This window comes from Esox lucius, chromosome 13 (genome assembly GCF_011004845.1).
Source record: "Esox lucius isolate fEsoLuc1 chromosome 13, fEsoLuc1.pri, whole genome shotgun sequence".
NCBI classification, from domain to species: Eukaryota; Metazoa; Chordata; class Actinopteri; order Esociformes; family Esocidae; genus Esox; species Esox lucius.
The window spans coordinates 27217233-27339128 of NC_047581.1; the positions used below are offsets into that span (position 1 = coordinate 27217233).

Sequence of the window (121896 nt, forward strand, 5' to 3'; positions counted from 1 at the left end):
GAGAGAGAGAGTCAGAGAGAGAGAGACAAAGAGATAGAGACCGACATGGCCCTTTGATGTTGATTCATGTTCACTGGTTATCACTGCCCTGTGCCAGGAACAAAATGAGTCAGCTGATCAATGACCCGGTCAGTGAAGCTGTTTTGACATTGTACTAACCTTGTACATTAAACTAACTAAGTAACTAATTGCAGGATTGCTAAATGCTTTATGAAAAAACATATCCAGGACAATCAATAACGCAATCTAGCACGTGCACACACACACACACACACACACACTGTGTAAAGTGCACACAGAAAGACTGACCGAAAGGCATGCATGCATGCGCATGCACATGACCTCACACGAAAATGCACACACAAACTAGGAGGAGCTAGTAGAGTGCGGTTGTTGTGGTTCATGCACAGGGGAGTTGTGGTTGAGAAATAACTGTGATTTTGGTTGGGTTCATTCTCTATGGAATTGTTGATTTGGTTCACAGCTTGAGTTGACCGCCATCCATTTAAAGCACTCAGTGGAAGTGAAAGGTGGTTTAACATTAAACGTGTTATATGTAGTGTGTGTTTGTAGTTGCATCAGTGTATGAGTGCTTCATAATTGTGTACTGATGGAACATGATCTCACAGCTTCAGTCAGTATTCAACATTTGTCCAGGGGGAGATACAGTGGACATAAAAAGTCTACACACCCCTGTGAAAATGCCAGGTTTTTGTGATGTAAAAGAATGAGACAAAGATTAATAATCTCAGAACATTTTTCACTTTTAATGTGACCTATAATGTGAATAATTCAAATGAAAAACAAACTGAAATTTTCGAGGGGGAAAAATGTCATATTTAAAACTTAATAATAACAGGGTTGCATAAGTGTGCACACCCTCTTATAACTGGGGATGTGCCTGTGTTCAGAATTAACCAATCACATTCAAACTCACGTTAAATAGAAGTTATTACAAACCTGCCATCATTTAAAGTGACTCTGATTAATCACAAATAAAGTTCAGCTGTTCTAGTAGGATTTTCCTGACATTTCCTTAGTTCCATACCATCACAGTAAAGACAGTCATCATCAAGTGGAGAAAATATGGCACAACAGAGACATTACCAAAAACTGGAATTCCCTCCAAAATTGATGAAAAGACGAGAAGAAAACTGGTCAGGGAGGCTTCCAAGAGGCATACAGCAACATTAAAGGAACTGCAGTAATTTCTGGCAAGTACTGGCTGTGCATTACATGTGACAACAATCTCCTGTATTCTTCATATGAATGGGCTATGGGGTAGGGTGGCAAGACGGACGCCGTTTCTTACAAAGAAAAACATCCAAGCTGGGCTGAAGTTTGCAAAAACCAACATCAAGTCCCCCAAAAGCACATGGGAAAATGTGTTATGGTCTGATGAAACCAAGGTTGAACTTTTTGGCCATAATTCCAAAAGGTATGTTAGGCGCAAAAACAACACTGTACATCACCCAAAGAACACCATATCCACAGTGAAGCATGATGGCGGCAGCATCATGGTTTGGGGCTGTTTTTCTTCAGCTGGAACCAGGACCTTAGTCAGGGTGGAGGGAATTATAAACAATTCCAAATACCAGCCAATTTTGGCACAAAACCTTCAGGCGTCCATTAGAAAGCTGAAGATGAAGAGGAGGTTCACCTTTCAGCACGAGAACAACCCAAAGCACACATCCAAATCCACAAAAGCATGCTTTAACCCGAAGCAGATTAATGGCCCAGCCAGAGCCCAGACCTGAATCCAATTGAAAAACTATGGGGTGATCTGAAGAGGGCTGTGCACAGAAGATGTCCTCACAATCTGACAGATTTGGAGCACTTTTGCAAAAAAGAGAGGGCAAATATTGCCACGCCAAGATGTGCCATGCTAATAGACTCCTACCCAAAAAGACTGAGTGCTGTAATAAAATCAAAAGGTGCTTCAACAAAGTATTAGTTTAACGGTGAGCACACTTATGCAACCAGGTTATTGAGAGTTTTTAACTTTTAATTTTACCCCTTCAAAGATTTCAGTTTTTCAATTGAATTGATCACATTATACAGTGGGGAGAACAGTTATTTGATACACTGCTGATTTTGCAAGTTTTCCCACTTACAAAGCATGTAGAAGTCTGTCATTTTTATTATAGGTACTCTTCAACTGGGAGTGACATAATCTAAAACACAAATCCAGAAAATCACATTATATTATTTTTAAGTAATTAATTTGATACATCAGAAAAGCAATAACTTAATATTTGGTACAGAAGAATTTGTTTGCAATTACAGAGATCATGTTTCCTGTAGTTCTTGACTAGGTTTGCACACACTGCAGCAGGGACTTTGGCCCACTCCTCCATACAGACCTTCTCCAGATCCTTCAGGTTTCGGGGCTGTCACTGGGCAATACAGACTTTCAGCTCCCTCCAAAGATTTTCTATTGGGTTCAGGTCTGGAGACTGGCTAGGCCACTCCAGGACCTTGAGATGCTTCTTACGGAGCCACTCCTTAGTTGCCCTGGCTGTGTGTTTCGGGTCATTGTCATGCTGGAAGACCCAGCCACGACCCATCTTTAATGCTCTTACTGAGGGAAGGAGGTTGTTGGCCAAGATCTCGCGATACATGGCCCCATCCATCCTCCCCTCAATATGGTGCAGTCGTCCTGTCCCCTTTGTAGAAAAGCATCCCCAAAGAATGTTTCCACCTCCATGCTTCACGGTCGGGATGGTGTTCTTGGGGTTGTACTCATCCTTCTTCTTCCTCCAAACACAGCGAGTGGAGTTTTCATTTTCTAATACTTGCTCCAACAGTTGTTGCCTTCTCACCAAGCTGCTTGCCTATTGTCCTGTAGCCCATCCCAGCTTTGTGCAGGTCTACAATTTTATCCCTGATGTCCTTACACAGCTCTCTGGTCTAAGCCATTGTGGAGAGGTTGGAGTCTGTTTGATTGAGTGTGTGGACAGGTGTCTTTTATACAGGTAACAAGTTCAAACAGTTGCAGTTACTACAGGAAATGAGTGGAGAACAGGAGGGCTTCTTAAAGAAAAACTAACAGGTCTGTGAGAGCTGGAATTTTTACTGGTTGGTAGGTGATTAAATACTTATGGAATGCAAATTAATTATTTAAAAATCATACAATGTGATTTTCAGGATTTTTGTTTTAGATTCTGTCTTTCACAGTTGAAGTGTACCTATGATAAAAATGACAGACCTCTACATGCTTTGTAAGTAGGAAAACCTGCAAAATCGGCAGTGTATCAAATACTTGTTCTCCCCACTGTAGGTCACATTAAAGGTGGAAAAGGTTCTGACATAATTTATCTTAGTCTTATTCTTTTACATAACAAGAACCTGGCATTTTAACAGGGGTGTGTATACTTTTTATATCCACTGTACATGTCTATAAATATTTAAAAGTAAAGTAGATGTATATAGGTAAAGTGAAAACTTTAGGTTTTTTATTAATGTTAGGACATAATGTATTTCATTCAATGTATTTTTCCCGCAGAATGAGACTGAAATCTTAGATGTGTGTGTATATGTAAAGTATACTTAGGGGGAGAAACATTGTGAATCACCCCAGTTAATCCATTTCCCAGCAAGAAAGGAACTAAAAGATAATTTCAGTTCATTTTTAAGCAAAGTGGTGCTTCAGCTGACAGAGGACCCCTTCCCATTTTGTGCACGAAGCCTTACAGTTCAGCTATATAGGTCGGTAGTAATTGTTGATCAAAGCATAAACTAGGCTTTACATAAACTAGTCTTTACATAAACTAGGCACTGCATTTACCAGTCAATGACAGGGGTTGGGATCTATTGTTCCCTATTAATTCAATTTGAAATCACATCCTGAATGGCTAATTGCCCATTGCTTTCTACGAGGCTTGATTGAACTGAATACCGAAATGTTTTGTTTTCAACACTGGAAAAGAGTGATCTTCTTTCAACCCGTGTTACCGTGTCACGTTCTGATTCATCATACAAAGTCCCTCAGATCACAACCACCCTAACTGTCTGGAACCCTCTCGATTTCATGTTGACTTCCATGACCAGTGGGATCATGTGGTCACCTGGACTGCTCTGGAAAAGCAGACAGGAGACTGATGCTAAGTTAAACAAGGGTTTCAGTCTGGACAACCACCTAACCACTTCTTCCCTAGCTGTATTAGAGAGGCTTCATTAAAACCCACACACTTAACCCTCATCCACAGTCAGGTACCAGAGGATCTCAGAAATGCGATGACAACCACAGTTTCGGTGTTGACGTAAGTTCGGACATGAAAATCAATCAATTAGGTTCATTCAGAATGGTCCTAAACAGGCACTCCACATATTTGGCCCCGTAAGAGGCCTTCCAACAGAACCCCGCTAATGTTAATGTAACGTTACCATCCCCAAGTCCCCCTCTCTAGGATTGCTCTCCCCACAGCACCCCCCCACACGCAAGCACCACTAACCCCCCTGTGCCTTCCTTCCTCCTCCCTCCCAAAGCAATTACACAGTTAAATTATTTATCATGATAAACAATCAATAATGCTCTTTCTTAAGGGGTTATACTGCTTAATAATTGAAATATCCAGGAGCCTCTACCCTTCGTAGTATTTGTGTGTGTGTGCGTGCGTGTGTGTGTGTGTGTGGCGTTGGTTTGTGAGACAGTCAACGTTTCTAGAGATATTATGATGTGTCATTATAAATGGACCTGAACAGAGCCGGTACCCAAAGCCCAGTGTCTCTAGTAGCATCTCTCTATACCCCGAAAAACAAACTCAATCATGATTTTGTGTGAAGGACTATCCAGGTCGGGAAACGAATGATATGAAAAACATTGGGTACACTATGCATAAAGCACAAGATTTCTGATGTTGGATAACTTCCCAAAACAGCAGTGGATCAAAAAAACATGGGAATGGAGGTCTAAGACAGAAAAGGTTTTAACGCTCTCAGTTTACACACAGTGATGTCCAACGGAGTAAGAAAGAGACCACACTTGAACACCCTTAGGGAGAGCAGAGGCTTGTGGGAGATTAGTGATGTAAGATCCCTCTGGGGCTTCCTGTCACAACTCAGCATCTGGAGGCTCAAGGAGTTCAAGGCCAACACCTCCATCAGGATCCGTTCCTACAGTGGACATAAAAACAAAAAACCAAGTCATCTCATTGACGGCAACTAGCGAAACCACAAATGATTTTTCCATAATCCGTCTGTACAGGCCTTAATACCTGAGCCCTTCACATCGAACGCTAAATGACCTCCTAGCGGGACTTTTCAGACAGGAATGTTAAGCTCAAACTAGGGCTCTAATTGCTGTGACTGACGTGAAGAGCTCCTTGATTGACATCTCTGTAGACCTGTAATTCCGTACTAAGCGTGTCAGTCACCAGCCTCTTGTTGGGCACATACGCTTTTCCTCCCTCACCTGTCATTCTCCGGCAGGTTAAAGACCTGCCTAGGTCTGATAGGGTTGGTGATAGAGTAGTTGGGACTGAGTGAGAGAGTGATAGAAATAGAGATAGAGTGAGAGAGATGGATGGATGCTCTTTGCTACCCTCTGAGTCTCTATCAGTCCCACTTAAACACAGGTTTACTAGGCTCATGATTGTGTGCACCAGTATTTTTATCTTGGCGCCTACTTGTCCCCTGCTTTCACCTGAAGGCTAATGCATCTGACTCCCTAAATGTCCCAGATGACCTTGCCAGGACCTGCTGATACAGGAGTAGCTGGTCTGTCATCAGATACTGCCCATCACCCACTTTCTCAATCACAAACATAGAGTGCCTTCGGGAAGTATTGAGACTCCTTCACTTTCTCTACATTTTGTTCTATTGAAGATAATTAATAATTGATTAAATATTTGTTTTGTGCAATCTACGCATCATACCTTACTGAGAATGTGACTGAAAATGTAAAACGGTAATTTGCCATGTACATACAGTCGTGTGAAAAAGTACACCAATGGATTTCTATTTTCTACAGATTTGGTCATAAGGACATTTAATCACCAAATTACACTGAAAGATTTTACTTTGCTCAGTTCTTGGCCTGAATTTGGAGTGATAACCTGTCCTATTTAGGTCCTGCCTGTGGCCTAGAATTTTCTCTATTTGTAGAGGATCCATTGGACACTGCAATGATGTACTTAAAATTGCTTGTGAATGGCTTTGCAAACTCTCATTGGCTAATACTCCTCAATAATCTTTTTTCTGAGGGCCTCGGATACTGTAGGTCACTTGATCTTTGCATAATGTGCAACCACACACACATGGTTTAGACTAAACCAGACCAAATGTATAATCTTTATGGAAGGCACGACCCTCCCAAGTTACTTTGTAATAATTTTCTAATAATTTGCATTTGTTTTGGTGTACCTGGTTCAAATTTGAGCAATTTTATGTGATTCTAAAGGTAGGGGTGTGCTAATTTCTTCCACATACAGAAATTGTAATTCTGTTTATTTGAAGAAAACCTGATCAAGAGCGCACAGGATTTCAGACTGGGGAAGAAGACTCATCTTTCTAGAAAGGTCTGTGAGATTGTCAACCAAAGACTGGTGACCATCATTAAACATCTGTGGAGAGACCTGAAGTTCGCAGATCACCGACACTCCCCATCCACACTGACAGAGCCTAGGAGGATCTACAAGGAAGAAGGGGAAAAAAACAATCCGAATTCCGATGTGCAAAGCTGGTAGAGGCATACACAATCATACATAAAGCTGTGATCGCCTACAAAGTTGCTTCTACAAAGTACTGAATGGAGGGTATGTACTTTATCCATAAGATACTCAATTTATTCTTACACATTTCTAAATACATGTTTTCCCTTTGTCATTATAGGGTACTGTGTGCAGATTAATGGCAAAATATTTTTGATTCAATTATAAATTGGGCTAAGTCTATAACACAAAAAATGTGGAGAAAAGGGACTGACCCTCTCCCTGTCTGTTGACATACACACTGCTTCCAATCTCCACATCTTCATGCGAGTTTGAGTTCTAATATCCGAAACACTGGAGAAAAATATACCCCTTGGTAACAGGTGGTCTTACGAGTGTGTTTTCAACAGATCCTAGAGTATGTCAGTGTGTGTCATTGTTTTTAACCCGCCAATCTAGAAAGACAGACAGAGAGAAAAGAGATCCTTGAAGGTCCTGGGTAGTTCAGTTGCTAAAGCATGGCACTTCTAATATTTAGGGCTGGGGCTTTGATTGAAAATGTAAGCACTCACAAGTGTAAGTCATTATGGATAAGAACGTCTGCTAAATTACTTAAATTCTCATAGTGAGATGGAACAAGATATACACTGACTCGAAAAGAGAAAAACCCAAGGCCGGCTCTTATGGTTTTCACATTACGAGATTTGGTTTCTACTGTAAACAAGGCAGGGAAAAGCAGAGTACATTTTAATGCCCTACAATGGTTTACTGGAAGAATTAACGTCCTAGCTGCAACGGTTAGGCCATTTAAGTTTTAAGTCATGACACTGCCCCGTTCTCACACTACCTAGATCGGCTCCTTTCACATCAAATTTTAATTGGTTCTCAACAAATTTGGTTTATTTGCATATGCATGCAAGCGGGTGTCACGTGGGAGAAGGGGCGAGAGTGTAGACGGAGAGAGAAGACAAACATTTGTAAGGCAGCTGAATGAATGACACAGTGTTGGATGGAAGTAGGTGCTGCTTCTACAAAATAAGTCTAGTTACCGTGGCAACGTGAGGTGGAAGTCAGCTCCGCTTTCCACATAACCAATTATGTCCATGTATGTCTGGAAGAGGAGGGGAGAGGAGAGAGAGAGAATGTGTGCATGTATTTTAAAAAAAGAGCTTTTGATTAACCTCTCGGTAAACTGGAAGGAGGTCTGATGGCCACCATATTTTTAGATCGGGACACATGGTTAATTGCCCATGTCGACTAAGGCCTCAGCTTAGACTAATCAGAAGCAGAATGAGACTGAAAGCTGTGCATTGCATTTAAGTCTTTTGTGTGTGTGTGTGTGTTTGTGGGCTGGTGGTGGCGTCTAATTAGGGGTTTAGGGGTCTATGATGAACATGGCGATCTTCGGTAGCAGCTGAATGCCCCCTCCTCCCCAATCCACAGACAGAAACGCCGGAACGGTAATTGGTTTGGGGGCGGAGGACGTCTTTTAGTCTTTTGTTCACAGCACTTCCGAGGGCTTGATTGACATAGAAGAGGGTAGGCAGGGACAGGAAGTGAGGCACGGGGCTGAAAAAGGAAAGAGGTTTGTTTGACGTTCAGCATGTCGATTAACATTCTCCCCCTGTACCCCCACCCCAACAAGGCCCTCTCAGTGTCCTGCAGCTTCTCTCTTCTCCGCTGTCATTCTGCCCATCAGCAGCACAGCGAGATGACAGAGAAAATGAGTGAATGTCCTCCAGGCAGGTGGCTGGCTTTACGGGAGATTTATTCACATGCACGCAGTGCACATTAAATAATATGCTGGGTCTTTAATCTTTGTCTCCTCATTCTGATGGCGCTCTGTCCACTGTCATGGTACCATGGGGAACCTGTGTCCAGGCTTCCCCTAGTGAACTTTGACCTTGTCCACAATGCTTTGTATGACCTCAAATTGGCATATAGCCTGAGGGGTAATGTTGTTGGGGGCACTCACACAGAATCAACAAATGCCCAAAACACTAGATTCTAAACATAAACAAAATGTATCTTTCAAAACAAAGAATTAGACAAATACACAACTGCTTTTAGACATTTTTACATTCACATTTATTTCCCATGATCTCATAGCAAGCTTTAACATAGTTGTGTTAGCATTTAATTAAAAGGGTTCACCAGTTTGGAGTTTTTTTTACTCACACAAACAAATTTGTCACACACACACACACACACACACATACACACACACGTGTGTCTCACAAATAAAACTAAAATAAATTAGGAAAAATAACAATAAATATCCATGCACTGTCTGTACAAACACAACCAAAATGTAGGAACCTTAAAGTCAACCAAAACAATATGTAAACAAAAATCTCTAAACCTCTCCCCAAAAAGCATTAAAACTGAGTACCATTGCACTGTGCGGAAAACCAACTAAGCTTACAGGCAGACTGGAGAAATACATGTACATCTGAATACTGACGAACAGTTCCAGAAAGGCAGCGTCAGCTTTGGGCTGAGCGTTTGACCTTTTACTGTGCAAAGAGGGTCCTAAATGTGATCTTTGTTCTCTTGTACCTCTGCGTTCATGCATACTGTACTCACATTTAAGTGTTATGTGTGCAAATGGTTCTACATTGCTTGCTACCTTTGTTTTATGCTTACTGTGCGTTACTGTTATAGTTTGGTCATTGAGTAATACTCTAGTCTTTATGCAAATATGACCACAATGTAGATTCCACCTGTTTGACCATTAAGTCATAGATCCTCTGTGCAACACTCATTTTCACAACAAATGGGGACAATACACCAAAACCCTTGTGTAATTTGTCTAATGTTCATTAAATACCACTTCTAAACATTGCATCTTAAATCAGCGTGAGATATGCAAGGCAGATAAAGCACGGCTGTGATATTCATGCCGCAGCAAGACCAGAGGTAATACAGGGGGACTGTACCCCTGGGTTTGTCAAAGTGAGGTCAGAAAATGGCAAGCAGACATCGCTAGCCTGTGGATCAGGGTTAAGAGTGTGGAAAGTGGCGGTGGTCAGGTTTTGGCTAGGGTGGGTTTTTTTGGTAGTCATTGGGCCGTGTGAGCTAGGTAAGCGCGTCTCTTTGGCTGTTGGACTCAGAGTCGGAGAGGTGGTTGTCGTGTGTGTCGGCGACGTCAGGCTCGTGCTCCAGTTCGTCGCCGCTCTCCGCACTGTAGTCCACCTCCTCCATGAAGGAGTGCTCCTCGTCCTCCAGCACATACGTACTCGGGCTGCTGCACAAAAACCAAACACACAGTCAACTCCTCATTCTGTACAGGATACATCAAAAACCAAAAACACAGTCAGGTCCTCATTCTGTACAGGATCCATCAAAAACCAAAAACACAGTCAGGTCCTCATTCTGTACAGGATCCATCAAAAACCAAAAACACAGTCAGGTCCTCATTCTGTACAGGATACATCAAAAACTAAAGTTCTTTAAAGAAAAAAAAAGAAAAAGATTTGACCTCGGGTCTCGACAGACTGAAGTAATGATAATGATGTAGATCTGATTTCAGAAAGAAATGCACAAAAACAAGATAAGACTAGTGTCAAAAATGACACAACAAAACAAAAACGCATCAAACACTAATTGTGCTGTTTTTTTTCTTTTTTGAAACATCTTTGTACTCATCTGTTTAGTGGTTTAATAGTTAACTGTCTCTGATGTTTAGTGGTTTTTAATGGTGTGAGAGCTTTGAAAGAGGATCCCACAGAGGCAGTGGATGAGGGGGTTCAGGCGTTGACCCCTGCCATCCCCCAACCCTCGCCCCGCCCCAGAGAGAGGTAAAGTGGATTAGGAGGAGGGTGTGACGGGGCGTAATGGTGTAATGGGCTGGATGGACAGAGTGCTGTCTGGAGAGGAGTGTTAAGATTCCCCGGGTGAGAGAGCTTCAGCCATTACAGTCCATTAGAGAAACACTGGGCCGTACTTACACAGGACCGGACACACACATAAACAAACGTGTATGGGCACAAACACACACATTCACTACAATACTATGTGTATTCCCACAAATCTGTCCAAACACACAACTGCAAAGAAGCAGTCGGGATACAACGGGATGCGGATGTGGCGGGCAACGTCTAATGTTTTGGAGTTAGCAGGCGTGGGCATCACTAGAACACATGGACCAGCCCATAACATGCAAACAGAGAAGATCCAGTTCCTTTCTCTTGTCATAACACATATGGACTCAGAACTTAACTGAGCATTTGATTAATTATACTTTAGTTATGTCCTAACTGAGATTACAGAAAGAAACTTTAAATTACGGCGTAACTGAGATTAAAGAGACAACCCTTTATGTCTTAACTGAGATTATAGACACAACCCTTTAGTTTTGTCCTAACTGAGATTACAGAAAGAAACTTTAAATTACGGCGTAACTGAGATTAAAGAGACAACCCTTTATGTCTTAACTGAGATTATAGACACAACCCTTTAGTTTTGTCTTAACTGAGATTACAGACATGGATGAAGCACACATGTCATTCCAGTCCCACTGTCATTATGACATCATGGGTCTGATTAAATATTAAAAGATAAAAAGATCATGAAGCTGCGATGAACCAAGCCCAGAGACCTAACCTGCCTACTGGGTGGGCTTCAATGAATAAATACATCAATTATACATGGAGAAATCAATAACTACAAACCAATTCACTCCTGACCTCTTTTAAATCACATGGAAACATAATGACTAGTGTTTTTCCCCACAAAATTGTCGTCATATGAGTATCTAAATAAGGAGATTTGCGGCAGCTCAGAGGCAGCCTGCCTCCCTCCCAGATTCAGATCCAGAGAGAAGAGCTTTCAGGACGCTACTGCCCTAGAAAACATCTCTTTCCAATTCCTACTACTAGAAACAACATTAAATTGCAAAATATTGCCACGATTGTCTTTCAACTGTCAACAGAGCCCAATATAACAGTTACCAAGTAGGAGCCTGCTGAGTTTAGTAGAGTCAGGGGGTGAGAGTGGAAGGAGCCAGCTGCGTTTAGTAGAGTCTGGGGGTGAGAGTGGGAGGAGCCTGCTGCGTTTAGTAGAGTCAGGGGGTGAGAGTGGGAGGAGCCCGCTGCATTTAGTAGAGTCAGGGGGTGAGAGTGGGAGGAGCCTCCAGTGTTTAGTAGACTCAGGGGTTTGAGAGTGGGAGGAACCTGCTGTGTTTAGTAGTCAGGGGTTGAGAGGGGGAGGAGCCTGCTGTGTTAACTAGAGTCAGGGGGTGAGAGTGGGAGGAGCCTGCTGCATTAATTAGAGACAGGGGTTGAGAGTGGGAGGAGCATGTGGTATGAGGCACACATCATTGTTATATGTCCAGGGCAGCAAGAAGGGCTGCAACATTATGACTATAACCTTGAATCAGAGGACCGTCAATTCTCACTGTCAGCAAGAATCAAATGCCTTATTTTGCTGTAAATAATGTAATAAAATCAAGCGGGGGCATCCTTCCATCAGGGAGACGAATAAGTGTCTGACCTTGTGACTTTGCAGCGTGTCTCGATAAAGTCACTCTCCACATCCAGCAGGTGTGCATGGTTCCTCAGCTCCAAGGGACAGGTCAGTCGTTTCAGCCTGAGCAGAGCTACACAGAACTGGGCTCCCATCTCCTCCAGCTCCCTGGTGCCTATCTGGAGACCCTGGACACATATACACACACACTTTAGGAAAAGTCCTTATGTGAACATATTATTCCCATTCAAAATTTGGTCCCCGAACCAACTAACCTTACCTGAACCCTAACACCAAAAATCTAACTTTAACGCTAAACCACATCACTAAGGCAGAGACCAGCAAAATATCATCACATTATTCTAGTAGACCGGTTTCGCTAACGCACATCATTAATACACACATTATTATATCCCAGCATGTGCAGTCATTCAAGTCTACAGTGGCTTGTTTTAGGTAGAAACGTGATTCTTGTGGAGCTTTTGGGAGCGCAGAGCATAAAAAAAAATTAAAAAAAGAAGAGGACACCAACCCAAACATATGTGCTTCCTGCACATCTGTCCAAACACTTTCCACATTCATACATGACCCAATCAGGGGGGTTTGAGGGATAGACCATGCCAAACTGGCAACCCTAGCCTGCCCCAGGGCTCTGCAGATGTTGACATTGGCAACCCTAGTTGAGAGAGAGAGAGGAGCTGCTGAAGGCTTCTGCACTAACTCCACAGAGAGGAAGGCAGAACATCAAGGAACATGGAGAAATGTGTTTGTTGAGAAAACCTAAGGCCGGTAATGTCACTTCTAGTCACTATCTTAATTATTTACAAGACTATGGCTCCTCCTGCTGGCTACTCACACACTCTCTCACACACACTCCCACACACACTCTCCCACACACACTCTCCCACACACACTCTCCCACACACACTCTCACACACACACTCTCACACACACACTCTCACACAAACACTCTCACACAAACACTCTCACACACACACACACACACACACTTTATTGCCTGAAGCGGAAAGTAACCTGAATTCTAACACTATGCCCAATTGTACGCTTTTTTTCCTTGACACCAGGTTTTTCTATCTTTATGGGGACATCTGGCCCCCAAAGTACAAGTGTAAACACACACACACACACACCTTGTATTTGCCCTGGTCACAGCCACAGAGTGTGCTCTCCATGGTGTAGCTACGCTGGACTCCCATTTCCCTCCACACCACGACGCGTGCCGTGGCCTCCTTGGAGCGCTCCACCACAAAGCTGCAGCTGGCCATGCTGAAGGCTGGCGCTATCTGGGACAAGATCTTGGGCAGAGTCTGGGGGAACGGGGGAAGAGTTAGAGCGCAACACCCATACAGTGATGGCAGGCCAGTGTCAGAGAGAGGATACGCCATGGATGGATAATCACAAGAGGATCTGAACTAGAAAGAGTGTGTGGACACAAGGAGAGTAAAACAAGAAACGTGAGTTAGGTACAGCTCTGTGTCATCAGACTTCCGCAGCCTCCCGTGTGAAGAACATGGTGTTAATGACAGCCCTAGCGGTACTTTATGCACACGCCCACGTAGCAGTTAACATCACAGACGGGGATTTCATGTGCAAAGTATAACAGCTATGTGTGTGTGTGTGTGTGTCTCACCCTGTAGCCCAGGTCTTCATGCAGGTCACAGGACGTGGCGCTGATGTTGGTCTGCCACACGGTTTCCTTCAGACTACAACCGTACATGAAGACGTTCTTCTTGCGGGAGTGACCGTGATAGTCACAGAAGACCTGCGCAGAGCAGGGACCCATCACACAGGGAAGTGGAGAGGAAACAGAGGGTTTTAGACAGGCAGCCCAATTCTGATCGCTTACTCAGGACGGATCGGATTGGTCAAAAGGCCAATTACATTAAGATTATCAGAAAAGGGCCACCTGTGTAAATGTATAAAGACAATCCAACTTCAGTCTGGTTTTCCTGTAAGAGTACGGGACAGGGTTAAGGTGTAGTGTTATCCGCTTTATATTTGCGGTGCTCACCAGTGGCGCCCTCTGGATTGCAGTGAGGTACTGCAGCAGGCTCTTGGTGTGGTAGATGGTGGGATGCAGCTCTGGACTGGGACTCTGCCACTGTCGGTTCAGATCCTCTCCACTCAGAGAACAACGGTGACTGGGAGGAGAGGGAGTAACGGTGTAAAGAAACGGTGGGAGGGAGGAGAGGGAGTAACGGTGTAAAGAAACAATGGGAGGGAGGAGAGGGAGTAACGGTGTAAAGAAACGGCGGGAGGGAGGAGAGGGAGTAACGGGTTAAAGAAACGGCGGGAGGGAGGAGAGGGAGTAACGGGGTAAAGAAACGGCGGGAGGGAGGAGAGGGAGTAACGTGGTAAAGAAACGGCGGGAGGGAGGAGAGGGAGTAACAGGGTAAAGAAACGGCGGGAGGGAGGAGAGGGAGTAACGGTGTAAAGAAACGGTGGGAGGGAGGAGAGGAAGTAACGGTGTAAAGAAACGGTGGGAGGGAGGAGAGGGAGTAACGGGGTAAAGAAACGGTGGGAGGGAGGAGAGGGAGTAACGGTGTAAAGAAACGGTGGGAGGGAGGAGAGGGAGGAACGGTGTAAAGAAACGGTGGGAGGGAGGAGAGGGAGTAACGGGGTAAAGAAACGGTGGGAGGGAGGAGAGGGAGTAACAGTGTAAAGAAACGGTGGGAGGGAGGAGAGGGAGTAACGGTGTAAAGAAACGGTGGGAGGGAGGAGAGGGAGTAACGGGGTAAAGAAACGGTGGGAGGGAGGAGAGGGAGTAACGGGGTAAAGAAACGGTGGGAGGGAGGAGAGGAAGTAACGGTGTAAAGAAACGGTGGGAGGGAGGAGAGGAAGTAACGGTGTAAAGAAACGGCGGGAGGGAGGAGAGGGAGTAACGGTGTAAAGAAACGGTGGGAGGGAGGAGAGGGAGTAACGGTGTAAAGAAACGGTGGGAGGGAGGAGAGGGAGTAACGGTGTAAAGAAACATTGGGAGGGAGGAGAGGGAGTAACGGTGTAAAGAAACGGTGGGAGGGAGGAGAGGAAGTAACGGTGTAAAGAAACATTGGGAGGGAGGAGAGGGAGTAACGGTGTAAAGAAACGGTGGGAGGGAGGAGAGGAAGTAACGGTGTAAAGAAACATTGGGAGGGATGGTGTAAAGCAGTGTTTCTCAACCCTGCTCCTGGACGCCCCCTTCCCTGCGTGTTTTAGATCTCTCCCTGCCCTAACATACCTGATGTAGCTGAAGGACTTGATAATCAGCTGATCGTTTGAATCAGGTGAGACAGAGCAGGGAGAGATCTAAAACATGCAAGGCAGGGAAACACCCAGGAGCAGGGTTGAGAAAGACTGGTGTAAAGAAACGGTGGGAGGGAGGAGAGGAGGGGAGATTCCGGCGGTGAGTGTGTGTGTGTGTATGTGTGTAGACTTACTTTCCGTTCACCACCCCATCAGGGTTAAGCATGGGGACTATCTTGAAGATGTAGGCCTCCCTGAGACTCTGAGCCAGGGGGCTGGTACCCATCAGAAACTCCAGGGTGCCCTTCATCACCCAGCTGGCGTTGGTCTCACCGGGGTGCACCCGCGCAGACAGGAACACCAAAGGACGGTTCCCTGGGCATACCCAGAAACACACGTTCACCAGGAACACGTTCCACACACCGACACACACAGGGCAATGAGACAGTGTTAACATCAAGTCCTCCTAGGACCGCCCCAGCAGAACTCACTGAACTGGCAGATCTGATCGTTGCTGGTGGACTCAGGCATGGCGGTGATGGTGAGGAGGGGGCACCCGTTGCCCCCCAGCGTCTCACAGAGGATGTCCTGGCGCAGGTAGACCTGAGGGGTCCGCAGGGCCTCTAGCTTCTGCAGGTGCATCTGGGGGGGATAGATGATGATGATTATGATTAGGCTTCATAGAACAATAGATACTGGTTCAGGTTGTACGCACAGTGATGGGCTGGACTCATGCTGACATATTGGAGGCATGGTCTTATGACTTAGCGCATAGGGCCAATAAAGACAACTTTCAATTAAGCGTAAGACCTGTACACAGAGTAAATGCTCCCAATTTAATTTGTCCAAAACCTGACCTGATTTATCCAGTTTAATGGAGAATTTCTATCGAGATGGATTTTTTACTCCAGGACTAGACCTAATCTGAATCTGTGAAACCGACCATTAGAGTAGAGTAGGTGTAGGGTAGTGGTATAAAGCGTCTGTACCTTTAGAGTAGAGTAGGTGTAGGGGTAGTGGTAGGCAAAGTAGCAGACATCATCCTTGTGGTTAAAGGTCATGCTGAAGGTCATGGTGTAGTAGGACTTCCCTTTCTGACCGCCTGCTGCTATCGAGCTCCTGGAGAAGTGGTTTCTGGGTAATAGGAGTTGGCGAAGTTTTAAAAACAGAAATAAAACAGAAACCTACGAAAACATTCACACTAACGACACAGGCATCAAAGCGGCCAACAACTAACCCATTTCATGGCCTTGTTCAAATGCATAACAACACTTCCACGTTTTCACATTCCATGTTATTACTCCTAATTTCTACCCATCTAGATGACTAGATGGTGAGTGATCTGTGACACTGATCAGAGGTGGAAAACAAAACCTACTTGTAGTAACAGATGTCAGCTCCAGTGCGAACCCAGCGGGGCCGGCCACCAATGGCCTCCTGGACGGAGTACATCAGCACCTGCATTCCTGCAGGCGACATACACAAACAATTACTAACGAGAGGCTGACTACAAACACAAAGACAATTACATGTTCTGTCCAACCACAGTCACTGGGTCACACATCAAAGGCTGAGTAATGCAACATGAATGATTAAGGCAGGCAGCTGGTCAGTGAGTCAGATCTCTTACCGTAGTTGAACTGGCTGTTGGACTTTTCACAGTTGATGATGTTGAAGCGATAAGGGGCTCCCACACACATGCCGCTCACCTCAAAATAGAACCACTGGTGGTAGTGGTTGCTGTTGATGTCTGAGTTCAGGACCAGATCGTACTCATACCTGGAACACAGTGATCAACAGAGTCTTCAGACAAAACGTGCGGACCGTACAACTGAGCACAACTGCTCGTTCTATTATTGTTTGGGGGGGGGGATGAAACAACTCCCACCTTCTGACTTGAATAGCTTTCCTCAGGTTGCCAGACTCAAATTGGGAGTTAAACTTCAGAGATTCTCCATCGTCAACCACTGGACTGCTAAAACACAAGAGGCAGACACCATTAAGGAACAGTCCCAGATTAGAGACAACAGGAGAGACACAGATGTTATATAATATATACAGACGGGTGACAAATAAAAGGAGACACCTGAAAAAAATTGAGGAATATAATGAGCGCACATGCTTCCAATACAGGTGTACTGCATGATAGAATTAACCTGTCAGGGAATGTCCGCCTAAAACGATGTACCCAAATCTAAATGCTTGTAGCTCATTACCTGAATGTTTGGTTCCATTTTAAAGGAGACACTCTGTAGTTTGTAGGAATTATAAATTAAAGTATAACACAATAGATTCGGCAGAAGATAAAGCAAACCAAAAACAAGCATTTAAAAAAAATTATAAAATAATCCTCATAATGTTTGAATTGCAGTGGGGAAGGCCAAACATGGATTATGAATCTGGAGGAATTTTCTACTTGATCCACTAGATGTCAGCAGGATCTGGGTAACGTTTCAGGCCATTTGATATACAAATCAGTGATCTACTTACTCATTTGTAAAGCAAGGCCAAAGTGTCCTTTACAGATTTGCCACTTTGTGCCAAATTGGACACATTATGAATTTTCAAGTTCATACCTACACAGAACATCCAGTGCCAAAGTGATTAATATAAGGGTTACACACTCCCAGGAAAGTTATACATGATGGAAAATTAGCTTCCCTTCAAAAAGGTACTAACAGGAGGCGCGACAAGCAGGTGGATCCAATGTGTGGTGTTTGCATCATATGTGGTGATCTAACATCATATGTGGTATTTGCATCATATATGGTGATCTAACATCATATGTGGCATTTGCATCATATATGGTGTTTGCATCATATGTGGTGTTTACATCATATGTGGTGATCTAACATCATATGTGGTGTTTACATCATATGTGGTGATCTAACATCATATGTGGTGTTCGCATCATATGTGGTGATCTAACATCAGCCTAACATAGCCTAATATCTTGTATGTCTTGGGTAATCTATCTTATTGTACTCACTAAGTTGCTTGGCTCACAGTCCATGAATTCTTCCAAAAATCGAGTCTAAATTGGTCTCCTATGTTGCTTTTCCACTTAGGAGTAGCCATTTAAACTTTAAATGCAGAGTAAAGTTTCGTAAGTATAGTTTTGTGAGCAGCAACAGCTATGAGTCTTGCGCAACATTCAAGTTTGGTTGAAGATTTGGTTGGGGTGGTGCGCACTCTGGGTGTGTCCTGTGTGTGCGACTGACGGTGAACATTCAACAATTGCCGTAAAGTGTGGCTCGTGTGCTCTCAACCTAGCTTGTTTCAAATTCATGGGTCGTTGTTTGAGGAAGATGCATGCTATCAAATACATGAGCTTGTGCGTAATCGGTGCCAGACTGCATGTCTTTGCTGACATGGTGTGAAGCATAGAGGCAACCTAGCAGGATAAACTATGTCTGGTTACATGCTAGAGACTCTCTTCTTTCCAGAAATACCAATTATTGCTGTGTTAGAACCTAGTAAGGGTTTTGAATAGCATGAATAGTTTTGCTCCGAGTAGGATTTCGTTCTACAACGCTGTGAAGAACATGAATTGTTTTCAATTATAAAAACTGATTTTATCAAACAAAACGATGTATTGCTATATCTCTGGGACCATCAAGATAAGAAATCAGAAGAAGATGGCTCATTGTAAGTACAGAATTTACCATCAGACCCGAAACTAGCAACCCTGGTGGATCTTCTGTGGAAAAGGTGTTGTGTGGATGTTGACTATACTCAAACACTTGCATAGGAGTTAATCGCCGTAATAGCTACTTTAAATTGTATACTACAGTTAGATTAATGAGATTCTAAGCTTTCTGCACATATATAATATGCCTATAACAAAAAAATATTTACAACACAAAGAATAGGCGTCCCGGCGGCGGTACAGCCGAAACAAACAGGCAATTAACATCCCAGGTGACCATGATTCTGGTTCAAGACGGCCTGACAAAACGATCTAAGCTAATTTGAAAGAGGGTTTATTGTTGGCTCTCTTCCAGGATTACAATGCCTCCATACACAGGTCACGAGGGGTCACTGAATGGTTTGATGAGTGTTATGGTCATCGAAGGCACCGGATCTGAACCAAAACGTAATCTATGGGAGATTTTGGACCGTCCTGTTAGAGGGCGCGCTCCACCACCATCATCAAAACACCAAATGAGGGAAGGTCTTTTGGAAGAACCTATGCCAAGGAGCAATGAAGCTGTTCTGGCGGCTCGTGGCCCAACACTACTGAGGCACTACTGTAGTTAGTTTCTGCCTTTAATTCGCCACCCGTCTGACACACAGAAAGGGGCCAAACTTGCAAACATCAGAAGCTGCCTAAATTTAAACAACTTCTGGATCTCAAAATGTGGATGATGCTGTGCAGTACATAAGCTTGCACACAAGGTAGCTCCATGTTAAGCCAAATGGTAGTGATGACATCCTTCTTAACACTTGTTCCCTACCCAACACCGTCACAACCGTTGAAAGTACCCGCTGTCTCAACATCACATCACAACCCCCAACAGAGATCGGGGCAAGCTGTCCTTAAAGGAATCTGTGCCCATCCATTTGGTCTTCTTTCCACGCCGCTCTTTCAACAATGACACTGCTCACCTCTGTATGTCCAAGTCGTACACCACTTTATCCAGGATGTCGTTGGGATGGATGAGCCTCTCAATGTCCTGGAAGATCTTGGTCCTGTAGGGGGGCAGAGGACTGAGTGACATCATCATCACACAGGAACAGAAGGAGAGAGCACTGCAACCCTTCTCTCAGAATCCAAACTAAAGTTCTTGAAAACCCTTCCCAGTCAGTGGAGAGGTGAAACCAGGACACGGAGGACCTACAGTATATAAGCCTGTGGGAAGGTCAACATGGAACCTATATAAGCCTGTGGGAAGGTCAACATGGAACCTACACTCACCTAAAGGATTATTAGGAACACCATACTAATACTGTGTTTGACCCCCTTTCGCCTTCAGAACTGCCTTAATTCTACGTGGCATTGATTCAACAAGGTGCTGAAAGCATTCTTTAGAAATGTTGGCCCATATTGATAGGATAGCATCTTGCAGTTAATGGAGATTTGTGGGATGCACATCCAGGGCACGAAGCACCCGTTCCACCACATCCCAAAGATGCTCTATTGGGTTGAGATCTGGTGACTGTGGGGGCCATTTCAGTACAGTGAACTCATTGTCATGTTCAAGAAACCAATTTGAAATGATTCGAGCTTTGTGACATGGTGCATTATCCTGCTGGAAGTAGCCATCAGAGGATGGGTACATGGTGGTCATAAAGGGATGGACATGGTCAGAAACAATGCTCAGGTAGGCCGTGGCATTTAAATGATGCCCAATTGGCACTAAGGGGCCTAGTGTGCCAAGAAAACATCCCCCACACCATAACACCACCACCACCAGCCTGCACAGTGGTAACAAGGCATGATGGATCCATGTTCTCATTCTGTTTACGCCAAATTCTGATTCTACCATCTGAATGTCTCAACAGAAATCGAGACTCATCAGACCAGGCAACATTCTTCCAGTCTTCAACTGTCCAATTTTGGTGAGCTCGTGCAAATTGTAGCCTCTTTTTCCTTTTTTGTAGTGGAGATGAGTGGTACCCGGTGGGGTCTTCTACTGTTGTAGCCCATCCGCCTCAAGGTTGTGTGTGTTGTGGCCTCACAAATGCTTTGCTGCATACCTCGGTTGTAACGAGTGGTTATTTCAGTCAAAGTTGCTCTTCTATCAGCTTGAATCAGTCGGCCCATTCTCCTCTGACCTCTAGCATCAACAAGGCATTTTCGCCCACAGGACTGCCGCATACTGGATGTTTTTCCCTTTTCACACCATTCTTTGTAAACCCTAGAAATGGTTGTGCGTGAAAATCCCAGTAACTGAGCAGATTGTGAAATACTCAGACCGGCCCGTCTGGCACCAACAACCATGCCACGCTCAAAATTGCTTAAATCACCTTTCTTTCCCATTCTGACATTCAGTTTGGAGTTCAGGAGATTGTCTTGACCAGGACCACACCCCTAAATGCATTGAAGCAACTGCCATGTGATTGGTTGATTAGATAATCGCATTAATGAGAAATTGAACAGGTGTTCCTAATAATCCTTTAGGTGAGTGTATATAAGCCAGTGGGAAGGTCAACACAGAACCTATGTAAGCCAGTGGGAAGGTCAACACAGAACCTATGTAAGCCAGTGGGAAGGTCAACACAGAACCTATGTAAGCCTCTGGAAGGACAGAACCAAGTCTAGCACCCAGGGTTCTCACCTCTGCACGCCGTAGACCCTTTCCAGGATGTGTTCTCGGAATGTGGGAGCCACATGGCCGAAGTAGTCCGGATAGGCCACCTGGGAGTACTGCGGCACGGAACGCGTGCTCTTCACCATCTCCACATAGAGGTCAGGGTCATGGAGTGGCAGGAGCAGAGCTGTGTCCGGGACCTCCAGCACCGCCCCCTCATCTCCATCCTCCTCAGCCCCCTCCTCTACTGGCGACTCCTCACCCACCCCCCCCCGTCGGGGACACACGACCCCAGTGAGCCGAGGGGGCTGTCTATGTTGCCTGCTGCCCTCTCCTCCTCGACCCCCCCCCACCCTACCCTGGGGCCTGGTTAAGGACACCTGTTCAAGCTTCTGCAACAGATCCCGCTCCAGCTCCGCCCCCGAGTGTGTTGGGCTTTGGGAGTGGTCACGGCGGCCATCTTGGCCCCTGGTGATGTTGATGGTGTCCAGGTCCAGGGGACAGGCTGGGGCCGGAGAAGAGGTTTCAGGACGGGGGCGCGCGTCTTTGGCCAGGTGGCGCTCCCCTTGGAGGGGGGCGGTTGTGGGATATTTTGGGGGCAGGCCCTGGGCGGTGGGAACCGTGATCGAGCAGTGAGACTTCGGGGCTGTCACCGGGTCTATCACCGCCGCCTTTGGGTTATCAAAGTTGAATCCCTGCAGAGATACAAAGAAGGTACAGTATCTACCAGCAGTTTTCTGATCACTACCAAAGAGTGGTCCCCTTCTGAAAAATACACTTCTGTGCGTTTTAAGGCAACGTTACAATATTCATCAGTGTTCAGAAACTGTTGAAAACACCTTTTTTTGTGTTTTAAGTTAACTGCATTACCTGGAAGTCCTCAGAGAGCTCAAGAAAAAATCTCTCGTAAATCTTCAGCTCCTCAAATGGCCTGCTCGGTGTCTCTCTGGGTCGCAGTTTACTGATGTCCGTTTCTATGTCATCATTCTGAAGCGCAGAAAACATCATCAAACCATCAGAAGGAGCTCAACACAGACAGAACGTAGCCAGAGAGCTGTACTCAACTGTGGTCAGAGAGAACATGATCGTGCTCAGTGGCGGTTGTGGTCAACCACTACAGTCTTCCCTCTGCATGCCAGTCAAACCAGGCGTGGTGTAATGCTGTCCGCACCTGAGCATGCAGGTCCTTGTCTTCCTCATTCTCCGTGTCGTTCTCGGCCTCAGCGTCCTCGTTGTCGTCGCTCTCGTCCACCACGTCGTCCACTGGCCCACACACACAGGGAGACAGGCAACGGTCAACACAAAAGAGGGGGCCTTCAGAAACAACGCCCTAACTGGTCGCATTGGGCTCTAGTTGAGAGAAGAGAAAGGTGAGTGCAGGTCCATGTGAGGACTAGCAGCCAGGGGTGAGGAGAAAGGGAGCATGTGCTAAACAGGGCGGGAGCCATGGAGGCAGAGAGCTGCCGTCTTGATTGGGAAGCGTACAGGTTCAGATTGAGTGATGTGACGTCAGTGAAGGTTACAGCCTCGGTTATTGGGTGATTTTAGACTATGAGGACTGTGAGTAGTAGTAGTGGATGGGCTAGTATTTGTGATGAGTCTCACCCCACGGGGGCTTGGTGTGGAACTGGTAAACGGGTTCTCCTGAAAGGGACACGTGTGAAGCGTGTGAACAAACCAATACGTACCGCAATCATGTGGCCGTCACTATTCCACATGAAAATGACTCGATACCTTTCACGGTTTTGACCTCTCCAACCGTGCTTATGCACAGCTTTTCAGCCCCCTCACTAAGTGTGTGTGTGTGAGCCTACGTATGGTGTGCGTGTGGTGAATCTCACCCCCAGGGGGCTGACTGTACAGCTGAGCGACGGGCCCTCCCGCTGGTATGTGGGGCAGCTGGTGGTGGAAGACACTTTTGATGGTGGGTAGGGGGAGGCGGTTTTTGGGGAAGCACTTCCTCATGATAAGGCTGGAGGTGTTGATCAGGGGGTCCAGCGTTCTCACTGGCAGGCACTCCTAAGAACAGCACATAGCAACGGTTGTGGTCCATCAACATCAGAGACAACACCGGGCCAGTGTCATGGGCCTTACCCAGGTGACCCTCTGTCTCAGTATGGGTAGGACATTTCACATGGTCTGGCCAAAAAGGGAACACCATCTCATACTGTTTGTCAGACAGCTTAATGGGCTACATTCAGTAAGTAGACAGCTTCACTGTTTCAGAACCTGTCTCTAGCAAAAGACAAGAAAAATGGCAGGTGCTATGTGTAGGTTTGTAGGGTCTGTAGGTGTAGGGTTAGGGCTGGGGCTAAGTATAAGGATGTACATAGATATGGGACAGAAGTATGTGCTTTGGTGTTTAGGACACTACACCCAACCATGGCCTAACTTCACCTTGGGGCTATCTGTAGTTGAGCCATTGATAAGATAGGCTGAGGCCCGGCGCCTTCGGCTGTGGCCAGAATCACGTCCAAGAACAGGGCATGCTGACCTAAGCCTCTGTCAATTCAGGCTTAGTCTAACTGTGGATTTTTATTACAGGGGATTTTATTACAGTGGATCTTTAGGCTGGTTTCTAATCAAGAAACAGAATAGACCTCATACAGGAGCTTAAGGGCGTTCGTAATGCCGGAAAAACCTCCGCCGACTCACAGTGGAAGTGTTGTAAAGGATTCTCATTCCGTCGGCGTCGAGGAAGGCCCGGCGTCCCAGCTTGATGTTGGTGATGTTCTTCAGGCAGCCCAGGATGCCCTTGCGGATGAGCATGTGACGGTGGCGCGTGTCGTTGCGGTGCCAGTCTTGGTAGATGTACAGCAGGACGGGCACGTGGGCCCTATCAACCGCCCGCCGAGCATTAGTCTCTGAAGGAAGGACAGAGGAACGGGGGGGGGATGGACGGCTACTGGTTGATAATTGGCACAGACAACAGCACTGTTACTGAACAACTGCGACAGGACATTGTCCAGTTGCACTGCAGAGAGAGAAAGACAGAGAGAATGTGAGGGGGACAGCAGTACTTACTGGACTTGAGCAAAGCCCCCAGCGTGTCCAGGGCTACTCTGTTGAGTCAGAAACAGCCAGAGCAAGGGGTCAAAGACTGAAGCACACTTGCCATTTTTCTCTCAGACCAACACAACTCGATTTGAGGCCAAAAACCCCCAAAAAGGACCTTCCAAGATCACTGAGACAGAGCAGTACCTCGCATGCTGATTGGCGCATGGCTTATGTAGACATTTGACATACACACACACACACACACCCGCGCACAGACTTACTTCAGCAGACTGGTGTTCTTTTTACTGAAGGGTCCAATGATTTTGAACATGAGCTCCACCAGCCCATTCTTCCCCAGGGACACCGCATTCACAGCTGAAGACAGGCACAGAAAATCTCAGTCCCCCCCCCACCAATGAAACCATATAGCGGTTTGCTGTAATTAAGACTACATCACAGCAGGTGTGGTTAGTCACTGTCAGTCAGACTGCGGGTTGCCACGGCAACATCACAGTAGGTGAGGTTGGTAACGGTCGGTCAGAGGTCCGCTATGTAAGGTTAGTACAGTGGGGAAGACTTACAGTTGGAAGAGTAGACCCGTAGAACCTGCAGGCAGGGTAGCAACAGCTTGGGGTTCTGCAGATTCTGTTTCAGCAGGTTCACCGTGACATTCAGAGCTCCGTTCAGACGGGCCTTTACACCAAATTTCCTGTCTGAGGAAAGAAAAAGGGACGTGAAAGGGTTTGCAAGCTAGGATGGTTGTCTGTGGTTGGGATAATAGTTTATGAAATGTTTGTAACAACTCAATTTGAATGAGCAAAAATAACCAGAAAGGAAGTACGACTAATGGTTACTAAACATTTAACTTTTCAAAAAAAAAATCTCAGAAATGTATGTATGTTTTACTAAAGTACTGCCCCACAAAACCAAACACATGATCACTTCAAAAATCATTGGCGTAGCAAATTAAACAAGTAATTAAGAACCAATCAAAATTTTCGCACATCTCTCCTAATAGTGATGTTACAATAGGCTCCAGTCCAGACCAGCTCACCCAGTGCTGTGAGGAATCTAGGTTGCGGCAGCCAGGAAATACATTTTCTGCATGTATGTTGTAAATGGACTAAATATCTTGCCTAAATAAACTGCCTGTTTGTGTAGAACATGCAAACACAAAACATGGAGAGCATTGATTTTTCCTGTGACCGTATTTTGATATGTAAAATAATTAGCATTCCACCGCCACAGGAGATTACTTCAGTACCAAATAAGGATTCTCTTGTGATTTCTAGATTGAAACAAATTGCATAAGTTTAACAAGCATTTCCCAATCTTTTACTGTTGCATCCTTTTCTTTTACGTGTTATCGGTTTGTCTGTTGGCCTATCTGTGTGTATGTACAGATACAACTGTAGCAAGAACAATGAATCAAGTCAACACTAACACTTGCCAATCACCATGAGGAAAAACATAATTGTTTTAGGCTTATGGGAGAGTTTTTAGGGAAAATCAGGTTTTGACCACACAGATATAGCATAAAAAACATGTGTGAGTTACCTTTTGGTCCAACCTTAGCCAGGACAGAGTGGAGCTGCAGCATGAGCTCCTCGCTGGGGGGCCACTCCTTACTGGCACTGAGGAGCATCTGCAGCAGGATGCCTGTGCCCCCCTTGGATACAAGCACACCAACCCTCCGCCCCCCACCTGGCACAGGGAGAGAGACATAGTCTCTACAAACTGACCAATCATCTTCTCAGACAGCACAAATCAACCAGTCAGCTCAGATGTCACACAGGCCATCTGAAAGAACCACTAATTTTACCTGGATTCCAGCAGTTTGGGAAAATAAAAACTTGCATCCATACTCAAAGGCTTCAAACCTGAAAGACGCTTGTGCACTTTCTGGCCAGAGTTCTATAACCTAACAAAATCTAAACAGGTAGAGGACTCACTAGTCACTCGTCAATGATCACTAGTCACTAATTAACCAATGAAAGGACTAAGAGCACACTGTCAAACAGAATATTGTTTGCCGGCATTATCAAATTAAAGAGTGGTTACCACTTACCCACAGTTAACAGCTCATTCAGAATGTACAGAATGTTCAGGGTAGTTTGCAGATCCTGTGTGTTCTACCAAAAACAGAGTGCATGTTGAGTATTATTAACAACATTCTTCCATGGCACGCACGCATGCGCACACACACACAGGCACACACACAAACAAATCATCTAACTTGGGGTGCAGTCACTACAAATCGGAACTTATCTTTCCCAACTCCTAAATTAACCTGTCATCGAGTGGTATATAAATACATGAGGGCATATTACTAGATAGAGAGATGGAAGGCCATTGCCAAAACCAAGTAAAGTACATTTCAGGGAGGGATATTATGTCAATAGTTTAAGGCAGTGTGATATTAATAGTACTTGTTATGAGTGATTTGTACCTTTTTCACACCAATGGGTCAACGTAAGGGACATAAAAATATGAACACAAAACCAATACTACTAAGAGATGGATCTGGGTCTAAAGAGCTACAATGTAGTGTTGGACAATATTTATGAGTATAAGACCTGTATAACAAATTGGTTATGCAATCGGTGGTTTAACTGAGTACAACTACATTTACTGTCCCACTAGTATGTAATATATTATGAATGGCTTATGACCCAAAGATTGATAGGACTGTCCCAGATCCCCTCTGCAAGGCCCCTCTAAGCCCTGTCCACTTGCCCATTTGTAAGTTAAGATTCGACCATCTGGGCAGAATGTCTCCCCCTCCCAATGTCAGGCTAGCTCCTACGTAGGGGTTGGCCCATGGTATTTGACAAAGTGTTAGTGTAATGAAGGTGTCGATCTCCATTTGATGTCATGGTATTATAAAACGGCAGTAGTGTTATATTGGAGTAAAATGTGAGTGGATCCCTGTCACCAACCTAACTCACCTCTAAAGTGGCCAGGATGACCTCCATGCCACCAGAGCCCTTGGACATAATCTCCTTACGTGTTTTCTCTGAAACACACAGAGGGCCATTGTAGCATTCTAGTTGTGTATATGAACAGCACCGTAACAAGGTCATCATCATGTTGCCATTTTCACCATCATGTCATTTCTTTATCAAGCTGTAGAATTGCTGACTTAAACTACTTAACCTACAGACAGTCAGTTTGAATTTGTTTTCATTCCGATCAGAAGACCCTTTTAGAAATAAGAAAATGTTTTGTACATAGCCAGATCAGAGTCAAAATCTACTGTTTGGTAGATGAACAACGCAGGCACAGGTTAGCTATCAATGACAAATTACCAACTAGACCAAGAACAGCCTTTACAGAGGACGACCAAAGAACACTCACCACAATAAAAAAAGAAAACAAAGAATGGTCCGACAGACTACGAACAACCTCCTAAAAAACAGGATGGCAAAAAAAGTGCCATCCAGAAAACAGCCTGCAGAGTTCATAACAGTGCAACGGCATTGTGGACAGAGAAGACAAATATTACCAGTACCTGCGTGATGGCAAGAGAAGAGGGCAGAGAAAAATGTGTCTGTGACAGGAACCGGCTACATTGTCTTCATTGATGTTGGAAATACTGGCAGCAGCAGAATGAATTCTGAAGTGAACAGACACATCCACGCTGAAGATCCAAACAAATGTTTCAAAATAAATTGAACAGTATGTCACCTTGCAGCAGGCCAATGGAACAAACTCCAAAAACACCGCTAATGCAACCAAAATGGATTTACAAGGCCAAAACCATGAAGTGCAATATTCTTGTCTGACCAAGTCAATCACCTGACCTAAATCCAATTGAGTTTGCTGAAGTCAAGACTGAAGGCAAACATGCACCAAAACAAACAAACTGAAGATGACTGCGGTCATAACTGCTTTACTTTTTAAAGCCCCTTGAAAACGAAACAACAGCTCAACAGTTGACCCTCAAAAATCACCTCCAAACTCCGTAACTGTGGCATCAGATCGGTTAGAGAGTTGGACAACTTACAAATAACTTTAAAAAAATGTATGTGTATATTATGCCCTTGAGCAAGACACATAACTATCATTCCTCCTTGAAGTCATTCTGGATAAAAGCATTTGCTAAAATGTTTTCTTTTCAACCAAACTTCCTATCTCAGGGCAGACCCTGAAAGTCCACAGACGTACCTCATAAGATAAACTTTCAGTCTTCAGAATAATTATTTTTCATAAATGTCTCTCCACAGGGGCTTCTTAGCGGCTACATCTTCTGGGGGAGCTACATTCCGCCCCACTTCGCCCCAGAGCTCGGATCCTTCCAAACAGCTTATTAAACTGACACTAACAGTCCCCAAGCACAAACCGGACCAGACCTGGTCACAGCTCAAAGAACCTCCCCCAGCACATGCACAGCAAGGCAGTGTGACATGCAGCCAGTCCTAGAGGCTACAACACCACCCAGCCTCCGGTTTTCACCTACGCAACATTTAAGAAGCCCTGACCAAATGACAGAGTGGTGTTGCAGCCAGGTACCCTCCCATGCAAACAGCCAACCCTGGGGCACGGAGGGACAAAGCCTCCGAGGACACCGCGGAGACAGCTGCCGTGTTGGGTCCATGCCTCTGATACAGTGCATCAGTCTTCATTCTCCTATTTTCCCTCTCTCACTGGGACATTGGCTCCAGGAAGACTAAAGGATAGATGATGACTGCGTCAGTGTGTTGCCGGAAGCAGAACATGACCTCTACAGTCTACATCAAACACCGAACAGTCTGTGCTGCCTACATTCAAAGAAACAGGTGTGAAACAAAATTTAGCAATGGGCTAAAAGAGACATTTGGCTAACTGTCTGTGAACTTTGAATGACGAACTTGATCCAGCCAAGTAACTGCTAGATCTAGCTCAGACCAGCAATTTGAAGCTTGGCAAGAATAACTGATCCATGGGTCAAAATGTTGATCTTGAAGTGATCTTCATTTGATGTACTTGCCCAGTTTACAAGTTTCCATTTTTAAAGTCTAAGTGGATTGATCTAGCTCCAGAAACACAGTACTGGGGGGTGACAACTAACCCATATCATAACAACAGATAGCCACCTGATCAAAATGAATAGCCCCATTGATAAAAATAAACAATATAGTAAAAGTGCAACCTTTGATACTAAAACATATGGAGAAACTTTATTTCATACTAAAACATGCTTAAAGAAAACTATCCAAAAAAAAGTTGTCTAAACAGTGGAAGAGATGTAAATCTGCCTGGTAGAGGACCGAAGCGCGCCCTGTCCTCATGCACAGTGAGAGAGAATACTATGGGCCACAATTGGAGAGTTAGAGACCACCAAGTCTACAAATCCACAATTAGACCAGAATGGCACTGGATGTGCTTAGTACAACATCTTGTCATCAACGGTCCCAAGCACTTGGGAAAATGCTGCAATGAAGCAAAACCTTAATAATTTATTAGATATCATAAAATCGGGAAGGAAAATTGTGTAAAAGTCCTAAAGATAAATAGTATATGCTGGTGAATCATTAATGTCATGGGGCTGCTTTGATTGTCACAGTCAACAGTATCATGAACTCTACCAAGTACCAGGACATTATAGCATGTGGGTTAACTTCAAGTGCACAGTACATAAACTCAGACAGAAGGATCTCATCGATGTGGAAAGATTCTATATGGTCAATACATTCTCCATAAAATGGCTCAGAGCAGTTATCCTTGCAAGGGAAAAGTTACTGAAAACTAGGGCCAATTTCTTTTTTGGGGAAATTAAATATATATATTTGAGGTGTGTTTTTGGTAGATTCACTTTAATAATTAAACTATATTCATATTACAATATAGCCCATTACCTTTGTTAATTTTACAGCCTTTTTTGCTAATCTTTATCAAGGGTGACTGTATAAATATGCATATGCGAATGTATACAACAGAGCTAGTTTATGCAAGGCAAAGTACAAGTTGTCTGAAGGCAGTATTACATTGCAGTGTAATTAAGAGAGTGTCAGAGTCTAGTTTTCCCTGTCAGTGGCTGGTTGCTTTATTAGTAGACCCAGCCGTCATCACTTCACCCTGAATTATGTGATACACCAAATTATCAAAATATATTTACACATTTTTATTATTTACAGACACTCAAATTATGGCCAACCACCTATTTGGAGAAAACCACTTTTTTATTTAAATTATTCAGAAATGACTCAAACCAGAAGCTGCTTTTTTCTGTCTATGTGTGCTGGCCGTGCATGCGTGCTGGCCTTCCTAAGGAAAGCATGTCACCCAGAGTTGGCTAAGGTTTGAGATGTAATTATAAACTGCCTGAAACAGCTTTTCATCAACTGTCAGAATCTGTGACGTACAAGCCAGCTGGGGGCTGGAAGGGGGAAAGTATTTGAGAGGAACTAGTGTTGGGGAGAGAGAGAGGGGCAGGGCAAGAGGTTGGATAGGGGCTGTTGGTAGAGGGTGTATCACTCCCAATGGGGCACAAATATGAGTGTACACTGGGTATGGGTGAGGGATCCAGTTACAAATATAACCTTTCCTCAGCAAAAAAAGTTTCCACCACCAAACACATGCAGCATACTATCTTAGGACACGTATCACAACACCTATTAATCTTCTTAAATCTGCCCCAGCCTAGTGAAACAACTACGTTACATTGTGAACAACCCAAATGTCTACTAAGGCAAACAAACACCTTTTGACCTCTCCGCACTAACTGTAAGTTGTCACGTGACCACTGTCCTCATCTAGCGGGAGATGCTAAAGATACATAGCTCGATGTTAACTTTCAGACTTCCAAAACTCTTTTGACAGCAACCCCCACAAAAGCCTGAGGAAGCGGATAACAAGTAATAATAACACTGCAATCCATATTGCAGATATCCTTACAGACTACAGAGGTTTGTCATGAACACAACCAACATGATTCACTGTGAAATCTGAAGTTCGTCAGGGATGTGTGATGTCAAGATTACACAGGGTCATATTGAAAAAAGGAATATCAGGTAAGAGAAATACAACAAACATTGTATTCAACTCTAGAAACCTGGATTTTGTCGATGTGGCTGTTTTATCAAACTCAACAACTAGACTAAAAGAGGAAAAAAACTAAAATATTAATGTTTCTTAGCCTACATGTCAACAAGTGCTGAAAAATGAATGAACCAGTCCAACAAAAGAAAATGAATCCACTTTCACACATTTTCCATTTTTAAACCAGGACTACGCCTTGCTTTCGGGAAACCGCTCCAACAATATCAGCATCAACCTCCACAGCAGGAAGCAAACAAACAGGAAACTAGAAGATGCAGCTTTTTTTTTTTTTTATTGAGATATGATCATTTATTGTGTAAACAATACATGTTCCTGACAGAGCTTGAATCGGTATTTGCCAGACAACTTGCCTGACCTGATACTGTCAAGAGGAAAATTAGATACACCGGACCCAACAACACAAACAAACTGAAGACCGCTATCAAAGCAACCTGGGCTTCCTTAACACCTCAGCAGTGCCACAGGCTGATTGCCTCCATGCCACCTTGCATTGATGCAGTAATTTGTGCAAAAAGAGCCCTGATCAAGTATTGAGTGCATAAATTAACATATTTAGAAAAGACATTGCAGAAGTTGAGTTAATTAGATGAATAGAGCTCTTCTCAGTTCGACATTTGTGTATTATAAATTTTTTATTCTAATATTTTGAGATACTGGATTTTTTATTTCCATGAGCTGTATCAGTAATCACCTTGATTGAAGAAAAAAAAAAAAATGCTTGAAAGTTTCACGTTATGTGTAATGAATCTAGAATATATGAAGTTGCCACTTTTTGATTTGAATTACGAAAGAAAAAAGGTTTCCACGATATTCATATTTTTTGAGATGCACCTGTATGTTTACAGGAGCTCCGGTTTTCACCATTAAAACACGTTTTGTTTATTAATTCTCCTCACCCAATTGTCACGTCACATTTGTGAATACAGCTTTGGAAGAGTCAAAGACTAAAACATGCCCTCTGACACCGTGCCAAACCATTCTGATTCTTTTATAGACATTTTCAGCCCTTCCGTAGGCAAAATTGGACAGGAGTTAGAAGAGAGCTTTTGTTGTAAGTGGACCAGACTGAAACCCGTGCTGCAGCAGTGCATGTGGATAGGGTCAGGATCCTAAGCTAGGTACCGTCGATGCATGTTGACAGCTATAGCCTGGGGTTGTTCAGCATGAACAAAATCACTTAAATCAATAACTGTCAAAGCAGTTACGTGCCAAGTTCTATAATGAACAAGAAGATGTGTTTTCCGACACCAACATTTTTTAGTATTTTCATTAGGGAACAATAAATGTGAATATAATAAAAAGGGTGTACACGTGGGTTTGAATTAATTCTCAGGCCGATAAATGCTACATTTGAATCAGTTGCAATGTACTTGAATCTTAAACATTTCAATCAGGGGCCAACGATTATCAGTAAATCTTTACATGTCTAAAGTCTGTGACAGACATTTGATTAGGGCGCTCCTATGAAATTCTGCTGATGTAAAATTCCACTGAAGCAGACTGGTAAAATGGATGAAGCATAATAATTCTTTGACCAAGAGTTTTTTTTACATGCAAAAACTTTCAAATCATAACAAGCTATTTGAAATGACTGCTGCTTGTGGTAGACTCAAAGTTTATTGAAAGTTTTAATATTAAATGGGTATGAAACAGGTAGGTACAATGGCTTAGTATTCTCACCTTGAGTCTGGATGAGGTGAAGGATCTTGGCAGTTATCTGCCTAGCGATCTCAGCGTCCGCCAGCATGGCTTCCCCATTCAGCCTCTCCAGCTGACCCAAGAACATCAGCACCCTGGAGTTACTGGAAACACAGAGACAGAAAGACAGAGACAGACAGAGAGAAACAGAGAGAGAGAAACAGGCAGAGACAACGACAGACAGAGACAACGACAGACAGAGACACAAACACAAAAACAGAGACAGCGGAAGACAAAAAAATGTATTTCAATAACCAGGCATGATCACACCAGGCTCAAATATTTTCCATATTGCATATTGCACAATGAACATGACCATGCTCTGTAGTTAAATTAAGCTCATGTACAGTGAGGTCATGAGCAGTGAGGTCAAAGGTCACTTAGAAAAGAAAACCATCATGGGAGAGAAGCAAAACTTAGAAATAGACCCAAAGTCTCTTGTGCGCCCTTATAAAGACAAAGAGCGAGAGAGAGAGAGAAAAGAGAGACATAAACACAAACTCACAGACCAAAATTCAGTGAGAGAGATGGGAATGTAATGGTGCCAGAACAAACACACCAACAAAGACCCCATGCACTCACGTTGGAGCACTGAGCGTTCATGCACTAAACACTCACAGGCACGTTAGATACTACAGGCTAATAGCACAGACATTCAAAGCATGATAGTCAAACATTCCGCCAAAACCTTACATGGGGGCAACGTGATGGTTGTTTTCAGAGTTATAAATTCAACACAATATGTACCTATTACTTAAGCTAAGCCTTTGCATGTTATGCCTTCTTAATAGGCTAAAATTAATGAATGAATATAGACGAAAAAGCAGAAGTAGGCTTGCGTTTTGACGGCTAAAATAACAATTCAATAGACTAGTGATTACATGGCCCTAAACGGTTATTGACTGCAAACAGTAGATATTTGACAGAGTTTGGGTAACAATAGATAAGGTCAAGGTGGGAGCATGACTGGCCCAGGCAGGTTTAATGATCTGTGGAGTTGCTGTGATAGACTGACCTTGAAAAGACAAAGTAAACAAGAGCAAGGGGCAATGTGTGAGAGAATCCGACTGATAAACCTAGTGTTCACACACACAGTTTTGCACATACATACAATCATACAGAAAATAATCTAGAGTGTCTGTATGAGACGGTTTACTCACCCTTTCTCTGTGGTCATTTTGGGCTTATTCATTTTTCCTCACACTTCAACTGCAAGTACATATTAGCAAGTATCAGCAATGTAATTCTGTTGGCATTCAATTTCAAAACTTTTGTTCACCTCTAGAAATCGCAGTCTATTACATTCTATCCATTTTGTTTTCTTTCCATTTTCTCGTTTCTTCTTTCCCTCTCTTTTTCTCTTTCAACACTAATGCAGGCCAATCGTGCTCAACCAAGGTCAACGTTTAACCAAAAATAATAGAGGTTAATGGTTCCAGTACTATGAAACAAAAGCGCTGTGATATGTAATTAACAGAGTCAATAAGGAAGGTAATCAACTCAAAAGCAATACAAATTAACACATTAGAAGAATACAACACCACGTAGGTTATACGGTTTCCCTGAAAATGTCTGGTTGAATCCCAACGCTGCTAAGGCTCCTTAATTAGTTATTACCATTCATGATGTAACTGATGTAAAGTGTGAGCCAACTACATAGGCCAACAGCCGATGAGGTGCTTGCCCGTTGATGATATAGCTGCAGGTCCATAAATAAACAAACAAAATCTTGAAGATTTTCAGGATTTTAGTCCCCTGCCTGGGCTAGTCTTCCCAATTCAGCAAGCATCTTCAGTTAACTTAGTGGTCAAATATTTTAACTATCCCCAGCATTATACCAGCGTGACTAACCTTAACGAAATACAGTGCAGTTGTTACCCAACTGCTGTAAACAAACCCAATCAAGCTAACTATCAGAATGTACGGTAATCGACAACAGGGATAAACATGTGAGTTAGACAAACGGCAACACCATCAGCTACAGTTACCGTAGCTAACTAAAAGTAACTGACTGGTTTACGAGTCTGACATCCCAACACTATAACACCTGCTTGGTGTCCATTCAGTTTGCTAGCTAAGTTAACGTAGCTATATTACACATAGCTAGCTAGATAGCATTCTTGCTAATTGGGCTAGTGTATCAAGCTAACACTGTAGCTACAGCTATATCATTTGTAAACAACGGTGCCATGAACATGCACTAGCTAGCTATGCTGCAAATTATTTAAAGAAAAACATGTTATACGAACCGAGTTTGTAAGGAACTGTTGTCCCATGGGCAGGCAAATTCATAGATATGTATTTTGACTGAAACGCCCCGATGTTATGATAACTACACCAACCCCCACCCCCTACTCGGATGGAGATGAGAACTGTCAAGAACCAGGAGAAGGCGTGAATAGTCAAATGTAGTTCATAAACGCGACGCAAAAAATATGACGTTTACGACTAGCTCAGCTAATCGTAAACGAGGATAAATCATACACAATATTTTTTTAAATACAATACTAACTTACTAAAACAATAACAATAAAAAAATCACGTATGAAAGTCCCGTACCAGACAAAAACACCATATAACCTGAAACCCTGAAACAAGAATCTCCAATCATTTGCCATGGCGGGACTTCATGTCCCACCGTGCAACAACAATCTAACGTCATTTTAGTGCTTCTTTCTTCACGGGTTCGGGCGAATAGCTAGCAGCGCTAGCAGTTAACAAGGTATGTATCCGATTTTACAATATAAATGCCACACCAAATGTCGCTACAATATGCCAACATTATTAATATAATCACGTAATTAATATAATTGATTTTAATGTTGCATTATTCATGATTAAATAGTGATGTTGCTTTAGACAGTGCCCAAACTAGCTAATGTAATGTTAGCTCACGATATAACTAGTTACGCTTTTCTTTATTAATCCGCTCTTTAGCAAAGGACCATAGAAAAAAAAAATGTCAGGTAACTATCTACAAACCAAAGACAGCTAGCTGTTGATATAAGAATGTTTTAGCACAATTTGCCGTTAACTCATTTGTTATATATTGAACGAATCCAAAGTACAGACCTCACAGCTTTGACTGCCACAACGCCGGCTGGTTTCCCTTGGTGACAAACGCTTGGCTCATTGTCTTAGAACGTTTTCATTGCACTTGTACCCGCAGTTAACGTTATTTCAGAACATTTTGCTCTTTTAGTCGCTCGATACGTCAGCATTTCTTACAAAACGTGCCGTTATTATTTAGAATCAAGGGATACCCAAATTAACTGCTTCAGTACCAAAACTGTTCATAAAAGCATTCAGATATGCTTTGGAGCAATGCTTACTGTACAGTATGTAATTTGTGTAGGTACTGTGTTTCATAGTTCAGTATTATTGGTAACAGCATGGTGCTTGAAACGGAGGTGTTATATTTTCTCTTCCCATGGGGGTAAGTATGTACTCAGCTGGTGTCTCTGGGTATGAGCACACGCAAAATGTCGTACGTTCATGTAAATCTGTCCTACGTCCATTATCTGGTTGATTGAATATCCACAGAAGAGAGATGTCATTTGCATGTACTGGTTTAACTTTCAGCTGTTACCATGGTGATGAAGTCATCTGTTGAGGATGATGATGGTGGATGGGGACTGGGCGTCCCAGAGAAAATGAGGAACAATGCAAACTGGGTGGACATTACACATGACTTTAAAGGGGCATGCAAAGGTACGCTCAATGTTTGTATGTTTCGGCTTGGATGCAATACTGCTCTGGTTTATCCTTATGGTACAGAATGATGATATAATTTGATAGTACTTTGACCTTTGTTTTTTCTCTGCTGTATTTATAGAGCTCAACCTTGGGGAGTTGCTTCATGACAAACTGTGAGTATGAATGTTTTGGTTTGGCTTCAGTAAAATGTATTGTTTTAATGAAATATAGAAGTTGCTCTAGTGAGCCTTGTATTGTGCATTCACACTAGGTATTTGTGACTGCACAATCCACAGAGAGCTATAAGCCTTTCTAAATGCTCCTTTGCCAGCAGGTTTGGCCTGTTTGAGGCTATGTCTGCCATTGAGATGATGGACCCGAAGATGGATGCTGGGATGATTGGCAACCAGGTCAACAGAAAAGTCCTCAACTTCGAACAGGCAGTCAAGGTGTGGTTTTTATTCTAAATGTTATATTTTCCATAAAGACTCTCCATCTCCTGTTCTTCTCTTTCATAACCTTCATTTCTTTTCTCCTTTACTCTCTGTAGGATGGTGCCATCAGAGTGAGGGACCTCAGTCTTCCTGAGCTGATTGGGATCATGGATACCTGTTTCTGCTGCTTGGTCAGTTGGATTGCTTTATCAATGTCCACTCAAATAAAACAAAAAGCTCTGCATTATAATTTTAAAAGACATAAACATCCAGTTTGTGTGTGTATTTAGATCACATGGCTGGAGGGCCACTCCCTAGCCCAGACAGTATTCACCTGCCTGTACGTTCACAATCCCGACCTGATCGAGGACCCTGCACTCAAGGCCTTTGCTCTGGGCATCCTCAAAGTGTGCGACATCGCCCGCGAGAAGGTCAACAAAGCTGCTGTCTTTGAGGAAGTAAGACTCTTGGTCCCTTTTGGTTTTTCACAGCAACACAGTCACACACATACAAACACTCTGTCAAGCCAATGGCCATTGGTTGACCAAGCATTGTGACAAGAAGCAGAAGGGCTTGTAATGAGACAAGAACATGGCCTCGAATTGGAAATCGCAAAATTGGGAGTGGAGAGAAATACTTCTAAACTAAATGTTCCGTTTTTAGGAAGATTTCCAGGCTATGACGTACGGCTTCAAGATGGCCAACAATGTGACAGACCTGCGGGTTACAGGTGAAGTTTATATTCTTGCTTTAATTAGTATTGTGTTCCATGTTTGGCTTAGTAGGTATACAATACACTTGTAATTACGTGTTTGTGCTAATTTAACTATGTATGTCAATGGCACCAACAGGAATGCTAAAGGATGTTGAGGATGAGTTACAGAGGAGAGTTAAGGTACATGCATCTTCTCTCACCTATCCCATGTGAAATCCCTCTTTATGGCAAAACCCATACAGTGGGGCAAAAAAAGTATTTAGTCAGCTACCAATTGTGCAAGTTATCCCACTTAAAGAGATGAGAGAGGCCTGTAATTTTCGTCATAGGTACACTTCAACTATGAGAGACAATTTTTTTTAGGAATTCTTTGGTAAATTCTTCAGTAAAATGTGTATTTGGTCACCTACAAACAAGCAATATTTCTGGCTCTCACAGACCTGTAACTTCTTCTTTAAGAGGCTCCTCTGTCCTCCACTCGTTACCTGTATTAATGGCACTTGTTTGAACTTGTTATCAGTATAATAGACACCTGTCCACACCTTCAGTCACACTCCAAACTCCACTATGGCCAAGACCAAAGAGCTGTCAAAGGACACCAGAAACTACATTTTAGACCTGCACCAGGCTGGGAAGACTGAATCTGCAATAGGTAAGCAGCTTGGTGTGAAGAAATCAACTGTGGGAGCAATTATAAGAAAATGGAAGACATACAAGACCACTGATAATCTCCCTCGATCCGGGGCTCCACGCAAGATCTCACCCCGTGGGGTTAAAATGATGAACGGTGAGCAAAAATCCCAGAACCACACAGAGGGACCTAGTGAATGACCTGCAGAGAGCTGGGACCAAAGTAACAAAGGCTACCATCAGTAACACACTACGCCGCCAGGGACTCAAATCCTGCAGTGCCAGACGTGTCCCCCTGCTTAAGCCAGTACATGTCCAGGCCCGTCTGAGGTTTGCTAGACAGCATTTGGATGGTGCAGAAGATGATTGGGAGAATGTCATATGATCAGATGAAAACCTCCTTCCATCAGCAAGGGCATTGAAGATGAAACATGGCTGGGTCTTTCAGCATGACAATGATCCCAAACACAACACCTGGCAATGAAGGAGTGGCTTCGTAAGAAGCATTTCAAGCTCCTGGAGTGGCCTAGCCAGTCCCCAGATCTCAACCCCATAGAAAATCTTTGGAGGGAGTTGAAAGTCCATGTTGCCCAGCGACAGCCCCAAAACATCACTGCTCTAGAGGAGATCTGCATGGAGGAATGGGCCAAAATACCAGCAACAGTGTGTGAAAACCTTGTGAAGACTTACAGAAAGCATTTGACCTCTGTCATTGCCAACAAAGGCTATATATCAAAGTATTGAGATTAACTTTTGTTATTGACCAAATACTTATTATCCACCATATTTTACCAATAAAATAATTAAAAATCCTACAATGTGATTTTCTTGATTTAGTTTTTACTCATTTTGTCTCTCATAGTTGAAGTGTACCTATGATGAAAACTACAGGCCTCTCTCATCTTTTTAAGTGGGAGAACTTGCACAATTGATGGCTGACTGACTACTTTTTTGCCCCACTGTAACACACAAAAATAGTCAGATTCTTAATGTGAATGGTGTAGCTGCCATTGTATGCGACTCAATGTAACTGTACAGCCCACCTGTCACAACTTGGCTCCTCTTCCTCTCTTGACTCTGTCATTGTTTTTCTCCTGTTCATTCCCCTTAGAGCACACGCAGTCGCCAGGGTGAACAGCGGGATCCAGAGGTGGAGCTGGAGGTAAGACAGTCTTTCAGTCCCTATGGGAATATCAACAATTGGCTTGTTCTGTATTGTGATTAATTGGTTTCATGATGAAAGTTGTCATATAATTGTGACTGGATTAAACATGGATCATGATACTTAGAAGTGGAATAAAGATCAATGCCAACAGTCATACGTCCTCACTCATGTTCTAGATAAGCAAGGCCTCCCTTCACATCTGCAAATGTCAAATATGGTTTAAATCCCACCTAGTCTCAGAAAAATTTATTTTTATTTCTAAACTTACCAAATCCTCTGGGTTTATTTGGCGTAAGGTCCTAGGGGTTATCTGAGGTTGGTCAAATCGCTGCCATACCTCCCATACCCTTCTATCTGACAGGCTCATGGGAGATGGGAGAGCATGGGAGTGAGGCAACCTTTCAGTGAAAAATCCTGGAATTTGCAGCTCTTTCTCAAATAAATCGACCACTTCCCCAAAATGTCTGCTCTTGGTGGTCGGAATGAACATTGTATGACAGAGCTGTATTTGTGGCCTATAAAGGTACATGTGTGATTGTGTGTCCAACTGTTTTCTTAACTAATTTCTCTGCTTCCTTAGCATCAGCAGTGTTTGGCACTTTTCAGTAGGATCAAGTTTACACGCCTTCTACTGACAGCGCTGATTGCCTTCACTAAGAAAGAGGTAACACCCACCTTTAGCTTAGCTTTAATATGAAATACTCCAACCCCGCCCAGGGCTGGGAGTCCCACCAAGGGGGATTACCGGTTTCTAGCCCCTAACTAAATTGGGGGCTAGAAAAGGGGAAGTGTGTGGGTGGGTTGATTAAGCATGTGATTGGTTGACTGATGTGATGTCGGCTCTGCCAGACCAGCTCAGTGGGTGAAGCCCAGAAACTCATGCAGCAGGCAGCCGATCTCCTCCCAGCCCTCCACTCCAGCATCCAACATGGCATTCAGTCCCAGAACGACACAACAAAAGGAGGTAACGCGCGTGCGCACACACCCACACAACACAGTCCTCCAATCCTACACTGAAGAGAGATTGCAACACCAATGGTTCTGAAGTGACCCACCCCCACCTGGGTTCCAGATCACCCTATCATGATGGGGTTTGAACCACTGGTTAACCAGAGGCTGCTGCCCCCCACCTTTCCTCGCTATGCCAAGATCATCAAGAGGGAGGAAATGGTCAACTATTTCAGCAAGCTCATTGATCGCATTAAGACAGTGTGTGAGGTCATCAACACGACCAACCTGCATGGAATTCTGGTATGGGCCCAGCTTTTTCTGAACTATAGTTACTGTAATATCTTTGACTATACTTCTTGAAAATTAGGTCATTCTGGTAATGCTTTTTTGAATGTTTTCATTTTTTTATTGTTCTGCTTTCAGGACTTTTTCTGTGAATTCAGTGAGCAATCCCCCTGCGTCCTTTCCAGGTCTCTACTTCAGGTAAGCAACATTCTCCCTGATTGGTGCATCTGGACCATTCTCTGGCTTCTAATTGCTCCGGTTCTAACGTCTCCCCTCCCTTTCTCTAGACAACGTTCCTGATTGATAATAAGAAAGTGTTTGGGACCCAACCAATGCAGGACATGATTAAAGATGCTCTTAGGTACTTCGTCAGCCCACCAGTGCTCTCCTTCAAGTAAGTAATACATTCTTCCTTCCTACTTTGATTTTTTTTTTTCTCAACATTTAAGGCATTTTTTGACATTTATTTAGTGCATTCCTGTCTACCTACCTTGGAGTTTTGAGAGATCAGCAGTCTTTGTACTATGGTAGCAGTCTTGCTTTCACATCTGGATACCTCTGGTGTTGGCATGTAGACTAATCCATGCATTGACTCTGCAGCTCTACCTGTCTGTAAACTGACCCTTGTATTGTCTCTGCAGCTCTGCCTGTCTGTAGACGGACCCATGCTTTGCCTCTGCAGCTCTGCCTGTCTGTAGACTGACCCATGCTTTGCCTCTGCAGCTCTACCTGTCTGTAGACTGACCCATGCTTTGCCTCTGCAGCTCTGCCTGTCTGTAGACTGACCCATGCTTTGCCTCTGCAGTTCTACCTGTCTGTAGACTGACCCATGCTTTGCCTCTGCAGCTCTGCCTGTCGGTAGACTGACCCATGCTTTGCCTCTGCAGTTCTACCTGTCTGTAGACTGACCCATGCATTGCCTCTGCAGCTGCTGCCTGTCTGTAGACTGACCCATGCGTTGCCTCTGCAGCTGCTGCCTGTCTGTAGACTGATCCAAGCATTGACTCTGCAACTCTACCTGTCTGTAGACTGACCCATGCTTTGCCTCTGCAGGTGCTGCCTGTCTAACAACCACCAGGCCAAGGACTACATTGACTCCTTTGTTACACACTGCTCCAGGGTAAGTCACCTGGTTGCATATTAGTCACAATCCTTCATTCTTTTCCCCCCAGTCCCCTGTCATTATTGTTTTTATTTTGATGAGGAAACGGAGGTGAGGTGTTACATTGGATGGTGAAAAATGTAATTGCAGTACATATTCTGCTGATTTATTGCTGGTACAAAGATGTTTGAGCTATAAAAAAAAGAGGGAATCGTGGTTTGCAGTAACTGTATATAATATTTCAGGAACAGTGTCTTAATCAGCTTCATCATTAAAGATGCTCAGTTTGGTCTACATTGGACAAAACAAATGTTCTGATTTTCCTGCAGCCCTTTTGTAGTCTCATCCAAATCCATGGACACAACCGCGCTCGGCAGAGAGACAAACTAGGACACATCCTGGAGGAGTTTGCCACACTGCAAGACGAGGTGTGTGTGGGTGTGTGTGTCTCTGCACTCAAGCGCACGCCAAAATGCATGCGTTGCTGTTTAGCGATTAGTTTGCTTGGGTTGTGGCACTGATCATCTGTGGTGTGCTGGAGCCCCCTGCAGGCAGAGAAGGTAGATGCTGCGCTGCACAGCCTGCTGATGAAACTGGAGCCTCAAAGACAGCACCTAGCCTGTCTGGGCACCTGGATCCTCTACCACAACCTGCGCATCATGATCCAGTACCTGCTGAGCGGCTTTGAACTGGAACTCTACAGCATGCACGAATACTACTACATCTACTGGTGAGGGGGGCGGGCTGGAGGTGTCCAGTTGGGTTCCACTGTACTGAGTGTACACCTGACTGAGGTGTGTGTGTGTGTGTGTGTGTGTGTGTAGGTATCTGTCGGAGTTCCTGTATGCCTGGCTCATGTCCACTCTGAGTCGGGCCGACAGCTCTCAGATGGCTGAGGAGCGCCTTCTGGAAGAGCAGCTGAAGGGACGCAGCAGCAAGAAAACCAAAAAGAAGAAGAAAAGTCAAGGAGGTCAGTCCTGATCCAAACATCCAGTACGGCCATTAAGTAGAATCCACTACCTTTCAAAGGTTTGGGGTCACTTAGAAATGTGCTTTGTTTTTCATGAAAACATACATGAAATTACTTTGAATAGGAAATCCACCAAAATGAATAAGATATATAGTCTGACAAGGTTAGAAATAATGAAATATTGAAATAGTAATTGTCTTTCAAACTTTGTTTTCCTCAAAGAATCCTCCATTTGGAGCTATTACAGCCTTGCAGACTGTGGCATTTATGGAGGTAATCTGAAGAGATTTCACCCCATGCTTTGTGAAGCACCTCCCACACGTTGGATTGGCTTGATGGGCACTTATGTACCAAAGAGTCAAGCTGCTCCCATAACCGCTTAATAGGGTTGAGATCCAGTGACTGTGCTGGACACTCTACTATAGACCGAATACCAGCTGACTGCTTCTTCCCTAAATAGTTCTTGCATAGTTTGGAGCTGTGCTTTGGGTCATTGTCCTGTTGTAGGAGGAAACTGGCACCAATCAAGCACCATCCACAGGGCACAGCATGGCATTGCAAAATAGAGTGATAGCCTTCCTGTAATAGATACCCTTTATACAAATCTCCCACTTTACCACTACCAAAGCACCCCCAGACCATCACATTGCCTCTAGCACGCTTGATAGATGGCGTCAAGCACTCCTCCAGCATCTTTTTATTTGGTCTGCATTTCACAAATGTTCCTCTTTGTGATCTGAACCTCTCAAACTTACATTTGTCTGTCCATAACACTTTTTTTCCAAATTTTCTCTGTCCAGTGTCTGTGTTCTTTTGCCCATCTTAATCTTTTCTTTTTTATTTGCCAGTCTGAGATATATTTTTATTTGCAACTCTGCCTAGAAGGCCAGCCTCCCAGAGTCACCACTTAAAAAAAATTACTTTTTTTTTCAGGATTTTTTTTCAAATAATTCTAAGTGACTCCAAACTGTAGAACAGTAGTGTATATTTGCTACCACACAGTCCCCTCCTTATGTATAGGAATCATTTGAATTCAGGGTGTGGTCATAGTTAGAATCCACCCTGCATTCACTAAACTGGTGTTCATCTGCAGCTCGCCCCCTCAGCAGAGAGATCACCATGAGCCAAGCCTATCAGAACATGTGTGCTGGCATGTACAAGGTAGGTATATACACACATACTGTGTACTCCGCCGTGCCCCGGTTCCAGTCTCAATCTCTTTAAAGACTGAATACCTAAGATGACCGATCTCTGACCTACCGTCTGTTGGTGCAGACGATGATAGCCCTGGATATGGATGGGAAGGTGCGGAAGCCCCAGTTTGAGTTGGACAGCGAGCAGGTGCGCTACGAGCATCGCTTTGCCCCCTTCAACAGTGTGGTCACTCCCCCACCAGTCCATTACATCCAGTTCAAGGTACAGTAGGTGATGCCAACTTGCTCATGAATGTGTGCATGTTTAATACAGTAATACTGTATTAAATAATGTCATTTACAACAATCCCATTCGATTTACTGACCAGACATAGGTGCAAAGTGCACACAAAACCTCTGGTGAAGCTTCAGTAAATGGTTGACGCTAGCAAGAGCAGCGTGTGGGTTTTTCTGTTCCGTTGTAAGGCAGATCTGATGATCTGTACAGTGTGTGCCATTGCATAAGACGACCTGTAACGTGACCCGTTGTGTGTCGGCTGTAGGAGATGTCCGATCTGAAGAAGTACAGTCCTCCTCCCCAGTCAGCTGACCTCTACATGGCGGCCAGTAAACACTTCCAGCAGGCCAAACTCATCCTGGAAAACGTCCCCAGCCCTGACCCAGAGGTCAGCAAGCCTTGTGACCCCTAACAGTATAGTAGCAGCATTATCATTATTTGTGACTCCGTTTCTAGAAGATGGTGTGTTTCAATTTAGACCCACTACTGGATGTTCGTACATCCCTTTTGGATTAGAGCATTCGCTGTTTCATTAAAATGATTACTCTATGGATCTAAAATTGACGTTTTGAGTAAGTGTTTGTTTTTCGCAGGTGAATCGCATCCTAAAAGTGGCTAAACCCAACATTGTGGTCATGAAGCTACTTGCTGGGGGACACAAGAAGGAAACCAAGGTAATGGCACGATGAGCAAAACATGCTATAAAATATTGGAATAAAGTCAGAGGCATTATTATTGTTTGTAGAGGAATGAAACGATACTCTGCGTCTCTAGGTACTACCAGAGTTTGATTTCTCAGCTCACAAGTACTTCCCTGTGGTCAAGATCATCTGAATACCAGCCCTGCAGAGCTATGGCAATCCAAGCCAGTGCAACCTACCTGATCCACACAGATCAGTGACCAACTAAAGGAAAATCAGTCTGTGTTCCGAGACCTAAACAGACTATTGTAACTGCTGATCTTTCAGTAACAATCTATTGTTTGGTCTTCACTCACACTGGACTATAGAACGGACTTTCCAAAGGACAGAAGAACCACATCCTCCACAATTCCCAAAAAACATCTATGGTATTAAAATGATTTATTTTGTCATTGTCATACACTTAATAAAAACCTGATTATTTAAGAACTCAGAACATTTCTTCAGACTGCAACAAAAACATTTAAACAAAAAATGAAAGAGCAAAAAAATACATTGTACAAAATCAAACCTACAGTATCCACAATTAAAATATTTTCTCTAACCATAATTTTCATCTGAAGGAACTTGCTATAACAAAGACAAATCAATGTTTGGATTTGAAACATTTGCTGGTCTGTCTGGTACACAGACCACTTTTTCAACATAATTAAATTCTTAAAGAAACTAATCAATAAGTTACAAAACAGTTCCTCGGTTATGAGCGGGACACAAGAGCACCAATCTTCAATAATCCTTGCAAAAATGTTAAAACAGCCTAATTTAATTTTCTAATTCACACTTAGTCATATAGCCATATACCTCAATTGCAAGTTTTTTCAGAGAGAAAGAACAATATGAAATGATGCCTTTTCTACAGGGTTTTGAGACTACGGTAAGATAACATTGCTTCAATGTCACTAACTGCCCTTTAAGTCAACGACTAAAGAGTGAATTAGAATCATTGAATAGATGGAGATTAGGTGATGCATCCAAGTTCAGTTCTCTAATAGCATTATCTGGGTTGTGTTCAGACTGTGGTCTCAGTTCATACGTCGTTCATGGTTATTGAGTTCAGCAAGCCAAAGCCTGTTTCCATGTTGTCCAGAAAAAATATATATACATTCACTGCAGAAGACTTGAGAATATTAAGGCAAGCTGTGAGATGCTTTCATTGAAACAGCAGAAGAGTCTGTTGAGCTGCAGTAGTCTTGACAATGTCCAGTTCATCCTTGGTTGGACTGTAAATGTGAAGAGAGTCTGAGCCTACATCTTTTGTCCTAACACCTTACAAGACCAACAATATGATTAAATTACTGTGTGTTTTACCTCAGAACTGAGCGAGCGCTGCTTGTTTGTCAGCTTCAAACTCTCCCTCATTCTCATCGTCTCCGTTGTAGTCCGCCAGCTCCTCCTGCATTTCCCTCTCAGCCTCCTTATCTGTGAACACATCAGCGTCATCAAGGGAACTTCAATTAAAGCCTACAGGTGCAGCTAAAAAAATTAGAATATCGTGTAAAAACTTTTTTTTCTTCAGTAATTCAAATCAAAAAGTGACACCTTCATATACTAGATTCATTACACAAAGTAAAACATTTCAAGAAATGTTTTTTCAATCTTGATGATTACAGCTTACAGCTCATGGAAATCAAAAATCCAGTATCTCAAAATATTAGAATAAAAAATGTATAATACAGAAATGTAGACCTGAAGAAAGCTAAAAGCTAATTAATGAAAATGTATAGAATTTGTTATAGAGACAAGCTCAAGTATATTTGAAACTTGACAAATTATCCAATTGATTATTATTATATGGTAAAAAAGTGGAGTGCAGAAATTGTGAGCCCTATTTCAGTTTGCGCTTTGGCAATGCAACCACAGGAAATTGTGAGGAAGAATGCTATGTAATTCTAATCAGTAAACATTATAATACTGGTGGGTCATGACATCTAAAAACCCTGCCAGGAAACTAAAGTTTGGCAGAAAAATATTTAATTGGAAATGATTTAGCATCATACAGAGAAATCCAAAGTGATACTTCTGGATTTGTCAGTTTATAGATCACCTATTGATGTAAATCACTATATAACATCATGGTTACCCTCTGGTCATTGTCATTCAGGACAAAAACATGGATTAAAACTGATGTGGGGCTTTAGACGAAATTCAGAGTTCAGAAAGTACAAATCATTTTTTCTTTTTACAAACATTACATGCCCACACTTTGGCAGTTATGAATTTCACATCCATTTTCAATGCCTCAACCAAAACAACTGTAGCAGACCGGTGCTCTCCCTCTCCCACATCTACTCAAAAGCTGTGTCAGTCGTGTGATTCGCTAAGAATTTGAACTGAATAGCAGGTCACTACGTGAATACAGCAGTTCAAGCCTGGGGATGAGGTTAGGAACCCTCCCGTAAGAGCGAAACCCACCTATCTTTTCCTCCATCTGGTTCTGTTTGTCAAGGTCAACCCCGCCCACGATCTGCTCATCGGCGTCATAATCCTCCTCTGGATCCTCCACCTTCTCCTGACCAATAAGAGCCTCCTCTCCCTTCCCCTGGCTAAGCTGAATGTCATCAGCACCAAGGACTGTGCCTGCAAAGGAATAAGACTATCGCCTGTTAGTCTGTGTCTACACACACCTTGCACAGTCTTCACATTCTGCTGCCGTAAAATTTGATCTTAGACAGGTTTAAGGCTGTTCGATCTCCATCCCTACCCTCTATATGGGGCTCTCCTCCGTGTGTATCCATCACCTCCAGCTCAGTGTTCTCTGTCATGTTACTTTTCCGAAGCTTACTGATCCCCTCGGTTCCCTGAACAGTCTCTGGTTTGGCGCCCTTGATGACAGTGGATGGCGAGGACTCCTTCAGGGATAGTACAGGAGCTGGAAAGAGACCATCCTCCAGTAAGCATCATAAACACTGACAAAAATAGACAATTACCATGGGTACAAAAAGTCTACACCCCTTAATTGAAAATGCAATGGCTGAAATCAAGACAAACTGTCAGACCTTTTTTTTCACATTTAATGAAAAACTAAAATGGATAATTACTCCTTTTGGGGCATTTTTTTTTTTTTATCGTCGCTAATTGCCCATAGTCGAGTCAACATGCATCCACTTCCAGTGATAATGTAAGACCCAAACCACAAACATTAACAGCACCATTTTCAGTAATAACACCATATAAAAAACAACCACTTGTAATTGATTAGTTCTGAGGGGAATGGGGTGTCAAGATATTCCTAGTTATATACACCCGTATTAAAACACATTTGAAATATGTTGCATGCGTTATTTGTTTTGTTGAATTTCAACAGTATGGCTGCGATTCAAATCACACAACAGCAGTTTTATGTACTTGGTTTTTATAACGACCTTGTTCTTTTGGTTTTGTTTAAGGTTCTTTTTGTGGAATAAATATACATTTGAAAATGACAATGGCTTAAATTTTTTGAAATTTTTTACTTTCACATAGTTTTTAGGGATGAGTTTGAGTACCCTAAATTTAATTTATAATTACTAGATTGCTAATTTACTTCTCTAAAAACTACTACTACTACTACTACTGTGAGTGTCAGATTGAAAAAGCCTTCTCCCGTTCTGTTTTGCTTATCTTATTTGTTTATTTGTGTGTGATGCAATTTAGTAACACATGGCTTTTAGGTAGATCATTTCCTTTAACTGAAAACACTGCATTGTATTAGCCAACTGCATTGCACTAAAATAAATGCAAGTACACATTTTTTAAAGATTAGGACATCCCTTCAAAAATGTACGAGGGTAAGATAAAGCTAATTGGTGACGCTACAAAGAAACCAATGGCAACATGGAGCTGCAGGAATTTGTCAGGAACTAGGCACTCCTTGCACTGTGCAATTCTCCACAAGTCAGTGGTAGGGGTGGAAAAACAGACAATTTCTCACAAAAAAGAACATCTGAATCGGTCTACATTTTACATGAAGACACATTCAATCTCACAAAACATGTGATGAAATGTATTATGGTGAGATAAGAACTATTTGCCCTTAATTCCAAAAGATATGGTTAGTGTAAAGCCAACTCGACTCATCACATGAAGTATAGACTAACTGCTGTATTGGTCAAGGGCTGTGCTATGCATACTTATGGAACCAAGCCACTGAATTTTTCATCAATTATCCATTTGTTTTTCAGTTAAAATGTGTTCTATACAAGATGTTATCAAAGGAATGTTTTGATAAGATTTGTCATGATTCAACCTTTACAAAAGCTGCATTTCCATTAAGGGTATGGAGACTTTTCATCCACTGTATGGGAACCTCTATTAAAAACAATAATTAAATTCAAGACATGTCATTTCCCATGGGGTAAAAATCTAACATTCACTATCATAATGTTAAGGTGTATTTGCAACACCAAGTCAAATACAAGTTGATAAGTGAGTGCTGGTATAAAATAAGAGAATCCTTCCTGTCCTGCACCTTTGTCTACTAAGATCTCATTGGTCTCCAGCTCTGAGGCTTTGAGATCTGCTGCCAGGCTTTTGGCCACTGACGGTTCAGGGACGTGGCCGTTGACAGGAGTGGTCTTGGTGTCATCCAGCACAGTCTTCCCAAGGCCATCTTCTTTATCTGACGTGACCTTCACAGCTCCCACTTTCTGTGTGGAAGCTGTATTGTTCTATAAACAGACAAAGGTTTCTTATCCAATTTCATATCTTCTGTATTTTTCATTTGACAAGCAAATTATACTTCTAGGAATACATAAAAACACTGGACAGCTCAGGGTGTCTTGTGGATAGACAGATACTATAGTTAACTGAACTCTGTATGTGGGATCAAATTGCATGGGATCTATTGTCATGCAGGCATTTTACTGGTGCCTACATGTGCTAGTTGAGTTGGCCTGTTAATGGGGATGTTTAAAGGTCAGCAATGTGAGCATGAACAAGATCTAAACATGATTACTGGTTTACCTGGGAGCCTGAGGATGGTTTAAACTTCTCTAGTTTATTCTGTACTTCTTGCTTGGCTGCAGCCACCTTCTCAGCACACTCCTCCCTCTGGGCCAGTATCTGAGTGTTACACTGAGTCCTACACACAGACACGCGTCATGATTTGAGAGCAATACAACAGATCCTAAATACGTGTTACATGATTTTCTTTCTTACACACCTTCAAGAAATATATTGGCTCTATATAGTAAAATCCCTTACATGTCATAAGTGAGTTTTTTGTTCAGGGTGTTCAGACTGCCTGAGCAGCTCTGAAACTCTTTCTGACATTTCCCAAGGTCTTCCTTTAGCACATGCAATTGACCTGCAAAGACAGGCAAATTAACTAGTATTGATTTTTGAGACAAAAAAAAAAGGCTGATAAAATCTGGTGGACAAATAAGAGTGAGATACACAGAATAAAAAAAAAGATATACAGGAAGACACAGTAGAAAACTTACTTTTTAGGTCCTGTATTGTTTTAGTACTGGAGGAAATATTAATTTGCTGACTTGCCTAAAAGAAAATACAGGACTTTATTGTTTGTGCTTGTTTGATTAGGTTTGTGCACACAATAGGCAAATATTCAACAGACTTTCCCTTTTGTTGCAGTCAAGGGGTCACAGCTTTTCTGGGAATTCACACTCAAACACACTGAGCAAACACCCCTGTCTAAAATAACACATCAAACTATGTCTAAAGGAACACACTTGAGGTATAGAAACCCTGGACAGGCTACCAGTAAGGTTGTTTTGATTCCAGTCAGTTTAGCTTTTTATCATAGAGAAACTGACATGTACATGTTCCCAGGTGATACCAGTAGTCCAGTCAACTACCTTTTCCTGGCTACAGGTGTTCTGGACTCCTTCCAGCCTCTTATTTAGGCTCTGCATGCGGCTGCTCTCCTCTTTCAGTCGATGGATCTCTTCCTGGAACTCGTTCTTCTTCACCTCCACAGCACCGCGTTCAGACACCGCCCGACGCATCTGTGCCTCTAACTCGTACAGCTTAGTCTGCCCCAAACCACACAACAGGGTCACATTAGAATCAAACCACATTCCCTAAACACTTAAAAAGCTGCATACATTTCTTACTCGTAGAAGTGTAAAAAGTACAAAGTAAAAAATCTCTGTGGTAAGTTCCTAATGAATACCAAAATGACCAGGTAAAGATAGTTTATAACAAACCAGTGACCTACATTTATAATTGTTTCTAATCCTATTACAAAAATCTGACTTTAACACTGGGATAAGTTTCTGTCATTATCAAGTCTCTGATCCAAACTTCAAGTGTAAACCCAAATATTAGCTTAGTCCCACCTACTGCAACCTCAACAAAAATCCAATGCATACAAACCTGTAACTCCAAGTTCCGTGAGTTTGACACCCAGTAGTTGAAACCCAGGACAAGGACACAAGCAATCAGAGCACCAATCATAAGAGGAGGAGATCTCCCCCCTCGACGACCATTGCCCAACCCACCCATGGCTCCCTAAAGACTAGAGCAGGAAAGACATAACACAGTATCATGATACTGCAGGATAAAAGTGGATTTGTAAGCAAGTATCATTTGACTTGAAAGTGTCTAACTGTGGGTGTGCTTTGAAACTGGGTGTGAAATTGGCTGGGTGTGAAATAGGAAGTTTTAATGTCAATATCACAGTTAGTTTGCACAATTGTTAGTATCCGAATCCGGGTATAAAGATAGCTGTACTAGATATCTTTATACCCGGACAACTCAAACCTGACAATCAACTTCTCCAATAATTTTATGCGAATGAGGCTTCTCATACCAAGGGAGTAAAGTATATTGTATACTCGCCGGGTGTTACTGTTAACACCACTTAAAATTCTGAGGACGTGTAAATGTACTTAGGGAATAGAGGTGACTGAAAGTGGCCACCTCACCATAACCTGCGGCATAAAGATCGTAAAGTAACCTGCTAAGCTTAGCTAATCTAGCAAAGTTGGTAACATCGTAGCAGTGAGTAGTAATAACAATAAGTAGCAATAGCAGTAAGTTGCAGCATCGTAGTGTAGACTAATTCATTAAGTACAAAATAAAGCCGTGCAGAGGTTAGACGTGACAAACAAGAATCCTATTTGTTTTAATAGTTGACAACACAGCGAATCATGTCAGTTGGTGAGGTATTGCAACGTTAATGTTAGCTTGTAACTATCCAGCTAAAACAGTTAACATTAGCATTACTTACAACAATAGTAGAATATCTATACATTTTATAAGACGCTTAAGTACTGTAGTGTACTGCTCAACAACTATCAAATTACATTTTAAATAAATGTATTCTGAAAACAGATGGTGACGCAGAATAAATCACAGGACATCAAACATGAGTCTGACTTAAAATTTAGCTACCCTCTATGCTAGCTACTTTAGCCAACAACGGTTGGGGCTAGCTAGCGTAACAACGGTAACTAATTGATAAAAGCTTACCTGAAAAATTTTTTTATATTGAATGATCCGCCCCTTGACGAGTTATATCGGTTGTCAGTCTCTCTACATAGCTACTTAAATAAACATTGGGTTCAATATCAGTCGGATTTCCATTATTGTTAGACTGTGAGAACCGAGCGAGAAGTCAGACAGGCTCGGGTGCGTTCAGTTTACTTGAACGTGTGCTACGTTGCAAACGAGTTGTCAATTTTGCATGGCGCGGTTCCCCTTGTAACGGAGCTTGCTCTTTTTACAACATTCTATTGATGCAATAATGTGAGATCTCCATCTTCCCGGGGAACCGTCACATGCAAAACGAACTAGTCTATTGTCTAGCGTCAGATGTGGGACTCCCTAAAATACGTCATTTCACTTGTGGGCGGTGGCTTACGTCAGCGCAGTGCACCTTCTCCGGTAGGACGGTTGTACGACAATATATTATAATACAAAACAGTTTAAAATGTATACCACGTTTAATTTAAATTAGTGATATTTTTTTTTATGTGCAGGCTTATGTTAGAAAAGCTATGAAATGTATGTTTTACCTGGGACAGGTTTCCCCAAAATATGTTAAGGGATAATTTAGCATTGTGTTTTGGGAAAATGATTAAGTTCAGTTCGACGTTAATGTTTCTGACATTGTAAGCCTGATTAATGAACAGTAAATAAAAAACAAAAAACAATCGCAGAAGTGTAAGTCACAACTGTAACAATCATTGAATATTTTGCATATAGATTCTATTTCTTAAATGAGGGAAAGCTCATGCATCTATTTATGTTGAAACTGACTGACAAAAATACGTCACAAAACATTTTGAAAAAGTCGAACTGTCAGTGACCGAATAGAGAAAATACTTCTGTATAATGTGAGAGCTATGTAAATAAGGAATAACCTCATAATCGCTGACTGTGTTGCAAGCCAATTTCCTGTGTTTGACGTTAAACCGCCCTTCACCCAAATAATTTTTTATTTTTTTTTATGTTACACTGCAACATATTTTGTTTGTAATACAACAATAATAAAACAGGTTCTAGCATAAATCTCACTGTTATGGGATTGGCAGTTTTTCAGTTACATGTATTTGTAGAGCCTTCCATTAACATTGGCACCTTTTGTGAATATGAGCAAAACCGGCCTGCAAAAAAGAAAATCTTTGCTGTTTATCTTCTTGGTCTTTCATTCAAAATGTAATCTTTAATTGAAATAAAATGATTGAATAAATATTATGTAAAATAAATATTTTTTTCCAAAACATGTGTGCCACAACTATTGGCAACCCCAAAAAGTATTATGAGTGAAATCTAAATGATATTCCCATTCATATTTTAAGTTTTCCTGAGTGATTAGGAACACAAATGGTAAGCCATGTCTTCCTGTTTCACTGGGGTATGAACTGAGTTGACACACAGGCCAAATTCCCATAGTTTGTTCACTATGGAAAAGACCAGAGAATACAGTAATGATAAAAGGTTGTTAAGCAAAAAAATCAGGAAATGGCTATGCAAAAATAGCTCAATGGTTTAACCACATGTTGTTTGGGAGGGTTGCCATAAAAAAGCACACCAAGCAACAAACTCAAGTGCCTAGTTTGCCAAACCTTATTGGAACTTTCAATGTGACTGGGTTTTATGGTCAGATGGGTTTGGAACAGACAGGAGGATAGCGATGCAGAAAAGTATTTCATCCCCACTGTGAAGTATGGTGGTGGATTGTTGTTTTGTGATTGTATGTAGGAATGGTCTCAGATCCTTGCCATGTGTTCTCCAACCTCATTATGCATTATGTGTTCTCCAACCTCATTATGAGTCTGAGAGTGGTTACCTTGACAATGGGAGGTTGCACAAAATATTAAAAGAATGGTTGCCAGTAATTGTGGCACAAATATTTGACAAATTATTTTTGTTTATAAGAATATTTTTTTTCTTTCAATAGGCTTTACTCTAATTCAAGTTTTGAATTTTGTTTATATTTTAAATGAAAGATCAAGTGGATAAAAATTAAATACATTTACAGCCATTCATTCCCATTTTGGTTAATTGAAGGAGACTTTTGAATATTTGTATATGTAGAGAATAAAAATTGAATTACCTTTTTTTGGATACAATTGCATTTTGAATTAAATATACTTGGGGCTTTCATATTCATGCATAACAGACCAGATAACAAAGGACAACTACTGCAGTTCTGAATTCTGAATAATATTATAACTTATGACAAAACTTGTAACAACTTGCTAAATTACTGCAGTTGGGGGCCGAATACACTGCGACTCCTATAAGACTTACATGCTCTCTGGAAAATTATTTCCATGACTACAATTGAGCTTGCTGGTGCTCGACCCACTAGAGCTGCTTGAAAATGATCAGGTAAAGCCACCGACAGCCCTTTCACCCAGCCCCAATAGCGCTGACCCAATTTATACCACCCTCTGAAAGTCCCTGGCAATGGCTGTACGCCGCTTTGTATTTACAAACTCCTGATTGCATTGATTCAGCTATACTGCGTACAGTAGCAGTGATCCATTTAGGACCCTGCATCATCTCCAAATCTACAATTAGACATCAGACAGTTGGGTGTCTGTGAGCTCTACCAAGGCAGAAAACCAGAGAGGGAAATCCCTCTAGTCTGTCAGGGGAAAACAGGCTTTATTAATGACAGCAACGTGGAGTTGATTAAGAAAGCATCGGCGCTTGTATTCCCAATCCTCTAAGAAAAAGTTAATAGAACATAAAATCAACATTTTGTCAGAACCATCTCAGTCTCTGGACTTAAATCCCATTGAAAACCTTTGGTTTGAATAAATGAGGGACACACAATGGCACAAAACTTTTTCTAGTGTAAACCGACAGAATTATAAATTAACATGTTTTTTCAACATTTATTGTAAAAAAAAATATATTTACACGAAGTATATAAGAAAAGATTCACAGTAAAACAAAATAAAAGACAAAGCCACAAAAGCATGAAATCTAACTAAAGGCTAAAATCACTTTTCAGATTTGGCCATACACGAGCACGAGCACGACAACCTTTTTAGTGTTCTGATTTGGCTTCAATGCAAGAGGAAAAGTCAACACAAATTAAACTAAAAAAAAGGACAAAAAAAAACAGTTGGCAGAGTTGCGGTTTCAGAACCTGTCATCAGAAAACCCAGGCTTCCCAGAGGGCTGATCTGTTCCTGCATCTCTAACTCTGAACAGTTTTAGCTCTGAGCCATGCCCACCCCAGAGGCCTTCAACCCCACTGACCCAACAGAAATCCCACGCTCACTAACACTGGACTTTACAGAACTGTCACCATGCCAACCGTTACTATAGGAGCCATCACTTTGGATGGAGCTGTTTGCAAGGGAGCCGTTGCTGTAGTTAAAACTATAACCATGTGAGAAATTGCCATCATTAGAGAAGTTGCTATGCTTGGAGCCATTGCCATTACGGTGTTGAGAGACATTACCACGCTGGGAAACTTTGCCAAAGGAACTGCTACCCTGAGAGTGACTGCTATAGGAGTCTTTGCCAGATCCACTGCTACAGAGACCACGCTCAAACCCTGACACCTGTAGCCCCTCTGGTTTTGAGGGAGAGGTATCTCTTTGTTGATTCACTTCACCAGTATTCTCCACACAGGTCTCACTGGCAGGATCATTAGCAGGGATGCGGGGCACTTCCTTAGGGTTACCCCCTTTGAATCCATTGGGCTGGCCCTCTGAAGGAGCACTTGGGCCTTCACATCCCTGGAAAGACAACCCAGATAATAATATTGGATTGGACCTAAACTAATTATAGATTCACTACCAACAGACTCAGTGTACACAAACACTTATACACTAAAAATGTATCTTATGTATGTTGTACACTAAAAAATTATCTTAAAATATTTTTAATGGCTTACATTAAAACACATTAATAGGTATACATGCTCTCATGACTACTGGTTTTAATATACATTTTTACATTCCTTTCATACATAGTTCCCCTTTTTCCCCGGAGTACTTTAAGTATTTTTTAATCTGACCCAATAACAAAAGTATTGGGACAGATTTTTTTAACCTCATAAGGGCAAAAAAGGACTACAAATGGACAGTTCTCATAAATCTGCACAAACGGTACAGACGGAACACATGATTAACCAGAAACATCTGCCAATTGTCCCAGTGCTTTTGGTGCCCTGAAAGATTTGTCTTATTCCTAAATGGTGAAAACAATATATACACAATTACCCCCAATAAAAGCTGAGAATCTATTCTTCAACACCATAGTTATTGTTAAATTGTTCAAGTCCAAACATAGTATAGAGTCAAAAGAAAAAAAATGCTTAACTGTCCCAACACTTAAGGAGGGCTCTGTGTGTACATAGTGACAACACGATTACCACACCCAGACTGTTCTGTGAATGGACTTACTGAGAGTGCTGCATCAGCCTTCTCCCCCGTGTCCTGGGCCCCTGCCACTGACTCTGTCCCATCAAGAGGCTGTCCAACAGGGGAGGAGAACTGGGGTCTCCCGAGTGGGCCAAAGTCGGAATGATCAATACCTACCATGGAGGCCAACTGGCCCAGTCTGCAACACAAAAGGTGTGTTCACACTGTACTTTAGCCTAGGACTGAGAGCCTCCTAAGCTCTGGGCTAAGGGAGATTTTAGCCAAGGCTAAGCAAGTGTTCACACTTTCATATTTTGAAGAGGTCTAGCACCACCCTTAGCCTAGGGCTATCTGGTCCTAGAAACTACATTTCAGGGCTAGCCCCAGAAACACAGTGACAAAAGAACCAGTGTGAAACGAGGTCAAGAACAAAACAAACCACAATATCTGTTCCATTGAGGTGAACTTCTTACACATTTCTACACATTTTCAAGGATAATGGTCTATTACTTTTTGTTACAGAGGGACAACACACCAATAAAAATGTATTACCATTCCCAAGACTTACCCAGCATCCTTGAGCAAGTCTAGGAAGGCATGGAACTTGCTAAAGGAGCTCTCAATGCTGTCCAGAACCGCATCATCCTCTAAAACGCTGGGGGAGCCAGTAGTAGGTGCCTGCAGCGCCTCAGACAGGGAGAAGTTGATACTTCGCAGTCGAGCATTCTCTAACTCATACTGTACAAAGTAGATTATGAACACACACACACAGACAACAAGGCGTAAGTAACATACATGTATCCAATTCCTCTCACGTAAACTGTTGACACTGTGAACACTACATTTTAGTGAAGAGTACAGCGGACGTCAGTACCTCCATGAGACGCCTTTCTGTCTTCAGTCTGGCCCTCCGCTCCTCCGCTATCCTCAGCCGACATTCCTCCAGCTCCACCTGTACGACAAACAGGTGAACCGCGCTCGGTCACACGGCAACCCAAAACCCCAGCGTCCGTCCGGCTGCACCACATTTGGAACTAGTCCTGTTTTGCGACGCTTCTACCTGCAGCCATTTTGGTTTTTACCTGTAAGCGTTTGTACTGTCTGACAGTAATCCTCTCCTGAAGGCTCTGTGCTAACAGGCTTTTTGAGACAACACCTTCCTCCTCTCCCTCCTCTTCCTCCTCTGACTCCGTCTCCATTGTGACCTTGACAGATGCAGCCTCCTGATGAAGAGCATACGGAAGACGCCGGCGGACCAGAACATGAGCGCATGCACAGGGTTCGTGTACACAGCGTGCGGGAGAAATGGACTGCTTTTACCTCAAAGCTCGGCTTTGCCACGGTGTTATCTAGGGATATCCCTCTGTCAAGATAAGGAGAGGCAGGCATTCAACAAGTCATGGAGGACATTTATTTTAGTATTTATAATTAAAACGAATGTTCCATCCAGTAATAGGAAGATTCTGGTAGGAAAATAACTGCTGTCCTCTCCAGCCACTGCCATTACCTCTGTCGACCAGCACGTTCTGCGGTGCGCCATGGGATACACCCGCCAGAGCCGCGACGTGGCCGCGGGGGACCATCTGGACTCGGCCTGCTGGATGAACATGACCTTCGAGGGCCTAGGGCATGACAATATTAAACATAACATCACTGAGTTAATTACATTACATGGGGGACATTTAATGAACACGCGCTCTGAAAACATTACGTTCAAGAGTAGCCAGCAAAAACCATAGGTAACCATAGATACAACTGTTTCACTCCATGGTTAACCAAGTATGGTAGCTAGCTAGAGTTATTAACTGTGATGCCATTTCCTGGCTCATTTGCTGTCTAATAAACACAACTGTGAGCCCTTCATCACATCACTGAGGGGTCAAGGGTCAAGAGAAAATGTCATGGAATCAAACACAGCATAGTGAATGTAGCTCAGTGGCATCTGTTCACACTGGGCGATGTCATCCATGAACAGCGTCTCATGAGTAAGATGAAGAGTTTAAGAGAGGATTAAAATTACCCATTCTAATTGTTGCTTTTCCTCTAGCTGTATTTCCCAGTGTTTTTCTCTTAAGGCCAGGAAGCTTCTGTGGGTCTTTGAGGGATGGGGGCTTGATCCAGGAGTACTACAACATAAAACACGGAGCATATATCACTGATAAACTATAATTATCAACTCTGAGAGCCTACATATTTTACACGTCTTCCTTCACATGAGAGAAGGCACGCATGCACACAAACACAGTACACTTCGTACCATTTCCTTACAAACAACAGGTCCCTACCTTAGAGGACTGACCGTTAGCAAGAACTCTTTCGATCACAGTCTTCACCAGGTCGTTGTCTATAAGGGAAAGAAGAGGGAGATCCCCTTGTATTAGGCCAATAGCAAAAAGCAGCAAGCAGAGTACATAAAATCATTATTATGTCAATTACCAGCATAGTGTGTATGGTTTTGACAGGTGAAGTGATTTAACCAATCCCACCCACTCACACCAGTGAAAGTTGAAATTTACCAACTAAGGGGTTCCTCCTGATATCCAGGACACAAAGAGTGGTGTTGGATTTTAGAGCCTCCAATAGAGAAAGTGTCCCCTTGTTGGACAAACCACACTTCTGCAGATCCACCGCTAAGAAAGAAACGCAGAAAAGAACATCAGTAGTCGGCAACATATGGTCAAACCCATCGACAACAAAGACGTTTTGATGCGGTGTTCCCTATTGAACACCACCCAAGCCTGGATTCCAGCTCAGAAAAGCAACCAAATTACCCAATTTGATAGAGGGTCAACGAGAGACTGAATGTTTCCACTCACCTTTGACCCAGAAGTCCTCAGCCAGTTCCTTAGCGAGGGCAGCTGCCCCTCTGTCTCCCACCAGCGTGTTGCCACTGAGAGTGACCCGACGGAGGCCTCCCATGCCCTCAAACTCAGGCTTCCTGTACCTCAGAGACTCGACCCAGGCTACACTGTGCCTCTGCACGGCCTGATGCTGCAAGGCAGTGGAGAGGTCAGTCAAGTGGCGCCGTCACACGCAACCCCAAACACCACACACACACCATTCCCCATAACTCCTTGAATAAACGCTTTGGATATACAATGCTTTAATTGCCAGAATTGCGACTGAAATTGCGTTTGAATGGTAGCACCATAGGTTTGCCATGGAATAAGATAACTATGTAAAATTCTGGTAAATATCAAAGGGCTAAAAAACTCAGTGAATACATTGCATTTTCTATATACTTCTAATTATTTTAAATAATATAAAACTACTTGATCGTTCAACCACCTTCTACAGCAACTGTTTTGTCTCTCCTTAGTCTTTTTTTAATAAGCACCTGATTTTTGTATCACTTACTGTCTGGCTTGATTTTAATGTTCCATAACAAAATATTTGCTGCTTTTTCAATCATTGTTTATGTTGGCAAAGATACTCCTGAAGAATCCAACAACAGTGCTGGTCCTGATTTTTATTTTGTTTTTGCTAGCGCACCACACGTGTACAGAAATGTGAGCTGCCATATCATGTTGACCAAATCAGAGCAGTATGTTTGAAATGTAAAGCGAGTAATTCAGCAGAAGATTAGCAAAACAAGGGGGGGGGGGCGAGCTCAACTAGCCCATTGTAAGTAAATGCATTTAGAGAATAAATACATAAGCAGAATGTAATCCAAACATGTGCCGGATTTATTTTGCATAATAAGTATGTATTTTCAGAGAAAAGACAGATCTGCAAAAATGTATTGTTTTATATGTAAGGACTTCCATGCACATTATTCTCTCAATGTGTCATACTGGCCATAACCTCTAGAGGGAAACAGTGCTACCTGTATTGACAGTTGGTAAAGAACGCTCATAACAGTGGTCCAGTACCTTGATAATGTTGGCCATATGCTCCGCTCCTCTCCAGGTCAGATTGCATCCAGTGAAATCCACTGTTTTTATAGATGTAGAGTACTTTACACTCTGGCAGATAGCTGAACATTAGAAAACACCAATTAGACTAAACAGACAAACAATTTTGGCATAATGTGCACACAAGTTGACCTTTACTCCTTTTCCAACAACTTAGTCTTACTCACCCTCTAAACCCTCGTCTGCTATAGGACAGTGAGCGAAGGACAGATTTTCCAAAGATACATTTTTGGCTAAACCCTGGAGAGTGAAACAAACTGGTGTTAATGGGGGCACTGAAGAACTTTAAGATGGTTCAGCTTCTGCAACTACCTTGGTGAGAGTAATAAGGTCTCTCTCTCTCAATGGAAGACCGTGGAGTTCGAGGGTCTTGAGGTTTGGTGAGGTGGTCAGACACTCTTGGAGCGCCTTACACAGTCTGAGTGTCATCTCCTTGGAGCGGATGGCTGGAATCTTTTTCCGATAGCCCGACCTGTACCTTTCTGAAATGGGTGACGAGAGCACAGAGACAAGAAATAAAGACAGGTAATAAAGCAAGGGCCTCCAAACTCAAAATGTTTAGATATTTACCTGGCTCTCCGATGCTGAGACCACTTTGATAGCTGCTGCTGACTGCGACATGGTGTAGCTGTTTATTGATTGTCAGACAGTTGAGTATAGGAGTCCAATCTGTCAGTTTGAGACGATCCCCGTTAAAGGCGAGAATCCCTTGACTCAGATTTGCCTTGACTGCTGGCAACGGGACTGAGTCCTGCATAGCACATGCATTATCATAATAAGCCTCGAAGTCGTAGGCTCCTCTGCGCCGAATTTGAACACTGTCCAGCATTTTGAATCTAATTAGCGGAAGAAAAGAATAAACGTAAGCATGCAACACAAAAATGTTGGCATTGTCTGCTTAAGATTGTGCCTTGAAAGTTTAATTGTATGACGCCATGGTGTTAATAGAGTTTTGTTCAAGCCATGAATGTAGAGAGGTCAGACACTACTGTACAGTACAATAGCTTCACTTCACTAGCGAGCTGCAACTGTACAGAGGTACTACCGGTATGTCAGTACTATATAAAAAAAAAGACATAGCTAGAATTACGGTAATTTTGACAAGTATAGTAAGCTATAGTTTGCACAAATAAAGGTAATAATCAAATTATCTTTACCTTGCATCAAATCAAAGAATGCACAATCCTAGCTGCCATTTGCTTTCCAACACAAACGGAAGCAAAACCTAGCTACCTAGCTAATCTAAATATAATAACACTTAAGCTATGATAACCCGTCTCCAACATAAACTTTTTCTAGTAGTTCTGGCTACAGTAGTGTTGCTAGATGGTGAAGTTAGCTTAACATTAGCCAGCTGGCCCAGACTACTAGCTATTATTAATAATTAATTGCTGGAATGTCATATGTTTAAAAAGCTAGCCACCAAGATAGGTACACTACAAACAATAGCTCACCTGTCAGATTCTCAAGCGTTCTCCAGGCGTTGTTGTTTCCTTGGTTTCCCAAACGCGACGCAAAAAGTCAAAGTGCAAACCCTGGCGTATAATAAACTAGCAACAATAAGAGTACGCCACAACGCGCCACAAAAGTCGATGGAGGTCGATTCCTAACTTCTCCTAGTTCCGCCTTCATAATAAAAGTCACTCAATCAAAGTATTCCAAATTACTTAATTGCACTGAAACTACACTTGGATGTAAACTGACAAGAGAAAAGGAAAAGGAATGGGGAATACCAATTTCCTGGTATTCCTACATAACGATATTCCTACATAACAAATCTGTTCAACTGACTTGAATTTTATACAGCATATCTGTCAACCCTTTGGACCTATTATGTTTTATGGTTTATGTTGGCAATGTCAGACCATGCCTAGATTTTTTATTAAAGACCTGCTCAATGTTATAGTAGTTCTACAATGAGTTTATTATATTTTGCATTCTTCTCCAAACACACTTGTTAATTGCCTTTGGGATACACGGTACATTTAATGATACTGTCGTTATGTACAATGTATTTAATGAACATGAAGCCTTCATTATTCAGTCTTTCCAAGAAGATTGGTATTTTTTATCAATATATTAGAGTTTAGTCATATTATTTATTATAGTATTTGTCCAGTCTCCCTTCTGGACAAAAACATGTTTTCAGGAAATAATTGAGAAATACTTAATTTACATGACTAATTATGATAGATATCTCTGTTCCTAGCAATCCAAACAATTCCATTTATCATTTCAGATAACGTTCCTAGGTGAAAGCATGCAGGAAAGGACAGTAAACCTTCACACTGCTCTTCACCCATCACTGACACGCCTGAGAAAAGACAGACTAAGCTACAACACATATGTAGACAACCAGCATAAACGTTCTTGTCATCTATTTGCTTCTCTGTGGCCTTTACTCTTAGGGGAGCAGCTGGGCAGCAACAGGCTGTGACAGTGGGAAAACCCCAACATGTTCCCGTTTTAGAGGAGGCAAAAGAAACTGGGCCACTGGAACCACTGAGCGATCCTTCATTAGAGACCACAGGAAAACTGATCAGAAATGAACTATGAGAGCTGATCCTAGGCCCTAAGGTTTGTGCACTGCCCTGGCGGTTGGTACCTACATCAGTCACTCTGTTTCTTTTCCATCATCTCATACTTGCCATGGCACAGAGGAACACTGCAAAAACACTGCAGTCAAAGCTGTCCTCTGTTCAGAACCTCTGAAAGTAACACTTCATGCTTCCAGCAGTGAAAGACAATGGCCAATCAGCACAATGCCTGGACTGGTGGATTCTGTCTCCGGTATAGACGGCTTTGGATCAACAGTGTAGAGTTCTACTACTGTGAATAATTCGGGACCGGGGAGGCCCGTAGGATCAGGAAGACACTCGAGGAGAGACACAGTTGCCGGGCTCAATCCATCGGCGAAACAAAGCCAGGTCTGGCCCATCAAGAGGGAGCTGGCAAGATATGATGGAGAAGGGCTAGGTTTTAATTACCGATTTATGACCAGAGCACTCCACGGTGAGCTAGGTTGTTTATCTTCTTATTTATCCTCGTACAAGGAAAACACCAACGCCAGCAAGAGTTCAAAAGGAACATCTGACTCAAGCTAATTTCTTCACCAGTCTTGTGCTAGTGTCCCACTATAAAAATTGCTACAGACACCTTGATGTTGAAGGAACTGAAAAATGGCTATTCTATGTTTATTTACACATTACCGTTAAATGATTCTTCACTATGTAGTATAAACATTTATACGTATGTACCTAATTTCTGTTCTAATAGTCTATCATTGAAATGTTAATGATTAACAGATGTTTCTGTAAGGTGTGAATGCAGGATCAAAAGGTTTGCTTTAAATTGCCTAGCTTGCTTGATCCTCAAGATAACACCACTCTGTCATATGAGATGGCCCCAGCAACAGATCGGGACGTGTCCCTAGTTGATAAGAGGGTCTATTTTTCAGTCCTTATATATAAAATGCATTAGTCACATCAATTAATAGACTATTTGGAATGAATCTAAAATGGGTGCAAATCCAGTTCCTTCAATGTGGACTACAAAGCTTGCAACCATCTGCACAACTCAATGGACTGGTCAAATGATCACTGTGGCAGAGGTGCCCCATTCATGTGTGATAAGGTCCTGTTAAGATTGTGGTTCCTAAATATGTTGCATATTTTTTCGTTTTGGAAATGTACTATAGCAAACTGGCAGCAACATGTTGGCTAATGTGGACATGTTTCCCTACGGAGAAGGCCTTTCATTTCAGACACAGGTTGACTTGCTTCCCCTGACAACAGATCTGGGACACAGCACATCGCTCAACTATCCTCATTCTTTTCTGTGACACCATTTTATTGCTGAAATGGGTTGCTTAAGTCACCAGAACTAAATTCCTCAGTGAGATAAACTCATTTTAACTTTCACTCTTAATTGGGTTTGGAATTAAAATAGAGCAGCAATGTTCGGCATTAACAAGTGTCTGAGAGCTTAAATACACATGTCTTTGTTGTGCCTTGGTTGCATTGATTTACTATGTAGAGTAAAAGTGTATTCCCTTGATGTCTCCACAGATATTATTTAGCAATTTGAGCACTTTGAATACATTTGTTTGTCTGTCAAATATTATTCAGTTGGTATGCAGTTAAACATGTTTTTTTTTTATAACATCATGTATGGCACTCTTCCAGAGTTATTTGCCATAGTTTCCAATTACCACAAAAGCTTTCAGGTTCTAGAGGGTCAAGAAGCAGGTTTTTCTTCTGTTTGTAACATAACCAAATCTAAAACCCAGGTGTGATTATAGTGATACTTGGTTAATCTTACCTACCTTACCTGTGTGTATGTTTCAGACAGTGGATAGGAGTTTGAACCTAAAGAACTACAGTAAACAAAACCAGTGCCCATTTTGACAACGCAGTGTCTTTGTTTGGTAAACCACTTTTAATCTACTCTAGAATTAAGCAATATAATTTTCACAACATAATTTTTACTTTTGGCCCACTCGATTTTGGAGGACATTCAATCCGGTAAGAAATAAAATCAAAATCAAAGGAATAATCAACCAGGTCATCAACTAGGTCCTTGAACTTTCCATTAATATATCTGTTGATTTCACGGCAGAGGAAAATATCCATTATTATTGGCATGCAGAAATTGGCTTGTGTTTTTTCAGCCCTGGAACAGAAGTATATTCCAAGCTTTACTAAACAAAGAAGAGTAAGACCTGAAGCCTAGACCAGTAACATTATTTTAAGATGGCAATTCAAGGTTGCTGCTCCTTTAATTTCGATGTGCATAATATATAGCACTTTCAGAAGGTATTCAGACCCTTTCACTCCACAATTTCTTGTTTTATAAAATTACTTTATCAGTTATTAAATTGTATTTGTTTGTCTTCAATCTACACACAATACCCCATAATGACAAAGCAAAAAATATGTTTTTAAAAGTGTGCCAATCTATTGAAAATAAAAAACGTGTTCATGTGTTCAGACCCTTTATTCAGTACTTTATGGAAGCACCTTTGGTAGCAATCATAGCTCTGATTCTTCTTTGGTATCCTTCTACCATCTTTTCACAGCTCTGGTTGGGCATTTTTTCAAATTTTGGGTTAGGGTTTTTGGGTTTGGGTTAGTTTTTGCTGTGTGCTTCAGGTTGTTGCCATGATGAACAAATAATCTTTGCCCCAGTCTGAGGTCCTGTGCACTTTGTATCAGGTTTTCTTCAAGGACCTCTCTGCATTTTGCTCCATTCATTCATCAATCAATCAATTATATTTATTTTTTAAAGCCCTATTTACATCAGCAGTTGCCACAAAGTGGCAGCATGAAACTCCAAAGACCAAGAAACAACAAGAATTGAGGTACAGTGGCTGGGAAAATCTCCCTAGTAGGGTCGAAACTTAATTAGAAACCTAGAAAGGGGCCAGACTCTGAGGTGTAGACACTCCTCTTCTGGCATTGCTGGGTGAAGATTATAAGAGTACATGGCCTTCAGGGTCACATCAATATTTGTGCATGCTCAGATGACCAGCAGATAAACAAATGCAGGTGGGCTGTGTCCAGAGTCTTTAGGCAGGATTCAGATCAGATCGAGTGGACAAGGACAGGGACAGATGGGCTGTGGGCAGAGACAGAAGGAATCAAATGGATCAGAATCAAAATTTGAGAGAGCATTCCTTGGATCCAAAGGGATACCTCAGCATGTGATTCAGACAGACCCTATTCCCCCATCATATAAACTAACCCAACATAAACAACTGGGACTTAATAGAGGACAGACAGACCCTATTCCCCCATCATATAAACTAACCCAACATAAACAACTGGGACTTAATAGAGGACAGACTGACCCTAGTCCCCAGGCACAACACAGCAGTAGGGTAAAACTAGGGAATGAGATAAGGGGCAGTCCTAGGACACTGTGGCACCAGCCAGACTACACTTAATCATAGACCTTACTGAAAAGATGCATCTTTAGTAGGAACTTAAAGGTTGAGACGAAGTCTGTGTGAAAGAAAGCCATGCCTCCAGTTGTTTGTCTAGAAATTCTAGGTACAGTAGGGAGCCCAGTTTCTTTGGACCATAGCGTACGTGCCCTAGTCTTGGCTGCTGAGTAGCATTCCCCTACCCCATCCGCAAAGGTCTATCCTACAGGACAAGTAAAAAACATCAGTGCTTGTAGTACAGATGGTGAAGAGCATTTTGCTTGTCTAAAGAAAATTATCATTGGAAAAATTTATTGGTACTGGTAAATCTGTGTTAATGCTACAATTTGTTGGCATGGTAGAAGAAGGATAAATGTGAATGTGCTGTTTACCTGTGATATCTCTTATTATGGTTGTATTGGATGTATTTTTGTCACACAAAAGTATCATTGCTGACATTCGTATTTAGTACATTAAGAAAGTGAGCTGTGGTGAAATGCCCCTTTAATAAATGCCAAATAATTATGGTATCATTATTATAAATGTATAAATCATATTAAAACAATCTCTAAGAGCCTTTAATGCTCAAGACAAGCTAATTTAGGTCTCTGGACTTGAATAGGATTTGTGCATCAAAATGCCAAGGACACTTAACCCAACCATGGAATCCTCTAATACTTTGTCCATAGACTAGTTACAGGGTAAGGATACCAATATGCCATTTTGTCATTTGAGTAAACTAACCCTTAGTCTATAACTATCCCCTAGTCTACAACAAAATTTGCAGAAAGAGAAGCGGCCATAATACTTTCTGAAGGCACCATAAGTACTTCAGGAAATTGGAGAAATACAGTATCCTGTACATTACCCCACATAGAGGAAGCACAGCAGTGCCATATAATTTCAGTATGAACAACTGAGAAGCAATATATTTTGTTTTTAAGGTAGATCAGACTATAGGCCAATTTAAAACGAAAGGCTTTCCTGGGGGACTCCAGGGGTTCTTCAAATGAAAACTTTGAAACTTTTGGTATCATACCTACATATTCTTTTAGGATAATTTTTTTTTGTACTGTGGTTCTTCAATATTTACAGGCCTGAACTGTATTTTAAAGTATGTCAGTTTGAGGTACTGGATTTCAGGGAATTGAAACCTCCACATATGAGGTTGTGGGCCTCACGTTTTAAATGGCTCAGTCTTTCCTATGACTCAAAGTTGCTTGAAAATAAAGATTATTTTGTGGACTGTTCTTTCAGATGAAAGGACCCATTCACTGTTAAAAGTTTAGATGAATCGTTTTATTCTGACATGGTAATTTAGCTGGTCCAATTCGATTGGTGGTTTTCTGCGGCACTGCCTTGGTATAATACATAATTTTCCTTTTCGTGCTGCTGAGCAAGCATAAGGCATATGTATATATAATTATTTCAGTAACTTAGGTTTAGGAGCGGGTAACGGGATTCAAACAGCTTGTCGATTCCACAGGTTATGGTATTATAGGCATAGGCCTACTTTGGACTCGCTTTTCTTCTGAGGACACTCCCAACCACTGTCCAACGTCACTGGCCAGGAGTGCATGGTCCTTGTAATGAAAATAAACGGGAATTTCGGAAAGGGAAAGAAGCTGGAGAAAAAATAAGATTATGTATTATTGGTCAAACAAACGTTAAGCGTAATAATCGAAGTGTCCCTCTTTTTGAAGGCACACAGGTGAAGGTTTTTTCCGTTTTGGGAAGTAGGCTAAACATGAGATTGGCGTTTGCGTGTTTTTTTTTTTTTTCACAAGAGAGAGATAACTGTATTCCTGCCTAGCGGATTGGAGTGAAAGTCCGCCATATTCTGCCTTACCACGCCCGGGAGTCGAGCTGTTGGAAATAAAGCGTGCACATTTATTCATATATTTGCAATCGAACGGATGATAGAATTACTGAACGTATAGCGTATGACAGAAATATGTGAATCGGGCGACTGAGCAAGAATGAAAACGGTTATCACATAGAAGACTACGGATGGTGCCTTAAACGGATCTGTTGATCATATTGAGAAGGACATCATCCGATACCCAATTAACATTTTACTGACATTTAGTTAACTCCCCGAGCCACTGTTTGCTGACTGACCGTCGGTCAGAAAGCAAAACGAAAGGCGGGGGAGGGGGCAAGAATTTATCCAACAGGCTAGCATATATTTTCCTTTTTCTCCATCTATGCTATGCCACTTTATATTAAACGCGTCCATGTTTTTTCTGCAACCGTGAGAGCGTGATTTGACATCAGTTCATTGTATACATTAATTGCAACTGGAATCTGAATAAAGGAGCAGGAAAAGTGATTTTAAAAGAATGACCCTAGACTCCATAATGGCGTGTTGCCTCAGCGAGGAGGCGAAAGAAGCCAGACGGATCAACGACGAGATCGAAAGGCAGCTCCGCCGGGATAAGAAGGATGCTCGCCGCGAATTGAAGCTGTTGCTTCTGGGTAAGCTAACGATGTCGATGAGATGCATAACACAACATTCAATTCTTTAGTGCTGCCTGAGGAACTCCTGCGAAGCAGCCTGTTACTTTGTAGCCTGCAACACATGTCAAACTGGGGGGCAGATCTCAATTTCACGTGTAATAAAGCCATTTTAATTGAATATCACTACAACCATTTCCAAACCTTATTTACGGTATCTCTTACCAGTTCATTTTAATAATAGCCTAACAACGTTTAGCCTACATACTTGTGGTCACCAAATAATGCCAGGTGGTTTCCGTCTGTTTACTGACAGTGACGAGGCCAAAGTCTAGGCATTTTATTGGTAGACATTAGGCCTACAGGGTCGAGAAATCCTCAGCTAAAAGCCTGTTTACCTGTAATTTACATTACATATAACACCTACAAGTTCCTGAATTGTTATAGTTAGAACGTTTGTCCCAACAATCTGTGCACTCGTATCTGTGCCCAAGTACCTGTCTGGATTACAGGCTGCTGTTTTTTTTAAAGGTACAGTCTGGGATATTGGAAATATGTTTGATAGACATTTCAATTTCAAATGTTTAGCCTACTCATCAACCTGTGAAGAATATAACTTATATTCATGCCTAAGGTTTTCTTCATCTTTCCTTTTTATCAAAACCTGATATAAGGGTTTATTAGTCGGCGCTTCCTCTTAAAACAAAATGACACGAAGATTCAGATGTTTAATGTATGCCAACCAAAAAAAACTTCATTGCGAAGTTCAACCGTGCAGCTCTATGCACTAATTTTAACAATTTCCACAAGAACACATTTACTTAAATACCAGTGGAAATGTAGTCTAATGTAACATGACAGTAAAATATAATTTCTTTATCTGTTCGCTAGCTATGACATAACACCTGAATACAAGTAAAACAGATGATGTGCATGATTATTATTAACAGAATGACTTCATGGTTCCTGATAAAGGAATACTTATTCATACTTTTTATACCGTGATGCAAAGGGTCAGAAACTTAATTCAACTTTACATTTTTACAATTTCAGATTGTTATTCTTACATGGATTTCCTAATAAAACTTTGTTTGATTTTAAATTTAGTCATTTCCAAATCAAACCTGAACTGTCCTGTTGCTGTATGCGACACATTCTGGCACTGGCCTTGTGTGTTTACTGATCTAACTTGCTGATGAATGTTCCAGGGGAGCAGGTGTTTGGTGCCGAGATAGACAGCATTTTTACATCAGGTCAGGCAAGACTACAGCACAGGGTCATTAAAGTCAGGTTTAACACGAGTTATGCTTTTCTAGCTGAAGACTGACCAGGTATATTTTCTAAGATAGCTTTAGACGGGGACAGGCCATAGCGATGTTTGTCCCTGGAAAACAGGCACGCCTATGTCTTTTGTTTTTAGGAAGATGATTTAATTCAAAGTTTTTTAAGTCTGGGCAGATATGTGAAAATGGTAACTAAGAAGCATAGCCTACATTTTGAGTTTTTCAGAACTCCCATAATTCATATTTGAAGGGAGGCTTGAGCTGCTGGAGTTGCAACATGAGAAAATAAAATACACAGCTGAAACTTTAAGGGCTGGTTTCGCTGAGACAGATTAACCCTAATCTGGTTCTGAGACCTGCCATGACGATTTACATGTATTAATAATTTCTAAGATTCTTCTGAAAAACATATTTTAATCATTGTACACTCACCTAAAGGATTATTAGGAACACCTGTTCAATTTCTCATTAATGCAATTATCTAATCAACCAATCACATGGCAGTTGTTTCAATGCATTTAGGGGTGTGGTCCTGGTCAAGACAATCTCCTGAACTCCAAACTGAATGTCAGAATGGGAAAGAAAGGTGATTTAAGCAATTTTGAGCGTGGCATGGTTGTTGGTGCCAGACGGGCCGGTCTGAGTATTTCACAACCTGCTCAGTTACTGGGATATTCACGCACAACCATTTCTAGGGTTTACAAAGAGTGGTGTGAAAAGGGAAAAACATCCAGTATGCGGCAGTCCTGTGGGCGAAAATGCCTTGTTGATGCTAGAGGTCAGAGGAGAATGGACCGACTGATTCAAGCTGTTAAAAGAGCAACTTTGACTGAAATAACCACTCGTTACAACCGAGGTATGCAGCAAAGCATTTGTGAAGCCACAACACGCACAACCTTGAGGCGGATGGGCTACAACAGCAGAAGACCCCACCGGGTACCACTCATCTCCACTACAAATAGGAAAAAGAGGCTACAATTTGCACGAGCTCACCAAAATTGGACAGTTGAAGACTGGAAGAATGTTGCCTGGTCTGATGAGTCTCGATTTCTGTTGAGGCATTCAGATGGTAGAGTCAGAATTTGGCGTAAACAGAATGAGAACATGGATCCATCATGCCTTGTTACCACTGTGCAGGCTGGTGGTGGTGGTGTAATGGTGTGGGGGATGTTTTCTTGGCACACTTTAGGCCCATTAGTGCCAATTGGGCATCGTTTAAATGCCACGGCCTACCTGAGCATTGTTTCTGACCATGTCCATCCCTTTTTGACCACCATGTACCCATCTTCTGATGGCTACTTCCAGCAGGATAATGCACCATGTCACAAAGCTCGAATCATTTCAAATTGGTTTCTTGAACATGACAATGAGTTCACTGTACTGAAATGGCCCCCACAGTCACCAGATCTCAACCCAATAGAGCATCTTTGGGATGTGGTGGAACGGGAGTTTCATGCCCTGGATGTGCATCCCACAAATCTCCATCAACTGCAAGATGCTATCCTATCAATATGGGCCAACATTTCTAAAGAATGCTTTCAGCACCTTGTTGAATCAATGCCACGTAGAATTAAGGCAGTTCTGAAGGCGAAAGTATGGTGTAGTATGGTGTTCCTAATTATCCTTTAGGTGAGTGTATACTTACATGATTAGGTCTTTACACCAATTATGGAAACTAGAATAAGGTGTTTAAATGCCTAATGAAATACTTCAAAATGCCTAATGAAATACTGCAATAATCGGTTTTATATCAAACAAAGTAACAAACATATAAACCTATTGTCTGAATGATGCAGAAAGCCCCTTAGACAGTTAGTTAGTGTAGGCCCCTCCTTGGTCCAATTTGTGCAATTGTAAATGCCCGAGATACTTCAAAATGGGCCAGTGATGTCTGAGATGGCATGGTTTTAGATAGTTGACCTTGCTGTAAAAATCCAATAATAATTTTTTCCCCCTCATTAAGACCAGGTTAATCCCTCCATTAATCTGGTTCTGCTTTCAAATAAAGATATTCAAATCAGTAATTCATATTCTGACCCTGGAATAGGGTAGGGACCTATATGGGTCAAAAGGAGGTTTTAGCTGGGGCACTCGAGGCACTTTTGAAGGTGTCTATCATTTCAGGGAAGTCAACTCGGTGGGTCCAGCTGATGCCCTGTGATGATCTGTCTTTTAGGCGCATGTTTTAGCCAATGAAGTTGGAAATGGGATTGTTGGACCATTGTTTGTCCTGATTGTGCAATCTTAACATTCAAAAACAGTGGGGAGAACAAGTATTTGATACCTTTTGCAGGTTTTCCTACTTACAAAGCATGTAGAGGTCTGTCATTTTTATCATAGGTACACTTTAACTGTGTTGAACAAAAATCCAGAAAATCACATTGTATGATTTTTAAATTAATTTTCATTTTATTGCATGACATAAGTATTTGATCACCTACCAACCAGTAAGAACTCCCGCTCTCACAGACCTGTTAGTTTTTCTTTAAGAAGCCCTCCTGTTCTCCACTCATTACCTGTATTAACTGAGCTGGTTTGAACTCATTACCTGTATAAAAGACACCTGTCCATACACTCAATCAAACAGACTCCAACCTCTCCACAATGGCCAAGACCAGAGAGCTGTGTAAGGACATCAGGGATAGAGTTGTAGACCTGCACAAGGCTGGGATGGGCTACAGGACAATAGGCAACCAGCTTGGTGAGAAGGCAACAACTGTTGGCACAATGATTAGAAAATGGAAGAAGTTCAAGATGACTGTCAATCTCCCTCGGTCTGGGGCATGCAAGATCTCACCTCGTGGGGCATCAATGATCATGAGGAGGGTGAGGGATCAGCCCAGAACTTAATGGCAGGACCTGGTCAATGACCTGAAGAGAGCTGGGACCACAGTCTCAAAGAAAACCATTAGTAACACACTATGCCGTCATTGATTAAAATCCTGCAGTGCACGCAAGGTCACCCTGCTCAAGCCAGCGCATGTCCAGGCCCGTCTGAAGTTTGCCAATGACCATCTGGATGATCCAGAGGAGGAATGGGAGAGGGTCATGTGGTCTGATGAGACAAAAATATTGCTTTTTGGTCTAAACTCCACTCGCCGTGTTTGGAGGAAGAAGGAGGATGAGTACAACCCCAAGAACACCATCCCAACTGTGAAGCATGGAGGTGGAAACATCATTCTTTGGGGATGCTTTTCTGCAAAGGGGACAGGACAATTGCACCGTATTGAGGGGAGGATGGATGGGGCCATGTATCGCGAGATCTTGGCCAACAACCTCCTTCCCTCAATAAGAGCATTGAAGATGGGTCATGGCTGGGTCTTCCAGCATGACAACGACCTGAAACACACATCCAGGGCAACTAAGGAAAGCAAATTAATTACTTAAAAATTATTCAATGTGATTTTCTGGATTTTTGTTTTAGATTCCGTCACTCACAGTTGAATAGTACCTATGATAATTTACAGACTTCTACATGCTTTGTAAGTGGGAAAACCTGCAAAATCGGTAGTGTATCAAATACTTGTTCTCCCCACTGTATTTTATTGAGAAGTCTTAGTAACACCAATTTATATCTAACATAGGAGTTTTGTGCTCTACCAGATTACATTTACAAGAAATACACAATGTTCATGAAAATTTCATTAAATTAGTCAAATTAGCCAGTCACAATTGATGTAAAACAGATAAGATACTAGCTTGTACTACCCACAATTATTTTTACCAAAAGCTAGCTAACATTATAGGTTCTCATTACACAGTCGCTCTACCTGTTCTATGGCAAGGCTATGCTAGAATCAGCTGCTGCTGCGCTCATCTGATGCAAAGATACAATGTAACTATCACAGATAAACATGCTAATCAATTATTCCTGATAGCATTTCCTGCTGAATCTTTTGCAGGATGTCCATAAATTGCAAGTAACAATGCAAGCAAAGCCATTTTCAAATTGTTTTTCAATTGATTTAACCATTTAAATAACACTTAAATAGATTAAAGCTGTTTATTTTAACAAGGTCATGCCACAGAGCCTTTAATAGGAGAGGTGCAACATCACTAGACTTCTGGGAATTCTTGCAAAGCAGTAGATGTTAATATTGTCGCGGGTCCTGCAGGAATCTGTTAGGGACCAGAATGAAATTAGAGTCCAAGTCGGGAAAGGACGGGACCGGATATTCAGTCCACAGGAATGGCCACTACAGAAATAGCTACTTTTTTATTGCTGCCTTCTAAGTTGGGCATGTTGGAGTTTGACTTACACAAACATGTCTTGGAGGCGGATTTACCCTATATGCAGAAATAAATGTGATTGGCTGACTTAAGCTTGTATTTGGAAAAGGGCTGAATGCTCTAAGTAATCATTAGACCAAGGTAAATTGTCTAGTTAACCCTTACTTAACCTTAACCCTCACTTAACCTTAACCTATACCCTAACTATTTTAGAATAAAACATGAATTGAGTAATTTAAGAGTTGGAAGGTAAGCTCTGCCCTCCCTTCTCAACCAATCACATCAATTTCTGCCTTCAGTGCAGATCTGTTTCCAAAACATGTTTGAGTTGCTAAAACTCCCAACTCCCTAAGGCGTGAGTCATTGTAAAGCTTGGATTGATTAACTTGTTTCTCTAAACAGATTACAAATAACCTTACAAATTAAGACATTGTGTGATATTAGTTTGTTTGATGGCAATATCTCTCTTCAGCTGATACCCACTGTTTTTACTTTTTAACAGAAAATGTGATTTGCAGACATGAATTGCAGGGATGGGCCAAATAGCAAACTTGAAATACATTGAAATAAACAGAAATGTGGAGGGGGAGTGATTTTATCAGGACAGAAAAGTTCTCAGTTAAATAATATTTGCAGGATTGGGACGGTACACAAACTAATATTTATAGGACTTACCAGACCTGGCATGACAAGTCACTCCTGTTTCAACCTCTATAAAGCAAACTCGACAGACTGGAGTATGGGGTTTCATATCTAATGGGACAAAATGAAAAATGTGTCCAAAGATGTTCATTACCTTCATCTCAATACAGAATCTACAGTGGACATAAAAAGTCTACAAACCCCTGTTAAAATGAACTTTTTTCACTTTGAATGTGACCTATAATGTGAATAATTCAATAGAAAACAAACAGAAATCCTCAAAGGAGAAAAATGAAAAATAAAAACCTTACAATAACCTGGTTGTGCACACCCTCTTATAACTGGGGATGTGGCTGTGATCAGAATTAACCAATCACATTCAAACTCAAGTTAAATAGAATTAATTACACACCTGCCATCATTTAAAGTTACTCTGATTAATCACAAAAAGTTCAGCTGTTTCTTAGTTGCATCTCAGAGCAAAAGCCATGGTCCGCAGAGAAAAACATCCAAGCCCGGATGGATGTTTTGCAAAAACAAACATCAAGTCCCCAAAAAGCACATGGGAAAATGTGTTATGGTTTGATGAAACCAAGGTTGAACTTTTTGGCCATAATTCCAAAAGGTATGTTTGGCGCAAAAAAAATACCCACAGTGAAGCATGGTGGTGGCAGCATCATGGTTTGGGGACGTTTTTCTTCAGCTAGGGCCTTAGTCAGGGTGGAGGGAATTATGAACAGTTCCAAATACCAGGCAATTGTGGTATTTAAGTTGCTGAATGCCAAATTGTCTACAAAGTAATTATTTAAAAATCATACAATGTGATTTTCTGGATTTTTTGTTTTGTACACAGTTGAAGTGTACAGACCTCTACATGCTTTGTAAGTAGGAAAACCTGCAAAATCGGCAGTGTATCAAATACTTGTTCTCCCCACTGTACTTCAGAAGTAGTTCCTACTTGGCAAGATTTGGGGATTTTATTTCAGTAGAGAGACAAGATCTGGGGGAAGGTGTTGTGGGAGGGACTGGTTGATAGTCTAACCCAGTGCATGGTGTGTCATTGTAGTTTTTCACAGCTTTCTAATTGGATGAAGAATGCCAAATTTTCTACAAACAAAAGGATAGTATATAAGTAATTAGCTAATTTCTTTAAATAACCAGTGGACGATTTGCAATGACATCTCAGTAGGAAATCCCTATAAAGACACTTCACAGGGTGTCTCTAGGTTTCCCGCAACTTAAATGTAAGACTTTTAATGCCAGTACCCACTGTTGTTAGAGCAGTAAGCCTACTGCTAACAATAACTTAGGTGGCTGTACTTTGCAGGAATGTCTTCTGTGATACAGCCAGACAAAACTGAGAAATGCTGGGTGTTTTTGTGTTTCTCAATTCTTATGGGATTCCACAGATAAATTCCCATAAATGTGCCAAGTTTGAAAGACGTCTTGCAAAAAACACAGGGGGCTTCGTTTTCTTTCGCTTCAACAGATTTCAACCACAAAGCAAAGTTACTTGTTTTCCAACAACTTCTGATTTAATTTCCCATGGTACCTGTGGGAAGTTTAACAGGCATTGTCTATTATGTAGCTAGCTAAATTACCTAGCATGGTACTATAGCTAGCTACCTACCTCATGAAAAAAAGTAGCCAACCATCACAAGTGTCTTGCTGACATCTAACATTCTGACCTATATCGTGGTTTTTCACTGCCGCGACCAGAGCTAAAATGCATTCACAAACCACACTATTGTTTGCGTCACCTTTTCACAATGCTAACAGTACTTTTTAAAGACCTTTAAAAAGACAGAATACGCCAATTTAAGACTTCAAGGCCTTTTATTTAGATACATTAAGACTTTTAAAGACTTAAGGACCTGCGAACATCCTGGCCACATGAAGAGAGGGGAAACTAAAAACAATTATTCTCTTGGCTCAATGTGCCAATGGCGAGTGCAAGTGAGACCAAGAGAAGCAAATCTGAAGATGCACTGCGGTCTTTCAAATCTGCTGTGTGGGAACATTTTGGATTCAAAGTTCAATATGATGACGAGGGTAAGAAGACCGTTAACCAAGCCTGCAAGCATTGCTTTCCACTGTCGGCTACTCGAGTAGAAGCACTTCTAACATGATGACGTCATTAATACTGAAACCATACCATTACCTTGACCCACAACCGCATTACGTACCGAACCATGGGCCCACTGTACTGTTGCAACTCTATGCTGACATAGGGCTTTACGCAGATGCTGACTATTTAAACAGCTGTAAATTCATGCTACGATCCATCGTTCCATCAAATGCTCAAAGGACAAACCAAAAACACGTCTTTGGGGTTAAGGTCTGGGGAGTGTGCAGTCTACTTGCTGTCATCTTCCTGGAACCATTCAGAGACCGTACATCATTTTAGATAATGCACCTGGTCAGCAACAATGTTCAGATGCGCTGTGACATTAATACCTCGCTCAGTTGGTATGAACCAACCTAACTTGTGCCAAGAAAACATTCCCCACACTATTACATCACTAGCTGCCTGTACTGTTGACAGTAGGCAGGATGGGTCTATTGAATTACATCCTACGCCAAATCTTGACACCCATCAATCAGCATGACTCAGGAACAGGGTTTGTCGAACCAACATTTTTTACAGCCCCATGAATTTCCACTTCTTAGCTGTCCAGTGCTGGCAATCAATATGAAATCAATGTTGGTAAACAAGATCAGTGTTTTTTCGGGTTTTTGACTAGTTGAAGGGAAGCACAGTCTGGTCTTGTGCTGTAATGGCACATCTTGGACCGGTGAGTTGTGCTTTCCAAGATGCCGTTCTGAACACCTGTCTTATATACTTTGACATTTGTTTGTTATATTGCGCGGTTCTTGCCATCCTCCCTCGACCTCTGTCATCATGACGTTTTTCTTGCTCACAGGACGGCTGCTGACTGGACCTTTAATAAACCCTAGTCACTTGTGATTGAAAAACCCAGTAGGGCAGCATTTGAGATGCTTTGGTTTATTTTCTTCGCTCTTTCATGTCTTTTATGTCCAGTTTATCAGTAACTGACAGCCTCTGTACCTGTCGGCTTTATGCAGCAAACCATAGTCAGATGACTCACTGTCTGTAGGAGTGATCTGTTTTCACGAACGAGGGGGGTACCTAATAAACTGGCCACATATGTTTAAAGCTATAATGTGGATTGATAGTCAGTCCTCACATCAAGAGCTATGTCTATGCAACTGATTCACTTGCCCCATTCCTGAGATGGCTGTATTGGCCTTAACCAAAACAAAAGACGAGGAAAAGTTGGGTTAATTATTACATCCCAGAAGTTAGCTTTAAGGAAGTGTCTTCTACTAAGTTAGGCAGACATAAGTCTTGAACACAGATGTTTTATTGTTTTCAGTATTTCATTTTGAAGAATGTTTCCCAATATTGGGCTGTATATTTGCCTGGATTTGAAAGAAGCAGATGTAATACATATAAGACTGGTCTCAGCAGTATTGATATGGGTCAGTAAGATGCATTTCCCCATTTGCTGCATTGCACCAGTGATTCAACAATCCTTTGAAAAGCAGTCTTGGTAATTCACAGAAATTAGGTCTTTACTAACATTAAAACACTAACCGGAATCATTCACTTGTTGTATGTGTATCGAGGAAGTCCAAGGAATTTGTTGAGTTGGTTGAGAATGGCACTTGCAATCCGATCATATAGAAGCATCTCTAAGATTACATTTGTTTTATTATTACTACTGAAACTGTACTAGAGCATTGGCCATGTGTCAGGGCCTTGACTTGAATGGAACCCCTCAGACATGACTCAGAATACCGTGCCTCCCTAGAACCAGGCACACCGTTTAAAATGTGGACACACTGTTATGCTAACTGGTGAGACCTCGGTTTTCTCATAGGCTGTTTGACATCTCAATAGAACATTTTTATTCCACAGCCTCATTCTGATTTACACCACATGGCTTCCTAGTTTTCCAGGCTGATTGTATTGCAGATGCCTTGCCATATCACACGGTGCATTGATATCAGCTTACCACATTTTATGACATGCAATCTGATTCCCAACTGTGTAATCTTATAGGATTTGATAAAATGCATGGCACACATCCATCTAACCAGAAGTACCAATAATAGAGGGCAGAATATTTACAAGTATTAAGTATACGCACATTACAAGTGGAATGTATAGATGTGCAGTGAAGGCAAATGCAGTGCAGGTGGCAATACTAAATGTGCAATTAAGGAAAATAGGGGAGGGCAGAACATTTACAAGAATTAAGTATAGTGTATGTTACAAGTGGAATAAACAGTTGTGTGGGTACAACTGGCAATTCTAAATGGCATTCTGGATGTGCAATCGAGGCAAATTGAAGGAGTAAGGTAACATGTACAACTGGGATGCAGAGATAGTAGCAACGAGGTCCCTGAGGTAGATGTATTTGTAACAAAATGCGATGGCAATTCTAAATGTGCAATGAAGGCAAATTGAATGTGAAAGGTGCGTACAATTGAAATGCAGGGATAGCAGCAGTGAGGTTCCCGAGGTAGACACGTACCTGTAACAACTGAAAACTTCCATTGTCAGACTTTGCAAGGTAGTGTCAGAGTCCAGTAGTACAAAGGGAGTAGTGCAACAAGGTCCCTGAGAGGCGGGGGGTATAGTTAGTAGGTTAGGTTACAGTAGATGAAAAGAAACTGTTCCTGAGCCTGCTGATGCAGGAACAAAGAGACCTGTACCACTTGCCTGATGGTAGGAGGACAAAACGGTTTGTGACATGGATGTGAAGGGTTCCTGCTGATGACCTGTGCAGACACCGCTTGCGCTGGAGGTCTACGATGGCTGGGAGCTGGGCACCAGTGATGTGCTGGGCGGTTTTCAACACCTGTTGCAGGACCTTCCAGTCGGCTACGGAGCAACCACCAAACCCGACTGTGGCACAGTTAGTCACATTGCTCTCGATTGTGCAGTGGGAAATGTTCACAAGGAGCTTCAAGGAAAGACAGGCCTTCTTCAGCCTCCTCAAAATGTACTGGCGCTGCTGCGCCTTTTTGATGAGGTCTAAGGTGTTGTGGGTCCAGGACAGGTGCTCGGAGATGTGGACACCCAGGAATTTTAAGCTGGACCCACACTTCACCTCAGTGCCATCGATGGGAACTGGGGCGTGATTGTGGCCTTTAAACTTCCTGTAATCCACAATGAGCTCCTTGGTTTTCTTTGCGTTGAGGGCCATGTTGTTGTCAGTGCACCATGCCGCCAGGCGCTTTACCTCTTCCCTGTAGGCTGACTCGTCATTGTCACTGATCAGGCCTACTTGTCTGTGAACTTGCTGTTGGAACTGTGTATAGGAACGCATTCGTGGGTGAACAGAGAATACAGGAGGGGGCTCAGCACACAGCCAGGGTGGAGCATTGAAGTTGTCTAACCTGACAGACTGGGGTCTGTTGGTTAGGAAGTCCAAAGTCCAGTTGCAGAGAGAGGGGCAGATCCCTAGGTTATGGAGTTTGTTGATCAGCCTATAGGGGATGACCATGTTGAATGCCGAGCAAAAGTCTATGAATAGCATTCTCACATAGGTATCGGTTTTGTCCAGGTGGGTCTCAGTGTTCATGGGATCACTGAGTTCCTCTACAGCTGTTTGTGGCGTTCGTGGCTCTCTTAAGTTTTCACGCCCTTTGGACTTTAACACATTTTCTTGTGATGCAACATGGAAACGTTTTTGATTTAATTCAGGTTTTTTGTGACTGATCAAATGGAGCATAAATGATTGAGCCTATTTTGAGTGAATTTGGAGCGTGTTGGGGGACGGAGTGACCTTAGAATAGCCTGTAAAATATGATTTGATTATTTAAAAGTTATAGCAGCACAAACAAAAAAATCTTACAGTACAAACCAGCATAAAAGGGGCACAAACGATTTAGTCTATTTTGTGTAAATTTGGAGCATGTTGGGGGGCTGATGTCATCACCTAAAATTAAATGTGTAATATACACTCACCTAAAGGATTATTAGGAACACCATGCTAATACTGTGTTTGACCCCCTTTCGCCTTCAGAACTGCCTTAATTCTACGTGACATTGATTCAACAAGGTGCTGAAAGCATTCTTTAGAAATGTTGGCCCATATTGATAGGATAGCATCTTGCAGTTGATGGAGATTTGTGGGATGCACATCCAGGGCACGAAGCTTCCGTTCCACCACATCCCAACGATGCTCTATTGGGTTGAGATCTGGTGATTGTGGGGGCCATTTCAGTACAGTGAACTCATTGTCATGTTCAAGAAACCAATTAGAAATGATTCAAGCTTTGTGACATGGTGCATTATCCTTCTGGAAGTAGCCATCAGAGGATGGGTACATTGTGGTCATAAAGGGATGGACATGGTCAGAAACAATGCTCAGGTAGGCTGTGGCATTTAAACGATGCCCAATTGGCATTAATGGGCCTAAAGTGTGCCAAGAAAACATCCCCCACACCATTACACCACCACCACCAGTCTGCACAGTGGTAACAAGGCATGATGGATCCATGTTCTCATTCTGTTTACAAATTCTGACTCTACCATCTGAATGTCTCAAAAGAAATCGAGACTCATCAGATCAGGCAACATTCTTCCAGTCTTCAACTGTCCAATTTTGGTGAGCTTGTGCAAATTGTAGCCTCTTTTTCCTATTTGTAGTGGAGATGAGTGGTACCCGGTGGGGTCTTCTGCTGTTGTAGCCCATCCGCCTCAAGGTTGTGCGTGTTGTGGCTTCACAAATGCTTTGCTGCATACCTCGGTTGTAACAAGTGGTTATTTCAGTCAAAGTTGCTCTTCTATCAGCTTGAATCAGTCGGCCCATTCTCCTCTGACCTCTAGCATCAACAAGGCATTTTCGCCCACAGGACTGCCGCATACTAGATGTTTTTCCCTTTTCACACCATTCTTTGTAAACCCTAGAAATGGTTGTGCGTGAAAATCCCAGTAACTGAGCAGGTTGTGAAATACTCAGACCGGCCCGTCTGGCACCAACAACCATGCCACGCTCAAAATTGCTTAAATCCCCTTTCTTTCCCATTCTGACATTCAGTTTGGAGTTCAGGAGATTGTCTTGACCAGGACCACACCCCTAAATACATTGAAGCAACTGCCATGTGATTGGTTGATTAGATAATTGCATTAATGAGAAATTGAACAGGTGTTCCTAATAATCCTTTTGGTTAGTGTACACCGATCAGCCATAACATTATGACCACTGACAGGTGGAGTGGATAACACTGATGATTTATATAAATATACACACCGATCAGCCATCACATTATGACCACTGACAGGTGAAGTGGATAACACTGATGATCTCGTTATCATGGCACCTGTTAGTGGGTGGGATATACTAGGAAGCAAGTGAACATTCAGTCCTCAAAAGTGTTAGAAGCAGGAAAAATGGGCAAGCGGAAGGATCTGAGCGACTTTGACAAAGGCCAAATTGTGAAGGCTAGATGACTGGGTCAGAGCATCTCCAAAACTGCAGCCCTTGTGGGATGTTCTGCAGTGGTCAGTACCTATCTGGAAGGAAGAGCGGTGAACCGGCGACAGGGTCATGGGCGGCCAATGTTCACTGATGCATGTGGGGAGCGAATGATGGCCCCTGTGGTCTGATGCAACAGACGAGCTACTGTATCTCAAATTGCAGAAAAGGTTAATGCTGGTTCTGATAGAAAGGTGTCAGAACACACAGTGCATCACAGTATGTTGCATATGGGGCTGCTTAGCCGCAGACCAGTCAGGGTGTCCATGCTGACCCCTGTCCACTGCCGAAAGCACCTACAATGGGCATGAGAGCATCAGAACTGGACCACGGAGCAATGGAAGAAGGTGGCCTGGTCTGATGAATTCTGTTTCCTTTTACATCACCTGGATGGTTGGGTGTGTGTGCGTCGGTTACCTGGAGACATGGCACCAGGATGCACTATGGGAAGAAGGCAAGCTGGCAGAGGCAGTGTGACGCTTTGGGCTATGTTCTGCTGGGAAACCTTGGGTCCTGCCATTCATGTGGATGGTACTTTGACACGTACCACCTACCTAAGCATTATTGCAGACTATGTGCACCCTTTCATGGTAACGGTATTCCCTGATTGCATTGCCCTCTTTCAGCAGGTTAATCCACCCTGCCATAAAGCAAAAATGGTTCAGGAATGGTTTGAAGAACACAACAACCAGTTCAAGGTGTTGACTTGGCCTCCAAATTTCCCAGATCTCAATCTAAGGAAGCATCTGTGGGATGTGCTGGACAAACAAGTCCGATCCATGGAGGCCCCACCTCGCACACCTTCAGAGGTCTAGTGGAGTCCATGCCTCGACAGGTCAGGCTTGTTTTGGCGGCAAAAGGGGGACCTACACCATATTAGGCAGGTGGTCATAATGTCATGGCTGATCGGTGTATAAAACATTGCAGCAACTCAAACTAAATTAAACGGAGCATGTTTGGGGGCTGAGTGACCTCAGATTGACCAATAAAACATAATCTAAATGATGATGGCAGCACAAACTGAAATTTAAACGGCACAAACGGAGCGCAAATGATTAAGCCTATTTTGCCAAAGTTTCCCGTTGTGTGGGGGGCCAACTCCAGTTTTGGGCTATCAAGCACCTGGGCTATTGTTGCGGTATGGACAGTGTCTCCCAGCTCAGCCGTGGAAGACTAACTCTTTTAGAGCTGTCATAGGCCTTTTGGTGACCAACCTGACTAATGGCCTCCCTAACTAGTACCCCTCCCCCCAGATACTACATTTCTGAGGATGACCTGTTGGGAAGAGAATCACAGTTGTACCATATTGTATCCATTTCTTATATATTTACTATGCTCCGATACTCAAGGATATGTGTTCTTATTTCCATCCGCTAATTGGTGCTTTTGGAAAACCCTTTTTCCAGATTTGCCTTGAATGTTCCTTCCTCTGCTTCTTCCTAATTTAGCAATCAGTTTAGAACAATTTGCAACATTTAATTTCTCACTTGGACATTATGGACTTTTTTCTGTTGATATGTGGCAGCAATAAATGTAGAAGTCCAAGGGTGGGGAATACTTCTGAGAGCCTCTGTATATGAGAGAAGAGTGCTTCACACTCAGTGATCTACATGCAGCATTGTATGTGAGACAAGAACTTTGCTATCTTCTCTGCATCCTGTGTGGCTTACATCCTGTGGGGTTTACGGGAGGCTCTGGGAAAGAGCACTGGTTAACACTGTGGATCTCTACCTGTATGCCTGATGACACTACTTGATTAAACTATATACTCTCTATAAACTAACTGTTTCACCAAGGGTCGTGCCTGGACAAAATGCCAAGTTATTCTATGCTTTATCTGTTATTTTACCAGGTAAGTAGGCTATGGACCCATTCTTCTTTACCCCCATGACCTTGGAGCAGTTAGGGTTAACTGTCGTGCTCAAGGACAGAACAGCATTTTATTTTTATTTTATTAACCTGTTGGTTCAGGACCAGTGGTCTTTCGTTTACTTCGCCTACAGCTAACCCCTAAACCGGAATCTTTCACACGTGTACACACAGACACTAAGTGTGTGTGTCTCTATATGTGTGTTCTACTTCATTAACAGTGGATCAGTTAACTGAGGAAAAGGGGAATATGTCTGCTCTATTAACCTAAATACTATGTTATTGAGATTTTTAAACTCCATAATTGCTTTGTCTCCCTGAGGACTTAGCACTGAACACATCAAACTCTGAGCCAGTTTGAGCAGTACCCTAACAGGAACTAGGGTAGTTTCGGGTAGTAGGAGGAGGACATTCTGTGCTGTTTAGAATAGTTGGTAATAGTTGGAAATTTTGGTTCTGATAGTGAACTGTGTAGCTAATGTCTTACAAGGTGATGTGGAATAACCATCCGTTCTTGTAAGATACAGTAGGCAACACACATGGTGTAAAAAGTTAGAAACAGCTCTCTGAAGCTAGCTATGTGCAGTAGGCTTTAAATAAACCCAAAATTGGATACTTCCCCTAGAATGGACAGAGATCACTGGGAAATGTCTGGTATGTGGATAATGTACGAGAGTGGGAGAGTGTACCAACAGCACTTAAACATATTTTGTTTCTTCAAATACATCTCTTGGCACATTCTGTAGTTTGGAATATACACAGTAAACCCGTAAGACGTTTTGTTCTGACCACCGTATTACAGGCTTTAAATAATATAGGTCTACATTATTTTGTGACACATCTCTGGAACCCAATATATTCACAAATAACAGAAGATAATTTTTCGGCATCAAATCATCCCTAGGCTCCATCACATTGTCCTCTCCCTAACAGCAAGGCCTACTCTGCTCTGTTCTTTCGCAGTACGCTCTACAGCACATCTTCTGGGTTTCTGACTGGTTAGAATTTGCTGTCCGGAGTTCGTTTCTCCGACACGCGTGTGTTACTTTATTGGGTTGTGGCTATTACTTTTGTTAGTTATAGAGCCATCACGGAATTGGCATACTTTCACTGACTTTTAATAAATTGGGACGAGTGAAAGGCGTGAACAGAACAATGTACTGTATAGTTTGATTGACCGATTTGAGGCATACAGCTGGACATTACTGGACATTTACTGCAGTGTAGGCTAGGTGCCTAATTTATCTGAAGGATGGATGAATATGAAGCAAAGCTAATTCAGCCATTGTGTGTCACATTAATTCTTTATGTAAAGATTTGTGTATTTTTTGCTGCAGAACCTACTTGCCGTGTAGTATTGTCACTGTGAGCATCTGAGCACACTGATTATGGTGGTTCAATCTTATCTTGCTTATTTACCTACCTGCTCTCTCCACTGGTCTCTTAGCATGTCCCAGGCAAATCTAGGCTAGAATCACTTTTTTGTTGTTGAATGTTTTGTAGACTATTTTGAAGAGGGATGCAAACTTGCTTTTGTTTGTTGAATATAAAATGCAAAGCCAAAAGCATGGCAATGATGCAACCAAGTGAAAAATGTGCAACATATGAATTGATGCTGGTTACTGCAGATTCCATGTTTCAAGGAGATTCATGCCATCAACTTGGCAGACCAAATTGCAGAATAATTGATGAGGGCAAGAAATAAAGAGTTGGCCAACTAATGTGTCTTGGTGACAGGGCGGTCTTCAGGAATCCTGGGACCCCTGAAAGATATATGCCCTGGGACCCCTCACTTATAGACGAGATTAAGATCAGTGGGCCCTGCCAAGCCATGGGCCCCGTGAACCCAAATTTCCTCGCGTTAGCTACAGCCCTGCTTGGAGAACACCACATATATAGTAAGGGATGTGGTGAACCCTTTCTCTTTCTTTCCTCCTCTCTGTAAGGTACTGGAGAGAGTGGGAAGAGCACCTTCATCAAGCAGATGAGAATCATCCATGGTGCTGGTTACTCAGAGGAGGACAAGAGGGGCTTCACCAAGCTGGTTTACCAGAACATCTTCACTGCCATGCAGTCAATGATCCGCGCCACGGAGACCCTCAGGATCCCTTTCAAATATGAGCACAACAAGGTAAGGAGGGAGAAATGGAAGGTGTGGAGGGGAACAAAGTCTGTCTGTGTTGCGTGCGTGCGTGCGTGCGTGCGCGTGTGTGTGTGTGTGCGCGGGTGTGTCTGCACGCGTGTGTGTGCGCGCGCGTGCGCGTGTGCATGTGTGGGCTCGTGTGTGCGTGTGTGTGTGTGTGTGAGACTGTAAGATGTGTTAGTGAGCATAAGGACGAGACGACTCTATCTTTTATGGAACAGCCATCCACAATCACATCCTGTCTGTTTTGGCACTTCCTGTGTGTCACTTAACCAACCCCCACCCATGTCATCCAGCCAGTGCGTGTCTGCAAAAGAGAGAAACGGTCTGTTGTATTTCTGAGGTAATTTATTTCTGTTTCAGTTCTCTACATAGACTGAAACTGCTCATGGATTTCTCTTATTTGATTTCAATTGATGTCCCTTATCCTAAGCCTCTTACTGCCAATATGTTTGGTTAAATAAAGTGGTGCTGTCATTTTCCGGTTACTAAAAATGTACCGCTATAACTGCTGGTAATCCCACACGAAACTGGCTAATGGAGGAAAACCACTTATCAGTTATTGACTGGCCATGTCTCATTTGAATCACTATGCCTCATGTGGCGTCTGACCAGGTGGTTTCTTGATGTTATTAGAGGATGTACAGTATTTTCAGTGGTTTCCGTCGTTCTTTAAGCGTCCATATAGTATTGATTTCCTGTGATGTGTACCGGTTATGTTTGCTCAACCCAGTGGATTCCCATTTTGATTGTTGAATAACAAACATGGGGATGTTATAAACTTTTAAATATGCTGTTTCTATTAGGCTGTAAAATTAAAGGGATGCTTCTCTGTTACTCAGGCAGGAGGCTCAAGCAAGCCTGCCTGTGCCTTGGCCTCTTTGAACACCAGGGGGCGGTAACGTGGCATTTTCATGAATACATTTACCAGGGGGCAGTAGGGCGGTTGCCTGTCATTTCCAGGTTGTCACCAGGTTAAAAAATGACTTCCTTCCTGGGTAATTTGTGCCGGATACAGTAGCCATAAGTAATGATGTGAGGCTAGATAATGTAGTGAAATGGGGAAGCTGGGGAATTAATCAATTAGGAAATGATCCTTTTTCTAAATAACAGTACATGAGATTACTGCAGGAGATGGATAATGTGAGGCCTTCTGAGAGTCCTCTGCAAAGTGGTTTACTGTGTAGTGAAAGAAATGGGTTGATCACAAACTCCTTAGGAGTTATCTGATGAGTCTGGGCACTGCTTTCGCCAAAGACCACCTGGAACACAGACACAGACCGTCAACATTGCCTTATCTGACTGAGATATGTGTTGGTGTTGTTTATGACACGCAGAACCTTGAATTCACCGCTGAATTAATGTTGGATTCTGTCGACTGTAATTTGCGTGTTTGATTCCTGGGGACGAGCGATTCGATGCATGTTTTCTTCCCTCAGGGCAATGCCAACGTGGTCCGAGAGGTGGATGTGGAGAAGGTCTGCACGTTTGAGAACCCATACATAGACGCCATCAAGTGTTTGTGGAACGACCCAGGCATCCAGGAGGCTTATGACAGGAGGCGGGAGTACCAGCTGTCTGACTCCACCAAATAGTGAGTAAATAAAATGTCTCCCTATACCATTCCTGGGACTGTGGTCAGCTTGAGTCTTAGACATGTGACTTTTTTCAATACTTTGCTTGAAAATCTAAAAGTAAGTACAGCATTTCTTGGTTAACATTTTCCCAAGGTTGATGACTTCTACAACCTTCAGAATGTAGTTGTATGTCTTGCCGTGACATCTGACCTCATGTTGGCCTTTTTTGACTCGATAGTTACATGAATGCACTGGACCGGATCGCCGAGTCGTCTTACCTCCCCACCCAGCAGGATGTTCTGAGAGTCCGGGTTCCCACCACCGGCATCATCGAGTACCCCTTTGACCTCCAGAGTGTCATCTTCAGGTCTGCCAACCCACAATCTAACTGAGCAGTTTAAAAAAACGAATTGGCATAGCCAGTTCAGACAGGAAACCTGTGTGGGCCGTTGGTCAGCGACGTATCAGCTGACGCCTGGGATCGCTCCAATCGCGACATGGGATTTCGTACTGATTATTTAATCGTCAGGTTACTCCGTCTGGTCTTACTAGCATGCGGGTGCATTTTTTAAAATGTATTCCCAAGCAAGCACACCTGATTAATCTTGAGAACCAATCATCAAGCCTTTGAGCAGGTCAAGCAGGTAAGCTAGTTTAGGGCTTTAACAAAACCACATGGGAGTCGTCAAGGAGTGTCCGGGTTGGAAAAAGACTCATTTACAGAACCGGTTGGCAGGTTCACTGAAACGTTTCTCACATAGCAAACAAAAACGGGACCTACATTCCCACGCCAACTTGTACTCGGGTCAAGTGTGCTTGATTTGTCTCCTGTGTTCCTAAAACAGGATGGTGGATGTGGGGGGTCAGAGGTCAGAGAGGAGGAAGTGGATCCACTGCTTTGAGAACGTCACGTCCATCATGTTTCTGGTGGCGCTCAGCGAGTACGACCAGGTGCTGGTAGAATCTGATAATGAGGTGAGCTGTTATCCACCTTACCGTTTCTGCCCAATACACACACACACACACACAACCTTCTATGGTGTCAAAGCCATTTAAACAAGATATTGTTAGAAATCTCAACAGAATGAGGTTCTTTACAAGCGTTACATGTATAAACTTTCAGGTGTTTTAGTTCTCCGATTTTCTTGGAGGTTTTGTGCTGCAGGTTGGAAATACGGGGATAAGACTGTCAAATGTCACACCTTTACATCCAATCCACTGGTCTTCTGTTGTGTATGTTAGTCACTGTAAACATCAGCTTCCTGATTACAGATGTTTGAATGATACATTTTAAACCCAGAGGCACAACATCGCATTACATAGGGGAACTTGACTCAACAGAACAGACCTGGGGTTTATGGTTTCACAAGTCAGCGGTAGTATTGAACATGTTTTTAGTTGTTTAATTAAGCCGCTGAAACTGTTATTTCAACAAATGTGTAAAAGTGACAAACTGATGTTTTTGTCACCAAAATAAATTATACTGAAGGAGTGCCTTTTATTTGATACACATACATGTATACATGCACAGTAAGACTAAATTACATCAATTTTTTTTTGAAGAAGCACTTTCTGTCTTAAACTAGAGACAGTGGAAAAGTCAGGGGCATGCTGGGAACAGACAGATGCTGTGCTTTCCCTTGAAAAAGCTCTTTTGCACCGAGACTATATTCAAAGTAGCTCGCAGGCATCATTTACAACTGCTTTCCAAGTAAAAGCAAGGTCTAGCAGGACAAGACATATTATTATTTCCATTCTTTTAAATTAGGGCAATGAATTCACCTTGAGAAGTGTAGAGTCTTGCCTCATGTCTGTTGTACACCAGAGTTGAAAAAGAGAGAACCATGGCCACAAATGTGTTCTCATTGTTTTAATTATAAAGACTCATTTGAAGTCGTATTTGAAATTGAACTTGTTTGCAAAGTGTTGCTGTCCGAGTAGTCAAATGTTAAGTGTTTGTGTGAGATATGAGCACCTTGTCACCCAGTGAGGGGAGAAGGGGAGTATCCCAGACCAGGGGTTCCCAACCCTTTCCCCTGTTTTACATGATTAAAAACATGCGCCCAACCTTCACTGAATAATGGAGGAAATTGATTGTGCAATCTGAATAGCTTTTTAATATTTCTTAAAGACCCCAAAGGGTTTTTAAGCTGATGAACCAAAAGTGAGTTTGAATGCAAACTGGTGTTTCCCCCCGAGGAAGCTCATGCAACTGTCCTTTTGATTAGAACCACTGGATTTAACAAAATTCCACCCTTGTTTTTCCTTTTAGAATCGGATGGAAGAGAGCAAAGCCTTGTTCAGGACCATCATCACATATCCCTGGTTCCAGAACTCCTCAGTCATCCTGTTCCTCAACAAGAAGGACCTTTTGGAGGAGAAGATCATGTACTCTCACCTTGTTGACTACTTTCCAGAGTATGACGGTTAGTGGACCCATTTGACTGGAGTCAGGGGGCCAAGTGCAAATAAAGTTCCTTCTGGAAAAATACAGTTCCCTACTTAAACCCTGCTGGTGTATTGCCTTACCACTTGTTAAAAACCTGTGTTAAACATGATCATTTCTTAGAACAAGGCTTATAAACTGTTGTTCTCTTTAACCTAGGTCCCCAGAGAGATGCCCAGGCTGGCAGGGAGTTCATCCTGAAGATGTTTGTGGACCTAAATCCAGACAGCGACAAGATCATTTACTCCCACTTCACCTGCGCCACGGACACCGAGAACATCCGCTTTGTGTTTGCAGCCGTCAAAGACACCATCCTGCAGCTCAACTTGAAGGAGTACAACTTGGTGTGAAACCGGTTAGAGTCCTTGAAGGGACTTGTTTAGCATGAGCGGAGCACAGCTGGCGCCCAGAGACCCTTCTCCAACACTGACTGACTGTCAAATCTGTGAAAATTACAAAAAAACTGAAGAAAAGCTACAAACATCTAATGGTTGCCTAATACTAATTTATTGCCATTGTTGACCATTCCTTTCTTTTTTCTATTTAAAAGAAAACATGATTGAGAGGTTTGAAGGTCCTTGTTGGATATGAATAGCACAGTTCCTTTAAAAAGGTAGGCCAAGCGTTGTGATTTTGTTTTTTCTTTTAAGACACTCGTATTGTGCTCTCATTGTGGTGGCTGGGATCTGTCCAACACCAACTGAACCAAGGTTCTCCTGCCTTTTGCTTTTATCTGAAGTTCTATAAATCAACAAATTTTACTCCAAAAGTGTTAAGTGTTGATACCAGACACACACAGGTGGTGTGGAGCGATGGACCAGAAATTTATGAGACAGTGTTTAATTTAGTCACGCTGTGCCACACTCACTTTTTAAGGTCCCATTTATTGCAGAAGCCACAAGAATGCAATGTTACCTTGAGGCATCACGCTGTTAACTAAAAAGTGTATTGGAGGCAAGACGGGACCCAGCCTTTTGAAGCCATCAAGAGTTTAACATGCTAGGGTTTCATTGTATTAGGTTATCCTTCCCTCCCCATCTTGTATTCATAGATGAATGCCAAAACCACTTGTATGCCAAGCTTGGCGAAAAACACATTTACTGGAGTTGACAGGGGTTGTTGTTGTCATTGTTGTTGTAATGCCAAACTGAGGGGCCAATTGTTTTGTGAGAAAATTATTATTGATAGTAGAACCTAAACTCCTGCAGACCAGTTGTGATTGTTGTATTCCATAGGCCCATATTAATCTAATCTTGGGTTTGGTACTTCTTACACAGTATGACTTTTTTTTATTTTGCCCATACAGCGGCACAGACCGGGGATTAAGGACCTTGCTCTATTCCAGATTGGTCACAGATTCAGCTGTCAGAATCTGCCTTTGACAGTGGCGCTTCTCTTGTAGAGGTACTGCTAGTCTTTTCTCACTGCCTGTACTGAGCTGGACCACCGAAAATGCAGCCGTAGCAGCCAATTACAGCGCAGATGTCTCGCAGACTAACCAATCACAATGCAACGGTGTCCTTTTGATTGTCCAATCACAGCCCGACTGTCCGACTGTTTTAGTTTGCTAGCAGTGGAGTTGATTAGCCGTTTCCTGTGTTAAAAGGGGCAGAGCTTTGAGCACAATTTGTACCAAAGTAACCCCTCACATCTGATTGGCTCTAGTGGCTCTGACCCCAACTTATTTCTCTGAGTATCTGTGTTTTTTGTAACAATTCCCTAAACATAAGCCTGTAATTTACATTTTATTGAGGCATAGTGCAATTATGAACGCTATAATCATTGTACATACATCTCTCTCTCTCTCGCTATATATATATATATATATATATATATATATATATATATATATATATATATATATATATATATATATATATATATATATATATATATATATATATATATATATATAGCAGCATCAATGTTGGCTTTGTAATCATAACTTTTTGGGCAGATTGAATGTGCAGTATTGAAAATATGTATCTATGTAATTGTACTGTATGTCTAATGTATGGCTAATTAATTTGTAAAAATTTTATTTACATTGTTTATTGAGAGGAGAATGTATTTTTGCGAGTTAATTTGTTATCAAGAAACTGCAGATTTAGGACTGCATAAAGAGCAATCATTAGGATCGAAAGAAACAGTATGCTAGCTGTAATTGCTTGAGTTTTATATATATATAAAAAAAGAAAACTGCAGACTAAAATTATAGCGCTTATTCTACTGGATTAGACCTTAACTCTGGCTTCAGGAAAAGATCAGTTATCATGTAGGAGTGACCTTATCACACATTCTCCCTAATTTCTTTGCTATTTTATTATTACTACATGACAGGGCCCTGTTTGAAAACTGTTCAAATCCTTCATTATTTATTTTCGGCATTGGAGTGATCACTGGGCACAGCTTCTACCAGTCCAGACGTATCAGATCGGTTGTTCCTGGATGTACTGTACACCTAGTGTGGGTAGTGCTCTGGTTCCGATAGGTCTCTGTGGATCACTGGGGTGTGTCCTGGCTTTGGAGGAGCTGACCTTCCCCCTTTTATCTCAAGCTCATCGGGTGTCTAAAAAAAAAGCTCTATTGAAGTCATTTTTATGAAGGAAAGTGTTCCAACAGGGCCTTAGAAACAGCACTCCCATTCTCCCTAGTCCTTTCAATACTGGGACTACTGTGTTCTGTTGGAGCCAATTGTTCAGGGGCCATTTAACCTAATGCCACAGCCCCTGGAGGTTTATTGGACTCGCTGTAGCGACCAGGCTGTTCTGACGCCCTGTAAGAACAAGCCATTTGCCTCTCAGAAACACCTTCCAAGTGTCTTTTTACTGTTGAGGATCCACCAAGACTACCTTAGAATACAACCCTCCCCTAGTAGCTATGTGCATGAACCCATCCTGGGTCAGGTTCACGAGGCAGGTAACGGAAAATGTTTTAAGGTTTCCGTTTGATGCCTAATGAGCACTACCCAGCTCCTTAAGATGTGTAAGAGTGAAGAAATAGGGGCTAGGGAATGGGATATAGGGGTGTCACTGGGAGCTTGCAGGGTGGGTGATGGATTAGACAGCAGGCAAGGGACCAAATGTGGCACCAGCCACAAAGCGCTTGCGTCACACTCACAATAATATTAGGCGCACACATTTGTTTGAATGAATTTGAAAATTTATCGAAGAAGGTACATTAATATAAGCTTTTGTTTTTGTTTTGATGGCCAATCATCAGAATGTACATTCTACAAATTTATTTATGAACTATAAAAAAGTGATAGAAGAAAGTTTACATGTACCTGTGTCTTATTGTGTGAGCTGTGCTTCCTTCTCTTAGGAGCATGTGTTCTTATTTAATTCAGGAAAATGTAATCTTGCCTATTGGAATGAGTGGGCTATTACTCCTCTGTAAACATGTTTCAGTATTCATACTAAGACCAGAAGAAAGCTTATGTTTTGATGCGAGCTAGGAAATTTGTAGGAAAGATGTTACATTTGGTGATTAAAATGTTCACTAAAGCCAAATGTGTATTTGAAACACACAAAAGTCACACCTACCTATATAAATGGGGACAGCAGTATATTTCCCTTAGAAGTGAAATGTTTACTAATCCTGACCTTAACCCTAACCCAAATGGAACGTTTTAACCTAACCAAAACCAAGGTGACTTTTTCTTTTCTTAAATAGAGACAGGAAAATTCCTTGTTTTACCAGTTTTGGTTTGATTTTGTAGTATTGATATAGCGCACATACACAGCAACAGTGTAGATGAAGTGGCCATTAACAAACTGCTTTCAGGGAGTTGCTTGCCAGATGAGACAACCCAAATGGAAGACAAAAGAGGAGTTTAATAGCCATTTTTGTTGTATTTGATTGAGATGTTATAGATTACTTCATAAAAGGCTCTTAATTGGAGATCTTGATATAGTGTTATTGTTAATATTTTGTCACACAATCCAAATCACAAATATTAAAATATAGCATATGTCAAATTTTGTGATATCGTAACAGACAGACACCCCGATTTCAGATTATGGTAAATTCGGTTCAAAACAAACTGGATGCATTGATGCATGCTAATTTAGGAATTCTGTTTTCTCATTATGCACAAGTGCTTTCTTTAAACCTTCCGATTAAAAAGTAGTTTAATAAATATTTGAAACAAAAGGGTTGTCTCGTGGATAATGCTTCTATGTTCACGAAATTAACAACGGCACAATTTTCTATTTAAGAAAAGCGTTCCTATCTCCCCTTTTTCTGCCAATGACTTGACGGGCCATATTCCGGTGTACCCGGGGCAAGCTTAATAGAACTGACGCATTCAGTGTAGCGGCTAGGCGCGTCCATCTCCGCCCTCTATGTGGAGATTCGTAATCCTACTGCCATAAATAAAGTTCAGGATGTGCCGAATAACGCCAGGGACCATACGCGCACTGACATCCAAACGTTCACCGTCTGCCACCGCTGGTAGCGGTTGGTCTAGTTACGCATAGAGCAAAATGTTACTGTTCCAATAACCGTAATTAGAGAGAAGACTATCCGGAACTTCAGAAAGTTAATACTGAAATAATGAAATAAACATTTATTTGCTATGCGCATTCCTACTGGGAGGAATTAGAATTGGACAGACATTGGCTATTAATTCAGGGTGCGGCATCTTCTGATCCGACGTCTCCAGTGCGTTAAGTGCAACTCAAGGGGACATACTGGACTGTGACTTCAATGATGGCTGGATGTTGTATGTCGGCAGAGGAGAAAGAGAATCAGAGAATCAACCAGGAGATTGACAAGCAGCTGCGGCGGGACAAAAAAGACTCAAGAAGGGAACTCAAACTGCTGCTCTTAGGTAAGAGCTGTCCCATCTGCCAATAAGATGCCAATAGGCCTATTACCCTAAGTGTTGGGTTATATGCTTCTCGTTACCGCGTGAACTACACCAGCTGACCCCTGTAAGGTTAGGATGGGAACTATCACAGTAAAATTCTGATATTCACTATCACACATTAGTAATATTAGCCTGTATCCATGCTGTGCAACTTATAATTTGTTTCACCCTGCTTCTTCGGGTGTGTTGCACTCAGGCTCTGTTTGCTGCGCTCGGCACTGTTGGGCACACATTGTTCTACAAAGTTACCACCGCTCAGTGTAGGCTGTAATAACACTACACTTAATTATTGGTGTTCACATCGGTCGTGAATTAAAATTGTGGAACGATAATTGCCTCTCGCTAACACCTAACACTGGTTCTCAAACCTTTTCGTTTTCTGTGCCCTTACGCTGAACTTTACGCTGCACTGAGTAACCTGAAATACCCTCGCATGTGCATTTTACCAGTAAGCCTGCATGGTCTCATCATGACACTCATGAGTCTTCTCAGGTACCCCTGTGGACAGGCCAAGTACATTGGCGGTTGGCAACCACTGATCTAGGGAATAGCCTGCTTCCTTTCAGCCGTTGAACTGGGAAGTTTTTGTGTTCAGTCGCATAGCTGTACCGCGGTTATGCAAAGCCATGCAAATAGCCTGAATGTGTATCTCACAGTTCAAGCCAGTATTTTGCGTTTGGACAGGGCAGGAAGACATACTTTAAATTAAAGCATACCGGGCTCCATAAGCAACAGGTCAGGGAATATAATACGTCCTTGCCTGTCCAAATAATTTACAACTGTTTATTAATGTTGCAGAGAAATGCATAGGCAGACGCATCAATCTCAGATCAAGCCAGTGACGGCTGCACTATTGGGCCTGGGCGGGCCTTGCCCCGACCAAATGTAATCACTGACCCGCCTAAAGTTTGTAAGGATCTGGATCGAAACAATACCCAATCATGTTGTCCTTCTTGCTACGAAATATGTAACTGCGTGATCCTTATGAGACAATATATTGTTTGCATATTTTATCATCTCTTGTTTCACAACTTTGCACTTATCAAACAATTCCTTCAGTCTCTCAACGCTCCCCAGCATTATGTAGGTCGGTCTCATCAATTCATTACTCGCGCCTCTTCTCTGGTGCGTCCCTCATTCACGCGCATGTGCGCATATTAGAATAAAAGCGGCCAACTCAACCCAGAGTCATCTAGAGCAGTGTTTCTCAATACTGGTAGTGGGGACCCAAAGGGGTGCACGTTTGTGTTGTTGCCTTAGCACTCACACACCTGATTAGAATTAAAGACTTGATGATGATTACGTCAATCAAGTGTGTAAGTGGTAGAACAGCATTTGAATCAGTTGCGTGAGTGCTTGGGACAAAACCAAAACGTGCACCCCTTTGGGTCCCCAGGACCAGGATGGGGAAACACTGATCTAGAGAGATTCTAATTTAATGGCTCTGCAATCAACAATTAATTTTGTTATGTTGCTGTTGCTATGAAACAGTAAATATATGCGTAAAGTAAGTCCTATAACATCATTTCATTCATTAACGAATCGTAGAGTAGACTGGCTATATTGAAATTATATTCATCTACAGTATACGTTAGAAAAGCGCCCTTTTCAAAGTTACAGCCTATTTAGCAACAAATTACCGAGCATTTCCCGCCATGAATCGAGCTATTGTGACAATATTTACCTGATCATCGAGAAGATGTCAAAACAGACGAGTCTATTTCAATTTGTAAAAAGAGCACGCATTGGGCAACCATTGGCAGTCCTCTCCGGACCTTGACCTGAGGGAACAGTCACAGCAGACAGTGCAGGTAGTACCACAGTTTGCACAAGATGCTTATTACCCCTTCCAGTGACTACATGCACGGTTGTGCGACTGTTTTCCCAGCATCCATGCGCACAGGGTGCCTGAACTCACTGTATTGATATTTGACATTCGGACCTTACAGACAGCTTAAATTATGATGAGGTTATAGACATTTTTAAAACAAAACCTTGCCACGTCCTACTTGTAGCAATTACTAGCACATTTAGGTTTGGAATGGATATGTTCTCTTAATCCGTAGGTTACTACTAAAATATCCACATATTCACGATCTGCTGAAAATATACATGACAATGTTAGCTAGGAGCAGTTTTAAGAGTGTAGAATGGGGATGTGAGGTTTTCAAAATTAAGTTAATAAGTACATTTTCTACATGGCATTATGATTCATGTTATAGGTTTTGCCATTATCTAATGACCACATATTGCATAAACCATTAAGAGAACAAAAGTGAATTTAAAAAATTTTCAACCTGTGGCATAATAAATCATTTATTTGAAGTAAATATGAAAACTGTTGTAATTCAATTTTCATTTTGTTTATCAATGGCATAGTGTTTTAAAATCATATGTGTTCAATGCTGCCTATTGCCTTCACTTATGCACTTTGAGCCCTTAATTTGTTGAACACAGAAAAGTTGGTCAATTATCAGTATAGCAATATTCTGATAGCAATAAATATTAGATTGATGTTGCTACACTAGATGCATTTTTTAAATATATAGGTTTCTGTTACTTCATGTCACTGTTCCAGTGACCTTAGGTTTTGTTTCTTCTTTTTTCGCCCATCATTGATTTTGTCCTGCCCAGTCAATATTCAAATACTGTAGGATCTAAGCATCTTTAAGAATGCAAAACAGTGGCCCTCTTTCTCGGTATGTGTACCTGATGATTGTCTGGACAAAAAAAGTACAAAAATAGTATAGCATTGCCCATATTGTCTTTGGCAAAAACTGCATCAGATACATTGGCTATATTAAGTTTAAGGGGTAATACAACCCAAAATGTATATTCCTATGACATACATACAGTGGATATAAAAAGTCTACACACACCTGTTAAAATGCCAGGTTCTTGTAATGTAAAAGAATGAGACAAGATAAATCATGTCAGAACTTTAATGTGACCTATAACGTGAACAATTCAATTGAAAAACAAACTGAAATCTTTGATGGGGAAAAATTAAAAACGAACAAATACCTGGTTGCATAAGTGTACACACCCTTAAACTAATACTTTGTTGAAGCACCTTTTGATTTTATTACAGCACTCAGTCTTTTTGGGTAGGAGTCTATTAGCATGGCACATCTTGACGTGGCAATATTTGCCCTCTCTTTTTTGCCAAAGCGCTCCAAATCTGTCAGATTGCGAGGACATCTCCTGTACACAGCCCTCTTCAGATCACCCCAGAGATGTTCAATTGGATTCAGGTCGGGGCTCTGGCTGGGCCATTCCCACACATTCATCTTCTTCTGGTGAAGCCATGCTTTTGTGGATTTGGATGTGTGCCTTGGGTCGTTGTCGTGCTGAAAGGTGCACTTCCTCTTCAGCTTCAGCTTTCTAACGGACACCGAAAGGTTTTGTGGCAAAATTGCCTGGTATTTGGAACTGTTCATAATTCCCTCCACCCTGACTAAGGCCCCGGTTCCAGCTGAAGAAAAACAGCCCCAAAGCATGATGCTGCCACCACCATGCTTCACTGTGGGTATGGTGTTCTTTAGGTGATGTGCAGTGTTTTGTTTGCGCCAAACATACGTTTTGGAATTAGGGCCAAAAAGTTCAACCTTGGTTTCATCAAACCATAACACATTTTCCCATGTGCTTTTGGGGGACTTGATGTTTGTTTTTGCAAACTTCAGCCGGGCTTGGATTTTCTTCTTTGTAAGAAAAGGCTTCCGTCTTGCCACCCTACCCTATAGCCCATTCATATGAAGAATACGGAAGATTGTTGTCACATGTAGCACACAGCCAGTACTTGCCAGAAATTCCTGCAGTTCCTTTAATGTTGCTGTAGGCCTCTTGGAAGCCTCCCTGACCAGTTTTCTTCTCGTCTTTTCATACATTTTGGAGGGACGTCCAGTTCTTGGTAATGTCTCTGTTGTGCCATATTTTCTCCACTTGATGATGACTGTCTTCACTGTGTTCCATGGTATATTTAATGCTTTGGAAATTATTTTGTTCCCTTCTTCTGACTGATATCTTTCAACAATGAGATCACTCTGATGCTTTGGAAGCTCTCTGTGGACCATGGCTTTTGCTTTGAGATGCAACTAAGAAAATGTCAGGAAAATCCTACAAGAACATCTGAACTTTATTTGTGATTAATCAGAGTCACTTTCAATGATGTCAGGTGTGTAATGACTTCTATTTAACATGAGTTTGAATGTGATTGGTTAATTCAGAACACAGCCACATCCCCAGTTATAAGAGGGTGTGCACAGGTACGCAACCACGTTATTGTAAGGTTTTCATTTTTCCCCCTCGAAGATTTCAGTTTGTTTTTCAATTGAATTGTTCACATTGTAGGTCACATTTAAAGTGGAAAAAGTATCTTTGTCTTATTCTTTCACATCACAAAAATCTTAGGGAGGGATGGTGGGAGGGAGGATTGTTATATAAACAACATATCATTATCAGAAAATAGCATGAACATTTATTTTCTGGATATTCCCCAGCAGTTGATTTTCAGCAGTCGGCTCTGAAGTGTAATGAGACAGGCAGAATGGGTGAGCTTATCAATGGTAAAACCCTTTGTCGTCAGGCCCATAAAAGTGACAGACATTGAATGTGCCATTGATATGCATGTTAATAAAGACAGGATAGCTATAGTTACTGTTCTTTGTGGTTGTAATAAATGCTTTTGAAATCTTCAAAAGGGGGGAAGGTCATGTTAAGTTGCTTTTTGTCCCCAGAAATAACATACAGCACATCCACCTGTGTATTTGTCTCCTGTCTTTCCTCTGAAACCCACCCTCTGCCTGAGTTGGAAAGTTGTGATGTATCGTAGATACATTTTGACTGAGTGAACTTGAAATACTATTAAGTCATAATTCATGAGATGCAAGAAGATTTTTATATCAGTCATTTGCAACTTGCCTTTGCGAATGTTTGTTGCCTTACGTGTGATGGCTCCACTCCTGCGCAACCCTCTAACAATCAGTTCAACCAGAAAGGAAGAAGTGAATCTATAGGGTTTACTCGACCCAAAATATGTCCATGTTAAATAGGAATTTTACCTCAGATAAATGTGAACATCTTCCTAGTCAGTCTACCTTGCACACAGTGTCAAAATATTATATTTCAGTATATACTCGCATCACACGTATCAAAACACTTATGCACCGTCAGCATACAAGACTGCATGTTGACCCTGCTTTTCAATGCCAGTGATTCCCAAAGAATCCACCTCACTTTGAGAGCAAACTCCCTCTTTCTGTGAAAAAATACACTGTATCCAGTTAGCATTAACAAGCATAGCTATTTTAACAAAATTGCCGGCATCAGCTAATGATAACATTGCAATCTAAAGTAAATGTGTTAACATGATGATAGCAAAGTTGTTTCCACATAAATACTAATGTGCTTCAGCAATGTTCCTGTAGAAGGTATTGATATACTGACAACGTCTCTATCAAATAATAGACTTACTTGTTGGAAAATAACAGGCAGCAGCTTAACAGGTCACCTTTAGGCTCTTTGGGCAACTAATCCCACACACAAGCATATTCCATTATATCCAGTGTCATTGGTGCAGTGAATTATTGCACTTTCTGTGAGAAAATGAATAAACCCAACCTCTTTCTTCCAATTACATGACAAATGTAAACCTATAATGGCGCTGTAAGGAAATACCTTTTTTAGTTATTTTGTCGTGTGTGATGCAGGAAGTGTGTGAGCCACTAGCAGGGGCGCCGTATAGGGGGGGAGGTTAAGACAATTCCAAGGGCCTATGACTGATAGGGGCCCCCAAAAATAGGTAACCGCCACGCAGAGGGGGCCCAATAATTTTTTTTGTCATGGGGCCCAAAATTCCTGGTGGCGCCCCTGGCCACTAGTATGTCCCTGACAGTCTCATTAGACAGTGACACAGTAAAACTCATGGGAGACACGTGAAATGCAAGACATTGATATTGCTCGTCTGCATTGGTGAACAGAGGCAAAAGTCATTGTGTGACAGTTTTTCACCAACCCACCTGTGTTTTACCTCAGTGTCACCTCACTCTTCATTTAGAAACAGTACAGATTCATCATAGCGGCTTTATGTAAGCTAAAAGTCCTCACATCTTTGCTCCCTCAAAAGAGGAAGCGAAAGTATGTTTGACTGTGTCCGTGGTCAAGTAGGCAGGCTGTGTGGTTATGGTAATTGCTAAAGCTCATAATATCCACTGCTAAATGCTCCTCTGTTTAGGGGAGAGGGGCCAAAGGGATAGAAAGACAGACACACTGACTGACGGACAGGAAAACCCCATTGGTACTGGTATGGTAATAACCTTATTTCACTATCACATCTATATTCAATAGCTGCAAGCCGGATCCGGACCCAGATCTACCAACAAGAGAGGTGAGAACAGTTTGAAAAGTTCATGGTTGCATGGATTGCAAGGTGTGACTACTCTGATAAATAACAATGTCCATCCGGTCGATTGCCACTTAGGAAATTAATGTGACTTGACCTTCTCAAATAGAATTTGACTCCCCTGCATCACTGAGTAAACTGAGAGTGCAAAACATAAGACTCTAAATCTATCGTTGGTATCTTGAGCTATAATTATTAAAACGTTTTTTAGATTGTACAAAATGAACTACAATTTGAATTTAAAGGTAGACTTAGTGAAACAACACTGCAAATGCTGTGACTTGTTCAATTATATATTCTTTTAACATTTAGGTGATTTAGCAGAACATCTCATCCCCACTACAAAAATCCTCTTAGCCTAGTAGAGTGGAAGGTGGAACTGTGACCATGTTCCATAAACTAGGGATGTGTAATCTCCAGCTATGGGAAGTAAAATCCAGACAGTCAGGGAGAACTGGAATATCCAAAAGCGATGGCGTTTTTCACATTTGGATAGAAAGGAAACTATGTGAGTCTCTCCGGACTCAAATGGATTTTACACCACTGGCTTACACCTATCAACTCCTCTGATATCTACAATTGCCTAGAATGTTAGGGGCTTTGTTGTTCTTTCTGGAACAACGCTTTTAGTCTCCTGCCTGCTTCTTTAAACATTGAATGTGTTAAGGTTGAGATGGCCTGGCAGACTAAAACCGATTCAGATCCAGACAAGTTGGAAGCTCACACATGCTATGTAGAAAATGTATATGAAAGACTCAGTCCAAGAAGACCATACAATATAGCGTAATGAAGAAACACATTGGTTACAGTGCAGTGTGTGAGGATGCGGTGTTCTTGCAGTAAGAGTCTGAAAGGAATGTTAGCTGTGAGACTGTGTGATGATGTATTCAGAGAGGAACTGGGGGAGCAGATAAACATGTCTAAACAACCATGGAGAGAACCTCGGACAGTCTACAGAGCACCAAGCTCTCCCACCTTCACATGACACACTTCGTCCTGCCCAACAGAAAAGTAGTGAGCATGACATTAACAAAAAAGAAACACAAACACGCACCAACAGAGTTATTTTGAATTTGTTTCCAGTGTATAATTCAGCATCAACAATAATATATCGTTGAAGGCTACCGCCAATAAAACTGATTTGAGTGTGCTGTTTCTAACCAGTCAGGCTTTAAAACAGATCACTCAGCCAAGCTCGCTCTGTTACAAAGGCACTTCACTCGGCCCAGGCTGACTCCCCTGTTCTGTTCTCGTCCTCCTCCGTCTTCTTGAGCTGTACGTCTCAGGCTCTGCACTCTGTAATATTGCATCCTATCTGGCACACCACTTCTTAACATGTAGAGTATCTCTGTCCACCCGCATACTCCCAATACTGGCGTCACCAGGGATCAGTTCTACGACCCCTATCCTTCATTTTATATACCAAATAATTTGGGTGTGTCATATCCTCAGATGGTGCTCCACAAAATTCATAGAGTACAATCTGAGGATATGACACAGCCCTAACCCTAACCCACGTCATCTTACTTCTCTATAACTGCAACTCACTGTTGGTTGGGGTACCCTGCTTGTGCCACCAAATCCTTGCATTTCCCCATGGTGCTACTCAGCACTCCCCAACCGTTGCATTTGTCAACTAATACTCGCCATTTTTATGCTTCCAGCAATGACTTTGCTGATTGCTACATCATCGAGCGTACTCACTATTACTGAGTTGAGTGGTTGTCCCGCCCGGCAATCTTAAAAGGGTGTCCACTTACTGGATACGAGCATTTTTCTTTTAATTGGAACCTTCACAGCTGAAATATAATTAGACGTAAGATATTTCATTCCTGTTTATTCTGTAAGCCTGCTCTGTTTAACCCCAAAAAACGGCAATATATTATCCATTTTGACCCTCAATCTGAAATGCCGATGCAAATATTCTTCAGACTATACAGGCAGCAGTGCGCTCAGACCTTTTGTTCTAACTTTAGAATGCTATGCCGAAAATGCATAGGTAAGTGACTCAAATTGGTACTGATGGACTTGACCATAAGCAACATTTGTACTGGACATTGAGTTCTTTTTAAGTTATGTGGGTGCCATGCCGACTGTTGGGCCAGGACTCTTGTGGCTCCAAATCTATATCCTGTCAGGGTACATACATCTACCTCTGTGCCATATCTATTGCTTTTATCACAGTTTGTTTTTTACTATTTAGCTTCCCTTTTAAGCTGTTCATCCGAGTTTAGACACTAGTGTACCAGCCACTGCATTGGCGCCTTCAAGTGGAAATGAAAAGTGTGTATATTGTCAAACTAATGTTACTTTAGCATGGGCTCTAATCTACTTGTTATATATTAAAAAAAAATATATGTATGTACAGTAACAAGTAGACTCTAAACTGTTTTGTTAAATAGACACTCAGGATAAGTGCAATTACTAACTGACCACTGACTGATTTGGGCACTTGCATTTTCTTTGATTGGTCAACTTAATATAGTACCTGGCTAAGTCCTGGCTTAGTTGGTTGATCATTGACAGGCAAAATCCAGTCCCATTATGTCTATTGGAAGGTTTTGTGTGGTGGCTTATTGAGCACATGTTGTTCTCATTAGAATATTGACTGGCTTCATTTTGAAAGTCAAATTCATTCAAATTAATGAAATTCTACATACAAAAACTTCTAACGTAGCAACAACTCACTTTGGTTTTAGTCTCTTGGAAAATCCCTCAGCTTAAACTCACATATAGGAACTCACTTTCAAAGTCCTGTTCCACTGTTCTACAAAAAAAAATCATTTGAAATGTTGTGTTCTGTATGGGCTGTGGTCTGGCGTTGACAGAAATGATCCCCATGACATTTAAATCCTGAGGTGTTCCAGGAACTGTTAATAAATGGTGGCCAAGATTTAGCCCGTCTTTGACTACCACTCAGAAACAACTCAAAACACTTTCTAGAATAAGAGAAGATTGCTACCTAGCAATGACTCCATTTTCAAACAGCATACTTTTTGAAATCATCCTCATCCCAACTGTCTCTCATTTCTTTCCTGAAGCGTTCTTTTATCCTTTAACTTTATTCACCTGTGCCTATTAATCTCATTTCCTTTGAGTTAACCATCTGCCATCCTCCGTTTCTTATCAGCGACAAAAGAAAGGGAGAGATGGTTGCATCACTTCTTGTCTTTCCTACCTCACTTGCTCAGTTACAGATTTGTTTAGCAGGCAATTGTCTTTACATCCTGAATCAAGATCATTTTAAGATCTGTTGCACTCGCCAATAAATCTGATACGCACGTAGGTTTAATTAATTTGTGTTGCCATTGCCAGACCCATTTGATAATGTGAGCGATCGCTTATGTGTATGTGTGTGTGTATATCATTGTTGGGATTGGAGGATGAGACTAAGCCTAATCCTGATCTGGTGCTGATATAATATGTCTCGATTTATATTTATGGAGGCACACACGCAGAAACACAGCTGGGTGGGAAGGCTGTTGTTCTGCCAGGGCCGCAGCGTGTAGCACTGAACACCCTGAGTGTTTAAATCAAACATGGCATAGACTGTATGTACAGTGTGGTCCGTTAGAACTCAGACAGTGACACAAGTTTTGTTGTTTTCGCTTGTACTGCAGCACTCTGGATTTGAAAGTATACAATGATGTTCTGGTTATGTATAGACTGTCGACTTATTTGAAGATATTTTCAGCCATATCAAAATTGACCATTTAGAATGAATAAGGAACATTTTGTATATAGTCCCCCTTTTTAATGGGACCAAAACTATTAGGACAATTTTCTTCACAGCACGTAGCCAGGTATGTTTCATTGCATCGTTACTGCATGCTCAACAGAGCTGTTAATGTCTAGTATTGATTCTGGGTTTGGAATTTGCATTTGGAGTTAGTTGCTGGTGTCTGACAACACATAGATCAAAGTCATGCTGGGCATCATAATACAGATAAATCAGAATAAATAGATTAGAGACCTAGCCAAAACATTTGGTGTGCCAAAATCAACTGTTTGTTACTTTAAGAAAAAGAAAGAGAGCACTGGCTCTCTCATCAATGGCAAATCACTTGGTAGACCAAAGTGTGGAGAACGAAAAATTATTTGTGAAATGAGGTGGAGGTGTTACGTTTTGGAGCTTGTATGACTCCCCCTGGAGCCGAGTCACTTGTCTTCATTGATGATTTAAGTGCTGACAGCAACAGTGGGTTGAACTCCGAGGTGTACAGAAACATTTTGTCTGCTCAGACCCAGCCAAATGCCTCATATTGATTGCCCTTAACCTTGCAACAGGATATTGACCCCAAACATAATATTAAAGCAGCCAAGGATTTTTTTTCAGGGCCAAAACGTGGAATGTTCTTGATGGGCCAGATCAATAATCCTAACTGAATCCAATCAAGCGTGCACTTCACTTGCTGAAAACCAGGTATAAATTCTGCCCAAAAAAAAACATGAACTGAAGATGGCTGCTGTTCAGGCCTGGCAGAGCATCACCAGGGAAGGTACTATGGGTCACAGACTCCAGGCAGTAATTGCATGCAATCTGATAGCCAATGTTTCATTTGAAATCCAATGTGCTGGAGTACGAAGCTTATTTCACTTACCCAATTATAAAAACAATCCTAAAGATTCTACTGCAGAGTTTGCTGGGAATATGATCATAATGGTTTGTTGTTTTGGTGGGTTTCACTGGTGAGTGTTCACTGCACTATTAGAGGGTGTGTAGTGGCCTCTTAATAAGTCACTGTAGCCTTCGGCTGTGTAGTGCATAGTCCAGACATTTACCTTTGCTTTGTTGATCCATTTATCACTCATGAATATAAAAATAAGTTTATTGTATCCAGGTGGAACATGGTTTTGATCACAGAGTTAGCCTAACCATATTTGAGCTACTGCTACACTACCTGCAGACCACAGTCAGAAAATGGTCTGCTTCCCACAGCATGCACACCTGTCTGCATTACCCTTCCTGACTGCATTTTATACGTTCTGTATAAATGCAGTCTCTTTATAGGTTACTGCCACCTGGTTATACAATAGTGTATTACACCAAACCTAAACACAGAGGCAAACAAATGGATGAATGGCTCTTTCAGGGTGTATTTAAATCTTGAATCAACACTAAACAATTTGCAGTGCAATGCCTCCTTGTCAAACTCAAACACACACACATTGTTCCTACCTTAGCAGAGTGGATAGGACATTTGTTCTGTGCGGTTCTTCTGTGTTTACATCCTGGTGTACTAGTTTGTGATGGAGATATAACCATGGTGATTCATAATCTACCATGGTTATATATGAGGTGGGGTCATTCACAGACTCATCTGCGCCATCTGCTGGACACTCATTGCTCTCCTAGCTCACTGCTGTCCTCTGACTGGTTTGGGCCAAAACTCATCTGGTGTTTCCTCACACGCTCAGGTCGGACATTAATTTCCTCTGCATCGTTCCCTACCGTGTTACTCTGACAATTCAAATGTTTGGGTGAAGTTCCATTAACTTATATTACCACAGCTATTCATTGATTTCTTATGGTGTCGCAATACTGTTAGGATTGTTTGTTGTTTCAAACTGAATATTTTATTCAATGCATCTTCAATGAGAGCATATGAAGATTTGATCTAAAGTGCATTACTAAGACTTGAAAACAATACAATCCCTAAAGAAGGCAAATAAATTGTAGCTAAACTCTTTGTCCTCATTTTCATGTCAACAAATTGATTTTAGATGCAGTATAACGTTAACAAGCTCTTTGATATTATGGTAGGGTCTACCATAATTTAGCAACATAATGTTACCATCGTTAGCTATTCTTGACTGACTTTGGTAGCTAATGGCAACATTTCCATTCGTCAAAGTACATTTGTTAATATGATGATGATAATAATGTTGTTTTTTACTAAATATTGGCCTGCTTAAAATCATTAGCCCTGTTCCACTTCTGTTCATCAATATGGCTGTAGAGTCTATAGAATGTTAGCGACCATACCAACGATCCGACCAAGTGACAAATGTGCAACATATGAATTGATGCTGGTTACTGCAGATTCCTTGTTTCAAGGAGATTCATGCCATCAACTTGGCAGACCAAATTGCAGAATCATTAATGAGGGCAAGAAAAAAAGAGTTGGCAAACTAATGTGTCTTGGTGACAGTCGTCAGGAATCCTGGGACCCCTGAAAGATACAGTGGGGAGAACAAGTATTTGATACACTGCCGATTTTGCAGGTTTTCCTACTTACAAAGCATGTAGAAGTCTGTAATTTATATCATAGGTACTCTTCAACTGTGAGTGACGGAATCCCAAAAAAAAGAAAATCACATTGTATGATTTTTTAAGTAATTAATTTGCATTTTATTGCATGACATAAGTATTTGATACATCAGAAAAGCAGAACTTAATATTTGGTACAGAAACCTTTGTTTGCAATTACAGAGATCATACGTTTCCTGTAGCTCTTAACCAGGTTTGCACACACTGCAGCAGGGATTTTGGCCCACTCCTCCATACAGATCTTCTCCAGATCTTTCAGCTCCCTCCAAAGATTTTCTATTGGGTTCAGGTCTGCAGACTGGCTAGGCCACTCCAAGACCTTGAGATGCTTCTTTCGGAGCCACTCCTTAGTTGCCCTGGCTGTGTGTTTCAGGTCGTTGTCATGCTGGAAGACCCAGCCACGACCCATCTTCAATGCTCTTACTGAGGGAAGGAGGTTGTTGGCCAAGATCTCACGATACATGGCCCCATCCATCCTCCCCTCAATACGGTGCAGTCGTCCTGTCCCCTTTGCAGAAAAGCATCCCCAAAGAATGATGGTTCTTGGGGTTGTAATCATCCTTCTTCTTCCTCCAAACACGGCGAGTGGAGTTTAGACCAAAAAGCAATATTTTTGTCTAATCAGACCACATGACCTTCTCCCATACCTCGTCTGGATCATCCAGATGATCATTGGCAAACTTCAGATGGGCCTGGACATGGCTTGAGCAGGGGGACCTTGCGTGCGCTGCAGGATTTTAATCCATGGCGGCGTAGTGTGTAACTAATGGTTTTCTTTGAGACTGTGGTCCCCTCATTGACCAGGTCCTGCTGTATAGTTCTGGGCTGATCCCTCACCTTCCTCATGATCATTGATGCCCCACAAGGTGAGATCTTGCATGGAGGCCCAGACCTAGGGACTGTCATCTTCGACTTCTTCCATTTTCTAATAATTGCGCCAACATTTGTTGCCTTCTCACCAAGCTGCTTGCCTATTGTCCTGTAGCCCATCCCAGCCTTGTACATGTCTACAATTTTATCCCTGATGTCCTTACACCATTGGCCATTGTGGAGAGGTTGGAGTCTGTTTGATTGAGTGTGTGGACAGGTGTCTTTTATACAGGTTACAAGTTCAAACAGGTGCAGTTAATACAGGTAATGAGTGGAGAACAGGAGGGCTAGAAAAACTAACAGGTCTGTGAGAGCCGGAATTCTTACTGGTTGGTAGGTGATCAAATACTTATGTCATGCAATAAAATGCAAATTAATCATAAAACAATGTGTTTTAGATTCTGTCTCTCACAGTTGAAGTGTACCTATGATAAAAATTACAGACCTCTACATGCTTTGTAAGTTGGAAAACCTGCAAAATCGGCAGTGTATAAAATACTTGCTCTCCCCACTGTATATGCCCTGGGACCCCTCACTTATAGACAATATTACAATCAGTGCCAAGCCATGGGCCCCGTGAACCCACATTTCCTCGCGTTAGCTACGGCCCTGCTTGGAGAACACCACATATATAGTAAGGGATGTGGTGAACCCTTTCTCTTTCTTTCCTCTTCTCTGTAAGGTACTGGAGAGAGTGGGAAGAGCACCTTCATCAAGCAGATGAGAATCATCCATGGTGCTGGTTACTCAGAGGAGGACAAGAGGGGCTTCACCAAGCTGGTTTACCAAAACATCTTTACTGCCATGCATTCAATGATCCGCGCCATGGAGACCCTCAACATCCCCTACTCGGAGGCACAGAATAAGGCAAGAGTCCAAAACACATTATGCCTCAGGTCTGCCTCAGCACCAACTGATCAGAGAGACAAGGACAATTTCCCCACCAAATAATGTTTGCACTGCATGTCCTAACATAGAGGTCCCAACCATCTTGTTTGCTCCCTCCCCCTCAGGACTATGCCATAATGTTGAGTGAGATGGAGGTGGACATGGTGAATGATCTAGAGACAAGTCATGTGGAAGCCATCAGGAGCCTGTGGAGAGACCGTGGTGTGCAGGAGTGTTACCAGCGCCGTAGGGAGTACCAGCTGTCTGACTCCACCAAATAGTGAGTAGACATTTAAGGAGTACCAGCTGTCTGACTCCACCAAATAGTGAGTAGACATTTAAGGAGTACCAGCTGTCTGACTCCACCAAATAGTGAGTAGACATTTAAGGAGTACCAGCTGTCTGACTCCACCAAATAGTGAGTAGACATTTAAGGAGTACCAGCTGTCTGACTCCACCAAATAGTGAGTAGACATTTAAGGAGTACCAGCTGTCTGACTCCACCAAATAGTGAGTAGACATTTAAGGAGTACCAGCTGTCTGACTCCACCAAATAGTGAGTAGACATTTAAGGAGTACCAGCTGTCTGACTCCACCAAATAGTGAGTAGACATTTAAGGAGTACCAGCTGTCTGACTCCACCAAATAGTGAGTAGACATTTAAGGAGTACCAGCTGTCTGACTCCACCAAATAGTGAGTAGACATTTAAGGTGTACCAGCTGTCTGACTCCACCAAATAGTGAGTAGACATTTAAGGAGTACCAGCTGTCTGACTCCACCAAATAGTGAGTAGACATTTAAGGTGTACCAGCTGTCTGACTCCACCAAATAGTGAGTAGACATTTAAGGAGTACCAGCTGTCTGACTCCACCAAATAATGAGATGATATTAAAGGAGTACCAGCTGTCTGACTCCACCAAATAACGAGATGATATTAAAGGAGTACCAGCTGTCTGACTCCACGAAATTGTGAGTAGACATTTAAGGAGTACTGGCTTAGCTTTGATCAAACTATATGTAAACATACTGTCTTAGGCACCTGAAAGTTTAACTAAAACCATTTATTTGGGTAATTAGTGTTTATTTGTGAATAAAATATATAAATATTTGAATAGAAAATTCCACGTGCCTAATACTTTTGCACAGTACTGTATACCTTGGGCCCACATAAAGTTTCTCAAGTCAATAGGCCAAATGTTTTAATTAGAAAATTTGTTCTTGAGACAAATTTGTTTATAATGACTAGATAAATACTAGAATTTTCCATTAGCTTCCATTAAGGCTGTCACAATATCAGATTTTCACTACATGATTATCGTGGCCAAAATAATTCACAATAAAAATGTTATCACGATATCTATAGATTGTTTGAAGAAAAAATAATAACGCAACATCTTCAACTTTGTTTACTATGAGTTTTATCTCTTTTGGCACATGAATTACACTTAAAATACGAGTGTAGGGAGGCGGAGAGAGTCTGTAACCATATCTTTAAAAATAAAAAAGTAAAAGCGTAGTAAAAAAACAATTACACTTAATGGAAAGGGAAAAAGAGAACCAGATGAACTGACATACAAAAGATCCACAAGGCCTAACACAGAGAGGAGTGTTTGGAAAAGTACAACGTCCTTTCTTCCAAGCGAATAGGCTACAAAAGTAACGGGTCATTGCAGATCTCAACCCGGGGGTTCTAGTGGGGCTAACAAGTTCATCACCAGTGCATAGGTCCAGTCTCCTTGTTTAAGCACATGTATCATATGTCTATAGGTGGCATAAATGGTAGCAAAAAACCTGAGAGGGTTTTTTGGAAAAATACAACTTCATTTTCCCTAAGTGAATACGATATTATCATATGTGTGTTATTAACATGATATCAATATTTTAGTTTTTAAATATCACGGTTATTGTCAATCCGGGTATATCGCGACACCACTAATTTCCATCAAACAGGAAGCTGGGGTGTACATTAAAAATGACATGCTTATTACAGCACCACCAACTGGACCAATTAGTACCAGTTTCTGAGGACAAATGAACTATAGTTATGTCGGGCCAAATTACAAAACCTTCCAATATATTATTTTTGGAGTTCATTCTAAGGAAAATAATGCCAAGGAAAACCCATAGCTACTACATAGCTACTAATTCAAAAACCAGATCCAAATGAGCTTCAAGCTGTTGGATTCCCAGGCTGTGTGCGAACCAATAGGGCAGAGACATAACATGAGTAAACTGCCATCAGGTGAAATGGATTGCCTCTGCCATACTCATGCCTCAGGCCTAGTTTCCCCTGGGTCTACCAGTCCCCAGGCTGTTCCCTCATGATTGGCAAAACCACTACAGTGAATATCATATACAGGACTTAAACATTACAGTGAATTCTATATTTAGGATCAACACTACAGTGAATACTATATTAAGGACCAAACACTACACGAGTGAGGGAAGGATGGAACGGGAGATTGACAGACGGATCGGTGCAGCTTCTGCAGTAATGCAGTCGATGTATCGGTCTGTCGTGGTGAAGAAAGAGCTGAGCCGCAAGGCGAAGCTCTCGATTTACCAGTCAATCTACGTTCCTACTCTCACCTATGGTCATGAGCTTTGGGTCATGACCGAAAGGACAAGATCCCGGATACAGGCGGCCGAAATGAGCTTTCTCCGCAGGGTGGCCGGGCGATCCCTTAGAGATAGGGTGAGAAGCTCGGTCACCCGGGAGGAGCTCAGAGTAGAGCCGCTGCTCCTCCACATCGAGAGGGGTCAGCTGAGGTGGCTTGGGCATCTTTTTCGGATGCCTCCGGAACGCCTTCCTGGGAAGGTGTTCCGGTCCCGTCCCACCGGGAGGAGACCCCGGGGAAGACCTAGGACTCGCTGGAGGGACTATGTCTCCCGGCTGGCCTGGGAACGCCTCGGTGTCCCCCCGGAAGAGCTAGAGGAAGTGTCTGGGGAGAGGGAAGTCTGGGCATCCCTGCTTAGACTGCTGCCCCCGCGACCCGGCCCCGGATAAGCGGAAGAAGATGACATGACATGACACTACTGTGAATACTATATTAAGGACCAAACACTACTGTGAATTTTATATTAAGAACCAAACACTACAGTGAATTCTATATAAAGGGCCAAACACTACAGTGAATACTATAAAGGATCAAACACTACAGTGAATACTGCATTATGGACCAAACACTACAGTGAATACTACATTAAGGACCAAACACTACAGTGAATACTATATTAAGGACCAAACACTACAGTGAATACTATATTAAGGATCAAACACTACAGTGAATCCTACAGTGTACTTTTGCAAAAACTGTTCAGATGCGAACAAAGTATTTCTTCGCACAGAAAACTGAAAATGCTAACAGCATTACAGATAATTACGTGGACAGCGCTTCAACCCCTGCTGGCTCATTGTCAGGACTCACTTTTCAGAGCAAATGAGTAAATTGTTGCTGGTTGGACCTTTGCTGATGTTTTCCATAGACCTCTTCTCTTCATTCTGTCTTGTTCAGTTATCTGAGTGACTTAAACCGAATCGCAGATCCCTCCTACATTCCCACCCAGCAGGACATCCTGAGGGTCCGAGTGCCCACCACCGGCATCATCGAGTACCCGTTCGACATGGACAATGTCATCTTCAGGTGAATGAATTGTCGTCTCTATTAAGAGCGTGTCCTGTTTGTCACACTGCCCACTAGGTAGGGCGAGTATTGTGAAAATGGGATGATTAGCGAAATGGGACAGTTAAAGAGATATTTCGTTTTTTAGCATGTTAGACCCAATTTTCCACTGACTTTTAGTGATGAAGCATCAGACAGTTGTTTTGGTCAAAATGTGTTTTCTGAGATGTATTTTGCTTGTTTACGTGCAATATACTATAGATGCCGGACATAGAGAAAAATGCTTCTAAATGTCTTCATAATAAAGTAAACAACCATCTCATGTCATTGAGGTGTGTAACATATTTCCACTATTACAATCCCAAATATGTTCTTGAGCTGCTCTGCATCCAGTTTGAATAATTACTAAATCTGCACATTGCTATTCTCTAGTAGTATACCTCCAAAATTCCCGAGCTTGGTTCTCTAGACTAACACAGTGGTAATGGCACTTTGTAACGCTACAACATCGAATCCGTATTTCAGTGTGTGTTTCCACACAGCCTGTCACATATATGACTCACCTACGCAACTAGACAGCCAAGTGAATCTCTGAAAAGCGACTTTGATCAAAACGGTGTAGATGACACTTGAACACTAAAACGATGTGGAATATGGGGTCTAACATGCTAAAAACCTAAATATTCCTTTAGGTTTTGCAATGTATATATTTTTATGTGCAGAATGAAATGGGTTTGTTAACGTGTTACCTGCTAGTGAGCATTTATCCTTTACAAAGCTAATCCATTCACCTGACATTTGTGGCATACTAAATCCTCACCTTCGATCACCACTGGCACAATGGAGATGTGTGCTATGGATTTATCCTGGTTTCAATTATACTTAGCAGTAACATAGTAAAATCTTTGAAGCTGACAATTAAACACATTGCAGTTAAGCTGCTCTCTCATTTCTCCTTTAAAATACATAATTAATTGTCCCAACTTGCCAATTGAGTCAATATGAATAAAAAAAATGTGCGTCATGTGTGTTTGAAGAAGAGCCACTCATCCTGTGTTTAGGATTTCTTCCTTATTTGTTTTGTACAATGTAGGAGATGTCTTAAGCTATTCAGAATAGTTTCATATTAGTGATACTATTGTTAGACATGTTAAATAATGGAATGACTCTCTAAAGTATAGTTTCCCATTTTCACCATACTCTGCTTACTATAGCAGCCATTAGCTCTCCTAACCTTGACTTGTTGTGAAAGGATGGTGGATGTGGGGGGTCAGAGGTCAGAGCGGAGGAAGTGGATCCACTGCTTTGAGAACGTCACATCCATCATCTTCTTGGTGGCGCTCAGCGAGTACGACCAGGTGTTGGCTGAATGCGACAACGAGGTGAGTGCCAAGCATTACAATGTCTAGTCCCTGAGCCTTTCTTCACCAAGTCACCTATATATTAACAGGCTAGTGAGATTGATCCATTTCAGAATAAACTATTACTATTACTGTACTATTACTAACATGTTGTTATGTAAAATGAAGTAACCATCTATACAATGTAACTGAGATGTCCATTAACTTCTACTAGAACCGTATGGAGGAGAGCAAAGCCCTCTTCAAGACAATCATCACATATCCCTGGTTTCAGCGCTCTTCTGTCATCCTTTTCCTCAACAAGACTGACATCCTAGAGGAGAAGATCACTCACTCTCACCTCGTAAACTACTTCCCAGAATACACCGGTAAGCTCTAGTCGTGTTGTGTGTTGAATTCAGTTAGGACACCCACGACCAACTAGGTACCCAAGCTGCCACCGGATTGCAGGTTAAAGTCTCAGGTCTCAGGTCCAGGTTCTCGTCTCAGGTTCAGGTCTCAGGTTCAGGTTCAAGTCTCAGGTCTCAGGTTCAGATCTCAGGTCCAGGTTCAAGTCTCAGGTTCAAGTCTCAGGTTCAAGTCTCAGGCTCAGGTTTCAGGCTCAGGTTTCAGTTTCAGGTCTCAGGTCTCAGGCTCAGGTGTCAGGTTCAGGTCTCAGGTTCAGGTCTCAGGTCTCAGGCTCAGGTGTCAGGTTCAGGTCTCAGGTCTTAGATTCAGGTCTCAGGTTCAGGTCTCAGGTTCGGACGAGATCATTCCTTATGTATAGTTCAACAAACCATCTCCACTGCACACACACACAGACACACACACTACTCACCCTAACTGTATCTTTTGTTTCCAGGGCCAAAGAATGACCCTAAACCTGCCAGGGAGTTCATCCTCAAGATGTACCAGGATCAGAACCCAGACAAAGAGAAGACTCTCTATTCCCACTTTACCTGTGCCACAGACACAGAGAACATCCGCTTTGTCTTTGCGGCTGTAAAAGACACCATTCTCAGACACAACCTTAAGGAGTTCAACCTGGTTTAGAGGAAAGATCCCGTCCGGTTTGGAGGCATCTAGCATGGTCCCAGATCTAGCATGTGTGGCATGCGTTGACATGCGTTGATTAAAGCACATAATGACCTGAGAGCAGACATAGCGAGTAGATTGTGAGTAGATATTGTTTGGTTGGAAGGTCAGATTGGTTTGTTAGAAGAATATGCTTTGACTGGCAGGCTTGAAGTTTAGTTTTTCTTTCCAAGATAGTTTATTAGGTAGAGCATCTTTTGTAATTCTGCACCATTGGAAAATAGTCTCCGAATTAAAGCCATCAGATGACTACAGCAGTTGCCAACCCCTGTATATATCCTTTAGATGGAAACAAAATTCATTTTATAGTGAAGGGGAAGCCAAAGGTGACTAATTTATTTTTACAGGAAATACATTTATCTTGTATGTTGGTCACACCAAAACAAATTAATTTTTTCTGGTGTAGTTTGCTATAAAGGAAGGATTAGCTAAACATCTCAACTAACTTTTTTGTGTTATATTACAGATGTCGAGAAAATGAAGAGAGAATGATGGGAATATATCACCTAGATTTATTAACAAATAAACTATGTTTAAAAGTAAGATCTAGCTAGAAATTACTCAAAACACTCCTCAACAAATCTCTGTGAGCATTAGAATGAAAGTTATGAGTGAGAGTGGACGTGAAATTGTCAATTAAAATATTAGAAAATTAAAATATTTTTACACTTCTAACTAATATATTTGTCTAAACAATGAACCGCAAGTAATCTGTCTAAAGTGCCTTTTTTAGAAACCTTTAGTTTACTTTACACTCTGCAGCATCTCAATCATGTAGTGCTTGCTATACTATTTCATTTAATAGTATTTAGCACAGTACTATCCACTTATCTTTGGGGCTGGCACAATTTTATAGTGTTCCTGATCTTGCTCATCTGATACATCTATTTAAAGTTCAAAACCATGGATCTACTAACAAGCCTAATAATGAAAACATCACATACATTCTCGGTTTATACAACTAGCAATACATTTTACTTGTAAAGGGCTGCCATTTACAAACATTAACAGGACTGCCCCTGCACATGTATTATGATTTTAGGCAAATTCCAATGAATGAATCGGAAAGCGTTAGGAAAGATGTGTAGGTCAATCAACCAGTTAATGCCAAGGACGTTTTGGCCTTGAAGTTGGTAGCCTATTCAATTTTACATCTGAATATGTTTTTAAGAGAAAGATTTTACTGTTCAAGCAGTTCTGTTGCTTTAGTGCAGTAAAACCATGTGTGATTTATATAAGCAGCAAATGTTGCATTTAACTTTGTCATTAGGTAGGCTATAGGCATTTGAACAACTGCATAGATTTTTCCTGTTTTATTTGAAACCTAAAACATGACAAAGCTTTCAATGTGTGCAGGGGGAATTAAAAAAAAATCCTACCTAGTTCTAGGATTATGAAGTTTATGAAGTTGTTTGTGAATTTATATTGGATTATGAAGTTGTTTGTGAATTTGTATTGGATTATGAAGTTGTTTTGTTGCTTCTGTCTTGACTCAGCTACGCTTGTGTTGATAAGAAAAATATGCTTAAAGTGTAAAATTATTCTGCCTCGCTTTACAGATGCTTTGATTTAGCTTGCGGTATTGCCTCATTGATCACCTTAAACTGCGACTCAACGTTTCGGTTTGGGTGTTGTTTTGTCGTAACTGTTCAGACCACAGTCCTACCTACAATTAGTGATGGCCAAACGAGGCTTCATTAGCGTTATTTTAGCAGCAGGTTATTATGCTTATTATGCTAGCAGATTTTCTTTATCATAATAAAAGCCATCATTGAAATGTATAAGGCAATATAGTTAACAATCTAGTCAGTAAAAAATAACAGACACGAACAATATTGGAACGACCATTAAACATAAAATTTACAGACTAGAGTGTTAACTATATTGCCCCATATTTTTCAATGATGGCTTTTGTTTAGAAATAGAAAATCTGAGTTAGCGCTGCTAGCATAATATCCTGCTGCTAGACGAACGGTAATAGCCTCATTGGCCATCGCTACCTACAATCACCTCCATAATCATTGCCAACCTTGAAAGAAAGGTAAGCAAAAAGGCTGCATATAATGAAAAATAAAGGTGTGAGCAATATTGAAATATTGTGGACTATATTGAAATTCAACAACCAAAAGGATACTTAAAAAAATATATTATAAATAGGTTTTCAGTACTCTGCACTTACTCAATGCAAATGTTTTTGGTTAACTGACAGTTTTTATTCATAATGCCAGTCACATTATAGATCCATCATCATATTTTACAGCATGTTTTGTTCTTTTCTGCAAATGCATTCTGATTTCAATGTCAAATCTTCTACACTGGTGGTCCCAATCCAAGTGCCAGTTCTGTTTAGCAAACTCCATGTGTTTACATTTGTCATTTTGGCCACTAAAACTAGTATAGCGAATCTACTTTTAAAGCACAAATAAATCTATAACTGCAAAATCTGCCATAAGTACAGTAAAAGATAACCTACATGCTATTGTTTTATTACGTTGGATAAAGAATAATTTCAGAGAACTGGGGCATTTACGCTGACCGTAACTAATTTACGAGCAATATTCTTACTTCCGCATAATAATCACATTTGCAGTTAGTATCAACGGTATTAATGGACCCTGGATTGCAACCCTGCATTCTCAGAGATCGCTGCAACCTGGTCTCAGGACACTACGTAGACTATTTTACGTAAATCCATGGCACCCGATATACAGATTCAGGATGAGTAACAACAACACCAAGGTCGCTAGAATATGTTATAAAAGCATTTTATCGTTAAAGTTAGGTTAACGTAAGGCATCACAGCACTGGGGTTAGGGATAAGGTTAGATCTCACAGCACCGGGGTTAAGGTTAGGGTTAAGGTTTGGGCTACGGTTAGGAAACAAAAAAGGTTAAGTTAAGGTTGGATTAGGTCGCACAGCCCCGGGGTTCAAGTTTGGGTTAAGGTTACCTATCACAGCGTTAGGATTACAAAGAAATATATATAAACTTTATTTCAGACCCAGGAGAATCCATATCACAATAAATAAATAAAAATAAAAACACACAGAGTATAAACTACAAAATACAAAAATACACAAATACAAAACCTTCCACAATGTTCAGTGTCTGACATACAGACATGTTCGCCAATGGTTCCACAGTCTGGAAGTAAATCTGACAGAACTGCATACAGGTATAGCCAGAACAATAATCAAGTCATTTTCAGACTCAGATATCCTACACATAAATCTATACATCAAGTTACGTAAAACAGCAAAGCAGGTAGTTACCCCGACACTGACAAACATATGGCTTGCTCTGGAGCTTCTTGAGGCTCACAGCAACAGCCTCATGCTGTCATTATAAGCCACTATGAGTTTTCTAATGCTGCTTTGCTTATTACAACACAACAGGTAGGCAGTATACAAGGGTGTACAATATGCTCTGAATAGTGAAATCTTCACAGATACAGAGCACATGCTAAACTTACGACACAGCATATTCGCTTGAGCATACAGCTTCCGACGTTGCCTATAGATATCCTTATCATCAGACAGGTCATTTGCAATAATATGGCCCAAATATGTAAGCTCACTGCACACCCTAAGTGCAGTGCCAGACAGACAGAAGTCAGGGAAGGTTGACTGTCTGTCTTCTCTACTCCTGAGAATCATGATCTTACTCTTTTTGGCATTGTATTTTATGTCAAAATCAGCACCATACTGTGTGCATAATCTCAGAAGCTGTTGGATACCAGCACTATATGGGCTAAAGATGACCAAATCATCTGCATACATAAGGTGATTAATTAGTGAATCACATGCATTTAAAATCAACGACAAATCATTCATGTGCATATTGAAAAGAAAAGGAGACAGAATTCCGCCCTGGCGGACACCATTGTTCACTAGAAAGGGAACAGATGTTACATTCCCCCATCTCACTCTCATTGTCTGATGCGAGTACCAATATACCAAGATTCTTATTAAAAAACCAGGGACTCCACTTTTAGATAATTTAAGAAATAATTTATCATGATTAACCCGATCGAATGCTTTAGAAGCATCAATGAAACTCATGAACATTGTGGAATTTTGCCTATTATATTTCTCAAAAATTTCCTTTAGTGCATAAATACATAAATCAGTGCCATGCTTTCTTTTAAAACAAAATTGGTTATCGGTAGACAGGACGTACCTCTCAAGTCTACACAATAGAACTGTCTCCAGCACTTTGGACATAACACTGGCCAGAGCTATTGGCCTGTCATTATCTGAGTTGTTCAGCTTCCCCACTTTATCTTTAATAACTGGTACTAGCACAACAGATAGCATAGCATCAGGTAACACTCCATGAACAAAAAAACCTGTATAGCACATAGCTACCAGAGGGAACAGCTTCTTACTGGCAAGTTTAAGATGTTCAGCTGTAATACTATCCAGACCACAGGTCTTATTATCTCTTAACTTCAATATTGCTTCATGGACTTCAGCAGAAGTGACAACAACATCATCATTAAATTCTACATTATCCACTACAAACAGGTAACTTTTTACACAGTTTAGCAGTTCATAATATTGTTTCTGCCATAACTGTGCAATTTCATCAGGACCACTCACACCATCTTATATTAGATGGGTGAGTTGTTTTGCAGTTATTCATAGTTTTTATTTCTTTCCAGAAGTCATTAACATAATTATTTTGCAGCTTCCATGCCAGTGAATCTGACCTCATAGTATTTTTTTATTTATTTTAATATAGCGAAGTGCATATTTAAACCTAGCATTAGTGCATTTCTTATTTTCAAACAAGGGACCATGCCTGCTTTTGCCTGACTTAGCCCATTTTTTAAAAGCATTTTGGGCCTCTGCATGGTGCTCTTCTACATGATCTTTCCAACCTGGCTTAACATTGCACACTTTTGTCCTATGTTTAAACAGAGGCCTGCTCGAGATACTGAGAGACTCCACAATAGCCTCATACAGAAAACCTAAATCCTTACGATGTACATTCTTACAGTTCATATCCCGAGACAATAAGGCATCCTTTGGGACCTTAATATTACCTAACAAAGCATCAGAATGACTGAAATATGCATTAAGATCTTAGACAATTTTGACCAATTTATTTTCCCTACATCACTGCCATTATCCACAGGCAACAACACTGGTAAATTGCCTGTGTCCAACACCATCACTTCAAACATATTAATGTTGTGACAACACCACTCGCCCTTACTATTGACAGGTTCTTCACTGGAGCATTGGTAGTGCACTTGTCTGGAATGTGGAAGGTTGCTGGTTTGAAGCATGATTTTCACTTTTATTTCTCCATTCTGACTCCAACGTTATTT

At 41.9% G+C, this 121896-nt stretch overlaps 6 protein-coding genes across 16 annotated transcripts; 3 read left to right on the plus strand and 3 right to left on the minus strand.

The window, feature by feature from the left end:
* Positions 1-8955: 8955 nt before the first annotated feature.
* On the minus strand, positions 8956-36441 carry agtpbp1 (ATP/GTP binding protein 1). Of its 8 annotated transcripts, none has more exons than XM_034296259.1 (26): positions 36422-36441; positions 34510-34558; positions 33332-33453; positions 27559-27626; positions 26679-26742; positions 26168-26314; positions 25192-25323; positions 24892-24985; positions 24638-24675; positions 24269-24477; positions 23455-23632; positions 22785-22876; positions 22484-22600; positions 21641-22308; positions 19968-20069; positions 17248-17334; positions 16990-17138; positions 16738-16825; positions 16349-16493; positions 15851-16001; positions 15554-15734; positions 14149-14278; positions 13768-13899; positions 13268-13444; positions 12144-12304; positions 8956-9897 (listed from the first exon to the last, which is right to left on the minus strand). In XM_034296259.1, the coding sequence occupies exons 2-26, from the start codon at positions 34539-34541 to the stop codon at positions 9729-9731; spliced, it is 3633 nt and encodes a 1210-aa protein (XP_034152150.1). In that variant the 5' UTR covers positions 34542-34558; positions 36422-36441; the 3' UTR covers positions 8956-9728. The 8 variants fall into 8 exon arrangements, with proteins under 8 accessions (XP_034152150.1, XP_034152155.1, XP_034152154.1 ...); XM_034296264.1 differs by lacking the exon at positions 36422-36441 and adding an exon at positions 35599-35730 and having other exon boundaries at positions 17248-17331; positions 19968-20051; XM_034296263.1 differs by lacking the exon at positions 36422-36441 and adding an exon at positions 35599-35730 and having other exon boundaries at positions 8956-9894; positions 19968-20051.
* naa35 (N-alpha-acetyltransferase 35, NatC auxiliary subunit) lies at positions 35965-45858 on the plus strand. Of its 2 annotated transcripts, none has more exons than XM_020052631.3 (23): positions 35965-36071; positions 36932-37060; positions 37185-37218; positions 37377-37494; positions 37596-37670; positions 37770-37937; positions 38143-38209; positions 38331-38374; positions 39936-39986; positions 40570-40653; positions 40839-40953; positions 41062-41240; positions 41364-41423; positions 41513-41619; positions 42279-42345; positions 42657-42755; positions 42879-43057; positions 43152-43297; positions 44391-44458; positions 44573-44713; positions 44994-45116; positions 45322-45402; positions 45503-45858. In XM_020052631.3, the coding sequence occupies exons 2-23, from the start codon at positions 36940-36942 to the stop codon at positions 45560-45562; spliced, it is 2187 nt and encodes a 728-aa protein (XP_019908190.1). In that variant the 5' UTR covers positions 35965-36071; positions 36932-36939; the 3' UTR covers positions 45563-45858. The 2 variants fall into 2 exon arrangements, with proteins under 2 accessions (XP_019908190.1, XP_010875107.1); XM_010876805.5 differs by having other exon boundaries at positions 37380-37494.
* golm1 (golgi membrane protein 1) lies at positions 45796-53044 on the minus strand. The gene is made up of 11 exons (XM_010876806.5): positions 52843-53044; positions 51745-51886; positions 51225-51401; positions 50850-50904; positions 50611-50713; positions 50371-50488; positions 49877-50075; positions 48131-48298; positions 47842-48006; positions 46738-46848; positions 45796-46649 (listed from the first exon to the last, which is right to left on the minus strand). The coding sequence occupies exons 2-10, from the start codon at positions 51871-51873 to the stop codon at positions 46739-46741; spliced, it is 1224 nt and encodes a 407-aa protein (XP_010875108.1). The 5' UTR covers positions 51874-51886; positions 52843-53044; the 3' UTR covers positions 45796-46649; position 46738.
* Positions 53045-55269: 2225 nt separating this feature from the next.
* cep78 (centrosomal protein 78) lies at positions 55270-62882 on the minus strand. Of its 2 annotated transcripts, none has more exons than XM_034296270.1 (16): positions 62572-62882; positions 61688-61953; positions 61427-61599; positions 61285-61357; positions 61076-61179; positions 60020-60194; positions 59720-59833; positions 59489-59547; positions 59224-59329; positions 58711-58825; positions 58524-58566; positions 58286-58426; positions 58078-58155; positions 57772-57941; positions 57246-57402; positions 55270-56576 (listed from the first exon to the last, which is right to left on the minus strand). In XM_034296270.1, the coding sequence occupies exons 2-16, from the start codon at positions 61944-61946 to the stop codon at positions 56046-56048; spliced, it is 2298 nt and encodes a 765-aa protein (XP_034152161.1). In that variant the 5' UTR covers positions 61947-61953; positions 62572-62882; the 3' UTR covers positions 55270-56045. The 2 variants fall into 2 exon arrangements, with proteins under 2 accessions (XP_034152161.1, XP_010875110.2); XM_010876808.4 differs by having other exon boundaries at positions 55272-56576; positions 61430-61599; positions 62572-62881.
* A 5642-nt stretch (positions 62883-68524) lies between these two features.
* LOC105014461 (guanine nucleotide-binding protein G(q) subunit alpha) lies at positions 68525-93027 on the plus strand. Its single transcript, XM_010876812.5, has 7 exons — positions 68525-69518; positions 86982-87166; positions 88618-88772; positions 88994-89122; positions 89601-89730; positions 91028-91181; positions 91361-93027. The coding sequence occupies exons 1-7, from the start codon at positions 69383-69385 to the stop codon at positions 91549-91551; spliced, it is 1080 nt and encodes a 359-aa protein (XP_010875114.1). The 5' UTR covers positions 68525-69382; the 3' UTR covers positions 91552-93027.
* Positions 93028-95546: 2519 nt separating this feature from the next.
* On the plus strand, positions 95547-118680 carry LOC105014460 (guanine nucleotide-binding protein subunit alpha-14). Of its 2 annotated transcripts, none has more exons than XM_013136800.4 (7): positions 95547-96035; positions 110298-110482; positions 110629-110783; positions 114020-114148; positions 115380-115509; positions 115703-115856; positions 116330-118680. In XM_013136800.4, the coding sequence occupies exons 1-7, from the start codon at positions 95912-95914 to the stop codon at positions 116518-116520; spliced, it is 1068 nt and encodes a 355-aa protein (XP_012992254.2). In that variant the 5' UTR covers positions 95547-95911; the 3' UTR covers positions 116521-118680. The 2 variants fall into 2 exon arrangements, with proteins under 2 accessions (XP_012992254.2, XP_019908264.2); XM_020052705.3 differs by lacking the exon at positions 95547-96035 and adding an exon at positions 102439-102459.
* The last annotated feature ends 3216 nt before the right edge of the window (positions 118681-121896 follow it).

Bases quoted from the DNA above. Each gene is read 5' to 3' on its own strand.
- naa35 (XM_020052631.3), top strand. From the start codon at position 36,940: ATGGTGATGAAGTCATCTGTTGAGGATGATGATGGTGGATGGGGACTG. The intron at 41,424-41,512 runs GTAAGCAACATT...CCCTTTCTCTAG, and splicing joins TTTCCAGGTCTCTACTTCAG to ACAACGTTCCTGATTGATAA. The intron at 45,403-45,502 runs GTAATGGCACGA...CTGCGTCTCTAG, and splicing joins GACACAAGAAGGAAACCAAG to GTACTACCAGAGTTTGATTT.
- LOC105014460 (XM_013136800.4), top strand. From the start codon at position 95,912: ATGATGGCTGGATGTTGTATGTCGGCAGAGGAGAAAGAGAATCAGAGA. The intron at 96,036-110,297 runs GTAAGAGCTGTC...CTTCTCTGTAAG, and splicing joins ACTCAAACTGCTGCTCTTAG to GTACTGGAGAGAGTGGGAAG. The intron at 115,857-116,329 runs GTAAGCTCTAGT...TTTTGTTTCCAG, and splicing joins CTACTTCCCAGAATACACCG to GGCCAAAGAATGACCCTAAA.
- golm1 (XM_010876806.5), bottom strand. From the start codon at position 51,873: ATGGGTGGGTTGGGCAATGGTCGTCGAGGGGGGAGATCTCCTCCTCTT. The intron at 51,402-51,744 runs GTTTGTATGCAT...GGTTTGGGGCAG, and splicing joins CACGGAACTTGGAGTTACAG to ACTAAGCTGTACGAGTTAGA. The intron at 50,489-50,610 runs GTAAGGGATTTT...GTCTGTGTGTAG, and splicing joins AAAAAACTCACTTATGACAT to GACTCAGTGTAACACTCAGA.
- cep78 (XM_034296270.1), bottom strand. From the start codon at position 61,946: ATGCTGGACAGTGTTCAAATTCGGCGCAGAGGAGCCTACGACTTCGAG. The intron at 60,195-61,075 runs GTACTGGACCAC...ACTGCCTTGCAG, and splicing joins ATATGGCCAACATTATCAAG to CATCAGGCCGTGCAGAGGCA. The intron at 58,427-58,523 runs GTAAAAGCAGTC...GCTCTTCATCAG, and splicing joins TGGCAAAGCCGAGCTTTGAG to GAGGCTGCATCTGTCAAGGT.
- agtpbp1 (XM_034296259.1), bottom strand. From the start codon at position 34,541: ATGAATAAGCCCAAAATGACCACAGAGAAAGG. The intron at 25,324-26,167 runs GTAACTCACACA...TTCTTTCCTCAG, and splicing joins GGCTAAGGTTGGACCAAAAG to ACAGGAAATTTGGTGTAAAG. The intron at 17,335-19,967 runs GTGAGCAGTGTC...CTTGTGTTTTAG, and splicing joins TACGACTTGGACATACAGAG to CAGTCCAGTGGTTGACGATG.
- LOC105014461 (XM_010876812.5), top strand. From the start codon at position 69,383: ATGACCCTAGACTCCATAATGGCGTGTTGCCTCAGCGAGGAGGCGAAA. The intron at 87,167-88,617 runs GTAAGGAGGGAG...TTCTTCCCTCAG, and splicing joins TCAAATATGAGCACAACAAG to GGCAATGCCAACGTGGTCCG. The intron at 89,731-91,027 runs GTGAGCTGTTAT...TTTTCCTTTTAG, and splicing joins TGGTAGAATCTGATAATGAG to AATCGGATGGAAGAGAGCAA.